This window comes from Fundulus heteroclitus, chromosome 4, assembly GCF_011125445.2.
Source record: "Fundulus heteroclitus isolate FHET01 chromosome 4, MU-UCD_Fhet_4.1, whole genome shotgun sequence".
In the NCBI taxonomy this organism is placed as follows: Eukaryota; Metazoa; Chordata; class Actinopteri; order Cyprinodontiformes; family Fundulidae; genus Fundulus; species Fundulus heteroclitus.
In genome coordinates this window covers 12,311,755-12,455,933 of record NC_046364.1, presented here as the reverse complement: position 1 = coordinate 12,455,933, position 144,179 = coordinate 12,311,755, and the positions used below count along the sequence as shown (strand labels likewise).

Genomic DNA, 144,179 nt, shown 5'->3' with positions numbered 1-144,179 from the left:
TTTCACACCTCCCCGCTTCCCTTTGTGTGTCCAACAGCCTCATTACTGCTTGGAGTCTCACTTGCTCTTTGTTTGAGATTGCCTTATTTGCTGTGTTGCCTTTGTTTATACAGTTGTGATCCCATAATTCTTTCTGCTACCTGTTCTGGTGTCATTGTGCGCTGCCAACTCATTAGTCTGTGTGATATTGCATCTTAAGAGCCAAAGTCTTACATGGCACCTGCCTCTTAAACCATATTAAGTTAAATGTTTTGTTATCATCTGGAAAAATCAGCCTAAATACAATATAAATGCCAACTGAATACATTTACTTGTAACAATGGCTAACCATGAATAACATTATACTAAGTAATTGTAAAAGTATTGTACAATGTAGGCCAAAAAAGGTGTTTGGACCATAGGCACACGTCACTCATACACTGTATATTATGCTCCATATCAATTTTTTTTTTTCAAGACTATCACAACTTTTTTGACACTATATCAGAATGCAAACTTCAACTGCATGATTTCTAAAAGTCTGATCACGCTAAGGTGCTGCTGCTGCTGCATGTAAGAATCAGATAGGCAGAAGACCCAAAATTCAAGCTGGGCATGGTGTTGCGTTTTAAAAAGGTGAATAATGAAGACCAGAAACCTGGTGGAGGCAGGAAGCCTCTGCATGCGCAAGGAGGAAATCTGGCAGTGAAGAGAGCTGGCTTACTCACTGCAGAGGTAACAGGTAGGATGACAGAAGCTGGGTCTGGGAAACATGCTTGGGTCAGGAGGCCTGCACAGAGAAAGGCAGACAGATCCAAGTCTTGTTGTCTGTGGTGATCTTGTAAGGAGCTTGAAACAGGTGTATGGAATGAGTTGACTGCAGCACAGTGGAGCGGCAGGCTTATTTGTGTGGTGAATAATTATTGAAGAGAACGAGCAGTAGAGGTGTGGCAGAAGGCAGACAGCAGACAGACCAGAATCAAAACAGCAGGAGTTTCCACTGTTACCTCACATTAAAAAGATCCTGCATGTGAATCCCATCTGGGATCTTTTTTGGCACTTCTCTCTCCCTAATGCATGCAAAGGTTTTCTGTGGCTACTCGGTCTTCCTCCCTCAGTGTATAAATATGCATGTTGGACCACTAGGACTGGAAATTGCCCTTAGGAGCTTATGTGGGCCTGGCTGGTTGTTTGGCTGTGTTTTGAACCCGTGACAGACTTATTAAATTGTTCAGGACACCACCTCCTGCTTCTTCACTGCTAGATATACTGTATGCACCAGCCCAGTCTTCCTGTGACTCTGAAGATGATTAAGCCTCTCTACAGAAGACATGTGAATTTAAAAAAATAATATTTTATCTAATAATATTGTAAACATGGCTCAAATAACATTGACTTTGAAAAGGGGATCACACACATTTCACTCTTAACACAACCGTTAGGTTTATTCAGTTAAAAGCCATTCCTACCAATATTTTTTAGGATCCAGACAATGAAGCACTAATTGAAATTGAAGTGTAGCTCTCCCCAAAATCAACTTTTTTTTGCAGATAAACTGCATAAACTGGGCCTAAGGGTGCTATACGTGCAGTTTTATTTTTACATTTTCATGGTAACTTGTTTAGTTCTGCAATATTTGTCTTAAAACCGTCTTGCTGCCCATTTAGGGTTGAACGGTAGTTATTGCTGTTGAATCTTCCCACATTCGGGTATAAAAGCATCTCACTGTGACAAGTCAGGAGTCAGAATTGTGAGCATTGCCAGCCTTGATCACTGAGAGAATTATTTCATTCTTTATACCTTCGATCATATGCTTCATTTGAGATTTATTTAATTTAAATCCAAATTGGGGTTCATGGCACTACCCACTTTGGTGGTGTTTTTCCAAATTGTGAGTTACACTTTAAGTCTGCCTTAAATCTATTTTTTGCAGACCAACATCTAATGGGTAAATTCCAAATTCTGCATATTTAAAGCAGCTTGTTTTACACTCAAATCTGCAAAATAATTTTCTATTGGAGGCCAGTTGAAATATAATGTTGCTCAAGTTTAAATTAGTCCTGTATTGCATATATGTACACATACGCTAATATGCCATTTTATACACTTTGGTAGTCCTATGTCTGAATATTAGCCTGGAAATGTGATTTCTACAAGGTCCATAGGGTGGAGAACTAAAAATAAAACTAAAATGTACAAGTTAGTACAGGACAGGTAGACTGTGGAACATTCTATAAGTTAATATAGCCTTTCTAACAGAGAAATATGCATTTGTATGTTTGTATACTCGAAAGCCTAGTCGACAAGTATGCTTGTATTTTATAAAACAATGGCTTTATGCAGTCCTCAACCAAACGAGTATTCTGCTAACACTTAAGAAACAAGCTTGTAACACTGGAAATGCATTTGATCTAACAAATCATATATATTGTCTATGCCAGTGTGGACAGGAAACAGAAGCCTGACTCTTGTCGTTGACTGACTGCACTTACATGATGAAAGAAGCAAAAATCCAAAGTAATGCTTTAGACTGAATAATGGTTGCTTGTGTGTGATGAATAAAAATCCTACTTCGGTAAAGCACACCATACTGACTTACAGAATATTAAGGGGTGCTATGTCTGCAACAACCAGATGAGAAGAATAGGTGGTAACTGGCATTAAATTAGTTAAGCATGTTTTGATTAAGTAGAAGGCTCTTAATTCACTGGTATCCCACGATCACTTATCTACAGGTTTTGCATAGAAACAGAGGATGTAAATGTAAAAGGGATGTATAATGCAACATTTAATGTTGCATTATACATTGCATTATTAACGTGGCTGTTTAATGTACACAGCCATGTTATATGCTTATAAAAAAAGACCAAAACCATTTGATCATGATAAAATAAAGTTATATACCAAAAGCCTCCATCCTAATAATGTTTTGATGGTCTTTTTTGCCGTACATGTGCCATCATGTACAGGCAGTATCACAGAATTATCATAATGCTGGTTTGCTTAAATAATAAAACAGTATTAAATAATGCCAGACCGAGCCTGACCCTCTGCAATGCCTCTCAATAAAGCACTTCAGTTAACACCAACATTCATACTGCATTCCCAGCAACATTCTAGTCTTTTCCCTCTTGGAATTATGTTTTTTTACGCTTTTTTTCATTGGATCTTAGATCATTCTGCATTGTTTCGCTGGGAGATGCTAACAGCCGTTAGCCACTTCCTTGTTTTTATTTCCTGCTTCGCATGCACAGTGTTGTATTTCCTCTGTTATTAAGAATAATCATGTAAGGCTTTATTTACTAACAAACTGAGCAAAAATAAAGCGGAAAGGGATGGGAATCAAAAAACAGTTCCTGTTCAGAACCGGTTCCGTGTGTTCCAATTCCATGGCATTGTTTGGCAGCTCGCTTAACGATTCTCTAATCGATTCCAGGTAGCACCAGAGCCGGGAAGCACGACTTACGTCATGTTCTTTACGCAAGTTATGCACTTGGCATTCAGTAAGCAAGTACGACGTGACCAGGCGTAAGTCTAGAAGAGCAAAACAAAAAAATAGTGCCCCATCGGGTAAAGCGATCGAAAGTCTGGTCAACAAGGAAAAATCAGTAGAGCATTAGCTACACCTAAAACTAATACGTTTGTGGTGATTTAATGAATTTAGCGTTACTCAATAAGAAAATAAAAGCATAAATTGTCGCCAATTTTTTCCCGACATCACATCCTGTGACGTAATGTAATGTCGCAGTAAGGCACTGCGCTCTACAACAACAATTATTTCAGATTTCAAGAGGACTTCACCATTGAAATTCACGAGAGCTATTGCTGAAGCCACAATGCCCACGTGCATGGCTGTTGGATGTTACAATACATTGGGTAAAAGTGGAAAACAGAAAAAAAAATGTATCTTTCCGATTCATGATCCACCACGGGCTGTTTGAGAGAGCGAGACTTTTCGGTAGGTTTTTCTATTTTTACAATGTATAACATGCCGGAACATTTGTTTATCGACCAGAGGGGCGGAGGGATACGACACACTTCGATTAGAATGCTCACTGTTGTAAAGCCCACTTATTTTATGCAACTTTGGTCTTCTTTTTTCTAAAGTCGCTTGTAAATTTCATGAGTTGCAGGTTACAGGCTTGTTTCTGACAGTGAAGTCGCTTGTTTGGGCTCTAAACTAAGAGAACTAAACTAAGCTGAAATATCCCTCCGCCTCATAACGCACTGCAGCTCATCTTCAGAGTAAACTCAGAAGGAGCCGCTCTGCCCGTATTTTCTGCAGTTTACGGCTGCAATAACTGATGATAACTGCTGAAAGTAGATTAGGCGGTGCAGATCACCATTTTTAGCAGAGATTGGTTCTAAAGATGAGTTTTATACTCATCTTATAACATTGCAGAACCCAATCTATAAACCGTACTTTAATGTTTTTTTTTTTTGTCTTTTTATGTGTCTAAAATGTTAAATTAGTATTACTTTAAATTTAAATGCTTAATACCATGTCTATGTTTGTTTAAGAGGTTAAAAAAATTCCCCAAATTGGAATCGATAAGAGAATCGATGAGGAATCGAATCGTTTCACAGAATCGATAAGGGAATCGGAATTGTGAAAATCTTATCAATTCCCAACCCTAGTAACACGCCAAAATGATAACTAATAAGCCAGCAGGATGTGATAACCTTTCATAAAAACTTTGCATGTAACCAGAGTGAGCTACTGACGTATAAAAAAGTCAAATACCATGGCTATGCACCTTTAAACAGAAGCATAACTCTGTTTTTGTTTTGTTGTTAATGTCAAAGGCAAATTTATTTTTGTTTGACTAATGGCCACAACATCGATTTTCATAATACGTTTTAGTTCACTGAAGGCCTAACAATTCAGAACTGTCTTTTCTGACAGGTAGTTCCTTTGGTATGTCATGAAGGACAAGTTGTACCTCTCAAAGTGTTGTCCACAGAGCTCTCTCCTTTGTTGTCGCTGTATGACAACAGTTAAAATTTTAATTTCAACAGAGACATGTCAGAGATAAAAAAAAAACTTGTAAGAATATTCTCTCTTTGTGTTCCTCTGCAACAAATGTTAGCAAGCAGCATTTTGTGTACAAGTGTTCTGGTGTTGTCATAGAAAATTAAAACATTGCCTCAGAGAGCTGGGATGAGTAGGAAGTTCTGTTTGAAGTTTTTTTTTAAGGAGGAAAGAAATTGTGTCATACAGTTCACTGAATAAATATGTAGACAATGATGCATCTATAATTCAGTTAAATTTATATACCGCCAAACATGTCATCTCAAGGCACTTTCCAACGTCAAATTCAATCAGATTATACAGATTGGGTCAGATTATTCAGATTGGTTAAAAAAAAACTCCTAAAGAAACCCAGTTCAATGCATCTAGTTTTGACATTCACTCCTGGAGAAGCGTAGAGCCGCAGGGAGAGTCGTCTGCATTGTTCATGGCTTTGCAGCAATCCCTCATACTGAGCAAGCATGAAGCGACAGCGGAAAGAAAAACTCCCCATTAATGGGAAGGAAAAACCTCCAGCAGAACCAGGCTGAACCAACAGTCATCTGCCTCGACCGACTGGGGGTTAGAGAAGACAGAGCAGAGACACAACAAGAGAGACAAAAAAGCACAGAAGCACACATTGATCCAGTAATCTGTTCTACATTAGATGGTAATAACAGGTGATCTGTCTTCCCTAGATGTTATTTCACAGCTAACTGAACGCCAGACCAGGTGTACCTACTCTGAAGAAAAAAATGACATAGAACAAAAAGTTAAAAGCTGAAATGACAACAAGAAACTTAAATACAACTGGGAAATCAACTGGGGGAAAGTTAGGTGAGTAATAAATCAACAGAATACAAAGCAATTGGGGAAAAAGTTGCATTCACACCGCACGTCTGAGCGACATAGTTACATGTTATCCCTATGTACAGGTGCAACACAGGAGCAATGTGACACAAAGCAATGCAGCAGATGCGTTTTTAGCGATGCAACAGGCATGATTTTAAGTGCATTGTACCACATAAAATCGGTCAGTAAGCACAACTTTAATCATATATAGGGCGTACCGGATCATAAGGAATACCAACAATTTTTGCGAAGATTTACAGATCTTAAGTGCGCCTTATAGTCCAAAAAACACGGTACTTTGATTTCTATTGTGGTTTTTTTGTCATTTTTACACCCCTGACTCGGTATTTAAGCTTCTGGTTTGTCATTGTCTATCGCTTGATTATTCTGTTACCCTGTCCATTCACTGTTTGATTATCTACCTGTACCCCCTGTTCCTCCTCTTATTCCCCTTGTAAGTTTCCTTTTTATTTCGTTATTAGCAAACTATGTTTTTGTTGCAGCCAGTCTCTGCATGTGGGTCTTTTCATACCAAAACATGATATTTTAGATGTCCTTTTTAGTGTTGTGAAAAAAATTACAGCCTCTTTATAAAGACGGACAGACCAAAGTAGAATTTTTTTTGGTCCAATTGCAGCTCCGTTGATTCAACCCGAGCACTGGGAGAATCAGAAGAAATAAAGCTTTAAGGTTTTATTACATTATTAGCACACAGAGTTGAATAAGTTCAGTAATGGGCCATCAAATCGGCTCCTTTTATTCCCCTTAAAAGCAGGAGACAATCTTCTAATGGGCAGCAGATAAAATGCAGGACAGCTTCTTGTGAGAAAAAAGCTAAAGCCAAACAAGACACAAAGCTACGCGTCTTTAAAGTGTTGCCAGGGACAAATGAGTTTCCCTTTCAAACAAAATCTGTCATCGAATACATTAGCTCCTTTACTCACTGTCTTAGTTTTTCTTTTTTTTTGTTTGAAACATCCAAAAACTTTACGTTTCAATTGTTAGTGTTTGTATCAGGAGCTTATATATTGTCGGGACAACAATTACAAGTTATTTTCCCCTTTAGTAAAGAGATATTTATATGTTCAATAATACAGCACTGTCTTCCCTTTTCAACTCTTCTTTAATCCCAAAGCGTAAATATTATATACCTTTCTTTTTGATCGATCCCAGGCATTGACAGGAGATCAATAAGACAGGTTTTTCTTCTCTTGTGGTGCTTGGAAATCATGACAGTATGGAGAGATGAATGGCAGAGGAACAGGGCTAACCAAAGAGAAAAATGAGCTGGATGAGGAACCGGAGGTCAACAGGTTAATGATGTTGGTGGTCATTATTTGCAGGTAGGAATGATCTGAAGTTAATCATTTGTTGAGCAGAGCTTGAATGACAGAAGAAGAGAAATGGAAGTGATCAAAGTGGGAATGTTTGCTCCATAAAACCTTTGCTGAGGCAGAACAACAACATTAAACCAGGGCAAATAATCCAGCTGTCCTCTCTCCTTATGTTTTATCAGAAAAAGCACAGGAAGAATCCACATCATTCTTTTATTTAATGTTTAATTTTCTCCAAAATGATGTTTAACAAAGAATTTTAGATACTTTGACAGTACTGGCGGAAAATAACATAATTTGGGCATGTGGCCATTTCAATTAGATTACTTTGCAAGATTGCCTTTTTTAAATATTAAAACTGTCTGTGTGTGTCACCAAGTAGAGTGAAGAGATATGAAGGAGAACACATATACACATTTATATTGCTCTCGCTAACTTGTTGTGCTCAGTCGCCCGACTGGACGAAAGCAGATTACCCTGGGCTCTGACAAGAGAAGATACATATATGTCTTTAAGACACACTTGAGACCCCCAGAAAGCAGCTGATATAGATTTATTGGCTCGGTTTAAATTGCATCTCCACGCACATCTAGACCCAGATGTCTGTGTGATGCAATCAGCAGCCTAGCACTGGGAATACCATAACAAGGAGAATGAGTGGGTACAGTTCCAGAAGGGTAAACTCTAAGATTGCAATCTGTGGTAGAATATGTGTTTATCTATAAAAAGTACGAACAAGTGCATGGTCAGGCATTTTTTTTTAGGTTTGATTAGACTCAAGTTTAGTATTAAACACTGAGTAAAGACCCATTTCAGGAGAAGAAGGGTGGCTGTGCAAAGACTGACCTCGCATTACCTTTATCCACATAGATTCCCAAGGACTTGAATAGTAAAGAAAAAAACATGTCGTTACAGTTTTAATATGCTTCATTATGCCTTTTGAATAATAAATGAGAGTCCGATCCAGAGATTGACATCATGTGCAAGGACACAGGTATGCATACATATCAGCTCCTACCATAGAAGCTTAAGGTATCCTGCAGTAATGTGAAACTGTATAGCAATATGGTCTACCACACCCTTGAGAATCACATCAGAGTAAAGCAACAGTTTTCCTCTAAAGCAGGATTCACGATTAGAACTGAACACACCTAAAGAAGAGTAAAAGGTTGTCTGAGTAATCCAGAAGTCCTGAGTTGTGTGAATACTATGATTTGTCTGAAGTAATTCTGTTGGTGCTTCATTCCACAGCACGTGAATCATTGTAATTTAATGATAATGGCAGGGATATTTTTCATAAAAAGGACATTTAATCACTGCTACAAAAGGCATGATTTTTCTGCCACTGGCCTGTCATTGGCACAGAATCACACAGCATGAGTCTTGAAGAAATCAATAACGTGACCTCCCACAGAGCTGTTTATGTCTTACGCCTCTGACACATAATCAATTAATAAAAGTGGAATTATGAAGTTAAACCGATCACATTCCATTCAGTCGATTCGTACATGAGCTGCGTGACTGAGCAGCATACTAATGGCAAAAAAAGGAATCAGGGGCAACATCAAAGCAACACATGAGGTATGCATGTGTAGGTTACGATATTGAAATGTCAGGGATTGGTGGAAGCAAGGATTGTATCAGAACTGAGCAAATGATATGGCGAATGATCTTGTTTTTCATCAGAAACAACATGGTTACAGAAGAAGCACCCACATTCCATTTACCCATCCCTTAGATTACTGAGATCCCAATCTGATTAAGTGCGGGAGGGATGGGTCGGAAGGAAGCCACATCGTTGAACGGCACACCCCATAAATCACAGGATCCAAATAATCCCCAGGCATCTTTGTGTTTCAACAAATGCTTTTTTTTGCAGCACAAGGGGTGACTGATACAGTGAGAGGCATGTGGCTTTTTAATGTTATCGCTCATCCCTATAATATAGCTATTCATTAAGCAATGAAGATCCTAAAACATAGAAGTGTAAGTGGGAATCCTTTAAATAGTTGGTATTTTTTCCTGGAGGAATAGCCTTTCTAATTCTTTTGCATTCCACTAAAATATTTTAACACATTTTGAAATGCCATATTTGCCTTTTTGTAAACCAATTTTTTTTTTCCCCGTGCAGAATTGAAGCCACTCGTGACTCTACACTGTCCGTGGCTCTGGATATAGAATTACAAGAAATGTTCTATCATGCACATGTGAGTCTTTATTTTTCACCCTCGAGTTTTAAAATAGATCTAGTTCTCAAAGCCCGAACTCCCAAAACAAAGAGACATCATAGACCCACACACCAGCAGCTTGAGTTTGGAACAATAATCAGAGGTAGCAAGTATTCTCATTAATTTCAGTTTCAGGTTGTGTGTGCTTTGAAATTGCATATCCTTCAAAGAACCCAAGTTATTTCAGAACTGTACTCAGACAAGGTCAAAAAAAAAAAAAAAAAAAAACAACCCACGACTTATAAAGTAAGAATTTCCTTGTTTGAATGCTGCAACTATCCTGAGAATTCAACATCCCAGGGCTGTGCTGCTATGAATAATTTGTAGAAGCAGCCGCACACATTATGTCTAGGCTTGTTCTGTGAGCTATGGGGAGGGTTTAACAATAAATAAGATTGGGATCACAACAATCAGAGGGTGTGGTTGGAGTTGACATCAGCTTTGACTGATGATTTTCCATTTTCATTTCTAATCAAAGCACAGCACTTCAATGCAGGTATTTTTTTCTCAATTGGAGTAGATAGTTCCAAACGGAATACAACACAACCTGATTAATGAGCTTGGTCGGGGGACATATTTACATTTGTTAGAAACCAATCCAAGGTGAAGCCATTCCTGATTCATGATAGACTATTTAAGGGGAAACATTATAGACAACATTCAAATGGACCATTAAATATGTCATTTGCATGCATCTTAGACACAATAGAGAGGAGTGAGGAAAAATATTTTGGAGTGATCAAAAACACTATCAAGTTCATGTAAACTTTAAGAGAAATAAAGTCATTACGATGACTTTCCATTCATTAAAAATACTTAATGAAGGATTTTAAAGAATATTGATAAAACTAAATGAAATTAAAGAAATGCAAGCAGTTTGGTCATGGCCATAATGTTTGTTTCAAACTGTTTAACTCCTTGAAAATTAGCTACTCTATAAAATCTCACATCATAAGTATGTCATCAGTGTTCCGATATTACTGATAATCAGAGACTTTCTAAATATTTTTGCCTTTGCTTGTGATTATAATTGTTCCTAATTCTAAGAGATGATTGTACTGATTAGCAGCATAACATACTGTAAACTCCCCATTTCAAAATTAGAGGATCTGGTGTCAATTAGTGGTTTTGTTCAACATCATAGTTTTTCATTCAAACATCAACAACGTCCTTGGTGCCAAACAACCCATATCGGTTGTGTTTTAACATTTGCTACTGGTTTAGGTTATCAAAACAAATTTTAACTCAAAATCAAAACAAAAAAAAATCATGCTGCTCTAATATGAAAAGAATAATATTAGAATTAGGTTCACAAACCAAGGACAAACTGAATAGTATGCAGTTCTCAGTATGCAATATGTCAGTACTGCGTATACACTATTAGATTATCCTTTGTCTTTGAATACATACTTAAAACCAGATATGGATACGACCTGTATAAAACACAACATTTTCTTTATAATGGTCTGATGTTAAATCAGATTAAACTTTATGGGTTAAATGCAGAAGAAAAATGTTGTTGAAATGTACTAATGCAATGACAAATAAGGATTTCTTCTTGATGCAAATGCCCTGATGGTCACTCTAGCCAAACAGTTCAATTTTAGCTTCATTATACCACAGAACAAGTCTCAAAAGGTTTATGTTCTTGTCTCTGGTTGCATTGGCAAACTGTTGCCATCATTCCAAAAGCAACATAAAAATGCCAGGTTTCTTCTTTTTCTCTGAGTGTGCTTTCTGCTCACTTTCATGAAACATGACCTGTTTCGCTGTAGATAATCACATTTTCTTAATAGCTTTGGACAGAATCTTTACAAGGTCTTTTGCCTTTGTTCTGGGGTTGGTATACAGATTTTACACCAAGACATGTTTATCCATGAAACAAAGTACCTGTCTCCTTCCTGGACCGCATGATTGCTGGGCATTTCGATGATGTTTGTACTTTGCATATAATAGTTTGCGCATATGAAAGTTGCACCTTCTGGGTACTAGATTTACACCAGTTAAATGCAATTCTCAGCCATTACTCTTGGTTTTAGTAAATGGAAATACTTGCGCTAATCTTAACTTACCTAAAACAGGAACTATTTAGTCAGATTTCACAGAGTAAAAAAAGGAAACGTGATGTGTCTTTTTATCAATTTTTAAATGTCTAGTTTCAACTTTAGTAATACAGCTTTTGGAATGTTTATTTTCATTGATGTTTCAACCTATTAATGTCCTGAAAAACAGTGGCGCCTCCAGAAATATTTCATAGGGGTGGCCAGATGGAGCCACTTAAACTCTTGGGGTGGCACTGATACTAAAAGCTGTAATTTCAGGATTTTATTCTACTGTTGTAATAAAGCTGCATGTAGAAAACAGGCAGAATCAGAAAGACTTAAGTAAACGCCTACTAATATCTTATGGTTTGTAATGGTTTTCTGAAATTTTAATGTTCCTAATGATCTAATGTGCATAGCCTAATAATAGCAGAGTTAACATTTTAAGTCGAACAACAATACATTTTTATTGCGTAATTACATTAAGAATAAGGTTATTGGAAAACAAAACAGTTACTAAGGGAAGTAGATACTGGCAGAAACAAATAAAAGTGCAATAGAAGCCAAGGAAGAGCGGCTGTCTTGCTGGCTGTGCATGATAGGATGAAATGCTAAACTGACGCTACTACAATAGACACTGGCCAGTGGGGTGGCCAGGACATGGCACAGGGGGGCCGTGGCCACCCCTGGCCACCCCCTGGAGGCGCCCCTGCCTGCAAAGCAAAAACATGACAAAAGATACACCCATCGTCGACCCGATAGTCGAGCCAAACACAATGTTTTGAGTTTTAAAAGTTGATTGTAATAGATGTAGATTGCAGGCAGGCAGTACAGGTTGAACACAGTGATGATGATTGAGGCAGGCTGACTAGGTGATGGCAGAGACAGGTTGAGCAGATGATGATGACTGAATGCTCTGACCAGAGAAAACAGTCTGAGACTTGACTAGAATAGCAGGCCGATGGCTCACCAGAACAAGAAGCGCTAGCAGCAGGACCTCACAGGAGCACGGCACAGAATGATGTGCACACAGTCATTGGAACAAATCATTTAGTGCAGGAAGGTCACCAACAGAAACACAAGGTACGGCAGGCTGCGCAAATAAGTACTGGGCGCAGCATACAGGCAGTGCAAATACGACGTTCTGGCCTGGAATGACTGTGGGAAGCGGGTATAAATAGGAGTAGTCACAGGTGCAAAGACTTGGGCCTAATTAGCAGCAGCAGGTGGAAGCAATTAGGTTAACTGAGCAGTGGCAAAGGAGAGTCGAGCAGAGAACGGAGGGAAACAGCCAATCAGTCCAAAAACCATAAGCAAAACATAACCATATATATGACACCCAACAGCTGTGAATAATCATTTGATTTATTTTCTTTCATAGACTTACTCAGTGTTTTCAAGTCCCCTGGATCCACTGCCATGTGGATTTTAGATGTTTCTGTAGCTTTTTCAAACCTTCACTAACCTTTAGAGGGTGCCTACTTGTCAACAAATAAAAATGATTTGGAGTTTGACAAATAATCCATAGACTAACCAACAAATGGCTCATGCACACTGTCCTGAGGGCCAGTGCTGAAGAACACGGGCAATGTTATCCTGATGTTTGGTTACTGAATAGATAGTTGAGAAGCTTTTCTTAGAACATTGAGAACATTTCAGACTTAAAAATGAAGGTAAACAATCTTCTAAAGTGCTCTTTTAAGGGCTATTCAATGTCTAACAAAAATGGATGCTTAAAGAATAAGTTTCCCTAAGAGTTTTGATAATAAAAGTCACTTTTTTAAAGGTCAAATGGTGGAACATACTTGAGCAGAGTTTTCAGGCTGAGTGACAACAAGGCCAAAAGGGGCACAAAAGTCTGTGTGAAAACCTTGGAATTTCTCTACCAAAAAAAAAAATAAAGAAATATTGCTTCAAAAGAGGACATAATGTTAAACATACCGTTTCAATCGTGTGGGAGTGCCAGGGTTACGGGCAGGATGGCTTCCCCTCCTCTTCCTCCCCACTCTAACTAATGAGAAGCTGTAAAACAGGAGGTTTGGATAGTATTTATCTGAGTAGCTCTGAGGGGGCCAAGGTGCCCTCACACACAGCAGTGCGTAGAAAAGGCGACTGCTGGGCATAATACTTCACACATCAGCTGCCTCTCACATATGGCTGTCCTCGGCTGGTCCTGGTTCCTGCCCCATCTGCCTTCCCACCTCAGCTTCCGAAGTTTGTTTTTCCAACTAGCGACTGGCTGCCTCTGAGCCCTTATTCTGTTGCCACATCACTCCTGCAGCCAGACGTTGTTTGCTTCCATGCCCTCTTTTTGACAGTCATGTGCACATAATAAGCCTGCTCTTCTCCATTCAGTGCAAGGCCAGCTACCCTACTATCTCCATAACCTTTCCCCCCCTTCCCTGCTCCGAATCAGTGCCTCCATCCTGCCAGGCCTGGCGCAGGGTCACATCTGGAATGGAGAATTACTGCTGTTCCACCCCAGCCCTCCCTTCTGTCTATTTGCAGATGGCTTGTTGATTTGAACGTTCTCTACTGTATGCTGGATGCAGCCTATTGGCACAAGGAGGATGGTTAATGTAGGGGGAAGCCCATTAAGGGCTGAAACACTTAAACTGTTTTTCAAACAACAGATGGAAGGATTATTAAATATTTCGCATTTACTATAATTTAAACCAAAATGATGATATCACTTGTGACCATGGAAACTGGCCATTGCTTGGCAAGACAAGCACACTGTTGTTAGATTACTGGGAAAGCGCTTGAACTGGGCTGATGACCCAATAGGTTGGTGAATAATGGCGTGAAACCCCACCTACGTTTTCTTATGTTCTATTTTTGAAGCAAGGACTTACTGCTCCATATTTTCATTTGTGTATGGCAAACAATATATTTTTCCACTGTGTTGTTTTGAAGCTGCTGTTTTAAATTGAATGTTATTTTGGGGGGTAAAAAAGACCAAGAGCTTTTTCACTTGGCACTGATCAATGTCTTGTATATTCCTCTGCTCCCTTTATTGATTGGAGAAGGTAAAAAGGCACAAAAGGTACAATTGAATATCTGTAGGTGGAGTACTCGCTGAAAATCTCTTACCTAAATAGTGGTGGGGGAATGTTACACATTTTTCTTCAAGGCTTTGAACACACTATCTTGTTTTATGAGCACTGTTTATGTGGAACGCATTAGATTCTCAATATTTTTTGTTTTGGGGGTTTTTATGTCTTGGTGTTAAAACAACCTCAGGCTTGTATTCTCCATCGAATTAATGCATTTACCCATGAATATTTGAAAAGCTGTTTGATACTGTCAGATGGTGCTGGTGTTTGCAGCTGTGTGGTATTTTATTTTATTTTATTTTTTTTTTTTTTAAGTTATGTAATTTGTGCCTCTACAAGTACTATTCGCATACTAGTGAAATTTAAATTACCTGGACCTCTAATTCAAGACAGCTTAATGTTGTTGTACTTAAAGTACACCTTTGTTAACCTAATTACAAAAGAATATTTCTTGAATGATTTGCCTTTTACCGTAAGTGTACCTAAACAAAACATATCTGTTAAACATGATTTTACAAATAGATATCAGTGACTGAAATTCACACATTTACTTGCATTCATGCAGTTTAACAGTATTTCTTTACATTTTAAGAGTATTAGTTTTTCAAATCTGTACTTGTACTTATGCTATGCATATTTTGTAAATTGCAATGTGTTATATTTTATGTTAAAACTTCATCTGAGCAAAAATACATAAATAAATAAAACATTTTCATAATCTTCTAACTACGTCTGTTACTTCAAAACAAAACAAATATTGTCAGTCATTAGTTTTAGTTAAAACATTGTCAACTTTTAAGTAAAGTTTTACCCAGGCTCCATCCATCCATCCATCCATCCATCCATCCATCCATCCATCCATCCATCCATCCATCCATCCATCCATCCATCCATCCATCCATCCATCCATCGTCTATATTCGCTTAACCATGGAGGATCACAACCATGGAGCCACTCACTCCTAAGAGCAAGAGAGCCGAATAAACCTATCTTACAAGATACCCTATGCTATGATACCCAGAAAGAACCCACACTTACACAGCGAGAAAACGAAAATTCCATGCAGAAAGACTCCAGGCCGATATTTGTATGCAAGACCTTGCTGCACGGCAACTATGCTAACACCTCACTGCCTTTCAAAGAATTTATAGAAAATCTCTGCACTTAGAGGATTACGTTATGACTTTGTCAACTGACCATGTAAAAGAAATAAAACAGAATAGCCAAAATGGTAAAGACAGCCAAAGGTAAATTCCAGGGTCATCAAGGAAGGTCTACAGTTATTTGAGAAAACTGTGAGAATTAAAGATTGTGAAGCCAAGGTTACACAGTCCCCACAAAGTCCCATTGTTGATAAAAGACAGGCAAAAGAGGTTACAGCTTGCCTAAGAACACACTAACAGGCTTTGAGAGAACTGGTGTAGTATTTTGTTGGAATAACAATGAGAATTTCTGTAATTTTTTCACCTTCTGTACAACAACAAAGATGATAAATTTTTATTTCTATTTAACTTTGTTTGCAGTGTTTCCAATGTACTTGTATTTATAAAAGGAAAGGTTGTTATAATGATTTTGAACTTTACTCAATTTCCCAATCATCATGCTTTTATTTTGAACACAGCTGTACATGTGTGAGCATGTGATGGCCAAACCCACGGCCCCACAACAAGAAAGTTTGTTACTCTCAAGCACCTTCATGTATTGTTTTTACATTTACAGCGACACACTTTAGGTTGCAATATAGATTTACTGATTGGTTTAAGTACAGTTCTTCTAACAGCGAACAGGCTTAAATCGGAAGTAACCGGACTTTTGTTTCTTTTTCAAAGATTAAGACACCTATCCGGGAGTCAATCCGGGATTGACACGGTTTCACCTTATTACAAGAAATCAAATAATATTTCGGTGTTCTGGGCATTTTGAAGGAGTTTCTTCTGTAAACCTTCCAAAGGAGAACTTTCAGTCATGTCCCAACACAATGAGGCACCAGGTCTGAGTAAAGAGTAAGAATTTACACATTATGGCTGGCTTGGGATAGCATCCGAACCTGAGTCCCAGTTGATAACATAGTGGAAGTAGATGAAAACAAGGAGGTTTGGAGATTCCTGCAAAGACTTTTCTTCTGATGACCTGGTCTCATAATGTTGAACGGACCATTCTTTTATCAGAGTAGTACATATTTAGTTCATATTCTGCTTCTGTTGTTTACATATTTTAGAGAGAGATATTGCCATGCTCCAATCAACGCAAACCAGAGTGCATGTTTGAACAATTTATTCAAACAGACAGCAGACAATCAGCCCCAGAAATACAGGTACACTGTTGTCAACAGATGAAAGACATGTAAATCTCACACCTCAACTCAACATAAATATTCAATTTAGTCATCTTAAAATAGGTAAAAGGTACTTGGAGGACTTTTTGTGCACTCAAGTACTTTCTGGAAAGCCATTCTGACAAAAACAGGCAAAGAGAAAGTTAGCTGCACAGTATTTTACAATCAGATTTCACATGCTTGGCTTCAACAGAAGACAGAGGGATCACTGAACAACTTCAGAACACAATAAAAATATTTTCTATAGGCAATACGGCAGCACAAAATTGTTTCCTAGCTGGATTATCACCACATAATTTCCAAAAGGAAAATATAGGTAATAGTCTTCTCTATATAAACTAAAACCTGATCCTCGTTCAACTGAAATTACAATCAGGGTGGATATCCATTTTAATTAATCTACACCAGCTTTCAAAAGCAAACATCACCCTATATATATATATATATATATATATATATATATATATATATATATATATATATATATATATATATATATATATATATATATATATATATATATATATATATATATATATATATATATATTTGTGTGTGTGTGTGTGTGTGTGTGTGTGTGTGTGTAATTTCATTTGTTATTGGGAAGTAGTATAAAGTGAGTCAGCTCAATAGGAATAAGGTTGCACAACCAATTTAGTTTGAGACTTTAAATTTTTACAGTTCATTATAATTTGGCTTTGTCTTGCGGTACATTTCATATGTAGAAATGAGAGGAGTTCATTTGAAAATGTACCTGCTCCATATGCTACTTTACACATCCATAGCCAAAAACCCATTACTCTGAAATTGCTTACAGCTGTTCTTTCTCAAGAGTTTGGCAAATGCAACCTGTCAACGTCAACAGCCTATCTAAAGCCAGAGGAGTAATAATGATGCCAAAAAAATGACTTCATAAATTTGGCCAGGATTCCAATCAGCTGCTTACCTGCTTGGCCAAAAGTGAATGAAATACCTTTTTTAAATCCGATTGGACTTTAACATGAAATGCTTCACAAATAAAATATAACACCCCCATGAAACAAGACTGAATGTGGTTATTTGACTGAAACTATCTTAAGCAGTTCAATAGTCTGGTTGTAAGTGCTGCTTTAAAAAGCAATCAGAGTGTTAAATGTAAATTGGATGACGAAAGCCATTTGCACATATGGAAGTCTGCTCTGAAACAGATCTTATGCATTGGTAATTGTTCCTTTTTATACATTATATCAGTGCATTATACTCTGAGATGAATCATGTTCACACAGTTTATATATATCTATATATAAAGCTTCCTTCAGTCAAAATGAATAGGTCTGAATTTCGATAGACATTATGTTGATTGCTGGATTTATCTAAGAATATGTGCAACAATTATCTGCTGCTATTTTAAAAATCAGTCATAAGTATTGGATTATTCTGTACAATGACTATCTGTATTCTCCAGATTGAAACATAGGAATAGCTAAAAATTTGTCAAAGGGAAACTTATAATTAGCTTACATGATAGAAGAATTTGTATTGCCATTATGTGCATGGACCGCGGAACGCATTTCAAATTGGTCGGCCCCATCAGGCAATACTCACAATACCACTACCCATCACATACGCACGCGCCCACATACACATAAAACACCAGCATCCCCTTGATCACGCAACTGATTTGCGTCACATGACACAAGACAAGCCAATCCATTTTTAGACACCAGAATTTATTGCTTTCTCATAGGCTGTGGTCCCTGAGCATGATAAATGTGTCTGCCATGTTATAATTAAAATCGGCACCGAATTTTTATTTAACTTTTTTTTCTAACGATCCAGTACATACTCCACGGATTTATTTCCACTTGCAATCATTATATTACAGCTAAAACAATATTTACAGAATAAAATTACTTTAAAAAGAAAAGTCAAACTCACCCCTGCTCTAAATATTCCCGAAAAAGTGTCTCCGTCTGTAATTATGCTGGAAGAAGTCCCTGGCTATCCTCCAAGCATCCACTGTGGTCAAAAGATCCCTGTGTGTGTGGGCGCACATCAAGCTATTTAGTCTTTTCTGGGTCATTGTTGATCTCAGATAGGTCTTGATACGACGGAGGGACGAGAAACACCTCCCAGCACTTGCAGTGGACCCAGCCTTAAAGCTAACTAAGCAAACGAAGCAAACGAAGTAGCGGTCATAAGCAGCGCAGATGTGGCTTGCAAATGTATGGGAAAACTTTTGTTTACATCACATGACACAATCAGCCAATACATTTTTAGATGGGATGATTTATCGCTTTCTCATTGGGGAATGATGCTGCAGCCATAGCCTACTGTGCATTTGAAAAAATAGCGATTTAATAATTTTATTTTATTTATATATATATTATTTTACATGTTTGATCATCAAAAGTAGGTAGGGCGGCGGCCCTACCGGCCCTACCGGCCCTACCAGTTCCGCGGTCCATGATTATGTGTTACCATAATTACATTTTTGATGAGGTAGACACCGGCTCAGAATGGATATAATTACATATAACACACAGACACAACAAGAAATAATCTTGCCAAACTTTTGTTTTTAATCAGTTGATTCCACTGGCAAACAAAACCACTCACTGAGGGGCTTAAGCGTGCAAATAGTCCTTAGTAGCTAATAGACTCATTTTGGAGTCAAAAAGTCAGAGGGCAGTCTACAATACTATAAAAGAAGTTTAGTTGCAAAACTGTGCAAACTGTAGGGATGTCCAGGCATCCATACATATGTTTCCTGAGAAACTGAATTGTGAGAAAAGTGAGAGAGGCCAGGCTCACATTTAATACGGCGCTGGTTGTGGTCCTGATCCAGTTCCGGTTTTCCACAAACCCCAACTCCCACTGCTTCTTGGCCAGCTGCGACTCCAGCTGCGAAAATGGCGGTAGTGAGAATAGAAGTTCATGTGATCCTTTCGGTCAATATTCCCCATAAATGATAAAAAAAACAGCCTTTTTTAAGGGGAAATCTCATTATTTGTGCACTTGAATATCCTATTTCATCCTCCAAAAGCCCCTCTGTTTCCTCATGTTTCTGTTTCGCTGTTTTCTGTACACTAGTCAAACTACCTAAGTCGGTGCTGTGACTTTATTCTGAAATTCATTGGAACTTTATCCTGTCTAACGCCTGACATTTCCTGTTTAGCTCATCAAATTATAGGAGCTTGATTCAGTAATTGCAGCTTTGCCCAATCAAACTTTTTTCTTGTGGAATTATTTGCAGCGCCGCAGCGCCGCAGCGCCGCACCGCCTCGCTAACCGGCCCCGCATGCAACTGATGTGAGTGATTACATTGATTTTTAATTATCTGGGTTCCTTGTGCCGCCGCAACCGTAACTGCATAGCATTCAATATGAGCCCAGCGTAAGGGAAAACATTTCAGCTTCTTGATAGTATTAAGCTCTAATAATTCATATTTTTCATGTGCGTTTATCAGTTTTTCATCCATCTTTGTTTGTTTATTTCTACATTGTGATTTAGTTAATGGATTCTGTTAGTTCATTCTGTATCATTCTGGTATCTTGTCTCTGTTAGATTTCTGTTTTCTCCCTGTTCATCTGTTGCCCATACCAGTCGTTTGATTACCTCCACCTGTTCTCCAATGCTTTCTCTTCCTCTCCTCGCCAGTATATAAGCAGCCTGTACATATTTGCCAGTTGCAGGTTCATCTGTTTTCCCTCCTGGATTCTTGTCGGTTCTCACTGTGCGTGTATTCCTCTTGTCGTTCAGTTGCCTACGTGCCTGCTTCCTCATTTTTGTAAGTTCCTTAAGTACATCATTAAATATCCTGATCCTTCATGTACTGTGCATGGGTCCTTCTTTCAAAAAACATGACAAGATTATTTGCAGAGAGAGTTCCTTTTAAGTCCCATATATGTTGTTAAAATACTTGGGAGTAAGAAATAAAGACAAAACATAAAGGCCACATCTAAGGTTTAAACTGGGCAGATCTTTGCTACAGTCACACTATGGTGCCATTTGTTTTTTTCACAAGAAGCAAATAGTCTAATATTATGTGACATTAGGGGACTAAGTGGCAGAAATAGCATTGTTTTTCAGGGTAGCTGGCTGCATAGGATCATATTTTAGGGTGACAAAACAAAGTGGTTGAATAGATTCATGCACTATACTCTGATAGACATTTGAGTTTTTAAAACATGTTTACCTTTTTCCTTCACTTCACAGTTTTTTTTATATTTTGTATTATCACATCATCTGTGGATTCCGAATGTTGGAATCTGAAGTCAGATTCCTTGTTTGCACCTTCAAACCTGGCTCCAATAAAGGTGATTCTGATTCTGATTTAAAATCTCAATAAAACATGTTTTGATTACATGTTATAAATTAACATTACAGAAAGAAGTAAAGGGAGTGTATACATTTTTTTTACAAAGAAGCCTTCAGTGTTTCCAACAATACATTGTTTTTTTGTCATATTTAAAAATAATATTTTAATTTTATTTTGTCAAATGTTTTGTTGTGGAGTTGCAAGGTGTTCTGCCATAAAATCCGCTTCCCTGAAGCATTGACAATGAGGGGTAGTGGCCTTCAGTCCCACAGTCCCAAAGACCCTTCCATTTGAACGATAGTGTCTTTGTTCAGTTCAAGACATCTGCTTTTGTTTTTCTTTAGTAAAATTTACTGAAAGAGAAGAAAGTAGAGTTTGTCTGTTTCTGGGCACATTCCTAACCAGCCACAGCCTTATGGAATTTGACTTTATCAAGCTATGAAATAGACAGATGTACTCCTTACTGTGGTTAAGGAGTGCACCAGCATGGCAGTGACTGCATTGGATTTTACTCCCTAGATTATATATATATATATATATATATATATATATATATATATATATATATATATATATATATATGGGGTCATACTATAATTTAGACATGTCCTAACTGACACGTCTGCCCAATCTAAGTATGTCAGGCTTTGTATCTCCAATGTGTGTTGTCTATCTGTAATTTCCACGGTAACTGCCTTTTGCATCCCAGTCAGGCACTTGGTGTCATTTCGTCCAATCACATTGGAGAGTTCCTCTGAAGGTCCCTTCTTTCTCCAAATGGATTCAATGGGAGCAGTCCCAGATTGATAACATGCAGAACGTAGAGTGCAACATATTATCAATATGGCTGGCCAGCTTAGATCCAGCCAAACCAGACACAAAAATAGAGCATAACAACCTCAAAGGAAATTTTACTACGGTAACACATAGTGACAATAAAGATTCTTGATTCAACAAACCAAAGGAAATAAATGATGGAAATCCACAAACTATAAAATGATTTATCTTACCTGAAAGAATATTTTGACTGCAGATTTTCCCTGTAGGTCTCAAACAAGACCTGCTTTCAAAACAACACGTTTTTTTTTGCATGTGATTTGCATATTATCAGTGACACAAAACAAAATGACCATTGGCAAGTGGTGCTGAAAAACAACAGGAGAAATTAACAGTGGTTTTATTTTCAATGAGGCTAGGAACATTTTGCAAAACCTAATATTTCATACATGCAGAGTTTATATTTCCAGCAGTTACTGTTTTCATTTCTTCTAGAACATTAACAACAAAGTTTCTTGTTGCTCCCTTTGATCTGAGAGAGTGAGTGTACGGCAATCATTAATAATAAAATAACCCAAGGATAGCCCTCGGGGTAGATTTGTCAAGTACATGCTTAAACATAATTTCTAGAATGATGAGGAAGCCGATGGAAACTGTCGCTGGCATGCACAAAAGATATGTTGGCAAATAAAAACCGGGACAACTTTAAATTGTCTGCTTTTAACTTCAGACAGACAGAAGTTGTTGTCTTTGGCACAACGTCTTTGAAAAAGCAACTGCTCAGTCAGTCACTTCAATTGGATGTCACACCTGAATTTCCCCACTACGGGATGATAAAGGAATTATCTTTTCTTAAATTGGCTTCTGACAATTAAGTAAAAAAAAAGTTTAAGTGCTATTTTTGACCAGGATATGTCATTTAAATCCTACATTAAGGAGGTTTCTAGAATGTCCCTATTCAACCTCTGGAATATTACCGAAATTGAAAATAGCCTTTCCTGGAGGGAAGCTGAGAAACTGGTCCATGCATTTATTACCTCGAGGCCAGACTATTGTAATTATTTACTGACTCCACAAAATGGAGTTAAAAGCTCTCAGCTGATCCAAAACATTCAAAATGAAAAACAGAGATCATATTTATCTTATTTTACCTTCCTGTCATGGGCTTCCTCTTAAATCCAGAATATATTTTAAAATTCTCCTTCACACATACACAGCTTCTTTCTTACTCCATCTTACATCAGATATCTGATTGTGCCATATAATCAGTGTTTAGCCCTGTTTCTCTCGTAGACATAGCTTTTTTTCTGACTCAGCTGAGTTCTCCTACTGTTCTCCAATTTGCATTGTTTGTTGTAAATTCATCTTTAAACTTTTTGCTCTCTGTCTTTTTTCTCTTCAATGTAGATACACCTGGTTGGGTTCTGTTAGCTGTGACATTATCCAGGGGAGGCAGATCATCCGCTATTACCATATAACATAGGAAGGATTCCTGGACCAATGTGTGCTTCTGTGCCTATTATGTCTATGCTCTGTCTTCTGTAACCCCCAGTCAGTCGAGGCAGATGACCGTTCACACTGAGCCTGGTTCTGCTGAAGGTTTTTTCTTCCTGTTAAAGGGGAGCTTTACTCTCTACTGTCGCTTCTTGTATGCTCAGTATGAGGGACTGCTGCAAAGCCATTCACAATGCAGAAGACTGTCCACTTTGGCTCTATGCGTTTATATATAAGTTTTACAGACACTTGTTTAAAAATATTCCCCATAAATTGTAATTTACAAAATAGCATTCGTCATCCGCACATGACGAGGTCCTGTTGGTGTCGTAATTTGTCTTGGATGGACCCAAAACACAGCACATACACACAGAGCTGGTTTCCAGAGTTTATTGAAGCAGCAGGAAGTGGACGATGAAAGCCAGAGTCATTTACCAGACGGAGGTTGCAGGGGTACAGGAACTGGCAGACAGGAACAGGACCAGGAGACGAGCAGGAACAAGACAGGCATGATGTACAGGAGACTGAAGACGAACCGGTCACCATGGACAAACTGACGTGAGTTTATATAATGGTGTGAGCAGGTGGAATGAGTCCATGGTGATTGCAGCCTGACAGGTGCTCCTAATCAGGGCTGCACTGGAGACGGAGCGAGAAATCTTCAGAATGCAGCCTTCAGGCTGCATCATGACAGTTGGCTTCATCAGGGCGTGATCTACAGCTCTTACTGGAGCGGTTCGCAGCCGGGTGTGAAGCGGCCAGGATGAGGATCAGTGCCTCCAAATCCGAGACCATGGTCTTGAGACGGAAAAGGGTAGAGTGCCTCCTCCGGGTTGGGGAGGATGTGCTGCCCCTAGTGGAGGAGTTCAAGTATCTTGGGGTCTTGTTCACGAATGAGGGGAAGATGGAGCGGGAGATCGACAGGCGGATTGGTGCGGCATCTGCTGTGAAGCGGGCACTGTACCGATCCGTTGTGGTATAGAGAGAGCTGAGCCAAAAGGCAAAGCTCTCGATTTACCAGTCGATCTACGTTCCTACCCTCATCTATGGTCATGAACTTTGGGTCGTGACCGAAAGAACGAGATCCCGGATACAAGCTCTCCCTTAGAGATAGGGTGAGGAGCTCAGTCATCCGGGGAGGACTCAGAGTAGAGCCGCTGCTCCTCCACGTCGAGAGGAGCCAGTTGAGGTAGCTCGGGCATCTGGTCAGGATGCCTCCTGGACGCCTCCCTGGTGAGGTCTTCCGGGCACGTCCCACCAGGAGGAGACCAAGGGGTAGACCCAGGACACGCTGGAGGGACTATATTTCTCGGCTGGCCTGGGAACGCCTTTGGGTTCCCTCGGAGGAGGTGGCCCAAGTGGCTGGGGAGAGGGACGTCTGGTCCTTCCTACTAAAACCACTACCCCCGTGACCCGACCCCGGATAAGCCGAAGAGAATGATGGGATGGATGGAAATAGCATTCTGACTGAATGTCTGACAGACATTTTATGACTGCAGAAATCCACTCTTCATAAATGCAAGCCTTTCCTTCAGAAATTGTCTGCATAGTGCAACAAGATAATAAGATATCCAACGCCATAATGACTGACCTGAAGTGAGAATATGAAATCTTGAGCAGGTGTTGGACTCCTTTACATGCATGATGGAGATTTTGTATTAACTCATTAGGTCAGGTCAATATTTGAAAATCTGTAAAAGAGAGAGAGAGAAAAAGAAAATGCTCTTATTGAAATTGAACTTTTACCATGAAAGGACATTTTGTTATTCACAACATCACCTTCCTTCATTCTTATGTTGTATTATAGTAAGAATGGCAGAGGATGTGAGCTGCCTCCTGATTTGCCTCCATTTTGCATTTTGAAAGTCCCAGCGATTTGGGTTATTACGGCTCTGTCAGGCTGATGGAGGTGGAATTGATGGGGCTGGAGCTTCTACGGAGTACGCGAATGGGAATAAAGGTTACAGTCTTTTTCTCATCAACACCTATGATATGCCGATGAGTGGCGGCTTGTAGTTTTGACTGACAACTAAATGTGAGGCCTGCCAGATACCTATATTTGGATAAGAGACAACATGAGTCTCTAATTTTGGAAAGCCATTGCGATTCATGAGACATAGCAAGTTACGGTTTGAGAATTGTGTGAGGGAGACACAGAAAGGAACTGGGAGAGTTACGAGGAGGGAGGAACGTTAACAAAAGTGTTTCAACTTGAAAGAAGAACAGACAAAGAAAATTATGAAAAAGAAGCAAAATAGGATGCAACAAAGTAGGAGGAGGTTTTCCCATCAACAGTGTATCATCACCATGTCAGTTTATCAGTCTTTGGTTTTCCATGTTTTACTTGTGATTTGTAGATCAAGAGAAGGCTTATCACTGTGTCCCATGAGTGGGTGAGTGAGGTAGCCTGCAGAGTGTGAGGTTCCTGGATTGGTTTTAAGGGCTTTCCAGTCTTTGTACGCCCTTGGTAAGAGCTATGTTTGCATTATTGGCAAAATCTGAGCTTTTTCCTAGAGCAGAATGGACTCTATGCAAGCTGCCCATTGTCATTGATCCTGTGGTGTTTGTGGATAAGATCTCGCTGTTTTGTCATATAGACAAGGGTGTCTTGTTTTAAGGCTTCAGGGTGTAATCTTTATCAAACATGTGATCTGCTGGTGTGATTGAGCCATTACCTACATCATGCATTTAAGGGGTTTGCTCAAGCGATGGTAGGAAGGAGTGGGAGACAGAAAGACTGTTGCCATGTCTGTGATGATGAAAGACCTGGTGCTCTGTCATGGCAAACAAAGAGTTGGACAAAAATGTAATTCTTTAGCAGCAGGATGAGAAGGTCATTCAATTTGGAGAAGCTCAGTGTAGAATCAATTGATGTGGTTCAGTCACCTGATGAGGATCTCTGCAGAGTTCTTATTTTCTCAGGTTTTCCAGGCCCATCATCCCACTAAGAGGAGATGCCATGGTAGACTCAGAACATGTTGGAGGGGCTACATTTCTCTCGTGGCCTTGGTATCCCGCTGAATGACCTGGAGAGTGTTTCTGGGATGAGAACTGTCTGAGTTACCCATTCCAAAGTTGCAACACCTCGACTCAATCTGGGATACGCAGAATACAAAGGATGAATGGCTGGACTTTGCATAGGAATAAGTAAATGTCTACAAAGAGACAACCAAAACCATGATCAACACAAGAAGAAAATGAAAATTCTCTTGAAACATTTATCATTAGTAAGACAGACCTTGGATAACAAATTGACACTGATGGAAAGAGCAGGTGAACATAACAAGGTTCCTGGAAAAAGGTCTGTCTGCAGAAAATGAGAAGTAATGACTGGCACAGAAGTGACTGCCAGTTAAGGAAAATTGAAGCTCTTTGGCACAAAAGGCTGGTTTGGTCCAGGTTAACACCAAGAGATTTGTTCTCCCTCTTAGAGAAAAGAAAGGACACAGCAAATGTAAAAAGAATTTCCCGCAATCACTACATTGGTTACCAGCCCCGTTGGTTGAAAAAGTTATGTCCAGTTTTGCTGAAGGACCAAAATAGCTTGACCCTTTTCAGTGTCGTAGTTTTCATCTGCGCCTGCATCTGTTGTTGGACAAAACACCAAAGCGGGGGGGAAAAAAGAAAAATGAAAAAAAAAAGAATTAGGATTTGTGAGCGAAACATGTTGATTATGTGTTTTACCTTTCCAATTTGTTTATATGGCTGGTTGGCATGACCTCTATAATTGTGGCACAGTAAGCGATCAGACGCTTAATCCAAAGGGAAAGGTTGACGTTACACCAGAAAGCAAGACAACATATGGTTGACATGATCCTGACACATATTACATCCCCTTTAATTCCCTCTAGCCTGTCTCCGAGTTGAGTTCAGGCCTTTTTGCATGGCTGCCCATATCAACAGCGCCTTCTAAAGCCAACATCAGAAAGTAGTTTATCTAACTCCATATCCTCCTTCATCACAGGAGACCACCAGCTGTCATAGTAGACATCCTTTCAGCCACCACACTGAGAGGAGAAGAGTTCAGTCCTACAGAGCTGTTCGGGTACATCTGCAACATCAAGCCCTCCTAGGAGGTAGGAAGCTGGAGCAAAGGGAGCTTTCCGTCTCTCCCATGGCTCACAGTGTGCAAAGATAGTTATTATCAGCAGAGGGAGGTGAGAGAGCACCTTATGAGGCAATGAGGTGTCGAATGAATGCATCTCTTTCTTCCTTTTCTTTCTTTCTGCTTCTTTGTATCTACCCAGCACTTCCTCCCTTGCTGTGCTTCTCTTTTCACCTTTCCTCCTTTAATGCCTCCTGCACCGCTCCCATTGCACACAGCTGACACCAACATACGTAATTCTGACTAATGTGACAAATAAACTCTTCTAATCTCAACAAAGCGGCTGTTGCTTTCTCCTGTGCATTCATCTGTGTTAAATCAAAGGTTTTATGCAAATGCAGGTTTTTATGAGGTACTTTTCATCCAAGTAAGCTCGTACATCAGGTTGTAAGCCGGACAGGTTTGATTTTACAGTGTAAACAAGTGTCAGGCTTTATGGTGAAACCTCCCCAACGTTTGGTTGTCAAGACCAGATTTTTTATTTTATTTTATTTTAAATCATGTCTCTTCTAACTTAAAAAAAAAAAAAAACATCCACCACTGAGAGGTTTAGTTTTCTTAATCAGGTATGTCTGGTGTGTGAATCACCTTCTCTATTTAAATCTGCGGTGACCTTAAACGGCTTAGTGCAACATCACAACTTTCACCGCACAGCCTCAATGTATACCCACAGCTTTATGCTGTCAGCTGTGCAAACTAGATAAATGTCTGTAAAAAACGGAAAGCTCCATACCTAAAAACATCAGATTTGTTGAGCTGTGAAGTCTGATCAGTCGCTTTCTAACTCCCAAAGTTTCCCACAGCTTATTTTTCCATTTCTACCTCTCATGCTTGCGAGGTAGTACATTACTGGGCTTTGTGTTGGCACCGCAGTAAGAGCATTTAAACATTAACAACAATACATTAGAATGTATGGGTGCTGTCAGGCTGTATCCTTTGTGTTTGGCTGGGAAGCACATCGCCAAAGTACAGCTGTCTTGTAAGTGAGGTTGAGTTCAGTGCTGCAGAAAGACAAAGCGTCACTGCAGTATTTATGAACAGTTTTTAGAGGATGGTGCTGAGTGCTCTCCTTTGTACTCACCAGCCTACATATCCTGGCCTACATAACCTTCATGTGACAACAAGCAATTGTCTGCTGAGCAGTCTGCTCCCCCAAGGGAGAGTTTTTGTAGTCTGTTTAATGTGCCGAGCAAACGATTCATTGGCATACAGGTGCACAATAACGGGTACAACTAACATCAGTTCACCTACATCAAAAATAAACATAATTCATCCCCTTTTAGATCTGGCCATGGAGATAGTTGGGGTTGTATGTGCCAAGCTTGGAGGTCTCTGCCAGTGAGAATTATGTTGCCAGCCCATTACAGTAGGGGCCTTTGGAATTATTTCCTGCCCAAAGCATAGAGAATTTAGGTCTAAAAAATTTAACACCAGCAAGGCGTTACAGACAGCATACATTATTTCAGGGGGGAAGTTGCATCGATGTGCATGACTCTGGAATTTGTATGCACAATATCACAACAAAGCTCTTATAATTTCCATAAAATGTAGCCAAAGCAGTTTTAAAAGAAATTTGTTTCTGTGTTTTGCATATATACAAAAGCAAATCCTTTTTTCCTCTGATGGTTTGTAGGCATCCAGCAGGTTTGCAGTTTAGTCCTTCAGTTGTCACTGGGCATCAGAGCCCCTCTGGTGCTGAATGATGCCATCAGGAATGGATGTGGTCTACATACCACACAGGCGTCTCAGTGCTATGCCAGATGCAGCTTCGCCACCCGTGGCACCATCTCAACCTTTGAAATTTAACGGTTCATGTACGTCAGGGCTGAACCATCTGGCCCTTTGAAAAGGTTTTGCATGTCAAAATGACTCTGGAGGTGATAAATGGACAATCTGATTACTGCAAAAACATGCACTGTTTTCCATTTGTATTTCATGGCATTTGGGTAGATGGTATAGTTTTGTGTGTTATATTATACATTAGGGCATTGATTTGCCCTAATGTATAATGATTTTGAGGAATGGCCCTAAACAGGATTCAGTGTGATAACCTACAATAAAAACAACACTGTTTAATCCTCTAATTCAAGATGAAAAGCTATAACAGCAACAAATTGTTTTCACCTAAAACACATTACTACTGCTGATAAAATGTGAGGTAATTCTAACATAGTAAGAATGAATAATATCTCTGACTAATTTTTTTGGTCACTCTAGCATCTTTGGGATCTCCATTAAAGGAAATTTAAACTATAGAAATGGTACGAGTGAAAACTTTATGTCAAATTTTCATTTTGACATTATGATACCCACTGAGCAATAAACCTGATTTCAATGTTGAGGCTAGAACAATGACCTACACACAGGGTAGACTGTGTACCCCAGAGGTATTTGTATAAAGGAACTTTCACATCAAGCGTTGTAGCTATGCTGCCTGGCTAGAAAGGTGGAAGGAAATTGGGAAATTGGTCAGGCATTTTCCCACGTGTCACGGCACATTAAGGCATAGGTCTTTTCCAGCACAATTAAAATACCTGGAGATCCAGTTGGTTGCTGTTTAAGCCTCAGACTCTTACAAAGCTAAATAAGTTAGCCATAGTGTTGCAAAAATGTTTGACTGGTATCTCATAAAAGGTCCAGATTATGTTGTGTAATACTTATGTATTTTTGTAAACCAATACGGCTTGTGGTGTAGGGATTTTTGGATGGCTACAGGTTGCTTCTGGTACTGATTTGAATTACCTTATAACTGATATCAAGAGGATACATGTGATACATATGTAGAAGATAGGAGGGGCTCAGCATCATAACTATTCCTTTTGCTATTCTTTATCTACATTAAGTTTCCATGTAGACCACTCACCTTTAGCCCTTGCAAGGTTTAGATATCCCACTCGAAACAACCTCAGGGACACACTGAAGTTCTACACTCATACAGCTGTAGCACACAGCAAAGCAGAGCATAGTTCTATAGCTCTGCTGGTTTAAATGGTGTGTTAGCAACTGTCCTAAATTTGATTCCAGGGCCTTTTTAAGCTATGTCTTGTCTGAAACATGTCTATGCAACATTAAAAGCCAATTTTAAAGTCTAAAAACATTCACTATTAGATCCAAATATATATTTTTTTATATTTTAAAACATATTATCCAATTTAGGTTAGATGTCACCTGACAAAAATGTTTTTGGCCACAAATGCTCATTGGCAAAGATTTCCTGTTGTCATTGATTTTAGCATAATTGCCAACTGTCATAGTTAGAGGAGCTTTACCTTCCCAAATGCAGAATTTCCTAACACAGATGGTAAGATCAAGGAATTTATTTACAATTATTCTCAAGTAATGATATATGCACAGTGGATGAAAGCCTTCTGAGTCTCTGGTTCGGTAATGTCTTGAAACCAAGGGAAGTAGTTACATGAGGAGCAGAAAAATAATGGGACTATATTTGAACCGGCGATAGAGGGTGAGACTGGCATACTTTTCTGTACTCTAAGGAGGGCGTTGAAGGAGGACTGGTCATTCTGGTAGTGAGTTTGGAAAGGAGCCGACTTGATGAGGATTTGTGTTCTAGGGAGATTTCAGTTGAGAGGAGTTAGGTTGAACACAGATATGAATAGAGAGGGAACTGAACAGTGGAGAACAGGCAGGCAAATGAAGACTGGAATTGAAGGAGCTAGCAGGATACAACACTGACAGGAGAATCTGGGGTTGGCCTGGAGTCCAACGGTGACTGCAACCAGTAAGGTCAGTTATACAGAGGTATGTACCACCAGAGTTACTCTTCATCGGAAACATGGAACTAATATTAGGGACTGCAGCAAGCAACACGAAGGGTTTGACTCTGCCACGTAGGCTGATCATCAGGCAAAGTCTAGTAGTCCTGCAGCTTCTTAAATCCCCAGCCGTCTAATCAGGAGATTCCAGACACGTTTTCCATCTGGCATAGACCAGCCAGGCCCCCCTGACAGATCTTCTGTTCAAGGGGATAACTCACATATGCACAGGACACAATCAAACACCAGGATCACATTACCAACTTGCCTCCTTGAAAGAAAGCTAGAGTTCATTAGCATTACTGTGATGACAACATTTAAGATATGAAGATATGTGTTCTGTAATTGTTTTGCAAAAATAAAAACTCTGAAAATACATATATCATTTTGTTTTATCATATAGGTGGCATTTTTGTTGAAAAGAACGTATTAAACAAACTTCACTTTTGTGCCAATCATGTACATATTTGAGGCAGTTTTAGATGTTTATCAGAAGTCAAACTGTAGTTTGATTTTAGCTTACACTGACAAGTGTCAAAAACAGTTAGCTAATATTAAACTCAAAACATGTGGATTTAGAACCATTTATCAGTTGATCTACTGACTGCATGCTTCCTGCCCCCCATGTATCCCCCTATGTATTCACTCATGAGTTTGTTGTCTTTGGGTGGGAATTAATGGCTTTTTTAATTATTAAAAAAAACCTCTGTTCCTCATCTGCCTCAGAGATATTCTGTTAATGCTGCATCATCTCTGTGCAGCGAGCAACTCGGTCAGAGGGTTGCTATGGGTGTGCAAGATCCAGTGAGCTGTTTCTAATTTCAGATTTGGAGCCGTGGACAGAGGAAAACGTCTGTTGTTTGATGCCTCTCAGTGCTACAAAGCTACCTACTTCTGTTAGTTGAGAGCGTACGGAATAGATCTCTTTTGGTAGAGTTGATTGGATACTGGATGCGTCAGAAACGCAGGCTCTGAATAACAATGTTGCTCTGCTCTGCTCATTTCCTATGCACCCATTGTTTTTGTCTCTCATTTTTAATGAATCCAAAGGCCTGTCCTGTGTCAATGAAATATTGATGTGTCTCAGTGGCTAATGCAGGATTGGAAACTTGGTTATTGGAAGCTTGTGTGAAATGAAATCAATGGTTGTATCAATGGCATAATCTGTTGAACAGTTGACTGGTCAGAATATTGAAGCATCTGCCTGTCAAGACGTGCATTTTAAGACAAAATAGGTAATTTAGCTGGAATAATTTGCTTCAGCACACATCCTCCCAAGTACAACATGACACGTGATTGTCAGCGAGTGACAGGTACATTGTGTAACACAGCCGATCTGAGACAGCAAGTCACCGTCCTTCTGCCACTCAACGGGCACTTGAAAGCAGGTTGTTCGGATGTGCACTGGGCTGTGATCTAAGCTGTAATACGAGCTTGGATGCGCGACACACGCACAGCTACTCGCGTCACACGCCGATAGTCCGGGTGGTCTGGGGAAAGACAAAGGGAAGGAGAAAAACAGCAGTATATCTAAAGGGTGAAACATTAGAAGGGCATCTCTAATGTTTTCCATTAAGGTAACGGAGATGTGATGGCAGAGATGTTTGACCAGATAAGAGCAGAAAGTGACATAAATGGAAATGTAGGGCTGTTTTTTTTTCTTTTTCTTTTCCTGAATAACCTCGGGCTGCTATGATTTAACTGTGACTTCAAATGCTTATCTTGAGAGAGTGCTTGAGTGTGTGGTCTGCTTACAATATAAAGATATATTACGGCACAAATATGGGCAAAATATGTGCAGTGAATAATGCACAGCGTTGCCCCGTATCTTGGTTCGACATATGAAGTGTTGGTGTTTTGGCACTGCGAATAACAAAAACCAGCAACATTGTGAAGGCTAAAGTGGTAAATTCTTAAAGGTAATTTTCCTGCTAACTGGTAAAACAAATGTCAGATAACATCTAGACAAATCAAACCCCCCCCCCCCCCCCCCCAAACAAGTGAATTTTTGTTGCATGTAGCGCACATCTCTAGGGAGTGTCTGTTATTTACACACTCTTATCCTCCCTGGGTCGTTGCCATGTGGAGGCATAGCATTCTCACTTTGTTGTAGATCTGCTTTAGACTGCTTTAACTGTCAGCTGCAGCCCTTTAAATCCCTCAAGGCCCATTTTATTTGCAGTAGCCATTAGCTGAGAAGAGACCTCTGTCTGTTACTCTGCCTGTTTAGCAACCCACTGTTTGCTTTTCCCTTGCCAATTCATACTTGATCGTTCCGTTTCTCAGTTGTCACTAGTGCAGAGTTCATTTTAACGTGTGTGTTTCATTTGATAAGTTTGAGGAATACTTGGGAGTGGCTGTGAGGGTTTAAAGCTCTGAAGGATTGTCTAATCATATGCAGGCAAGCTGTCACAGGATTTAATCGCCTTTGTGAACCGTGCTTTTCAGTTCAAAGTCAGGCCGATGTCCCTGCATGATATCCATAGCTTTGTTCATACGAGAGATCCATAAACTTTGAAAACAAAGGGAGGGAGGCAGAGGCTCAGGGCTTTGATCCTACTATAGGTTGCTGACTGCCATCGTAGCACATACTATAACATGCTAAGGCCAGCATTTTGACCAGAATCAAGCAACAGAAGAGATGCCAGCAGACAGCATTTTTACCAGGTTATTACTGTTCAGTTCAGTCGTAGGGCCAAAGGCTTCAAAATATTAAATTAAATAGTTTTCGGGTAAATGCATTTGTCATTCAAGTGGCCAAAGCTTTTCAGTTTACAAATTGAGCACAAAACTATCCATACCCCTGGCAGATTAGGATGTGAAATCATTTCCATTCAAATAAGAAGTGTGTTTCTGATATCAAATGAGGTAAGTATTTCTTAAACCATAATAAAACAATGGAATTTTGAGTTACATTTGAGTAAAAAATGACAAAATTATATATGTCCTACACTCTAAAAAAGAGAATGTTGAAACAACTTAAGTGAATTGCTTTAATTGGTAACCAGTAATCGAATTAAGTTTACTTAACCTAAGTTATTTACAATGGTTTAACTTAACAACTTATAAAATAGATAAAATACGTTGCATAACCTTAATTCAATTACTTGTTACCCATTGAAGCAATTCATTTGAGTTTTCACTTTGTTCACTATTTTCACTGGTAATATAGAAATCAAACTCCTTTTGCAATTGCTAATCAGTTTTTAGATTGAAAGGCCTTCTAAGTCACCCCAATCTTTAGCTCCCCCCACAGATCCTCTGTCACATTCAACCTGTGAGTCTGACTTGGCCACCCTAAAATGTTAATATTACTTTCATTCAGAAGATGCTTATTGCTGGAATTAAATGATTACTTTGAAGCTAAGTATAGGTATGAATTAATTTGGTCTTAAATGTATAAATGGTAGTATATATAGATAATACATGCTTTTTTCTTTTGAAAATTGTGGCTTTGTATTGATAGTGTGCCATGTCCGACTCTACCACAGAGAACAGGGAGCTCGTTGAGGGTGGCAGCACTGCTGATGAACCAGACTGACAGCCAGGACTCCGGCACTAAATCACATAATTGCTTGGAAATGTCATTTGTGTTCTTATTATAACAAAGTAAGCAAATATGGTAGATAAAGAGCAAAAGCTATTACGATAAATGTAATAATTTGTTCCACTAATTTATTTTTGCTATCGCTGTGATTTATCATGCAGCAAAAGTAATTGGTGAGTGTGGGGGGTACCCGTCTCTATGTGCCCCTGTTTCCCTTCAGAGTGTATGTATATCACAAGATATTTCCCAAAGAAAGCTCTCAAAATGACATTGTGACTAAAAGCTCATTTAATGATTGTATGGCTAATTGATATTAGAGCAATGGATCAATGGTGCTGTGCTCTGCCAAAGCATAACAGCTTTGGTTGTAAGAAGTTTGCCCCCAAAGTCATACCCTGTCATTGTAATACTGACCTTCCTGTTCTCTCCTCCCATTCGGTATAAAGGATATCCTGTTGTTCTAGTCTAGTCAGTTAGCTAGCTGTCTTCTCTTTCATGCTGTACATTCTTTCCCTGTTGGTCTCTGATGATTAATTAATGAAAGCTAAGAGTAAAATCATACAGTAGATCCATATATATCTATAGATAGATAGATGGATAGATAGATAGATAGATAGATAGATAGATAGATAGATAGATAGATAGATAGATAGATAGATAGATAGATAGATAGATAGATAGATAGATAGATAGATAGATAGATAGATAGATAGATAGATAGATAGATAGATAGATAGATAGATAGATAGATAGATAGATAGATAGATAGATAGATAGATAGATAGATAGATAGATAGATCGATATCACAGTTTCATAGTTTGTACAAAATAAAAAGATCCTCATCATTATCTCCTGATCACATGTTTTTTGTATGAACAAATACAAGGAGAACATACCTGGGTAAAGAATAATTACACTTTCTTCAATTTTGCCAAAGAAAAACAAAATCCATACAGAAAGATGCCTAAATGAAGTAGCAGAATTACAAAAACTTACATGTTTAAGAGACTAAAAGGGGAAAAAAAAATGACCAATTACAAGAGACAAAATAGTTGAATGGAATAGTTTTAAAAGTCCTGGTGGCATTTAGTGGAAGGTCTCCTTAGCACTCGAGTGTCTTACTCAGAAGACATTGGATATTTATGAATTGATTCGGCAGTGTCAGTCAGTCCTGCACTTTGCCAGCGGCACTAATCCATGTGATGGAATTCATATGTCTACTTCATATTAAGTTTCCCGTCCTGCTTATTGACCTTTTCATCTAGCATTTTCCCCCCACTGATGTGAACTGGTCCCTTCACAGAAGCTGTCTAGAGCCATTATTTGGTTGCTTTCAATTCTGCTTCGGGTGAAAAACACTTGAACACTTATCGCAACGGTGAATAGGTCTTTAAAAGCAAATGAGAACTTGCAGTTTGCAGTGTGGGGTGCAGAAACACATTTCTGTTCATTTATGGTCACATTGTCTATATTGTGGAACATTCATAACTTTTTGTAAGTCTTTCACTTAGTTTTCATTTTTAGTTCAGTTACACCTCAGGTGATGGGTGAAAGTGCTAGAGAGGCAAACATGCTCAGTTACTGATATATCCTATACTAATTGATATTTGTTCAGAACTGGTTTTATTCACAAAAGAACAATGAGAAGCAATTTATTCTTATGTCTGATGAAGGCCAGAGTGTTGAACACTCATTTAACAACCATTGCTATAATAACACACTGTATTCCTGTATTGTTTTTCTTTCAGGTCCATGTTAACGTGTCCGAACACCTTGGCAGGAACACAGGAAATCACAGACAGAAGACAGGAACACAGGAGGAAATCATGTTCTCACACAACTTAGGTGCAACTCAAAAGGAAATGATGAGATTTTTAAAGCCAAAATACTGTGTGTAGTTATGTTGACGACAACAACAACAAAGAAGTGCTTTCATTTTTCTATGGTTGCCTTTAAGCATTTATAGTACAAAGATATTTAGTATTTAGGAAAAAATATATTAAACATTGAAGTTTATTTAACAATTTTGGCCTCTGTAACATTTTTGCAATCCACATTTTTATACTGAAAAATTAAAGAAACATGTAAATTCTAAGTATTATAAGGGAGGTGTTGGCCTAGTGGTTAGAAGAGTGTGCTTGTGCTCTGAAAAGGTTGCAAGTACCTGGTTCGATCCCCACAGTCTGCACTCTGAGTCCCTGAGCAAGACCCTTAACCCCAGATTGCTCCCTGGGTGCCACACATGGCAGCCCACTGCTCCCCAAGGGGATGGGTTAAAATGCAGAAGTGAATCTCTCCATTGTGAAATCAATAAAGTTAAATTATTATTATCTGACTGAACAACGTAATGCCAATAGAAACAACCCAATTCTCCATTGCTTTTATAAGTTTTTCTGTCCAAAGAACCAGAGGATATGGGAACGTACCCTTTCCTACTCTGAAGGAGGGTATTGCGACACTTATAGTTAGGCCAGCAGAGTTGAACCACCTACTCATCCTTCATCATTCAGAGAAAATACAATAGGACAGCAGCAGAGAAAAATAGCCACTAGCAGAGAGACAATTTATAGCAGGAGAGAAAGAGAAAACTTTGAGGGAATCTAGAACTCTAAAAGTGATATTAGAAGGGCAGCTTGTACATTGATATCAAGTCCAGTACCAATATTATCTCCAATTAGAAAAATAATTGACAAAATGTCCCGTTTCTGCCAAGTAAACTACAAAAGCTTAGAAGAAAATGTAGATCAACTGAGCTGCTCTTCATGCTGTCTCAATATTTTACCCACAGCTTCCTTTAAGAAAGTTTTGCCTGTGATAGCTTATGATTTGATTCAAATAATAAACTGTCCCTTTTTGTTAGGTGTTTTTACCGCAAGACCTAAAGACAGCAGTTATCAAACCATTTTTGAAACAGAATAATTTGAATACAAGCTGCCACTGCAGAACTACAGGCCCATGTCATACACCCCCTCCACTAGTAATATTATTGAAAAAACTGTGTTTCCAGTTATATACCGTCTTAACAATGAGCAGGCGCATCAAAGTCTTCGAGTCAAGTTCCTTGTCAAGGTGTACAATGAAATTTACAGAAAGCAGACTGTGGAAGAACCACAGTGCTGGAATTATTGGACCTAGGTGCAGTATTCGACACAGTTGATTACTCCATTCTATTAGAGCACCTTGACAACAGGGTCGGCCTTTCTAGTTTAAATCCTTCTTAAAGGACAGGGACTTTTTTGTGTCAGTAGGTAACTATAGATCAGAGATCACAAAAATCCACCTCCTGTCCAATATCTACATGCTCCCCCAAGCTCAGATTATAACAAGCAATAAGATAAGGTACCATAACTATGCAGATAACACACAGCTATACATTACAACTTTACCAGGTGACTATGAACCCATTCAAGCGCTGAGTAAATGCATAGAAGTAATCAATGTGTGGCTGTGCCAAGCTTTTCTTCCACTGAATAACAACAAAACTAAAACAATAACTTTTGGAACAATGTAGTAGCAATCAAGAGTTATCACACAGCTTGAGCTGTTTCAGCCAGTAACCATCGATAGGCTGGGTGTAGTGATAGACTCAGCCCTGAACCCTCAAAGACATCTATGGACAATTACAAAGTCGGCTTTCTAGCACGTGAAAAATGTCTCAGCAGGATCTCAAAAAACTAATCCATGCGTTTATTTTTGGTAGAACTGATTACTGCAGCGGTGTTTTCGCAGGTCTGCCAAAAAAGTCGATCAGACAGCTGCAGCTGATCCAGAACGCTGCTGCCCACATCCTCACTAAGACTAGACACGTACTAAAGCCCGTCACCCCAGTTTTAAAGGCTCTAAAGGCTCCCTGTATCTCAGAGAACAGACTTTAAAATAAATATATCTCTGAATGGTTTAGTATCGGTATCAAGCCTGAAGCAACCTGATACTCTGAACCAATACCAATTTTCCTCCTGGGCTGGGCTACGCTGCAACCCACAGTCCTCCTTCTTTTCTTAAAAGAACTGAAAGTAAAATCTTTGAATGTTCGCTGATTACTTCTCCAGCTTGATGTTGTCCTGGACTTTTAGAGGTTAAAGTTACTTTTATACTGGGTTTTAGCTGTTTTGCAGAATAAATACAGAAAGGGAAATATGCATTGAACGTTGAACTATGTTATTGTTTATTTCAGTAAAACTATTTCTAATAGGGCTATTGCTATGAAATTATATCTTTATGTCTGTTACAACCCAAGTAAGCCACATAAATAAATAAATTAACACATCTATAATATAACATGAGCATACAACTGGAATCACAGAAGCAATAGTTATCGAACATTTGAAGAAAAGATACTGCAAAAAGGTACAGATGCCAAAATAAATATTGGGATCTGTGTTAGAAAACCATCCTTACCCATACAAATAAGATCTGCTGGTTAAATACTAATTATTGACCTTTAAACGGGTTCTCATTACAAAGGTATTGCACATGATGCATCTCATGATAGGTGACAGCAAAGAGCTATTCAATACACATGCGTGCAACTTAATTGTAGCCAAATATTTTGTTAATATTGACTTCCCATATATTCCTGAACTTCTGAACGTTCCAGAGAGTACTGCTGGGGGAAGTGGAAAAAACGTGATTTTATCAACCACGATCATGTGCTACTCATAAAGTTTAAGACAGATGAGAAAACTGAATCTACTTGCAGAGAGGTTTAAAAAGACATGGAATTTGTTGGTAGTTTTTTCAGTGACAACAATGACAAATACAATGCCGCTTATGCACACTGAAGACTCCATGGCTGGAGAAAAGGAACGTTGAAGCTTGTTTGCTTTTTGCAGAACATTTGGACAAGCAAATACAGTACAGGGAGGCTATAGTCCTGTCAGATGTCGCCAAACTGAGCACCTTGCATGTCATTGCATACATCTTGTTTGGAGGAGGAATGGCACCACAATATAATTGTACCACAATATAAGTGAAAGAAGCATTGAGTATTTATAGAACTTGCTGCTGCCAAGATGGCTGCCACATCGTTTGTGAGCTGAGAGAGTGGAGCTGTTGGAATATAAATACTTGAAAAACTGCTACTTGGGTAATTAATGGTACCAGAAACAATATATTCGAACTTGGTGTGATACAAACAAGAGCTAACATCCATCAGTCCAAAAATGACCACCACCAGGCCCAGGAGCTACTAACACTGCTACTGCTGCGGCTGCTGTGGAGCTGGTGAGGTCACTGAAGAGCATTACCCACAATTCATTGCTGCATGTGACCTTTTGAGCCACAAGGTGAACATATTTGATCTAAAAAGACCTACAAATCACACTGCCTTAAATAAATGACGAATCTGCAATTTTGGTTTCTTAAAACAAATATGGTAGTTATTTTTACTTATAAAGCTGAAATGTCCTTAAACAGTAGCAGCTGGTTTAATTTTATTCCATTTGCTTAGTTGAACTTGTTTGATGTAAATATATCTCTAAAATATCTGAAAGCAGCTAATGTTTTGCATGTCTATTTAATGACTTTGTTTTATCTGAAAGTGTATTTCTGAACAAAAAACCACCTGCCATGCTTGCTGTCGGCTATGTATTTTTTTTTTTTTTACCTCACAGCAGCTGTTGATGAAGTTGTAAAAAAATACAATAAAGAAATAGTTGTGAAAATATCAAATGTATTTATTATTATTATTATTATTATTATTATTATTTGCTTATTTTCTGTAACAAAAAACCATTGTCACATCAAGGTGCTATCATTGATGAAAGGCACACAGCATATATTTTTGTGTTATTTTATATTTATTTTGGGTAAATAAAAACATTATTTTCCATTCATTTCACATTTGTGTCAATACCTGCTCTTTTCAAGCCTCTCAAATTTCAGTCCCTACAATTTATTACCCTCAAAACGATTGCTTGTTGCAGTTTTTAGCGTTAAAAATTGCAAAAAACTGTGACGGTCGCGTTATTTTTGGTGTTGCAGTTATAACACAGAGGCATACGTCTATGACATAACCCTTAGTGTCCCAACCCTCCTGCTTTGGAAGCTTGTAACCTGGACACTCAAACCTTTAAGTGCACTTCCACCAGGTGCACACTTCATAGAAGTGCGTAGGGTTTAGTGTGAGCATCGGTACAGGGCATGCATACTGTTTGTACATTCTCCCTGTGAATGACTGGGTTCTCTTCCGGGTCTCTGGCTTCCTTCAACAATCCAAAAACATGTTTGATTAATCAGTTATTCTAATTGTCCCTAGGTTTGAGTGTGTGTGTGCATGGTTGTTTGTCATGTGTATCTCTGTGTTGTCCTATGATGGTCTGTTGTTTCGTCCAGGGTGTGTCTGACCTCTTACCCAATGACTGCTGTTGATATGGGCCACCCCCTTGTGACCCTGTAAGTATAAGCAGGTATAGCGGATGGATTCCATTATCTTCTACAAACTCACACAGATGGGATATATTACTGGTGATTTAATTTTGTCAATGAAGTTAGAAAAGTCACTTCATATACAGGGTTAAGACACTGGTTTATCATCCCAAATAACCTTCCATAAGTTGAGATCATAATGAGCTTCATTTTATCAAAGCTACAAACTTTTCTTGCCTAGCCTGAAGTGTTTATTTCTGGGCATTAACTACAGTCTGTGCTGTTAATGTCCTCCACTTTATTTGCCAGCAATTCGGTCCTATGAGAGACTTGCATTCATGATCTCTCTCTCTCTCTCTCTCTCTCTCTCTCTCTCTCTCTCTCTCTCTCTCTCTCTCTCTCTCTCTCTCTCTCTCTCTCTCTCTCTCTCTCTCTCTCACACACACACACACACACACACACAGACATGGAGTCCTCCTTTCAGAGAGATGCAACACGTATTTTCATTTTCTGTACCTTCCCCAACATTGTCACAAATGAAAGGACAATCCATGTCCTTTTACAATAAAGTATGATGAATACCTTCTCCTCTTAATGTTGAAATGATCTTCTCCCCAGCTGCCCTTTTAGCCAGCTCAATATAGAACAGTGCTTGATTAAATCCCATCACCACGGCTGTTTGGATCGAGGACCTTGATTAAAATGCAGAAATATGTTTTCCTATCTACTGTTAAGCTGAAACCTCAACCTCAGCTTGCCTGAGACTAAACAACTGAAAGAGGCGGCAGACTCATTTAGTTGTTTGTATCCTAAAATTATACGCAAGGTTTTAGTGTTTTGTGAATAAACATGGATACCATGTGCAATGTTGCCATCATGGTTACATCAGTTTCTGTTTTTTTTTTTACTCCGGTTAACTCAAAAATGAAATGTCCTGCAGACACGTGGAGCTGGAATGTATATCTCCTTATCTCGGGGTTGCATTTCACCTCGCTTTATGCATTGCGTACTGCTACAAACTGTGCACTGCACCACATCATTAATATTTCACACCTTCATGCGGTTTCCTTAATGAGTGGTGTGATCTGTAAAGTTCTTGATTGAAGGTGAAAGACACGTACAAGAAGACAGCCTGTTATTTGCTCGAAGGTATGCTGTGGGTTTATGAAAACTCTGACCGCCGGCCTGAACGAGTCAGTCGTGCATGAACCTGCTGCAGTCCTAGAAGTGGTGTTTTTATGTAAGAGTGTCTGGGCTATCTTTTTAATTAATATCTGCCTTGAGGCGACTAGTTAGATACAAACAGAGAAAAAAACTCTTGGCGCATACCAATGGTCTGTTAATCCAGCAAGGGGTAAAACATTCCCTCTCTGGTCAAAATAAAAGTTAATTTGATGGAGTCTTCATCACATAGTAAATTATTCCATGATTAATTTGGCTTTTTGTAGCAGAATTAATTATTTTGGCACTGAATTTTGTAAGTATAAACAATTAACTGCTGAAGTTAATTTCAGTGAATTAAAAGGACTTTTTTTCACAAACATTAGTAATTGAACATTGCAGCTCAGACGTGTTCTAACTCAAAATCAGAGTTATTCATCCTTATACTTCAGCTCATTTAAAGGCATAGTTCAGGGTTTTTGACCACAAGCTGTGATGAAAGGCTATAAACAATTACTATCTTACCTACAGATAGCTCTCTTGGCTTCTTCTATAAGTACAGATTAGATGGAGTACGAGGCTGAAGCTTATGGCTAGCTAAACAGGAACCAAGGTCAAATTGGGCTTTCTTTAAACATCTTTAAAAAAAAAAATTGTAGTAATTTCTAAAACGTCGGAGACGTTAATGTGACCACAGCTTTATGAACCTTTATATCATTGACCCATTTGCATTGGGTATTTGAAAAACTAGTGAATATTAAGATGGTTAATGGAGATAAGAAGCTGCGCACCTATTTCCCAGTGTGGAAAACTGCATGTACTGAAAATGGAACATTATGCCTATGATAAAAAAAAACACTCAATAAAAAAAGGGGAAAGGTATTATTGTTTAGGCGAAGACAATTTTATTGGTTTTCAAACTGCCCTATTTTTCTATTAGGCAGTTACTCTGATCAGAAACACATGTTCTGTTTAGTGTTGCCAACTTCACTTTAATTGGTTGCTATTCAGACCCCTCTAGAGACTAGCAACAAATCTAGCAGCTTTTTCTTGGTTTATTGGAGATTCTAACATGAAAAGAACATGCTATTTTTACTTTGTTCAATGAGCATTTTTAAGATGCTGCCATGAGCTCCCCCACCTTCCCAGAGTTCTCATGGCTGAAATTAGGGCCTCTTCACATCCATGCTCATGAGACACTGGTATGTGGAAAACCGCTACTGGTTGATTCCCTAATGGTCAGTGTGAGACGCAAATGCTAAATTCTCTAAAACGACAATCCATGATCTCCACTGGCAAATTGTATAGGAAAAGATCCTAAAAATCCATCCATCCATCCATCCATCCATCCATCCATCCATCCATTTTCTGAACCGCTTAATCCCTCATGGGGTCGCGGGGTTGCTGGTGCCTATATTCAGCGTTCACTATGATGTTTAAAAAAACTTTTATGTTTATCTGCAAATTGTTTTAGCACCTTATGATTAAAAACCAAACAAGACTTAAGAAAAGTGAACTTAAGTAAAAAATAAAATAACACCTAAGTTGATTTAAAAATAAAAAAAACATACTCTCTCTTTAGGCTCACTTTTGCAGGTCCCAGGACCAGAAAAAGAAAGTTATCAGAATTGTGACATAAAAAATGAAGTTAATTTTTAGTTCTGAATAGATTTATGAGCTTTATTGTGTGGCACTATATTTGACAGTAAACTGGGAGGAAATGGACTTCAGAGAGACGGTGAAGGCATGCGACAAAGGTACATGCACCAGTACTCGAACCTGGGACAGCTGCATCGACTCCTTCAAACATGGGTCAGTTGCTGCACCCCTGAGCCGCCACAACCCTAGTTTTTCTTTTTGTCTCTTTCACAACATCATTTCCTTCTGGTGGTTCTATTAGAATATGCAGATGATGGCCAGTTAAGCATATTAGTTGATGATGTAATTCCAGTGACTTGTAGGACAGTCAAAAAGCCAATAACCATCAAGCTAGAACGAGCCTTTGCAAATTGTTAAGACCTTAGGCAGAAAAAGTTAGAAACTTTACACCTATAGCTGAATAGGAAAAAAGCCATATGTGGTTCTGTAATTAAACCGAGTTGATGATAGCTCCCTATTGCATATGCAAAGCGACAGGATATTGTCATCTCCTATTGTGCATCATTTCGTCTTGGGCAATGCTGCAAAGGTTATTAAAATCCTATTCAAAAGCAACAAACAGTATTAAAAAAAAAAAACATTTTCCCTCTTGGGAAACTAAACATTTCAAAGAAGGTCACGCTTCCAATAAGCACCACTTTTTAGCATCAGCAGCCTTTAATAGGCACAAATGATGTGTTACATAAGCCATATTTTAACAGGGCAAACGGGAAGCATCTAGTCTATCACTAAAAGACTTGAACGCTCAGAGGCTAGAGCTGAAGAGACTTTAAATTGGCCTGTGAATCTAAACCTCGCTGAAGGGTAGAATGCAACATCTTATCTGAGAAGCATTAGTACACATAATAGCGAGCACCAATTTATTTCCCTCTGAGCATTTAGAGGAAACAAAAAAAACAAAAAAAAACAGGACCAGTAATCTTTTGTGTGGCCAAGCTGTGAACTAATGTGATGGATTGAGAACTGCTAGCCCACAGCCTGTACATTTGTGTTTGTACATTTAATTGCTACAGAAGATATTTGCAACTATTTTTGAAAGTATGCTGGCACAAATGTTAACTAGACAATGCACTTCAATTTTACATTAAAATACTTGTAGAGTATTGGGTGTGCAAGGTCTTCCCCTGGGAAGAAAGAAAATAAATCAGAGCCATGACTAACTATGAACCCGTTTACACTACCTTTTTTTAACCGAGCCGAGACCAGTCAGAGCTCGGTAACCGAGATAACTCTTGAGTGTAAACGGTAAGCAGACTGGACTGAACCGAGCTAGACGCAACCAGACCACGCGAAATGCAGCCCAGTTCCAGGTGTGGTCTCGGCCTGGATTTTTTTAATCCCGGTTATCTGAAAACAAAGAGCGCATGAGCAGACCGCGTCATCCCCTTACAGTCAGCTGACTGTCCGCGGTTTTTCCGGCGTGTCTGGCTGCACGTCCCGATTCACACTCCATTCAGACAAATTTCAGACATTCATAATAATACTAGCTTCCTTACCGTGCCACACGATTTCCAGATGATTCTGCTTAGCAGCGTGATGAACCTCAGCGTTTGTCGTTTCCGGCGTCAGTAAACCCGGAGTAGACGTTCGTTTGTCTTATCCACTTCCCAAAAGCCGACTCTCTCAAGTAAATTCACCAATGGTTGCCTTCTTCCCCTGACTCTCCGCAAACACCGAAATATCACAACGATACTCAAGCATAACATCCTGAATGTTACCGGCGCCGCCGTTTTGATTCGCTTGGTGCCGCCTTCAATCCCAGAGAGCAGGTAGTACCGCAGATCGTCACTAGGAGGCGAGGAAACCAAGGAACCGAGATAGCGTGGTGTGTAAACGGTCGTCTCGTCTTGGTTGACTGATCCAAGCTCGGACTGAGCTCGGCTCGGATCGGTTTAACAAAGGTAGTGTAAATGGGGCTTATGTCTCTACCAAACCAAACAAGGACGAGATAAAGCAATATTGGTTATTTCCTTTTTATTTGCGCTTTTATTTATTTTTTTTTACTTCAGATAGATCACAATGAACACAGCCTTTAGACAATAGCAGTTGAAATAATCCATACAAACAAAAATGGCTCTGGTCTTTTCACCAGCTGCACATGGTAGGGTGGAGCACCAATGCTGTCAATGTGGGCCCTGTGGGTGAGGGAACAACACCAACATCATTGGGTGCTTCTTTTAACGGACCAAAAGAAGCATATTGTCTGGTATGTGTCTGTGTGTGTGTTTGTGAAGCAGTGACTGTCTGAGTCTATGTGCACTTGCATCAGTGTGAGTAACAGACCAGAGGTGGTTGGCCACATTCAACGAGGCCCTTCCCTAATCGCTTGGTAAAGCCAACAAGTCTCAAGTGGGCAAAAAATATCACACTCTAGGCTTGAGTAATGCACTGCCAACGGTGTAAGATGCCAGTGTATAATTAGACAATAATGAGAGACCTCACATTACGCTCAATCTCTAAACTTCTGAGGCCAAACTATGCGTTGGCCCCGAACAGCAGCCTCTGCTCTATTAAACAGCAAATAGCCTGAGAAAAGGGGGCCATGGCTTTAGAGAATTCCTCCTATCGACTAGACCCTGCACATTTCCTCACCCTCGGGTTTGTAAGCGTGCAGACAGTGGCCGGGGCAAGGGAACGCCATTAGAGGGGACAGTACTTTGAACTGTGACAGCAAGAGTGAAAACAATGAATCCGGGGATGACTGCATGCCTGCTTTGAAAGTAGCAGTTTGATCTGAGTTGGAATGAAATATATAGGTGACAGGAGTGGAGGAAAAAGGTACAGAAGTCAGGAAAGCGAGCACATACCCAAACAAATAGAATGCCTGCTCTAAGAGGCAAAAAAAAAATAGCTACATGGGGAAAAAAATCATTAGGGCAAACATGGAAGTCTTTATTTAATTGTCATTGCTTATGCATTTACGTGAAATATATGTGTTGTTTAAATGCGCTGGTGTTTCCTGTCTGTATCAAAGAGAAAATGTGACTGTGCTGCCCTGTAAAATGTGAGGCCAAGGCTTACTTATTTCATCCAGATATTTGAAATGATAATAAAAATATATTGTATTCGAAAAAGAATAAATATTTTTGCTTCTCTGTCAAAGCCTCTAAGCCCCATCTAAAAACAACCCACTGCCTTGGTAAACCTGTACCGAATAGTTTCTAGATGAAAGAGAGAAGAAAAGGTAACAGTTGCTTTACCCCTCCGAGGAGAGAAAGCAAACAGTCAAAAAAAAAAGGAGAGATGTCGCTGAATGAATCGCAAAATGCAAAAAAAGAAGTCGAAAAGATGCAGAACAGAAGAATTATAAAATGCCCAAACACAGGAAATCCAAGAAACATGGAAGCGATTTGCGTATATGACAAGATGTGTTGTGTTTGCTGCTGAAACTCTGCTTCCAGCGTACTGTATCTAGGTGCCACAATAAGTCACGGTTCCCTCTCATGGCTGCAGGTTATGCACATTTACTGATTGTGGTCACATTTTCCAAAAACTCAGCCTACTGTTCTGTCTACTTTACTGTCAGGGATTTTTTTTTTAAAAGCACCCTGCTTTTGGCCTAAACATGCCAAAATTCTTAAAAATAAATGTTTTTTTTTTTTCCTTTTTTCTTTTAAGAAATCCTGAATGCGAAGACACCTGGTTGTACAAACCATGTACCCCAAACAGCGAAGATGTCAAATCCAAAGCAACTTCAGATTGAATTTCAGATGTCAAGTTCTTTGCAAAATATGACATTTCCAACATGTATTGAAGAAGAAGTACATACATAAACAACACAGACTGTTGAAAAAGAACCTGTTTTGGTCTTTTATAGGAAATGCACATTCTGGTGGACCAGGGCTTAAGAAGCAGTCACAAAGCTCCACAGATACAAGAAGCTCTCTGCAGAGACAGTAAGGCAGTTTCATGATCACCAAGGAAACCACTCCACTTTCCATATGGTGGGTTTCTCTTCTCTTTTTCATTTTTTTTTTTGGAAAGAAAGTAGAAACAGAATGAACAGAAAATATGCAGACTTGTTATTGTTAAAGAAAATAGCTGCCTTATAAAAATTTGCTCAGTAAAAATAGTCAAACTGTCTCCTTGTTGCTTTTTTTTTTTGTTGTTGTTGTTGATTTGAATCGTCTTCCAGATCAGCTGGCTCATTACGCTTTTAACAGTTATTGTATTTGATCCAGCTGGATCTCAGGGTAAAAAGAGGCGACATCTCAAAAGCACTGAGGCCAGCCTGCCTGCAAAGATGCAGAATAGAGATGAAAAAAAAAGGAAACACCAACAGAAACCCAAACTAAAGCAAACTCACAGAGTTCGACAGCTACTAAGGCAACTTTTGCCAAATACAATATAAGCCCATGTATATTGCAACACAACAATATATTAATTTAATAAAATACACAATATAGCTTTTGTACACATAACAATTTGGCTCAAATGCACAGAAATTGCAGAAAAATCAATAAAAAATATGTCAGCTTTTTTGATGTAAACACATCTAAATTGGATACATATACACATAGAATGATATTATGTATAGTGATAATGTGAAGGGACATTTTCTTGTTTTGTCATATTTTTGGATATTTGTCTTTGAAACAATGGCAGTGTCCTTTGCAGTTTTTCCTTCGAAACTTCACAGCTGACCTTAACTCCAGGACACGTTTCACTTCAAATTCCTCTTTTTTTTCTCTCTCCTTATAAAATGTATAAATATTTCGCTGATATTCGGACACTATACATGGATTCATACATACAGTCATCTATATCACCATATAGATAGTATCTTTTCACAGCCGAGGAAAGAAATGTCCCTTTTTATACAAGTTGAGTGCCGTAAGGCATAGTCACACACATGATAATTCACTGTACACAAGGGACTAAAAGCTGATGTCGTACATGGAGAAGACAAGTCCACAGATGGGCAGTTGTGTCTGAGCATTCGAGTGGTTTGCGCGTGGTGCTGCATCAGCGCGTGTCAATGTGTCGGCGTGTGTGTCCGCAGGGTGACGGTGCACGTGTCATGACGTTGGTGCGTGCGACTACATTGCTCAGCCACATGAACATTTAAATAGAGGTGTGAGACAGACACAGCTTACACATGTAGTTACAAAATGACGGGTGAGACATGATTTACACTGTTAATAAATCCGACTGAAACAGATTCGGCTGGTCCATAACAACCCCCTCCCCCCCCTCCCCCAATAAAATCTCTTCTGGTATAGATCTGGTCCATCACACGCTACACTTTCACTTTGTTTATTAATTTAAAAATGAAAACAACAGGTAAAACTTGTGTTGCGTATTCCCGTCTTTCACTTTTGCAAACAGATCAGCTTTTGTTTCTCTTGTTCCACATCGATTGTCGTGTCTGACCACAAGGAGTCCTTTGTCGTTTAGTTTCAATGTCCAACACGCGAAACAGAAATCCACCGACGCACACTTAAAAGGATATGTAGGATTTCACGAAAGACCATGAACAACACACGTATGAGCTGGTGGGCACTTAGATAAGAGCTTGCGATGTGCCAGAGGCTTAAACCCCTGCAATTTGCTTAAGAATCCAAAAAAAGTTTAAAAATTCAGAAAAAGTCAGATGTCAGTTCCTTTTTTTTTTTTTTAAGTCTGTTGTCACGTGACTGACGTAATAAAAGTTTGTCTGTCCAGTGTTCTTACTTTTTCTACAACAAATACAGTGAAAACAGCTCTAGTCACAGGAGCCATTTAACCTTTTCAATTTATTTTGGTGACAGTTTTGGCATTAGGGTCCTTGGAATAGCAACAAACCTCCGATCTTCATATCCCCTCCTCCTTTCGTTGCAGTCCTTTGAGTCACTTTCTCAGAGTGCCAGTGGCCTCGCTTTCTCTGCAGTCCTGCAATAGTTTGTCGATGTCTCTCACCACCTGGTCGGCATCCATTCCGCCGTGGTTGGAATCTGGTTCCGCCTGTTCCAGGACACACTCCATTTCACCTGCTGCCTCCTGGCTGATTCTGGAGCGGGCCTCTGCAAGCACCTTGGCCACCGGGTCTGAGGGAGGCAACGATGGGTAGACCCCTTGGTCTCTTGTTTGTTTAGTGGGTGACAGGTATTGACCATCAGGTGGCCCGTAGTGGACAGAGCAGCTGGCTGGGGGAGGTTTACCCTCAGCACCATCTGCTGGGCCTTTGACCGCGGAGCAGGGAGGCATTGCGGAGCAGCCCTTGGTAGGGCTGCTGGAGGCTGAGGGTACCTCCTGCAGCAGGGGGCTGAGGGCGCGTTTTGCTTTTAGGTAGGGCTTGACGTTGGCGACCAGGATGGTGTGGTCGCGTCTCTCTTTGCCAAAAGTGCAGAATGTTTTCTTGCCGTTGGGGTTGACAGTCTCATAGGTGTCCGTCTCTGCAACCGCCTCCATCCCGGCCGGCACAAACATATTGTTGCGGTAGTCCACGCCTTCCGCCTGGTTTCCGCCTGCAGGGAACTGAGGCATCCAGCAGCGGTCAGAATGACCCAGTACTCTGCACTCCTCTGTGCAATTCAAACAATCCTCATCTGCAGACAAAAAAAATACAGGGAGGGGATGGATGGAGAAGAAAGCAACATTAATATCAACAGTCTGTGTAAAAGGGAATAAAACCGCACAATGAGATGGTAATTAAATCTGACTGGTATTATAAACCGAAGTCAACTGGAGAAGGAGTGAAGGGGGGGAAAAATGCTTAAAAAAAGGAGAGCCAGCAAAACATGTCCCATTCTTAGTATACGCGTAAACACAGGCACATGTGCACTAAAGCACACATAGAGGCACACAGCTTTCCAAGGGAACTGGGGGACACCTGCTTGCATTTTCCAAAGCTCTGATCAAGGGGATGGCAGAACATACAGAAAAGATGGGAAGGGAGTGAGAGAAAAACAACAACGGTTCAGGTTTGGCAAAGGCACAGTGGCGTTATCATAAATTCATGTCATTGGGCTTTGAAGCCTCCCTAGATAGAGAGCCTGTGCCAAATGGCTTGTGCTTCTTGCCTGTGTGTCTGTGCCTGTTTGTTTGTGCGTGCCTTGTTGTTGCCTCGCGTGTGCATACGTGCGCATAGGAGTGTGTGTTTCTCTCTTTCATCTCTATTCAGAAGGATGCACACTTTGGCTGATTACGAGAGTGTTTGTGCCTGTGTAAAGCGGATCCAAAACTTGGTTAGAAAAATAAAATAAAAAGGCTAGATTTTTTTTTTGTTTTTTTTTACAACCGATGGAAGAGAAGGGGAAGCATTGTGTGGCAGAAAAAGGTTTTTGTTGTATGTCGGATACAGGGATTAGATTCGTAGACAATGTGACATAAAATGAAATCATTGCAACTAATTTCCTGTTTGCTACCACAATTTAGACATACAGACATCTACATACATATAGAGTTTATCAGTTGCTAATATAGCGATGTATGCCACGGATATGAGCACTTTCAGTTTGAATAGATTTAAAATGCTAAAATCAACTACAACAGCATTTTACTGACAAGTTATTGACCTGAGTACTTCATTAATCTCTAACTACTGACAGGTAAGGAAACTTTCTGATATTTTCGCAGAAATTTCATCTAAAATCCAAAACTCTCTGACAGAATTCAACAATGGTTTTCAATCAACCGCAAATATTCAAGTGAAGTCTCGGGTTTTGCCCCATAGGCGTTAAGCTCAGCACGCAACGCACAATTTCACAAACAAAACAGGGCCTGAACTAGTCACATAGTGAGAGCTTGATATGACAATATACTCTGGTGACATTGGACAATGACACGTGACAGCCGGCATTTATGCATCCGACAGAAGGGTCCGATAAAAACATTAGTTAAACAACGAATGGGCAGAAAATGATGGCTGTTAATGCGCTTAATGTTAAAGTCGTATGCTGAAAAGAATGAGAGGAACAGGAGGAAAAAGAAGACCGTGGTAAATGCACACTTGGCACGGCAAATCTCCCGTTGCTTGCAGCAGCGGTCACAATGTATAATGTTCACTGAATGTTTCCAACACCTCTTAAGGCTGCACAATATATTGCAACTCTTCCTTTCTCTATACATTCTATAAATATCACAAAGAACTGCTTTTACGCTTTATGGCAGCAACGTATTAGTTGCTTGTTCTTTTATGCTGCAGAAGTGAATTAAGATGTTTTGGTAAAGTCATTTAGAAATTACAGCTAACTTATTTCATTGCCAAAACAGCTAATGTCACCAGATGCTACTTTTTTAGTAAAACATGTTAAGCTGGGAATAATTAACTTTTTTTAAGTAGCTGGATAAAGTATCCATGTTTGCAATGAACCCAACACAGAAAAACTATTAACATGCCATATTTTGTTAGAAGCATTCATTGGCATTATTAAATTATCAAATTAAATGTTGTAATTGTTGTAGGACATGAGAACACTAGGTTGTTGGTGCATATTTCACACTAAATGGCAACAGATCACTGATTCAAGCTCCTTGCCAGAGAATTGAAAGAGTGAATTGAACTGAACAAAATATAGTAAGATGGCCGATAATCGCAGTATGAACCTGACTTATCGTCCCAGTTCATTTCTGCCTTCTTTATTTTTTCTTAAAGGGTGCTGATGATGAAATCCATCCTCGTAAAAACTGAGTTTGACAAAAGGCTGCTATCAAACACCCGATGTTCTTTGAGACCGAAATCGGAGGTTGGAGATTCTGAGCAACTCGTTGACACCAGGCTTCAAGCTGTTCTCAGATTTTGTTTACGAGGCAACTTTATATGGAGTAACAATAAGGCTACTTAGAGCCATGCGGTGCTTGAGCTACTATTCCCAACTTACTCAGGGAGGACAAAATTGCTCTTAGAAGCTGTAAAGCTACCCCATCAGCTCCATTATGCAATGCACAAGGCTCTATGGCATGGTGAGAGTGCTGCTTTAAAGACCACAAACCTGGGACTAATACAATCTTTCGTTGATGCGAATGAGCAAGCAGAGTAGACGTGCTTGAGTGCACTTGGCTTGGCCGTCTTTGCCGTGTTGCGGGTCAGCAGCACAGATTCCCAAGAGACTGCCCTTCCTAAGCTGTGGAGATGAGCTTAACACTTCACAAATGTTTGAAGAAGCCAAAAAAGCGCTGGCAGGGAGAGCCTGACATTTCCCGTGTCAAGGCAGTCATCTGAAGAGGAAAAAAGGTGAGCTGGAAAGTGGAGACTAGACCAACACAAAATGGACTACATTTAAATTGTGTAGATGGCGAGTGGATGACTTTACACACACCGACTGAGAGGCACTCATGTCTGAGGTTGTAAGAAACTGATTTTAGATTAGAGCAACAAAATATAAGCAACATGTCAAAGCCCAGAGATCGATGATTTAGTCAAAAGAGTGTGCATAAGAAATACAAACCTGGACACTATTTTCAACCACAGTACACTATTACTGCAATCCATCACCAGGATTCAAAATACAGAGCCGACCTCTAACAATGCGTATCTGTTGACAACTGCTGCCTTTCACCCACCCACGCACATACACACAAACAATTAACATTGCCCCTACAATGTCTACATGCTCTGTGAGGTGATCGTCCATTCAGCATATTAAAGCATAAATAATCCATGCAGACATATTTCTCTCTATTTAGTCGGAGAAAACCTCCGATAGATTATTCATGTCTCTGCTGCACGTACAACCTTGAGGCATTCTCCTCATATCTATGGCTAACAATATGACATATGAGAACAGGGGTGACATTCATCTCCCTCCCTCTCTCTCTGTTTCCTCACCCTGACTCAACCAGCTCTATGGGATGGGCAGCAAAGGCCTCCACCAAGGACACATTTGTCTATGATGATTTGGCTATTGGGGGGATGCTCTGCTTCTTCCTCTCCAGTTACTCTGCTTTTTAAATGCACGTATTGTCCAAGATAAACTACTACTACTGACAGATATCCTAAAACATGCCATGAATTGTCCCAAATTAATTAAATTCAATTTAATTCAAATATGCTTTATTAATCCCAAAGGGAAATTAAATAAAATTTATACAGCTCTCTGCCAATAATCTTGTTTAGGGCAATGGTTACTCCGGCAAATAGTTTGGTTCACTCTTTAATTTTAATTTACAACAGATGGTTAATAGGACAACGGATTATGAAAGCTTTGTTACCTTTCATGTTGCAGACCTACTACTGAATATCAAATAAAGAAGAGTTGTGGTCATTTCCTATTTGATTCCCTCACAGAGCGCACAGTCACTGTCTGGGTAACAAACCATGAAAACAGCAAAGTGCATGTGCAAAGAGCTCAATCATGCTATCCATTCCTGTCTGCCTCCAACTGTACAGAGTAGCAGCGGAAAGACGTTTCACTACATTTGTCACAGTGTTTTTCCTTTTCTTTCTTTATGTGGTAAAAAAAAGACTAATCCACTAAGCTGCCAGCATCCAGGGGAACTGAAGCATAATGTTAACTGCTGAGAGCAGAGAAAAAAAAAAACTTTGTTAATAATTCAAAATAATAATACAGACTTCAACGAGTATCTAAAACATTCTGTGGCCATTTTTGACCTGCCTATGACTGCCTGATACATCTATTATATGTTCACACAAAATCCTTAGAATCTTCCAGTGTTTCTTCTTTATCCAATGATATATACAGTAAGTACTGGCTTTGCCTGGCCAAAAAACAGGTCCTTAACTTTCAAGTCCCTCCCTAAAATGGGACATAACACCTTACCAAAATGTAATCAGAAACCCAAAAAGTAGACAGATTAAGACTTTGCTTCAAGACAAGTACCACTAAACTCTGATTGAATCCCCTGATCGGAAGTCAAGAACTATTGACAATTTTATTGTGGCAAGCTACAGAAGACACTTGACCCGGATCCCTGATTGGAATCAAATATTACACCTCGGGTGTCAACAAAAAAGGTTTAATTAAACTCTGTACACTTTTGTATCCTTGTGGATGCTTTCTTCACAGCAAGTAAACCCTGGGATCTTGACACAGGTAGGGTTATTTACCAGGCTTCCGGGCAGATTTTTAACACTGAGTGCCAACATTTAAGCAGGATTGCTATTACTGACTCAATTATTGGCACCACTGTTATAGATTTGTACAAACGATCTGAAAGAAATTGCTTTCATGGAGACTTGGTGATCCCAAGATACCGTTGACTGCAGCTAAGCTGCTAATCAGCTGTGTTGGAAAAAGGACCAACTTAAAATCTGCAGGGTCCTGGCCTTGAGGACCAGAACTGGACATGTTTTATGTAAATAGGAAGCTTGCATTTCCTGACATATGAAGAACTGCAATGCGTCTGAATTCAGAGGATGCATCCTTCAAAGACCACATCTGTAGGCCAATTAAGTCATAGTGTGTTGAGGCCTGTCTGAATCTGAAGGCTCCTCCAGACACGCCCGACAAATGCATCCTGCTTTCAGCAGATTTGAAGGATGAGTCCGGTGCTTCCTTCATGACCCACCATATCCCATGATTCATTGCGGGTTGAAAAGAATTCCTCAGATGGAAACAGCAATGGTGGAGGGGAATGGAATGCTATAATTAGAGCAGACCAGGTCTGTCTCAAGATGCAATCCCTGAATTTGGACACAACTCTGTACTCCTATGCTTTAACTGAGTAAGTCTCTTGCTTTCCTAATTTGAAGGGGTAGCTAAGAAGTACTGGCTAGTGCTACATCAAATTTACACACAAAACAGAATGTCAGTCTTCAGATTATTCATCCATCCAATCGTCAATAGCCACTTGTCCCTGCAGAGTCGCAGGGACAACAGAGGACAAACAACCATACATTAACTTCAGGTGACCTCACAGATTTTTATACCTACGAGCTATTTGCAGTAAGAACCTCTTTGTTGCAAGGCAACAGTGCTAGCTATTCCACCACTGTGTAGCTCTAGACAAATACTTGTATGTTAAAAGATGATTTAGTTTTAATGCTTTAAAAACAATGTATCATGGAAGGTGGTATATATCTGTAATTTTAAACAAAGACCAATGTACTTTTAGCAAAGCTGGAATAAGAAACCTTTAACTTCTGAATTTCAAAATAGTCCAACTAAATTCTCTAAAAACATGCAACTATGTATTTTTATACAATGTAAGAAAAATGTCCAGTTTCAACAGTATAACTCAAACTCAAATATAAAAAAAAGAAATGCTGAACCAAGTTATTAAAATCAATCGGTGTATCATTTGTTTATTCATTTCTTTTTAAATTGAAACCTACAGTGAAAAAGGGGGAAAAAAATAATATTATTTGTTTCATAATATGATATGGAAAAATGGAGAGCAGTTCCTTTTTTATTTTCATATTCATATTTCCCTGCTAAATAAAAACATGGAGCAAAGGGATAATGAGCGCATAAATTGATTTTTCCAATTTCTTTCTGGGCCACGAGGTGACCCGGAAGTCATTTTCTGAGGCTGGAGAGCAGCAAGTAAATATCCCAACAGACGACACAAGAGTACCATGCTAGCGCTTTATTAAAAACCATTCAATGACAAGCTTAGAAAGATTCTCGGACTTAGTCACATAATGGTTTGAAAGCGGTAAAACACATGCTGAATATGTGAAATTCTTCAGAAATGTTATTGAAAGGTTTCTGTATGAAGAACCAGTTGTGATGGCCTGTTACTGAAAGCAGCACAAAGAGTCTGAAAAAATAAAAATTAAATCCAACCATGACGATCCTTGTCCGTCGCAAACTTATAAACCTACTTCCAGGTCACCTCATAGCTTGAAACAAAATTGGAAACAATTTATTTATATCCTCGTTTTGAATTTGCTCCATGTTTGCCATATTTCCACATTATTTCATGAAACAAATTTCACAAACAAATAGTTTTTTCATTGTTGGTTTCAATCTTAAAAAATTAATGAACGAATGATACATGGGATGAAATCTCAAACTGAATCAGAGTAAAATCTGTTGGGCTCTCTATGGCATTAAGACGGCAATTCTTAATGCTACTCTGTTAGACAGGACACGTCAAATAAAAAAAAATAAAAAATTAAACTGAATCTACAAATTTTTTAAACAAACAGTTGCTTAGCTGGTGATCCCACACAAACCATCAGCCATTTTTATTACATAAGCTTCCAAGCACCAACTTGGTACAACAGCAGCAGCCAACACTAAACATCTTTGTCCAACTTATATTTAAAATCACACTTTTTTCCTTAAGGAGAGCTTTTAGTAGAGGACTGATGCTTGGTATGATGTGTGGAGGTGTGCATTGAAACTTGTAAAAGTGCTTCTGTGTGGACACTGTGTGATTTCCCTAAACAGCCTTTTCTCCCCTGAGACGCCTGCCCTGTAGCCCTACAAGCCCGTCCCTCCTCGCTTTATTACCCAGGCTGGTGATTAATGTCCCTCTGTCACACGCTTGTGTTCCCGAACAGGAAGGGATGAGAGCTGTACTCACAGGCTAATGCTAGCAAACCATCAGCGTTAAGCTGAGCGCTGGATAAAACAATGGAGAGGTAATATGTTCCATAAGGTTAAAAATGAGGTAAAACACTTCAAACTGATAACAGCGGCCGCGGACCATTTCCCTGTCATGCACAATATGAACCGCTAAAGTAGACTACAAGGCTGCAGAATTAACCAAGGTAATGTGTGTGTGTGTGTGTGTTTGTATTTGTGTGTAGGGGTTGTGTTGTGTTAAATATCCCTCAACCCACCCGAGGTGGACAGGAGGAGTGGCAGCTGACGAATTGAGCGGGGCATCTGTGACAAACCATGACTGCACCTGTTCTCCGGGGGGAGCTCACAGTGTGCGTTTGCATGAGCGTGTGTTTGGGCATTATTGTGCTTTTAATCCTCCCCGCCCAGCACTCCTGTCACCCTCAGCCAATCAGGTTAGCTAAATATTTGAACTGAGCCGATGAAAGAGTCTCCAACCTGACATGGCCCAACACTCAGCACACATCTTGTGACTTCTCAGTTAGGAACCCTTTCAAGCGTTTCAAGCTTTGGGCCTCTGCGATGTATCTGACCATTTCCCCGAAATAGAACACATTGTGATCCTGCACAAATTAACATTTCATTAATTCTTTTTAAATGTAGTGGTTAAGAAAACCTTTCATTTATTGTTTTATGATTTAATGAAAACGTTAAAATTCTTGACATGAACCTGAATAAAATGCATTCTATTCAGATTTATTTACAGACAAAAAAAACTGTTGTTTTCAACAGAACGGTGCTGGGAAAGGCGGCTGCCCTCTACAGTTGGCTGGTTTGTTTTGCCAGCATTATATCAAGTGCATGAAACTGCTGTCTGTGTGTACTCATCACAACTTGCAGGGGGACCTGCATTTGTGACCAAGGCTCTACCTTAAACATGCAAAAACACGAAACTCAGGTCATTATGTCATTCTAAATAATGATTTAACTGGTCTAAACATACCACCTGGAATCAGGTTAAAGTTCAAGTTTGCTTTCTTCAGACTGTAACACATTTTTCAAATGTTTGTATTTTATTTACCATAACATTTTTTATTTTATTTTTTTACATATTTTGGACAGACCTGTTTTTTGAAAGACAAGAACCTTCCTCTCTCAACCCTACCTCTTAGTCCAGATATGTGGAGAATACAGGAGTTGCTATTATTGGTGTTAGCATTACTGACAAGTTGTTCTAATGTTCTTGTTAATTGGTCAACGCCTGCACTTTGCCATGGTGAAAAAAAGAAATGCAGTTTTCTGTATTGTTATCTTGATTGATGTGACGTTAAAGGGTAAAAAAAAGTTTTGAAATTATATAAAAGACTACTAAGTAAAACCTGACATTGTAACAACGGGCATGTGCACTTTTGAGAGCTATAGTATGCTCGTCTTTATCTGACATTTAAAACACGTATTTCCACAGGGATTATAGCAAAGACAAAATATGTATCATATCATCACATTATTAAATTCAAACTTCTATTAAAATGGATGTGATTTGACACAGTGTTTTTAGATTGTTTCGTGGAGTACGTGGCTTAGCAGGACGAAAAGGATACTTCTCTATGGAGAAATAGATCTTATCACAGTGGGAGGCAGAATAGCGATGCGTAGCAGGAAGTGTTCAGCAGCAGCAGCGTTGGGGGAAAAAGTGTTGGCTGCTGATGTACAGACTAAATCAAGAAGACCTATCTTAGGATCAAACACGTTCTCTCTTTAGGCATTCTCCCACAAAACCGCAGGCCTCTCAGTTGGCTAATGCTTGGCTATGCTGTTCAAAGAACAAGGAGGAGAAAGTGTTTATGCAGAGACGAGAAAAAAAAAAAAACCTAGGGGAAGCATAAGCTCATATTCAAACAAAAACAGACACACAAAGCCTAATCAATGATGAGCAAGCGGAGCTGGGGAGTGTGGGTGGAACGAGGGGTCTGCGGGGCTGAGGAGATGAGGGGCATCTGGGTGGCCAGGTTGGTGTTCTCAAACAGCACTCTCCCGCTACCACAAAGCAGCAATAAAGTGCCCTGAAATGCACGAGGTTGTCCCTAAAAAATGTTATTTGGAAAATGACCCGCCTGGCCACATAAGAGCTTGTGCATGTGATTGCGTTTGTGCGCGGGAGCCTGTGTACCAGTTAGCCTGTTTGTGTCTGAATGAATTGTGCACTCAAAAACCCCCAGTGTCAGTTTATCTGCAACGTGAGCGCATATCAGTTTTATTTTTAGTGAATCTAATCAAATAGGATCTGCTTTTCCTGGCATGTTTTCCCACATGCTTTAGATTTCCCCAGCTGAGCCAAGAGCTGCCTTGTGCTATATTATTAATGAAAGATGTCTGCCAGCTTTAACTGTTAGTAAAGGTCAACCTGGAGATATCTGTGGGAAAAAAAAGGATCTAATATTTTTTTTCCCTCTTCTTCTTATCTGTTGGCAATCCTAACAAACAGGTTCAGCAGTAATTAACAGCCATGGGAAACTATCCAAGGCCAAAACGCGCTGAGCAAAGGCAAACTGGTGTTTAACGGCAACCATGTTTTGTGTTGCATGACAATTATTCAAACCGCTGTTTCAACAACACATTTAGGAAACCTCAGTCTTTTATCTCCTTTGATGTATTTCCATCTCACATCACTGAATGCAAAGGGAAAGTATACAGAATCAACATATAAAAGGAAAACCACACATCTTTTTGTTGTTGTGCACAGAGCAGCTCCGAGCCTTCACTTCTGACAGCAGTCGGAGGCACTCAATAAATATTGCAAGGTCAGTCAAGGAAGATCCTTCCTTTAGCCAATCAAAATACCTGAGCCTCTCCTTCAACCCCGTGACTTAAGACCTTCTATAATTCACATTTCCTCTAGGTATAGATCGTTCCGGCTCTTGCTTCAAAGTGTTTTAATGTTGCAGCTTTTGAAAGAGAGCAGCCACAGGCAAGCTATTAGATATAGATGTCTGAGAAGAACAAGCCTTACATCATTCCTGCAGTGATCAAGCTGTTTATTCTCATTAAAATACACTGAAAAAATATTAACCCTCGCTAAGCAATTAATGTGGTGGCCTATGGATATATGTACTGTATATAGATATAGATAGATACAAATAGATGTCTTGCAAAACATGTAGTTCGTCAATGTAGTTCTGTAGTTTTATGTTATAGAGCAACACAAAGTAAAAGAAAATTATGAAATGGAAGGAAAAGGGACGCATAAAAACTTTAGAAACACAAATTAGAAATGTATTATATGCCATTTTTTTCAGCTCTCATCCCTCTCATTCACCCAAATAAAATCCAGTGCAACAAATGCCTTTATTTATATCTTTATAAATGTTATTATTATTATTATTATTATTATTATTATTATTATTATTAAGGAGTGTGCCTGTGTGTGCGATCTCAGCATAAATACAGTTTCTATGTGAAGATTTCAGAGGTTTGTCTGAAGAACAAAGAACATCCCAGACATGTCAGGGATAAAGCTGAGGAGAAGAGTCTAAAACAACAAACAATGCCACAACATGGCTGTCAAACTAAAGTGACAGGCTGAGTAAAGAGAGCGTTGGGGTATGAGGAACAGGGTGCTCTGGTCAAAACGAGAACAAATTTGAACTTTTGTCTTCCTTGTTGTGTCTCTGCTCTGTCTTCTCTAACCCCCAGTCGGTCGAGGCAGATGACCGTTCATACTGAGCCTGGTTCTGATGGAGGCTTTCCTCCCTGTTAAAGGGGAGTTTTCCTCTCCACTGTCACTTCATGCATGCTCAGTATGCATACAGTATTCACAGCAGTGACAATACAGACGACTGTCCACTGTGGCTCTATGCTCTTTCAGGAGGAGTTGAATGCTGCTTGTCAAGACTTGATGCAATCTGCTGGGTTTCCTTAGATAGGAAACCTTTTGACCAATATGTATAATCTGATTGAATTTGATTTTGGAAAGTGCCTTGAGATGATATGCATCATGAATTGGCGCTAATATAAATAAAATTGAATTGAACTTTTTTGGAGTAAGCTAAAACTCCAAATCACTCTGCATACACAGTCCCCACTGTAAAACATGGAGGTGACAGCGTCATGCTGTGGGGAAAATTTCCTTAGGAAGGGCATGATCAGAAGTGGAAAGATGGGGAGCTAAACCCAGGGTAATACATACAAGAATGAAACATACTATGTTGCCAACAAAACAAACAATCATACAGTCAGAGCAAAGAGGGAACGGCTTTGATCAAAGTATATTCATGTGTGGAGCGGCCAAAAGTCCAGACATTGATTAATTGATATTTTGTGGCCAGGCTTGAAAATCGGTCTTCAAGTATGCTTGCCATCCAAGAGGGCTTGAGCTTGAGGTATTTTGCAAAGATGAAAAGACAAAAATGGAACTCTGAAGGTTTAATGTAATATACAGAATAAAAATCTATACCAGACTTATTGGTATCTGTGAGAAAAACAAGACAAAAAGCAAAAGCTTGTATCCTTTCCCTTTCAAATATACTCTCTCTCTCTCTCTCTCTCTCTCTCTCTCTCTATATATATATATATATATATATATATATATATATATATATATATGCACTACTCTGTGTTGGACAATCATCTAACACCCCCCCACCCCCCCAAAAAATTTTAAAGATTATAATATATTTTCACACTGCACTGGCAGATAGTTTCATCAGATAAGGAATTCCGTATTTATCAACATACAGCAGACTATAACCAAAATTTAAGACATAAAAGCAAGAAGGTTTCGGTGTAATAAAGCTTTAAAACTGTATTTGAAAAACAGGGTTAGAGGTATTTAATTTGTCAAAAGCCTCAGGTTGATTTTGTTTCCATCGTTTTGTGTATTCCCCGGCTGACGCAGTGACATTGAGATCTGAGCTGCATGGGGTCCACAGCATCTGCTGCAGGCTTGCTTGTTCTTCTCACTGCTGAAGATAGATCTGTGTGACTCTCACTGTGTGATTGGGGTCATTGTATGGTGCAGATTGAATTTGGGACCAATTAGATAAATGCCTGATGGTGCTGCACAGCGGATATGAGTTTCAGCATTTCAAGTGACTACAATGAGGCAGCGATGACACTAAAATTGTTTTGCTGCTAACAAAATGCACTCAGTTTAATTCACAGATGAACGGATAAACTTGGGAAGCTCGTTCGCCGAGAGAAACGGGCAAAATACAGACGAGAATATGGTGCTGAATTTTACCGAATCGCTAAAGCTACGATGATGAGGAAAGCAAACAAATAGATTTGCCGCACGATCTTCAACAAGGAATTAGCTGTTGTTGTCTGAAGTGTACATGTTGGCAAGAATAGGGAAACAAAGAAAGACAGACACGGGACAACCGTATCTTCTACCTGTAACTGAAGAGAGACACGCAGGGTTGCACAAAGGGTGGCAAGAAAACAAGAAGAGGACTTATTAGAAGATGAGGCGAGAAGCGTGGTGAATTGGTGGCTAATCCTCCGTTTCCTCTAAGCCTGTGTAATTAGGACATGGGGGATTGCACCATAACAGGGGATGCTTCTGGACCGCCTTGTTTTTTTTCTCCGTCTTCTTCTCTGCTTTCTCCTTTGTGTATTTTTCCCCCTTTAGTCTGGGTTTGTGGCACTTTGTCATCTAAATATAGTATGCTTGTGTGCGCCCTGTCTTTCCTGTGTAAGTGCATCTCAGCTTGTTCGCTCATGAGCAACACAAACAGACACAGCAGGATCGCGCCATGTTTTACTTCTCCTCACTTCTCACTGGTTTCTGCGCCGCTTTATTCACTGCACGGCCGTCTCAAGATTATGCTTGGTCATATTTGCGTGGTTGTTTCTATCAAGCGGCATTCCTTCAAACCACAACATTCACAGAGCAAACAACGGCGGCGTGTTTGGAGGCTGCAGAACAGCCTTAGGAGAAAAGGAGTTCACAATATGGCCGAGACATTAGATCAGAGACCAGGGAGGATGATCAGCAGCCTTCTGCCAGTTAATAGCCTTTATCTACTTCCTCGCCCCTGTTGATGGCAAAGAAAGCTGCCTTGGCCCATTTAAAGAGATAGGGAGAACGAGAATTAAAGTGAGAAAGAGAGACAGGGGAGGAAATGGGAGGGGGGTGGGAATTTTAAAAAATTAAGGCAAGAGAATCTATGAGTCACCGGCTCATTACAGAAATCCTGTTTCTATCCAAGGAGAAAACAGATTTAAAGAGCCTATTAAAGAAAGAATGAAGGGAAACCTATTGTTGCTAATTCAGAGAGGGACGTCTTTTCAAGCGGCTCACTCCACCAAATTTTTACATTTTAACCATGCTGCTTTAATGATGCCATTTGCAGCCATTTCCAGAGCTGCGGGAGCATATCTTGGACTGGATTTAGAGGCCTGTCGCCATAACTGGCCCGAAGCAATAGGAAGATTGGTGAGCAAGGCGAAGCATGGACACTTCATAGATACAATCCATACTATAATATGATCCACCATAAATTTAATACTGTCACGTTTACTGAATTAGATTACTCCTTTATTGTCTCTCTCTCACTCTCTGCTTGTTGCTCAGTTTTGAACAAATAGATTTGAGCGAATCAGGGTGTTGTGGCTTTGTGCAGGAATCATTCCCACGTGTGCCGCTTTAGCAGGATTAAGGAAAGTGCTTCTGATTCTCAATCTCAACACAACCCTGACTGAAATTTAAGACCAGGCATACAGCAGGATGAAGATTGAATGGTTTGCACAGATGTTGTTCGTTGTGACCTTACTTAGGCTTTTGCAGATACAGGCACGTGCTATTCGGGCATGTTTGTTCAGCTGCACACAGATTAGTAGATCAGAGGTAAATGTGAGGTTTAATTTCAAGTCAAAATAGCTTCTACAAAGGAAATGGTAAAGGATCAATCCGCTGATCTTTAGCACTCAACCTTCTGATCCATAGCCATGTCATATTGCTGCTGCATTATAATTTGTATCAAATTATATAGTTATTTTAGCATTGAGTTTTTGCACTAACCAAATCAGAGCTCTGACAGAAAATCTGCATTGGAAATAATGTGAATATAAGTTTATTTGACTGCTTGCAGGCACAACCTGTACCTTCGGCTTAATGGCTAAAACATCTCAAACTAAAATGTAGATATGGTGGCAGATGATGCATGCTACCAAGCTTGCTAATCAAGCCTAATGTAATCAGAAAGGGGGGGAAAAAAGACATAAAAAGAAATCAGTCATTGATGGTGCTCTTTTACAGATTAGAAAATACATTAATTTCATTTTTCGAACCTCATTAGAAACCTTGCCTGAATACTGTTAAAATGTAAGACAGTATCTGAGTTACTTTTATTCAGATGCAGCCCTGCTGAAAAGAGGCACCTGCAATGTTTCTTGTTGTGCCATTTAAAAACACTTGCTGTGATCTTTTACCTGCATGAAATTAGTTTGGATAACATGTTAATATACAGTTAAGCCCCAAATCATTGATACCCCTGGCAGACTTAGATTCAACCGATAAGTTTGTTTTTCATAGGAAATAAGGCAGGTATTTCTCATAGCGTAATGAAACAATGTGAGAAGAGTGTCATCTTTGAAAACTTAATTATAGGGTTTAATTATATTTTTATAAAAAAGTGGGATGTTGAAAATTATTCATACGCTTCTCAGTAATTAGTGGAATAATCTTTATTGCGATTACAGCAATCAACCCCTTCTTATAATAGCTGACCTACGTTTTGCATTTTTCCACCTGTATTTTGACAACCTAGCTTTGGCAATCAGCTTCAAGTCCTTGAGGTTGGAAATCCTCCTTGCCATCGCCTTAATCTTTAACTAATTCCACAGATTCTCTGTCAGAGTCAAGTCAGGACATTGGCTGGGCCACTTCAAAACCTCAATATTACTTTCACTAAGAAGAAACATGTTGGTAAAAATAAAATCTCTCTTTAAATATGCCAGTTGGAAATGAGGCTATTGTTGCCCCATAGCTCCTCTTTTGCCCCAGTTCTGTAGTGAATCTGAAAGCAGCTTGTTTTGGTGTGCTTTTTAAATGCAAAGGGGGCATTTCGGTCCTTACCCCTGCCTGAATTGTGGGGGTTAGTACAACACACAGCCGATCATTTTTACTTATCCACTTGTAGCTTCGTTATCCTTTAGTTTGGACTACAAAATTGCAGTGAAAAATAAAAATTGCAGAACCTTGAAACTGATTTACCCGGTAATCAATGACTTTGTTTAGCAGCTCTGCAGAAAATACTGTGATGTAATTGTTTAGAAAATGTAATAGAGAACAGAAAAAAACTGACAGCTTGAAAATTATGCTCCAAACAGAATATAAAGATATCTACACAGCACCTGGAGGGACTACATTTTGGCATTCTTAGAGACTCCGAGTACACATAAAATGTATTTAAAGCTTCAGTAGGTAACAGTTACAAAAAATTCTTTTTACACATTTGTTAAAACCGTCACTATGTTCTGACAGTAAAATATGAGACATATAATGTCTTAAAAAAAAACTCATCTGGCTCCTCCCAATGGTCCTATTGTCTTTTGAAGAACTACACCGCTCCCGGTCAGAAACAACCAATCAGAGCCAGAAATAGTGCCTTAGCAGTGTCAGCTGCACACTGCTGACACCATTTCCCTACACAATGTTCAAGTTTAAGATTGCAGGACCTGTAAAGTGAGATAATTCAAATTTTCAGTTTTCTCGGAGCTCCCTACTGTAGGTTTAAGGGCAAAAATAGTGGATTTTGTACAATATGACCTCTTTAATGTAGCTGCCGAAAAAGCCAGAGTTTGAGCAAATGACACCAATCTGATGTTTTGGGACTGCCTGATCTAAAGGACCAAACATCCATGCAAGCATTTGGATCCTATTTAAATTTTACTTCTCATTGCATTGTTGGCAAGATGTTCATACTGTGGTTGCGCTGCACTGGTACAGCACAAAATCTTGATTATGACATTGAAGCATTACAGAGTAAAGTTTAAATCAAGTACTCATCATCACCTTTTCTAATAGTCCAACTGCCTGTTAAACAGTGTGATCGAGTGGCTACAGCATGGAGCTTAGCGTGAAGTCCCAACATCTCTTTAGTTACATGCCATGCATCACACAACTGCAATCCTCTAAGTTCATCCCCCAGAACATGTACTCAAGAGACTAATAAGAGCAATGAGAAAAAATGTACACTTAAGCATGAAGGCATTTGATCAATTTTGCCAATGAACAGCGGTGTAACTCCCCTAAGGATATTGGCGGGTGTTGAACAGAGGCTAAGTGGAAAGGTGGAGTGAGGTGGGCTGAGTCGATGGTGTTGGCTTTCTCAGCCCCGGGGCCTAACACATTAAAAGAGCTAACTGACACACTTTGGATGTATTAGCCACGGTGAGCTCTGCCAACCTTTCCACCACTTCTGCTGCGCCGCCTTTTCCTCCTATCGCTGTCTGTTTGCCACTGCAATCTCCCCTTCCATGCAAAGCCAAAGCACGTGCCTAGTGTTTCAGCACCATTGCTTTAGCATTGATGTTCCTCTGTGTCCCAGCCAAATTGGTGTTTGCCGTCTAGACAATGGCCGCCTATGCCTCTGTTATGGATAAACATACGCAAACACTAATGGCATCACTCATCTGTTTATATGCATGATTAGATTAAAAGAAACTGACGGAAATGCAATAACAGTTTATTAGTGTACCCGTTAGGGGGGATAATCATTTCAAATAGAAATGCATTTTCCATCTCGCTATCTAATTTATACTTTCTTTGCCTCTCCATCTGCTTTACTCCTGAGACTGGTGAGTTATGAGCAAAGAGCTTTAAAATAGACAGAGTTCAAGTCCAGGCTCTGGCAATAAAACATAAATAAATATAAATATAGCGCAATAGGCACATTTCAAACTCAGCTTGAGAGTCAGAAACCCCAAAAGACTAGAGTGCCCTGGCTCCCTTCTGACAAATCTATGCATTGAATTTGAAGGTGAGAGAAACAACTCTCTTCAATCCACATTGCCCCATTCTATTCAGCGGTTTAAGATTAGGGTCAAAGATTAGAAGGCTTACACAAGATAAGAATGGGATTAAAAGAGCTCAGAGATGTAAAATTACAGATCAGAGAACTGGCGAGAACACACCTGAATAGTAAATAAACTCCTAACACGGCTGCCACCTGTCCTGCTGGACGGTACCGGCATCATGGGGGGGGGGGGGGGGGGGGGGGGGGGGGGGGGAGCAAAACAATGCACTGTTGACGAGAGAGAAAAGCAGGGAAGAGAAGTTGCATCCAATATTCCAGCGAGGGATTCAGCACACATCAAAGGCTGCTTCTGCAGTATGTCTGTTAGATTTGGGATTAATGGACTCCAGAAGGGCCTGGACACACACACACACTCAAGCACGCGTGCACACGCACGCACACGCACACACACACACACACACACACACACACACACACACACACACACACACACACACAAACAAAATCCCCCACAACCCTGCCTGATAAGATTCACAACTCGACTAGCAAAGCACTGCAGTGCAGAATGAGTATCTTTTCTAGTAACTCTCCACAGTAGGCTCTCCACTGCAGTATGATACATTGTATACACCTCAGTAAAGGCAAGTCAGTATAATTTTTTTAACATTCCATTAAATTTTAGATAACACGCGCTTGAAATGTCCAGGTAATTTAAGATTTCCACGGATGCGGTGAAGGCTTTTCCAGCCGCGCTTATTCGATTGCTTGGACAAGGTTTTGATTTCTCTTGTCGAATTGCAAAGCACATGCCCACACACGCAATCATGCCTGCATGCAAACGTGCACACACGACCGTAAGTTGCCTCCAAGCTCCAATGACTTCATGCAAATTACAAATATGCAAATAGGGGCAGTAAAGGCTCAGCTGTCCTGCTATGGATTTTGAAGAAAACAAAACAAAAAAGGAGCTGTGAATCTATTTCCTTTAATCTTTACAGACAGAGGGATAGCATAATCCCAATTCCAACTGCCTTTCCACCCCAGTGCCCCGCTTTCCAACATTCTGCCGCCCCCTTCTTGCCTCCCCTGCCCTCCGGGCTGAAACCACAGGTGCACACAAATGCAAACCACTGGGTGGAAAATGCTCGTTGACAGCATTCTGGTGTGTTTGCGATTGGTCAGTGAGCAATGAAGGAGTTCCTTGAACCACTTGTCGTGCTGACAGTACAGCTGGACACCAACACCAGACACAGATCAGGGTGGGAAGAGATCATGCGGAACAACAGGGAACTTAAGACCAAAATGAGATTGAGCAAAGCTTAAGCTCTCTGTCATTTCACAGACTGAGTCAACGGGGTGAGAGAAAAACAAAAGAACGCAAACAAAAACTAAATCCTCTAGGAAAAATGTCTGTTTTTAACATTTCTCAAACAAACGCTTTTCAAGTAAACAAGGTGAATACGCTACAAGGAAGAGAGATGCACCAATCAATCGGCCAGCGGTTGGATGGGACCAGTTTCAATTGGTGGAAAATCAGATCCATTAAATCAATAACAACTAAGAACTCTCACCACTTTCTATCTATAATTGAATCAACCAGCATGGTTAGACATGTTTGTTGAGCTTAGTAAACGATGATGCATAATTTTGGATGATATCGTAATCCCTTTATTTTCTATCAATAATTGTTGTTCCTACTACCTTTATCAAAGACCTTAAAACACAGTTTTTTTTTTCAATTCCAATTTTTTCAGATTCTCTTGAAAGTAGAATTGGCAGGTCTGATCTCAAAGAAAATCAGGAATCAATATCTACGAGGAAAACCCCGATTGGTGTATTTCTAGAAATAATACATTTTTGTCTCACATTTTTACAAGCTAACCCTCCAACACAACTACTCCCTAATATTTATCAGTCTCAAATCCACAAACCCTTGACATGAAGGACATGCTGCTCTCTTTGGAGCAGAAGTGTGTCGCGTCATCAAGCCAACAACTAAGGAGTTCTCGAAGGCCATCAGAAAAAAATGTTCCAGATGTCTCTTTTCTGTCAAGGGATTGAAAAAGACCCCCAAATTAATTTAAAAAAAGATCGTCCTCAAGTAAAGGAGATCATCTGCAATTGGCACACATTTGAAACGCCTGCCAGTTTATGGACTGATGGCCTCAGCAAAAACAGCTAAAGAGAATGGACCATTTAATGCAAAAAGGAGTCTGGACGTCTCATAACAGACTCTGCAGATAAATACTGCATCTAGTTATGCTAAAAATAAAAAATAAAAAAATAGACTGTGGAAATACAGTCACAAAAAATTCTACAATGGTCACTGGACTGACAAAAGTAATAGTGATGAAAACATATGGAAATTATGCAATAAAAGTCATTGTTTTTGAATTGTGGTTAAACAGAATCATTTAAAAAAAAACAAATTAATGAAACAAGCCAGGACAAAAATTATGGCACCCCTAGAAAAGACTGAAAATAATTTGACCATAGGGTCATGTTAAACTGAGGTGTGTCCTATAATTAGCATTACAGATGCTAATTATTTAAAGGGTTTCATTGTGCTGTTGGGTTACACGGTGTGAACCACACTGAACATGAATCACTGTAACCAAAGGAGAGAGTTGTCTCAGGAGATTAGAAGGAAACTTATAGACATGTAACTAAGTGCAGTAAAGGCTATAAGACCATCTCCAAGCAGCTTGATGTTGTTGTGACTACGGCTGCACATATTATTCAAAAGTTTATGGTCCATGCAACTGTAGCCAACCTCCAGGATGTGGTTGCAGAAGGAAAACAGACGACAAATTGAAGAGAATGATAATAGGAATGGTAACCAAAGAGCCCAACGGAGTCCAAAAAAATTAAAGGTGAACTCCAAGGTCACATCAGTGTCAGATCGCACCATATGTCACTGTTTGAGCCAAAGTGGCCTTCAAGGGAGACACCCTTATTAGAAGCAAATCAAAAAAAGCAAGACTGGAATTTGCCACAATGCATATCATAAAGCCACAAAGCTTCAGGGAGAAATTCCTTTGGACAGACGAGACAAAACTGAAGCTTTTTGGCAAGGTACATCAGCTCCATGTTCACAGACACAAAAATAAAATGAACCTAAAAAAGAACACTGTCACTGTGTGAAATATGGAGGAGGCTCGGTTATGTTGTGGGCTGCTTTGCTGTGTCTGGTACTGGGTGTCTCAGATTTGTGCAGGGTTCAATGAAATCACAAGACTATCAAGGCACTCTGGAGAGAAATGTGCTGCCTAGTGTCAGAACGCTTGGTCTCAAGTGTAGGTCATGGGTCTTCCAACAGCATAATGACCCAAAATAAATAGAACCACAAGAATGGCTATACGACTATTTTGAAGCGGCCTCCTATGAGGCCTGATCTATATCCTATTGAACATCTATAGAAGGAGCTGAAACACGCCATCTGCAGAAGAAATCCTTCAAACCTGAGACAACCGGAGCAGTTTGATCATGAGTAATGTCCCAAAATACCTGTCGACAGGTGCAAACATTGTTTGAAAACAGCTTGCACAACAAAACATTACGTTACAGGTGCCTTCGTTTTTATTCAGGCCTGTTTCATTAGGTTTTTTTTTAAATGGTTCTGTTGAACTATAATTCAAAGGCAATGGCTCATTTACATTGATTAATTTTCCAAAAAAAAAAAAAAAATGATTTATTACTTTTGTTAGTTTCAAGTAATTTCAGTGACCATTGTGGGGTTTTCCCCCTTTAAGAGAGGTGCCAACAATTTTGTCCATGAGAGTATATGCCTATACATAAATGAATAAATAAATGAATGAATGACCTCTTGGAATAACCCGCCAAGAACAAACCAAAGATAAGGGGCTGTGAGGACACATACATCCGGCACAGGTCACAGATGGCTTTTCAGTAGCGGAACCTCACACCAAGCGTGAAGCTTAGAAGAAATGTTCTGGTTTGAGGTTGTTTCACTGCCCTCGGGACAGGGCAGCTTGGAGTCACTGATCCAACTATGAATTCTGCATCATATCAAAGAGTTTCTAGAAGATGATGTGAGGCAATCTGGCCAAAAGTCAAAATTGGAACTGGAAGTGGACCTTTCAACGGGATAACGATGCTCCGCACGCTCGTAAATCCACCAAGGAATGGCTTAAAAAAAGACCAAAAGGAGAGAGTTATAAAAAGTCAAGTTACAGGCCAGACTTGAGTCATATTGAAATGTTGCAGCAGTGGGAGCAAAGCAAACCTTTAAAAAACTTGTAACTAAAGGGATTTTATATGAAGGGGGGTGGGGGAGAGGACATTTTTAGTAAATTTATGCCAGACCAGAAGACAATCACATGAAACCCCTAAAAACATTTCTTTAAACTTTTTCGGTGTGCGGTGCTGTGTGGGAATTTCCACATTTACTCGTCAATTCAGGCACCCGGTGGCTCAGATACTTAACAAAATTATAGCAGAAACATTTCCAGTTACAATAACAATTATTAAAATGAATAAAGTGTCACTAAACATTAGAACTCACACTTGGATAGAAAATGTTATATATTATCAGTGTAAAACTGAAAAAGGAAGATAAAAGCAATCACCTGTCATGAATGCGAAATGTTATAATTTCTGATGTGGTTGCCTGGATACAGCTTCAGCACGAGTGTGTTTTCCATCTCCCTACATGTACTAATTCACTGTCTCACTCTGCTATTGTCTGCCATTTCTCTTTCGAGCACCAACACAGTGACAAGTACCTCATGAGAATAGAAAAAAAAAATAAAAAAATAAAAACACTACCGTGAGCACGCCCGGACCCGCTCTCATCCACATGATCACCCTGAGCAGCATTATCACAATCTGAGGGACTAGATTATCCCCAGGCTCAAAACTTCATCCTCTTTGATCCGCACTTGGGAGGGGATAAGAGGCAGCACGGGGGAGTGGGGGGGGGGGGGGGGGGACCATTACACAGACTTCCCACTTGCTAATCACAACAGATTTTGATCACCTTCAGGGACAGATGGACAATAGATTTCAAAACATCACAGCCGAACAGGCAATGGGCAGACAAGCGAACTAGGAAAATGCTCCAAAAAACCTCATCCACATACTCTCAGAGGGTGCTTATTCCCTCAAACACATTTTGGTCATTAGGATGATTTGTGTGATCAACTGAATTGCTACAAGTTTTTAACCTATATTTAATTAATCACAACTGCTTAAAACTGTATTTTCTAATCAAGAGGCAATTTAAAAATATTAGTATATCAGGACCTGAACCAAGCTGGTAGCGCTTTGTTACAGAAAACCCTGCATCTATGCAGCACATCCATGCATTTAATTAACAGTTGTGCATGTAACAAGAGGGGCAAACACCCATGAACACTTTAAATCAATCCATCACTCCAAGTTGTTTACACTATAAACCCTCGAAATCTCCATAAAAGATCTTTGTTGGGTTTTGAGGTGAGACGGTGAGGTCAGCTGTTAATTGGCTGCTGATAATTACAGATGCAGCTTGAGTTTGCTGGCATTGTCCGTGGGGCTTCACGAGCCCCATCAACCGACTCAACACAGAAACAACTGCAATGTACAGAAAAATGCACTAGCTCTCATTAATGCAAAACCCAGGAAGCAGTAGAAAGTTTGTGTTGGGTCTAATCTGGTGTTCACCGCTTCACGGAGCAACTGCAGGAAATACGTTTTGGTTTTATTACTTGTTAAGTGATTAAAATGTATTTAGATCGAATCGCAAAAAAACATTTTTCCACGAAGTTAGCAAATTACCCTGAACTTAACTCACCGTTATTCTGCGTCATATGCATCATTCTTAAGCTCTTCCGTCCTTCACCGGTGGCAATAAAACTGTTTTTTTTTTTCCTGCTGTGTGGGGTTGATCCCAGCATAAGAGAGGCAAAACAGGGACAATAGCAGCCACCCAATTAAAGCTGTGTTGGCCTTGCAATTCCTCAAGGTATTGCCATGTGACAGTTTAATTAACCAAGCCTGTTATCTTAATTTAGCAGGATCAAAAAGTAACAAACTGAGGTTATCAGGGAAAAACACTCCTAGTCACCGTACTCACATATTCACATGTACATGCTCTCAATCTCTGTCAGTGTGGCAAAGCCTTGGTGTAACATATATGTTTATTGAAATGTAAGTTGGCATGGACTGGTTTATGTTATGATACCGCTCCTTAGCACTCATTTATTCTGTCTTATCTTTATTCAGACATCCTGACAGGATTTTGGACGATCCATGCAGGTGTACCCCTGACTGGGACAAGAATGAAGCATGTCTTAGCAGGGCATGTGTTGACTTAGTGTATTTGTAACGGATGGGGGGCCAGATGCCATGCTAGTTAAGCCTAACTCCAATGGAGCTAGCCTGCTGTCCCGCTAAGCTTCATCCATCCATACATCCGTGAGCTGTTCATGGCATCATCTGACCCTTTTCTTCATATATCACATTTTAAAACCACATTTTTGGGGTTGGAAGCCTTCCATACATGTAAATCTGAGTCCTCTTGCTTCATGAAAGACCTCAATCTTTTCTCCTCTGACATCTATGATTATCCTGTCCACTGTCATCTCATAAAGCAAAACCCCCCCTCTTTGTTTTAGCGTCTCCTCTCCTTCAAAAACTCCATTATCTACTGCACTGCAGGCAGTGGATGAAAGGACATTACTAGTTATGGTTGAACTGAGAAGAAGTCCTGATGCCTTTGACAGGCTGGGGCCATTTGTCTCTGTGGTCCCTGATGCAGTGTAACACGGGGAAACAATGCCCCAGGGCATCACAAATATTCACCCGCATCAGGCATGGAAACAGCACAGACGGAGGGGCCTTCCAATTGCATCTTAGTGATTGAAGTTGTGCTGAATTCATTGTCTCGGGAAATTTTTCAGCCGGCAGTTCATTTTCGCATAATCAAAGCTGAACAATTTCCCCACTTTGTAGCTGACTGCACAAAATTGATCAGGCAATCTTGTCATTTTTACTATTGTAATTAATAGCGTTAAGGAATTCAATATAGGGGGAACTCAGCACATAATATGGTAAGTAGAACTATAGCAATCAGCATGTGGCTGCCCCAGCAAATCCATACAAAACCATCTAATTATGGCAGAATAGTAACAGATGGGACCACTAAAGTGGGGTCTAGATTTGCACTTTTGAAGCAAAGACGTTTCTGTGGGGTAATCTGCAAACTCAAATGACATTTCGAGGTATGAAAAATTAATTACATACACCTCAGGTTATTGATTTCAATTATGAAGTTCAGTTATGAAGTGTGAATTTGTCCAATATAATAAACATGGTTGTCAAATTCTCTAGGCGCTTCAAATGATATACTCTTAGAGGAAAACTTTCACAGATTAGCATAGCAAAATAAACAAGTAGTAATGATGGGAGCCCCCTTTTACCAGCAAAAAAGTTATATAATGCTTTTGTACTTTTTCTTCTTTTTCCTGCAAATAGCACGAGTGTCCTTTTCACTTCTATTTGGATGCATCTAATCATATTTTCCACCATTCCAGAATAGCATTTGAACATATTGGTAGTGTCTTTCACAGGCTGCTTCTCAAAGGGGGGTGCCATTTACCATCTGGGGTTTGTGTGTCTAGTCTTTGGAAAATATCTTGGTTGGTGCAGGGTGTCAAAAGAACATCCTTGTTAATGTCAGGATGCGGATTTCCTAGAGAGAACCGTCCGACGGAACCAGAAATCCAGTTGTTCTACTTTTCCCATAAGGGGGCAAGGATGACTGGTGTAAAATGTGCAAATAATCCACAACCCAGACAGGCCAGCATGATATTAGGAAAACACAGTTGGGATATTGGGTTTTAACAAAATAGATTTGAGATGTGAAAAGACAGTTGTTGTTAATCTGAAGTCTGTCTCTTTATGTTTTATCTACTTACTGCCACATGCAACTTCATCTCGCAAGACAAATCTAAACCTTGTTATGAGCCCTGAATAGGAAGCTACTTTAAGCTTGAGACTCTGGTGTATCAAGGTTTAGGGCTTTCATTCTGAAGTAAGGGACATAGGACTTGAATTGTCCTGTTACATTGACAGAGTCTGCTCTCTACAGTACAAGCCTCCGACATTTCCCACTGTATGTGTGTCAGCATTTTGGGGAAAAAGAAAGAGTGGCAGACAAACTGTAAAAGAGTTATAAAAACTGTGAGGATACTGCGACTGCCTAAATGTTAGCCGCTAATTACGGATGCTGTGGAACTTCCTAACGTCAGTAAACTTAAGGGCTGTTTCATCATTTTAATGGGTCTGGGCCACAATTGATCCTCTTAGCTTCAAAATCTAAAATACTTAAACTAATCAAACCTGTACTTGATCATTCTGCACTGAATAGAGATTCTGTAAAACATAGAAGCTGATTAAAGAAACCTTTGTTGTACTGGTGAAAGGACAATGAAAGAACATTTCAATGCTTTTTTTTGTATGAATTTGTATGAATTCCCCCACCGAATGTGACAGACTGAATTATTGGACACTGATTGAAAAAGTCTTTAAAACAGAGTTCTTAATTCATGATTAATTTTTGTGAAAGCAAATAAATGAGGAGTCTTAGACTTCCTCATGTGTTGCTAAAATCTTGCTTCATTCTAGAGGGCCCAATGTACTTCCACACTCCCAATTGTTCAATATTGTGATCATGAGTTTAAATGTTATTAACCCCCATTTTTGTCACTTTGTTTTTTTTTTTCTTCTCCATCATCACAATGTCCCCATCAGTCCCCTGTGAGCTTTAGGATCTTGGTCACTGAGGTTCATTTCAATTGTGGGAACAAAAGGACACAGAAAGTTCCTCAACCTGTCCCTAAACTTATAATTAGCAACCAGAAGGCTCAGACAACATTGCACTTAAAATATCATGCCCTACCAAATACTGTATCCTTTTCAAATTTTATATTGTACGCAATGCTGAAATAATGAATCTGCTTGTCTAAAACTCTAAACCCAGAGACATATTCTAAATTCCTTACTTTACTGCAAGCAAGAACATGTGAAAACACAGATAGTAGATAGTAGAAACTGCATAGGGGCAAAAACTTCATTTCAATCCCATAACATAATAAAATAAATTGAAATTTGGACAGAGATACATATTGTTGAACAAAATATAAATCCTCATCTGGTAGTTTTATGATTGTGAATTTAAAGTATAAACATAACTCTTTTCAGTTATATTTTAATGTCTGTTTCAATAAGATTCTAGTGCGGTGAGCCAGCTTCATTTCTTAATTTATCACGGTTCAGTGACTTTATCATTAACCCTGTCCTTATTATACATTTGCTTTTTTGCAAAGGGCAGTAGCTTTTGTTTCTCTCTGTGGGGCAAAGTCTGCAGTTCTGCTTTAGCCTCGAATATTTCATAGGTTAAGTAAAACAGTAGAACATGCAATAATTCCACTTTATTATTAGGTATATGCTTAAAGCACTTAACATTACCTGAAGGCATTGCTACAGGTCACAGAATCTGATGGGTCACAGAGCAGCTGTAGCACCAGTTGTAAGGCGGCTCTCTAAAGGATACCCGGAGCTCTTTAATGAAGTGCCAGAGAGTTGTCATTTCCTAATTCTTCAAAGTAATTCAATTTAAAAAAAAAAAATCTAATACAAGGGTTTTGGTGAAAATTAGAGCAAGATTCTCTCTTTCTTACAAGAGAGAATTAGGTAGTTTTATGAAAAACAGCATATATATATATATATATATATATATATATATATACACACACATACACATACACACACATCTGTGTGCATATAATTTTTTTTAACTAAGTGGAAAAACCGAGTGATGGAGGAGACCAGGATGATCATGTATACGGCTGAACAACGATAGGGAGCAAGTAAAAGAGGCTTTCAAAGCATATGTAAAACAGCATGGGTAATGTCTCGAATTACTTCTCACATACACACATATATACAAATGTAGAAATGCCCGGCTGTCCACGGACAGAGGACAGATGGCTGCGGAGTGGCTCTGATCCAGGGAGTGACGATGTTCTGTATCATTATAATCTGCTCCGTAGTACCCTCCCTACTGCTGTGCAGGACAACATGTTTCACCCACTGAGAGCAGACACTGGAACAATTCCACTGCTGCTCTCCAACACACACACCTGTACTCCTGTGACCACCACCTTGAAAGCTCTGCTCCCTTTCCAACACACTTTTCTGTACCTATGCGTTGCTATTTGCTTATGTACTATTTTTATCTGGTAAACAAACAATTTCATACCCATGCACTTAAGCAATAGCATAAAATGTTATTTCTCCTGTTATGCATTATGACTTATGGAGATAAATATGTTTAAAAAAGTGCTAAAAACCTTACCTATAATTTAATCAACTTATTATTTTATGAAAATTGTATGTACGACAATGCTCACAAAGAGTAGTGGAGAATATATTATGATGGAAGAAAAGAAAGAAAAGAGTTAAACATGGGTTGATCATAAACAATATAGCCGTTGCAATATTCAATAGAAGTATTGCAATTAGACTTTTTCTCGATATTAGGTAGCCTTAACTAAAATGCTAAACAATGTGTGTTCTAACCCTTAGGCTTGATCAAATCTGGCTTGCTTGCAGCAGGTACTGCTTTGACACATAAAGGAAAGCTTTTCGATCGTTCAGCGGCCTTTTTTGCTGCTTATAGAACCACCCATAAGAGGAAAAAATAAACTGCAGCATAACATCTACATATTCTGAGTGGTTTTAGCCTCCACATTTAAACATTGCCTTTCAAAAGTTGTGATAATACCTTAATTGTCTGAGCTGGTTTCACTAAATTAACAAAGCTTTGCACCAAGAGATTAATTCCTGGAAAAATAGGAGATGAAAAAAAAAAAAACTTAAAAAAAAATGAGGCTGCATTGCCATGGGGCTCAGCTACAGAGTTTTAATTAATTTCATTTAGAGCACAGACACCCCAACTATGAGGCTGTTGATCGTCTGATTACAAACGGAATAACTGAGAACAGCAAACATGTATATCTTGATGATGGAGCTGATGAACACACTGGATTTTCTGTCTTACAGCTCCTTAGGGGGAATTTATATCAAGTTTGGGGAGAGTTGTTTTCTTTTCCAGTCAACTCAGCAGAGTTGAATCATGCTGTCTGTATGAGAATGTAGGTTACTAAGGTGTTTACAGCCAACAAGTCAGCCAGCATGTATAAACTGTAAACATAAAATATGAAAACTAACGAAACCGCCGAGCCTCGCTTTCCGAGGTATATTGCATGCAGACGAGGCATTAAAGCAAGCTCATGCAAATTTTGTGCACGGGGCAAGGTCTGCCATAAGAACAGTGACAACGCATCTGCAGCTTCGGGAACAGCATTGGGATGCGTGTTTATTGTTCTGCAGAATAGGAATTATGACAAAACAAAAACAAGTAAATACATAAATGATTGAACAATACTACTGGAGCTTTACAGCTCCTGACAGTTGATGAGAGCTTTAACAATATGGGTGAAGAGTGATTACCTTTAAATCTCCAAGACTCTGGAATAATCCTCTTGCTTAACAGACATACATTTCCCAGTAAGCTTTTGAATAACATTTCTATTGTGTTCAATTGGATTTGTGTTTTCTTTTTTCCATGTAATATGAGGAGTAATACTTTGGTTTATGAGTACAGTCTGATTTCGGTGAGCATTTAGGGTCAGCAGTTCAGGCTCCAGTTGCAGGTGGGAAACATTCTCAGCAGGATTTTAGAGAGACTTTTAAAGGTGAAAAGTCCAACCATGCTGTGTACAGAGGTTATGAGGGCACTTAGGAAGAAATAAGAGGTGTTCACGCTCACAGCTTCCATAAACATGCTGTAATTATTCGCTACGGCTACCAGAGTAAAGGGATAATGTCACAGATTTACAGCCTAAGTGGTAAGAGTCAGAGATATTCATCAATCCTCTCAAGGACCAGAGGGTTGGAGATAGGCTACACTGGCTGTATGAGGATTGCGGGTGATCCGCCATGCAGTTGGGCTGAGATTTAGAGGTGGATATCGCACCCAACAGCCGGCCCGGCCTAAAATAACTCCCACCAAGCACAAGCGGAAGGACACAGGAATGGACATCACTCTTTATGAACCACACTCATAACAATAGGATTTAATAAAACTTTGTGTGGTAAAGAAAATAGACTAATCCCTTCAAATCTTCCGTAATGAGAGGGAAGAAATCCTCAGACTGTGATAGTTCCCCTCCCTTCACCCCATAAGATTTTAGGCTTTCCGCAGGATTTCAATAGCTTAGCCGCAAATCGTCTCACTGCTGTGCGATACCGCCAGATCCTCTAAGAATAGGGGTGATCTGGCACATGTGTATGGGCACAAAAACACTCACAAATCTTATTTGACTTTGAGTGATGCATCCTGGAGAACTCCAGACTGTTGATGGCTTTTATATTCCCCACCAGGAAAAGTAAGTTGGTGAGGGTGCAATGAATCAAGCTATCGGCCCGGCCAGGGACAGGCCGCGGAAAGCCGAGGAGATGAGGGACAGGAAGAGATGAAAGTCTCAGAGACAAATCCCCCCCACCCCACCCAATGGCTCACACAAACAGTTAGAAGAAGCACACGCATCTGGCTGCTGTTTTCGCATGGTGCTTGTTTTTCTAATCTACTACCCAAGGCCACACTGCAGACGTTTAGAAACCTCCTTTAGTGGCTTAATGTTAAGTCACAACGGATACTTCATTAGAAGATGCTAAAAGTGATTCAAAGTTTTACATTAATGGTTTGTGATGAAAAGTGCTAACAGGCAAAGAGCAGCTCTGGAACGCATCGAGTTGTGCTTTTTTGCTGGTACGAGGGGGGCCCACTGGAATGACGCACTTTCATATCTGGTTGGAACAACGGGTGTAAACACAGCCCGATGGCCTAAATTAATCATGTTTAAACAGACGGACGCGATGGCATCACATGAAACCATGACTCCTCCATATGCTACCTGTTTGGAGCAATATTTGTAAACTGACTAATTACAGTGCTCTCAAATCTCTTAGCAGCTGCTTGTCCATTAACCTGTGGAACTGTTATTTCAATGTTACAACCGGCACACGTCCACACTGCTCTCATTGCAAAAAGAGAATAAAACCAACGTTTTTGGCTATCGGCATCAAAAAACTGGCTCTTCATTCAGCATGAAGGTTAATATTGTCGACAGTTGCCTTTTCTAAATGCAATCAATTAAAAATAATGTTGCTAAGGTTTTTTTTTAAGTCACAAAGAACTCAGGGGGAATTTCAGGAAAGTCGTTATGGGTGCCACACGTGAACAGGCCTCGGATTGGGTGACCCGGCTCTAAACCTAGCCGTAAAGGCAGAGCCGGACCTAAAAAAGCTAAACAAATTTAAATAAGACCTAATGCTTGCATTGGAGTTACATCCCGCCTGTATTTCTACTATTGGTGAGGTATTTTTGATATTTTTACAACTTCTACAATCGCATTAGTTTCAGTTATGTTTAAAATATTTTTTTACTTGTTTTAAAAAAAATACAGAATATAAAACTATGATCGTGGATCACTTTAACTTATGCTATACGTGCAGATGTTAATAAACAATACAAATTAACCCTGTAAAGATCTGTTTGTATTGAGCAACTTAGATAAAACTCCCTCCCTGCAAGTGAGCGGACAGTCAGCACACAATGATAGCATCTAACAACCTTTTTTAATTTATTTATTAAAAGATACAAATATGGTTTAATTGCACATAAATATTTTATGATACATCTATAACTTAAATCAGTCATTTTTCTTTTGAAATTATTCAGGTAAATGGATGGATCATTCCACTGTCTTCTACCATCTGGGTCATCATCAATAGATTTATGCCATTCTGCCATAATGCTTCTGGGCACAAGCTGGTCTTAAAGTTGTGAGGTTTGAATCTTTCCTTTTCAGGTCAGGATGCGGAGTTCTCTGTTAATTAAATTTCAAACAACAAAGTAAAAAAAAAAAAAAAAAAAAAAAAAAAATCTCAATCTCTTTGATCGCTCCAGCTCCTGCTGTGTTTGTGGCTACACAAAGTACGACTGTGACCTGATGATAGTGGAAGGTTTCTTCCATAATCAGGTCTTTAAAGGCAGGTTTGCATCTGAATGTATTTTGTGCAACCGTTTTCATGAAAACAGTAGAGAAAAGAACAGCTGGCTTTGGGTGAAGAATAGTTGCAAAAAAACTCCTTGTGAATCCACTCTCAGGTTTCAATCAATAAGGTTTCTTTAAGAAAAGGCAAAAAGACATGAATGCGATCAATCACAGTGTCACAAAAGTTGAATAATATAATCAAATATATGATGGATGTAATAACGGCAGTAAGAAATGAGAACCGTGGTATTTCATTGTGAGCCAGCGCGCCATCACTTTCGGGACCCTCACAAGAGAGGTAACTGTTGCTTTTCAAGTTTTCATCAGATGAGTAAATGTCAAAAAGTCAGCCTCCCTGTCCGCATGATATGACTGAGTCACATCCTGGCGGCGCCACGGCTCGATCACACCACTTTGGATTCAAAGCTTACTGGAAATGTTTCAGAAGATGTGCGTCTTCAAGCAGCCTGTCATTCAGCAGCCAGATTGCGTGTTGCTTTGTTCATTTGCTGTTTTCAGAATTCACTTGTGCAGCGTCTGAACTGTTCCCCTCACACCACCCCCCTCCCTTTTCAGCTTGCCTCTTTCTCTCTCTCTGGATAGAACTCAAACCTTGACAATAAACCATGCTTTAGCCCTAAAAAGGGAACCCACATGAAATAAATAGAAAAGATAAGAACTTATTTGTCCTAAACCATTATTGACACATCTCAAATGAAGCAGCTGACAATGTTTATGCAAATACAAACAAAAACAAAAAAAACGATTCTTCCCTAACCGAACTAATAACCATGTGAAATGTGCACTCAATTTTCTTCTAGTCAGTATGACCGGTAAGCCCAAATGATAGCACTTTCTATTTTTAACAGACCATTAAAGATAATTCTAAACATAAATATGTCAAAAATACAAACTTATGCATTATTAACTTCAACCACTACAGTAATATATTCTCTCCTGAGTGCAGTGTTTGTATCAAAAGGCTACATGTCAATAATGAAACCATAAATTACCAACTGGAAATGCCTTTTTAATCCAAATTCAAAAGCATTCATAAGACAGATGCATTATCTGACCATGAAATATGAATGATGTTCAACAAAATGGACTTTTCAAACAGTCAGATAAAGGTTTATTTCTGAAGGCCAGAGTGAGTTGGAAAGGGGTTGCCATGGCAGCACGGTTGAAAAGGGCATCTGATCTGACTTCTGACCAGTCAATTAATCTTGCAACTGCATTTTTTTTAATCAAAGGCTCACCTATAATTCAAAATTAATTGCTTTGAATACAGAAAGGGATTGTGGGGATTCAAGAAAGGTACTGTAGTGCAAAAGTCTTAGGAATAACACCGCCTCAGGGGAAGAGGGGGTTAATAGTTTTCGATGGATTTAGGTTTGAATATTTTGTTTACTTAGTCTTAGCAGAGACTAAAAAAAAGAAAATCTATTATTAATGAAAATTACGAGGACTAAATTTTCCCCTCGCAGTTTTTCAGATGAACACATGCAAAATTGAACAGTTCTTTAGCTTGAAAACATCCTTATGCCACAATGTGGTCTGGGAAATCCGCTGCATGAAATCCTCTTTGATACAAGCTATTCTGGTGCAACTGTTGCTTTGGGCTAAAAGCTGAAAATGCTACAAATGAAATTAGTAACACTTTTGTATAAAGGGATGAATGATAATTCACATAACATGTCACCCACAGAAGTATATCTCTATGAGATATTGCCAGCACAAAGTCTTTTGTGTGTTTTTTTTTTCAACAAGAGATCCATCTTTGGTGTTACAGATAAAATATTTGATTTTTACTTAAATTTTTGTCTAATAAATCTTTAGGTTTGCACATAAGGGAATGAGAAGCAAGATATTCTACGAAAGAAAAACATACTGCAAGAATGTCTGTCTAATCTGTTAACACAGTGATAAATAGAAGTATCTTCAAAATTGCATATTTGTTATGTCATTTGAATCTACAGGTCCATTCCCAGTACAATAAATTACGTAATATAAAAAAAGCATTGTTGAAATGCAGTATTCTGCGATTAAGAGCTAAATATAATGCCATCATGATTAACTATTAATCAACTACATTACATGTACATGTGTGCATTGATATCATCATAGTGGAGCACGCCTCTGTGTGTGTGAGAACAATTGCCCAATCATGACATTTCCCTTACTTAATCAATTCATAAACTGGCGAAAAATGTACAGGTGGATATTTCTATTTCCAAGCTGCAAATACCTGAGAAAATCAATTTCATCACCTTCCACACTGCTGTCATAGGAACACATCTCATGCTGTCTTCTCACAGTACCCACACTGTCCTTGTAGTATCACATTATCCTCCCACACCCACACCCCCTCCCCATCCCACTCATCCCTCCCATTTCTGAAACAAAGCAGGAGGCGGTTTGATTATCATAATCCAGTTGCACGTAATTAGGATAGGTCAGGTGGTACACTCAAACAGTGTCCATTCCCCTCCGTGCTCCATCCTCCCACACCCATCCCCCGTCGTCCTCGCTGCTCCCTCTCCATTTGCTCGGACAGCCCTATCAGTGGGTAACATCTCCCAAAACCACTGCCGCGTGTCTGTTCATGATAGCGACTGTGGCAGTCATCTCCACAGAGGCGAGCGATGTGCTGCCAGCCTCTCCGGCAGAGCTAGACAAGACCATATTAATGTCTGCTGCAGGCACGTTGGAGCATCAATTAATCGCTGTTTAAAACTGGCAAAAAAAAAATGCCTTTGATATACTTAAGCTTAATTAATACATTGCTACCAATTTTCCGAGACTAATTAATCAATTTGAGACTTAGCTGTAGTGCTAAGATATCCAGATTATGTTGTCTAGAAGGAAACCATGCTAAACCGCATCCTATGAGGGAGCAAGTTTGTAGAACTAAACCTTTTTTAACTAGAGGGCAGCACAAATCCAGAACGTGTGTAGAAGGAAGGATATTAAGGGGGAGGGGGGGTCTTAAACAGGATGGCAAAATTAGGGTCAAAGAAGAAAAAACTTGGTTTCTTAAGGCTAAGAACTGAAACTGAGGTGGGGATTGATTGGGACTTGAACTACATGCTCTGTGCACTTGGAGTTCTGTTTATACTGAACCAGTGAAAGAGGCCACAGTGTTCTGGCAGGAAAGCAAAGAGAGCTACAGAGTAATTGGGAGAGCAATGCTTAAAGGGAAACAGAGGTCTTAAGATGGGATTAAGAAGCGAAGGTGGTGGGTGAGTGGTGGGATAGTGAAAAAACAACTATGAACTATACACTAAGTGCTTAGATGTACAAAAAAAAAAAAAACCTGTAAGAAAACAACCTCAGGGACATTGACCGATGTCAAGCGTCTTTTACCCGTTTTCTTCTGAGAAAAAAAAAACAGAGAGTGCTTTCATGTACAGTATGCAGCCCATGTATCCATAAATGTGCAAGGTTATCTCAAGATAGCATCAGTTCAAGATAAACCAGTGCATTAAGCCTTTTTTCTATGGAAAATTAAGTTTTAAGTGACCATACTGCAACTTTATTGGTTGCACAGGACAAAAGGCACATTTTGTTGTTTGTCTACAAAAAAAAAAAAAAAAAAGCGGACTCTTGAATGAGAGAGGATCACATCACGGTGTTTATTTTATTTATTTTTTTTCCAGAGAAGCATTCAACTGGTGGTTTTGCGAGTTAATAAAGACGGGATAGTATCGCACCAGAGTAACTCCAGCATTGGCAAACAGCCCCTTACCTCCCCCTGCAGCTTAGCTAAACCCCTATGTTATTGGCAAAACACAGCCGGCTGCTGTCGGTTAACTGTCTAATCTCACATCAGTCGATTTCCCGAAACAAGGAGAGGGGGAGAGCTGGAATGAGACTGATGGAGCAGGAGGGAGGAAAAATAACCTTAAACACAAATTTCACCCTTTCACTAAGTTACCGTCTCCTCTGAACTTGTGGGTCTATTATTCCGTGTGTGTGTGTGTGTGTGTGTGTGTGCGCGTGCGCGCATGGCAGCATTATTTCTTGTTCAAGACTTAAACTGTACTGCTCGAGGCCCACACAAGGAGAAGTGGATAGGCACCTGCGCCTACCGAGGCTCAAGCAACTAACAAGCACCTAAAAACAACCCCATACTTAAAGCTCCTTTTGTCGTGTGCTTCTCTTGTGTATAAATGTGATCCTTTCGGTCCCTTATGGACAATTAAATGAAAACATTTTCAAAATGAGAAACATATGGAGCTTTTTAATTGGCCAATTTCTCTTGCCAACGTGTGTGGCTTTTTTTAATTCTAAAAACCAATGAATAGGAAAAAAAAAAATGCTATCTCGTCAGACCCGCATATTGCAGCACAGAGTGTTGCACAAATTTTCATTGTCCTTCCGTACGGAGTAAAGCAGCCCTTCTGTTCCCGGGATTAATAGCACCATTACGGAGAATCCATGTTCGGTACACAAGACCATTCTTCAGAATCCTGTCAGCGAGTTACAAACTTTTTAGTGTAGATGTTTTAGTAAATTTGTTGTTTCCCTGCGTATTTCCATTATGTTAAGCAGGTAATGGTGCGCACCAAAGCAAATCTCCGGTTAAAGCTGCAAAGAGAAATTCACTATCTCCTTTCCCATTTCCTCTCTTTCTATCTACTCTATGCATAATCTTAACGTTCTCGTCTCCCTGTGACCATCCACTAACCATGCGCCGTTGCGGGGGGGTGACTGCAGCAACTCATATCTGGGGAGTTATTGTTCTACACATGTCATGTGTAATCTGCTCGACCCACAGCGCTTAGAGTAATTATTCATATTTAATCACTAAACTACGCGGCTGCATCGCCTGCCGCTCGCTAAGTCATTTTCCGTGTTCCATTATCAAAGTTTCAGAGACGGGCGCTCAGAGAAGGGGGACTAAATGGAGAGGCTGAAGTAGTTGGGCTTATAAAAACATAATGGGCTTGTCTGCTTTGATAAACTGAAGACGCGTGTTGCATGCACACGCGGTCACACCCCCTAGTCCACGCACACCATATGCACTTTAAAAGAGAAAAGGGCAGAGAACAAAGAGGTGGGAAAGAAAGTAGCCCAATACAGTTTCATACTTATTAGTGTTCAGGCAAGTACAAAAAAAAAAAATCAGTTTTAATCCCAGTTTTTTTTTACTCTTTCTCATACTGTCTGCTTACGATATCCCAGGGAGGGCTCACCTTGCTCTAAAGGTGGTGGTTTCACACCCGAAGCCTTCAGCTTGAGGGCTTCTTTTGCAGACATATCACAGCAGGAGCCTTTGTTGGTGTCCTGGTCGCTGTCAGCCTGGTCGCTGTCACCATGGCCGCTGTCTCTGAGGCTGGCTCGCTCGGGGTCTTTAAACGTTGAACTACTACACAAACAAACAAACAAAAAAAAACAAAGCAAAAACAACAGTAGATAGATATACATCAATGTGACTTCCTTTAGATGTAATTACCATATGCATACTGTGATGGATAGGATCAGCAATGAGTACATCAGAGGGACAACTCATGTTAGATGTATCGGAGATAAAACCAGAGAGGCCAGACTGAGATAGTTTGGGCAGAGGAGGGATAGCGAGTAAATCGGTAGAAGGATGTTGGAACTGCCAGACAGGAAGCCTAGAGGAAGACCAAGGAGGGGATTTATGGGTGGAGTGAAAGAGAATATGAAGGTCGCTGGTGTGAGAGAAGGATCGCTGTGGTAACCTCTAAATGGGAAAAGCTGAAATAATAATACAATAAAAATAATATACTCTATAGTAAATTCTTCGAATTGGTAATGACTGCAACAGAGGTCAAAAAGTAGGGATTGATTATAGATTCCAGTTCTTACCTTTGCACAAACTGTTGTCTGCTACCCATATAATTAGGCTCAGTGGGGAAATTGTCCGTCTGTAGAAAAGTGAGAAGAAAGAACGCAGTGTTATCAACAGAAACGTTTCCTGTCGCAAAGCAAGATTTCCTCGTGAAATATGATTAATTATGCAGAACCGTGAGGTGTAGGACAGCTTACTCTAAAGGAAATTAAAGTGTGTGCCATGCTTTGCCAAGGTTTGAGCATTTCACTAACCGTATGAAACAGGCTAATTAGCCATTGGAGAGTAAAGCACACAGTTAAACATCAGGTCTGGCAGACATCAAATAATCAATGACTCCAAGGACAATTGTCCTGATGAAAATAGAAATCTTTGCCATTGCTGTGTCGAGCTGTTGGCTAGACATCCATTAGCTAATTTACAGTACAAATTGTACAAGAATAAGAGTGCAATTTGCACCTTGTTCCTATTAGAATACAGTTAGTGCTCTTATACTCAACACCTTCGTTCTCATAGTTCACTTACATGTGTAAATTAGAACATGGAGAACTGGTACTTAGTATGTGTTTATACTGGGATCATCAACACGAGGCTTTGTCTAAGTTGAATTAATAAGCTTAAATAAAAACAAAATACAAGGCCCCTAGTTCAAAGATTAACTTAAAAAGAAAGCATTTACATACACTGTAAAAAAACTTTTTTTCTATTGGCTAAATACCAGAATAACGATTGATGTTCATTATTTTACATTCATGTCTTGAGTGAGAAATGGGTCTTGAACTTTATGGGTTGGTTCAGACATTTTTTGTATCCTTCTACAAGCTTCTATCAACAATTGTCCCAAAATCCTTGATCATTCCTCGCGACATACCCAATCTAACTGAGTCTTGTTTGCTGGTCACCGTGCTCACACATGCCTTTTCAGCTCAGCTGATTTTGTTGCCCTTAAGTTGCCACTTTCTAACAGATTTGGTGGTGTGCTTAGAGTAGAGATCTGGAACATCCATTTTTGCCAAACTTTTTAGCTGATATCTTGAAGTATCATGTCATTTTACCTCTTTCCTCATGATGTCATCCATTTTGTGAAGTGCACTCGCCCCTCCTATCGCAAAACACAAGCATAGCATAATGCTGCAACCCCTGTGCTTCACAGTTGGGATGGTGTTCTCAGGCTCGCCTTCACCTTTTTCCTCAAATTAAACAATGGTCATAATGCCCAAATGTATAATCTTAGGTTCATCACTTCTCTGAAAATGAGTCGTCTTGTTTATATATCTTTTGGAGGGATGGTTGATATGCACATTTTGCACACCACATTTTCACATGTGGGAAACAGAACTCATCACCTTCTTGAATGCTGTAATAGCTGGACATTCCCATGTTGTTTATGCTTGTATATAATTTTTTGAGCTCATAAAAGTGACAAGTGTAGAAACAACCTTCTTCTTATTCTGGCATTTAGCAAAAAGGAAAGATTTATATAATCCTAAGTGAGTGAGGAAAAAAACTTACATGTGCTGCACAGTCATATCAGGAAGCCTTTTGACATGTGTGACTAAGTGTAGCATAATAATGTGATGCTGGAACACAGCTCTCTGCATAAATGGCGTAAATGCCTAATCCTCAGGACTGTATGCAGCACCTCTTCACAGACTGGATCAATCACATCGCCGATGAAGCACTCTATCTTTCTCTCAGTCTGTCTCACTCACTTAGTAATTATATCAAACCACCGAGTATTGGTTCTTTTTAATCATGTTAAAGAGTTAAAAGGTCACCAAGATCACAACGTGCTTACTGGCATTTGCAAAAGAATATAAGCCCATTATCAAAAGACTTAAGATATTTTATAAAAAAACATTAGTTTAAACAGCATATTTTTAGCTCTGATCATTGCAAGAGAATAATCAATTTCCTGTTGTGTAGTGGTAGGAATGATTGAAGCAAATGTCTTAAAGAGAAACTGCTTTCCTGCTCTTGTGGCTGCATTCATCACAGCTACACAAATAATTACACTATGTTGTGCACAACTCTGTCTGGAATTCATAGCGGCGAAATGTCATGTTTGGTGAGTAATGCGTCGTCGTGCCAGGCTTTTTCACATGCACAGCTTGACTCACGGTCGATAGAGTATTTCAATGTCATCCGTGCCTTGCAGTGGCTCAGTATGAAAAAAGGGTGTGTGAAGGTCAGACAGGCCACCTCAGTTCTCTGACCTTCCATGCTTTTGCAAACACCTTTATCTCCACCTCAACATTTTATTCCACTTCAGCCTTCGCCAGTATTAAAAGAAAACACCCACTGAATATATCAAAGGCTGGAATCTGACCATAAAGCAAGAGAAGGAGGAATGTTTGAAATCGTTTGGCAATGAAATGATAAGAGCGGCTGAAAGGAGTTTTTTTTTTAAGTAATAAAATAAAATAAAATTGGAAAAGAAGAAAAGGAAAGATGAAAATCTTTTCCAGTGATGTGCCCCATCTGTACTTTTTTGACCATGCAACCAACCTTGGACATACTTTTCAAATGATTCTGTTCTGTGAGCACTAAATGTAATCACTAGGAACGGGCAATACTAGAGAAGGATTTTTTTTTGATTACTGCGCCGTATTATTTCTGCACCTCTGCACATAAGTGGGCTTTTTTACCCCTACAGATAAGAATATAAATTTTTGGTGGATTAAATAACCTACATTCATAGCTGATCTGAATCCAAACCTAAAGTCTGAACAAATGTTATTCATACCTGTAGTTTTTCTTAACAGAGAGAAATAATAATAATACAAAAAAAAACATGCTTGAACTTAAAGTAGCCTACCGTTCACTACACACAAGCCAATAAAAAACACATTACACCACTTCATGGAAACCTCTTTCCTGCCAATTAAGAGTTCTGGCCGATCTTAAGCCTCCATCTCTTCCTGTCTGACCATACCGCCCAGCCCTTTCACTACAATGGGCCACTTTCCAATTAATGGGTCGATAACGGGCAGCGTGAACTGCTTTCCACTGAGAAAGTCAGAGCCCACAATAAATACAGGATCATTTGAGGCAGGGTGATAAACGGTATTCTACACTGCATAAATTCCCTTTGCATCACAGCTATCATTATTTTCAATGTTAAATGTACCTAAACCCTAAATAACCCAAACTGATTAGGATTTCTCTCACGTACTGACTGGGGATCTGAGTCATTACCATTAAAGATCTTCGAGAAGTGCAGAACCTCCTCAATAAAAGATGAATCCAGCAACTCCACCTCTACATACATTGTGCATATATCAGCAATAGCTCTTCTTGTCTTGGTGGTGTGGGTGAATTTTCCAAAGGCATGTGTTGCTGAAGTGCAGTAAATGATGTGTTGTATCTAGTTCATGGAGCAAGGTCACAAAGGTCACAGAGACACTGAACACAGCGAGGCTGAGTAAGTGTAAAAAGCAGCACTCTATTCTGTATTCCCATTGAGACCCGTAAGACTGACCGCCCAGACAGCAGGCCGATTGAGACAAATGGGACAAGAATATTGGAGTGCTGTTCTCCTCTCGGGGCATGGTGGTGGATTCTGGGGTGCTGTTTGCTTCTGTGTGGTTATATTTGTGCACTGCTACCTTTTCCATGTGCATTTGATATCCTACGCAAGGATGGTGAACGAGGACAAATTGCGGCTTCTCTTTCACACATCACTGGATGGCTCACTTTTATTCAAACGAACAAGAGTACACTGCCTTCACCTATTCCGAGAGGTATGATTCATGCATTTCTCCTTTACTTTATTCCTGGAAAATATACAGTGACCTCCACACAGATTGGCACCCACTTGTAATGAGTAAAAACCCTGAAAATAAATTCCTCTTCTACTGCAAAGCATAATTGCACCTAAAAAAACATTTAAAAAAAAAATCAAATCTTTGATATAAGTACATTTATCCGATGAGGAATAAAATACCACAATTATTTGCACCCCTGCTTTTAATACTTTGTCCAACCCCCTTCTTTTCCAATCAGGCTGTTTTTCTCCAGTCACATTTCTCAAGGTGAGAGCCTACAGAAAGGGATCTTCAGTCATTGTTCTTTGCATAATCTGTCAAGCTCGTCCAGCAGTCGTGTGACCGAGCTCATTGTCTCTTACCTTTAGCTTAGACCCATCTAGAGACCCCAAAAAAAGTTCAAGATAGGTCATCTGCCCAAAGTTCACCAGTTCCAGTAGAGAAGAGCAAACACCAACATATTTATGTTTGTGATGGTAGCTTTTGTTGTTGAAATGCCTGCTAAACAACCATTTGGCATGTCAAAGTTTCTAATGGTTGTTGGGGACACTTGTTAGCTCCAAGATGTCCCTCTATGCTTCAGTAAGCCATGGAAATGTTACTCACCATGTAGCCCACTGTGTATGGTGGCAAGATAAACTTAGATCCTCTCCTAAATATGTTGGGTTGAGTTTTATTTGTTTCAAACTTAAAAGAAAAAGATAAGCAATCTCTGTCTTGGAAGCATTTCCTGACTTTTAAATATCAAAACAAATGCCCCATACTTGAACAGCATCTTCATAAGGGGAATGAGCCATTTTGTCAAGTCACATTTATACTTCAAAGTAAACAGGATGTCACAGATGCTGATTAAAAATTACTAAGTTTGGTTTCATTTATTTTTTAGGAATTGTTAGTGATAAGTAATGTTGACATGTGATATAGTTATAAACAATTATTTCTTATTATGTTTTTTTTTTACCCATAAATGTAATATCTTCCCCCAAATGTGCTTGGATGAAGAAGGGAAAGCTGAGTATTTTAACTCAGCTTTACAAGGGCTGTCAATAACTGGGATATGCTGCACACATTTTGTTTACTTGCATGTGAGTACATTTTTCTTTTTAAATCAAGTAATCTGAGCAATTTCAAATGCACCATACTCGTGGTAGTAAACACAAAACAAAACAAAAAAGCTCTACATCTTAGTTTTATATTGAAAAAAAAGCAATTCACTGCTGTGCATATTTATGTAAAGATGAGGGAAGTCACAAAGTATATCGGCACTAGACTAGTCAGACAGAAATAAAGGACAGATGTAATTTTACTTGGATCAAAAAAAAAGAAGAAATGTTGGGAATGTCACACAAGATGTAAGTAAAGAAAATAGTGCTTAAACCGTAAAGTGAGAGGATTCTGATAGCGGTAAGAAAAAAGGGGTGGAAGAAAATCATCGGCCTGCATTGATTATCTAGTGGCTAAGGAGCAACTTTAAGTGATCAAATCTAATTAGCATCGAAGCATCTTCCTAGAGATTAGAGACTATCAAATAAATGGTCTTAAGTAAACTTAAAGCCAAAACACTGAGTGATAAACATCTTGCTTCATCTTCTAAATAACTCAGAAAAGAACTGATCCAGTCGACATTTTGACAAGTAACAGTGTCCTAATGATGCCAGCAAACACAAGACGGTCTAAGCAGTCCTGATGGACAGCAGTGCTACTGATAGTCCTAATCATGGATTAGGGTTGGAAAGGAGATTTGTTTTATTTTTAAAAGTTGGTTTTAAAGCTCTCATGGTAATCCTTCTGCTCTTGTTATTTCCGTAATAATTTTGAACATCGGGTTTCTCTGACACGCTGGATGAGTGTTGAAGCCCTTTATTATTGTGCATGCCTCTCAGCAAATGGGCCTGTGCGCAGGTCACACTTGTAACACGTTAAAAGTGATAAATAGCATTAAATTTGACCCAGTAAAGTTGCCATCGCACACTGATGTGGAAAAGCGCTCGAGTGCTCACTCAGACATAAAACCGACATGTTCAGCTGTCATCACATTTTATGAAAAGCAGGGAACGTTTGAAAAGTGGCTTTAAATTCATTACTCTGATAGAGCTCTGAGGATATCATTGCAAGCCCTTCACATGCTTTTTAGTCCCAGGACATCAGGATGGCTTTTAACAGCATATTTCAAACCGATTTAATCAGGGTTTGTGTCGGATGTATCTGTAAAAAGATCTAAAGATGGCAAGAAAACCTTAAGCAGAAGCAAAACAAGTAACAAGTGTTGCTATAAACAAAAAGAAAATAATAGAATGTGCTCTAATATTCTCTCCTGGTTTCAATTCCATTATATGTCAGCAACATTCAAACACAACCTCAAGCATAATAGTAAGGTGCCTGAGAGAGCTGTGCTGTTGACAAAGGTCCAAAATAGCACTTCAACTGGTATCTCCCAAGTGTGAACAAGTGCAGCTACATAAATGACATGAGGCAGAGCTAAAATTGAGCATGCATGCTCAGCAAGCCTTTCAGTACAGTTATATATATAAAAAAAAACAGCTAGTCTGTAGGTTTGTTCGTCTAAATCACCCGGGCCCTTCAGTAAACCGTGAAAAACCTTATAGAGTCTCCATCTTTAAAGCAATGTAACGGCATAGGGCTTTTTAGAATAAAATCAACAAGGTTTCTTTCCAGGTCGAACATGATATTATTGATAATGCTGAGGTATAGGTGAAGTTTTGTTCTGAAAACACATGCTGTTTTCCCTTGGAAAATACATGAAAAATCCCAGAATGACTTGCTGTAGTGATTTAAAAAAGCTGAGGCGCTTTACTTTGTATCATGGTTTTTGTCACATGTGGCAGGTTACTGTAACGCTAATCAGAACAAACGAGCTAATATATTCATGTGAACTCCATTGCAGCAGACTCAGAACGTGTGCAATAATGAACCCTTTCTATGCATCTATTATGGAAATTTTCATTTTTCTAATTGACATCTGACAGCTACATTCACGTTCCCCAAATCTTTCTCCGAAGTACCAGCAAGAAAGGAAAGGAATGCATCAGTATAACAAGAGCAAAATGATGTGAAACCAGCACCAATGTAATGATAAAATATTACTCGAGACCGTGACAAAAACATATTGATTATTTGTTCCACCCAAAGAATTGAGTCATTAAAAGGAATCCTTCTTACAATCCCTTATCTGCTGCTCATCGCTAGCTGTAGTGAATTCGACATCACAACAAATCTAACACAAGTCAAGCTGAATAAAGACAAACAAATAATCCTCTGTTAGTGCTGCTGTGGCGTCGAAGTATCATCTGTGTTTATTATAGAACTACCTCGGGGCTATTTGTAAAGAAGCTCCTTTATTATAAAGCTGGTGAATTCAATCTAACTCGCTACTCGTATCTTGTAAATCATTGTCTCATAATTCGATGAGATGTGTATTTCTTTTTTTCCCCCTTTAACCGCATGAGCTTTCATTTGTTGGGGATGGTACCTTTTCCTGTATTTAATTGTGCTCAGAACTCTGGAGACTTTTATATTAAACTACATAAAGCACATGACTTCTTGCTTGCTGATTAATTACTCGATTCCATATTCATGATTAATATGGAGCCACGTTCAATGACCACAAAGCATCATTAGGGCTCCCTTTTGACATCATGGTAAACAACAAACAAGTGCAATTCATCATGGACACTTAGCGGCACGATTGCTGCCATTAAAAGTTTTAAAAGGAAATGCTTCTTGGGAAATGTAAACAAATAAAAAGTTGAAGATGCAGGGGGATAGGTTGCTTTTTCAAGCCTAAATAAACTGCCAAGTAGGGGGAAAAAAGGCAAACAGGAAAGATAGTCAGTGTGGTTACTGGTAATCTATTATTCCATTTGAAGTAAAGCTTGAGCAAGGAGAGACATAACATTTCTTCTTCCCTGTCTGTAAATGGCTGCTTAAGCCTCATCTGAGCATGTTTTCAGAGCAATCCAAATAGCTGCATTTACCTTTAACTGTAACAGCTTATGAGGGTCCGTCGGTTTTAAGAGCTTTTCTGTGTAAGGGGCTTCATCCATTTGTAATAATGTTTGCGATTTAATCTTGAAAACTAAATCAGTTTTAAAGAGTATGAAAAGAACCCTCTGAGATAAACACCCCCTGAATTTGACAGACCATCAACAAAGTACTGTTAAACTTTATTATGAGCTTATCATTATCATGAGAATAACCCTCTGTAGATTAATATAGAAAAGTCCCTCCATACACTTAAACTAGCAGACGCAACCCATAAACATGGACTCAGTATTCATGATTGCTGGAGATGTAGCGGCCTGGCCAGTTTAAAAAGACATAACAATTATATTATATTATATTATATTATATATATATATATATATATATATATATATATATATATATATATACACACACACACACACACACACACACACACACACGTATATATAAATAATTTTTGCCTAAAAAATATGTCTTGATAGGCATGGAATATGAGAGAATGATCAGTTTACCTCTGATAGCAACAAAAAAATCAGTTTTGAACTCTTTTGCATGTAATTGATTCATTAACAGCATGATTAGGCAGCTATTTAATGAATCCTCCTTATCTAAATAAAAAGAACAACATTTCCCATAAATCATATTGTTGACCAGCATCCCCTGGGGGGGGAAGATTACAGCTGTGCTGAAACACTGGAAAAACACCACTGAGTCACAGTGTTTAGGGCAAACAGTCAACATCACTTTTATCTAAAATTGAATCAAATAGATGTTTTGTCTGTCCCCTATTTAAAACAACACTCGGACTCTATTCCAGCAATCAACATACAAGAGGTAGGGTTCATGCTGCGCACGTCACCAGTTCATCATCCTGGGACACCGCAATGCCTGCACTCAAACCTGAGGTCAATTTTAAATTGGACTGCGGGAGGAGACTGAAGTATCCAGAAAAACACATGGGTTCAGAGGGAGAACACGTGGGGACTTAGCACCGAAAGACTCCAAATTGAAGTAGCAGCCTTCTAGATTTGAGGGGGCGACACTTACCCCCCACACCGCTGTGATGCTAATCTCATTAAACGGTTATGAAACTGAATGAATTAAATTTAGGATGAGAGGAGGGGAGCATCAATAACAGACACCTTTGAAAAAGAATAAAAAATATTTGTCCGACACTTACCGTTTTTCTTTATCTCCAGACTACCTCAATCCTGCGACCCTTTTAAGCCTGCATTCCTTTTCCCCGCAAAGCTATGGCAATTTAAAATCTTAGCTGTGTGTCTGAATTAGCACCTCTGTAACTTACCTGACTTTTTACATATAATTACATATAATTTCCAGCACAAAACCAGTCATGCAGACACATGTAATGCTGTGCATTTAAAAGGAAGAAAAAACAGCTTAATGCTCTCTATTACAGTGGTTTAGAGAGACTGAAACCTCTTTAAGGGCAGAGGTAAATCTGCCATATGAAAATTATTACTAATAGAATATGTTTTCTCATCATAACAATACTTAGAAGAAAATGCAGAAGATGCAGAAAAGTTTAATGATTGATCAGATGGTTTACATGATCATATTTGGATATTGAATTAGCTTAGCATTGTTTTATTACTGATAAGCCAGCCTCAACCCTATTTTACCAGTGATACCCTTGGTCAATGCAACTGTTATTTTGTTAAATAAAAGCTGGAACATTGGGTAAACCAATGTAAGGCAAAATGCATGTTGTGTATGCAAATGTCTCAACTGCAATGCTTTCCATTGCCTTCTTTAGTACCTCTCATTTGCATGGACTAAATGTGAAATAGCACCTAATTCCGTATGCAGTCTTATAACTTCAGTGATAAAGTTTGTTAGCCGTACCCCCCCCCCCCCAAAAAAAAAAAAAAAAAGATAATCAACAGGCAACAGGAGGTATGTGTTGGTCCTTCTCTCTCTTATTGCCTATTTTCATTTCACACTGGGTTTGCTTAGTTACCATGGCAGAGGATGCTCCAAGGGACCAATGGACTTTGCATTATGTTTCCAGTGCGGAAAGGAGGTCAGGCCTGAATAAATCCATTGGTAAAATAATACCATTAATGTTACACGACTATAAAGCCCCATCACAGTCCATAATAGGCGTAACTTTTGCAAATCTTTACATAGACATAACAAATATACCGCAACTTGCCCCCTAGACCTAAGGAAGAGAAGATATCAATAAAGTGATGTGAAGTTGAAAAATGTGTTATACTATTGATAACTTGGCTACACACATCGTTAGGAAATGTAATAGGATTCCTTTATTAAAAGAATTGGAAAAACATCTTCTCTTCCAGAACCCTAAGCACTGGATTTCCTCAAGGTTGTATACTTGTCCATTTCTACCCGCACTGTGCACTCACAAAAGAAGAAGAAAAAAAAGAAAACTGATCAAGGAATTTGAGGTTGGCACTGCAGTAGTCCGACCTATCTGTGTGAATGATGGATCAATGTGCAGGGAGGAAGTCAAACAAGTAAAGACAGAGACCGCAACCTGGTGTTCAATGTGGATGAAGTGGAGGAGATAATGATCAGCTTACGGAGATCACAAACTGACTGCACACCCCTTATCTTCAGCATCTTTGCTGTATACAAATGAATTCATTTCACTGGGTTTCCTGAAGGATAGACGTCTAAAGAACTCACCTAGTCAAATCTTTTTGGCTACATCTAAAAGAAAGATTTTAAAAGATATAAAGCACATTTTATCAGTCAAACAAAAATGTCAAACAAAAACTACTTTAGAATTAGAATCATAATGGATTCAGTGTTTTGTGCAGTATTTTTGGTTTTGTTATAGATAAGAATTTCTCAAATTGCAAGCCTCGTTTTGTTGTTTATCCTTTATCACAACAAAACAGAGTGGTTACAGCTCACAGGAAAGAATAGGTTCTTCTCTATGCGTCAAATAATATCCAATTTTCCCCTAATTTTAGATTTACTTTAAGCAAATGATTCTTGTTTTATAAAGGAAAAATCAACATCAATTTAACTCTGTCAGTTTGCAGTTTGCATGACAAACAAGTCACAAGTGTAGAAAATTGCAAAAATCCACTGCCTCACAAGCTGCTGTACATTTGTCTTCCGGCAAACAGACTGTGGGATCACCAAAATGCCATGTGAGTGGGATATTCAAGCAGAAAAAGTAATTCCAGTTTCATCTGGGTGGCATTGGCACAATTCATAGCCTAACAAGCTGCAAACTAAATTCAAATTGAGTGAATTCATATGACTGACCCTAGGGTTTTTGGGGCTGAGTAAGAAGTCATAATCCTCCTGTACCAGACCAGGGAATTGGTGTCTACATGTGTGAGCGAATCCGTGCACGATTCTGCATGAGCCTGTGTTTGTGTATTCATCTGCCTGTGTGTGTGTGTGCGTGCATGTGTGTGTGTGTGTGTGTGTGTGTGTGTGTGTGTGTGTGTGTTTGTGCACGCGCACTTCTATTATTTATAATGTTGGGATGAAAATCTGTTTATACAGTCTTATTGGTTGGACCAGCTTTTCCTTTGGAATCAAAAGCCAACTAAAAAACAAAAGATTAAATTATTATATTTAAGGGCCTAGCCTTAAAGGTGAAGCTATATTAAGTTATTTTTTGGGTATAATTGAACCAGTAATGGTTGAAGTTAGGAAAATATATGTATTCAAATAAAGGGATAGTTTCATATTTCGTACATGTTCTGCTACTTGTATTAATGACTTAAACCCACTTTGTTTTGTGAGAGGAATCCAAAGCTGCACTTTTTCTGTTGACATATCTTTTATTTTAACCAAGGAAACCCAGTATACAATTTTGTATGCATATTTTATTGTATACAGTTTCCAAAGGAAATGTTTTTGATTATTTACAATGTGTGGCTATGTTTTGCTGAAGCTTATAGCATAACGGTAGTCTAATTTGTAGCTAGGGATATACTAATAGACAGTGTATTAGAGTGTTGATGGCTGACAACATCATTCATTTTATACTTTGTCTTTAATTTATCCGAGATCCGGCCCAAGGGTAACCAACTTAGGAAGAAGACCCAGATATCCCTCTTTCCAGCTATGCTCCCTCCCTGATTCTGGGGAATCTCAGGGCTTTCCCAGCCCACAGAGTGTAAACTATATAGTCCCTCAAGCATGTTTACTTTTTTATTTTATTTTTTATCTTTACCAGGATCTACTTCCAGTGGGATGGGCAGGAAAATCCTCAAAGAGGAGAGGCCCCAGAGGAATTCTGATTGGACGCCCAAATCACCTCAGCTGACCCTAACCCTTCTTTCAGGGCAGAGGAACAGTGGCTCTGCTCTGACCTTGCCTAAATGATAATGCTCCCAACCACAGCTCTAATGCTAAGCCCAGCCACCCTACAAAGGAGGTTTATGTTTAGCATTTCATTCTTTCGGTCATTACTATATGTGAATTATAGAACACGGAGAGCAACACCTTCTACACCAAAATACACGCGGCAACTACTGTAAGTAAAGGCTGGTACCCATCTCCTACTCTACCCTACCTTAACAAGACACCAATATTATAACACTTCTCTGCTGATGTAAGATGTATGACACGTTCAAATTACTAATCCCTCCTTGTAAAATAGTTTTTTTAGCAAGACTTATATGTTATGTAACCCCGTTCTATATTGTATATAAAAAGAAATAGGTTGGCTCACAATTCAATGAACAAAACGACTTGCTGAAATTTGCCAAATCAAATCCTAACTCAAATCTTTCACAGGCAGTTATGCTGTTTACATGTCCAATTTCTATTTTACCTTATTACCTCTGCATAACTGCCACAACACTGACTACAATTCAGCGGGCAACTAAATATCAGCTTCCATTTCAGAGAAAACCTTTCTACTCTGAAGAGGGAAGAATACACTCCTATCAGCAGAATATCAGCAGAATCAGTTCCAGTTTGGCCCCAGGAGTAAATTATAAATGAGACTTTTAGTAATAAGGAATATTTATTCCTTATTACGCTAGAAAAGCAACAAATAAATAAACAAATAAATCCAACAAAAAAGACCAACATAGTAGTTTGTGCTTTTAAGTGGTACTGCTTTTTTCTCTCACTGCTCATTTTTGTACAAACCGATTTTACCAGCTCTTCTGGGTAGTTTACAGCTGGTACCAGTTTTTTGATTATTAATGAATAAAAAGATTGAAAGATGGAAGAAAAAGCATGACTTACAAATGGGAGAAAGATGATTTTCCTTGATGACACTTTAATCAAATATATTTAAAACTATCTAGAGGTTTAAATGTGCACCATACACAAAAAAGTGAGAGCACAGTATGTGATCTTAAAGTGAGGGCCACTAATCCTTTATTACTTGCTCATTCATAGTTACAGCTGTTTGAACTGTAGTTATCTAAAGCCTAGAATCCACATTGATCTTGCTAAACCCTTATTATTCCAAAGCAAACTCAGCTGAGAAGGTCTTGCTGGAGGTAATATATTGTCATCATCAAAATGATATTGCATGCAATCATAAAGAGAAACATGCATGCTGTGTATGTACCGCAATAACTAAAATGAGAGTTCCCCCTTTATACATTGCTCCCCAAGGTAAACATGGGTATATTCACTTTATTTCTGAGAGGTTTTTTTTGTTCAAGACTGAAACCACTTCAACATCTACACAAGTAAAATGAAACATGTACAAAAAAAAATCTAACATGCCTCCAGTTAGTCATTTTAGTCAGGAACTCTCTTGTTTTCTTCACGTTTTGTTTACAGGTTCTCTTTTCCATTCATCCATCTCCTAGTGTGAATTATGTTAACTTCAGACTTTAATCCTTAAAGTTTCATTATTTAGACGTGCAATCTAAACCTCAGACAATTGTCTGTGTATCGGGAATTATGGTGGCTTTACAAGGTTTTTAATGAAGTCATGTATAGGGGATAAACGCAAACAAACCAAAATCCCCATTGATAAAATGTTTTAGTCTAATTCTCACATCTGGGTGAAAACATGCAATTTTCTAGAGGGCAAAATAAGGAAGACTTAAAGCAGCTATTCTCAGAACAAGATCAGAGTCCTGGCCAAACAGCAAGCTAATCTGGACCAAGCTTAGTTTATGAAGAAGAGAACCAGAACCCCCCCCCCCAAAAAAAAAAATGTAACACCCCAATATTTACAGTTATCTCTAAACAGAGAAGGGAAGCTCGGTTGACGCTTTTGCAGACTGTTCTCTTACCATATGCTAATCCTTAGTGATAAAGAAATAATGAAGCAACTCAAGTTTTACATGAGGTTTTGGAAGATCGTTAAGTAGAGCACAATTACATTACCATTGATGACTATGAAATGCTGATAAAAATTTGTGAATTCATTAAAGGAGACATATGCAAATTCCACTTTTCAGCCCTTAAATAGATTGTGTCGTGTACATTGAGTCTCTAGGAAAGCAGAACATTTGAATGTAGTCTCTCTAGGTGCTGCATAGATATGTTTATGTTCTTTTTGGGTCATATTTTTCAAGCCATTCAGTTTTCTCTGTTTTTTATTAAGTTTTTTGAAGTAACACGACACAGTATTTGCTGTGGAGCTGCTAAACAAGGTTATGGACCCGTTTAACCAATTTCGCAATTCCACCATTTTCCACCATTTCTCAGAGGGATTTTGTAGTCCAAGCTGAAGGATGACAAAGCTACAAGTGGATTGGTCAAAATGTTCTGCTGTTCATTACACCGTCCCCCAGCACACTACAAAAATGGCCAATCAGGGTGAAGTGAAACGCGCTGCAACCTAGAAGGCAGCAGGGTGCAAAGAGCCTCCTTTAGATTTAAAGAGACGTAACCAAAACAAGTTGCTTTCAGAGGCACCTCAAAACTGGGATAAAAGATGAGAATGTGGGGGTAAATTAGCAAGGAATTCAGACCAAAGCATTGCAGTTACCCTTTATACAGACCTCAACTGAATGGTTTAAATGTGAAAATGAAGAACTAAAAAGCATATGTCCCCTTTAAGTTAAAGCTAAATTGTTTAATAAAAGTAGAGTGCTTGTTATTTTGTATTGTAAAACGACTCACAGACAAAAAAAACATGTAGGCATAAAGTGAAATTTATTTATGAAGCGGGATTGCCTCAGAATTTTTTCCTGCACATTCAACCTTTTCTATACCTCAGATTTAGACCTTTGAACCTAAACTCTGATCTATTTTTTTTTTACTTTTTTCTTTCATACTGAAGGAAATGTATGTACTCTGTTGCCCTTATATTTTTTCACAGTCTAAAGAAAGGCTCAGATATATTTTATATATATATATATATATATATATATATATATATATATATATATATATATATATATATATATATATATATATATATATATATATATATATATATATATATATATAAACGCCTTTTAAAACAGACACAATCTCATTCAAGGGAACTCTGGGGATAGTAAGCAATCACTGCCAGTGTTCTAAGTTTGTTCTTTTTTTGTTGTTTTCATCATGTTTTACTGTGTTCAATTAAACGGACATTAGTAAATACCTATGTAATTTTTGCTCCAGAAAAAGTAGCATGTTATTTATAAAGAGAATCTCTCTAATTGTTTTGTTTTATCTGTATTATTTCCCCTTTTCATAAGATTAGTGGTTTTGTGAGTAATTGGAAATCATTAAATAGTATTCACAAAAAAGAAACCAGAGCAGAAAGAGGCATTTATATAGAAATAAAGTCAATAAACCTCTATGTTTTTGTGTTCAGATTGATTGCTAAATAAGCATATTGTGAGCCTGTATTTAACTTAAGCATACAATAATTACACTGGCAAACTGATTTCATTAAAGCCTCTTATTTTTCAGTGTTTTGCAAAAAGAAATACAAAAATTGTTGGTTTCTCAGCAGATAAACAAGACAGAAGCTGAGAGCTTGTGAATAAAACTATAAAGAACACAATTATTCCAATTGGATGGATTGGGGCTGTGGGGGACCATCCTGTGGATGAAAGGGCTTTTTAGATGTCTCCCAAAAGCCCAATTCCAAGGCCAGAAGCAGACAAAGAAACACACAAATATTGACACAGACTGAATGCATGGGTCTCACATTAACACACCAGTGCACATGAACACACTTACAGGTGTACGCCCTGTCTGCCTCCCAATGAATACACAAAGAGATATAAAGTCCATGGAGTAAATTTTATATCAAGGTGACTTATCAGCCAAATGGGGTGTAGTATTTTAGTATAAGTCGAGCCTGAATAAGAAACAATTGACGACAGAATAGAAGCTATTTGTGCACCTGGGGGGAAAAAGAGAAAAACAAGCTTTAGGATAACACTCCATTGTCACGGTGTTGGATGAAAGTTTCTCTGTTTCTTCGAAGCGTCTCTATGGTGTGTCAAGGATCTGGCAGAGCAGCTTTGGCATTAATCAGCTAGCCCACAGAAGAAACAATCGCAAATAATCGGAGCCTCTAAATCCTGCTGACCTTCTCTTCAAATACATAGATACACTGGTTAAAACTTTAGCCTTTTAAAGACACACACACACACACAGGCACAAAGGCGTTGCTAACTTGTATTCGCCCTGCTCTCCCGCCCTTGTATTCTGTCTGATTGGTTCCTCCCACACCAGCAACCAAGTCTCTCCACCTGCGAGCGTACTGGCTAAGCATGTCAGCGTGACCTCAGACAGGAGAGGAGAGAAGAAGAGAGGAGAGACGAATTGAGACAGGGTATTAAAAAAAGACAAGAGGAAAAACGGAAAAAGTTCCATCCATCATTTCAGCAGCGTTACGAGCGTATAAATAGCAGAATCTGCTCAGAGTTATTACTGAGCCAACGCTTCCATCGTGGTACTTCATTTATTAGGACTTTGCGCAGATCAATACAGCAGACATATACACCCTGTACTGTTGACAACATAATCTCATGATTATGAATTTGGCTTGTGTTGTCAGTAACATGACAAATTGCAATGCTTATCTGAGATGACAAGGGCTGAAAGAAAGAAAAGGAATCCTAAAAACAGAGAGCAAAAAGCTAAGAACCCCAGGTCTTTTTTTTTAACTTAACAATTCTAAGAGCGCGAGATAATGAAAAACAGTAAGTCAGTACCAAACAGAGCAAAAATCAATAAGAAACGGAGCAAACTGGCAATTGATCTGAATGCTAAAGGACCCGAAGAGATTTCTTGCTAAGACATAAACCCGGCGAGGGGCCAATTCAGTACATCTGTGTGGCACAACGGACAAAGATGAGACTGGTCAAATATGTAATTTTCAATATGCCATTAGCACTTAGTGTTGCCACTGCTACAACTAAGAACAGAGACCGTCAAGGTTTGACAACAAATCTTGTGCGCCCTACCACTTAGAGGCTCTCTGTTTAGGCAATAGCATCGAAGAGTGCGGGACCATTCGCCTCTGTTTCCATCAACACTGCAACACACAATGGCCAGTCAATTTCTCTCATACACACTCAGGCTATAGACATGGAGGTCAGATTTCAAACTGTGCGATAGATATAGGCAGCAACAGAAGAGAACGGTAGGATCACTCCCATTTCAGTTTCACAATCTCCCAAACACACACACACACACACACACGCCGAGCACAGACCCAGATAGGATTGCACACAAATTGCGAGGGAAATCATAATTTCCTATTTGTAACCCGACAGTAATGTACTCCTTTGATTGTATGAGGGAGAGGGAGTCATTTTATAACAGCTTGTTTTGACATGCAGTTAGGTGAAATTATAGCAAATGAGATGGTATGCATGATATATGCCTCCAAACAATTAATCACATTACTGATGAAGCTGAAGAAGTGCTGATCTGTAAAAGGCAAGGACAAGGAGAGAGAGCGATTCAGGCGGGGGGGGGGGGGGGGGATAAATCATTTCTCTTATACTAATGAGATAGAAGGTGAGAACGGATTCGCATAACTCATTCTTTGAGCTACGTGTTGTTTCTACAGCACATACCTAGGGGGCACAGTGAAAGAAGATGTGGCAGGAATAAAAGCTCTCTCAGGCTGGACCGGAGCCAAGGCACAGTAGAGCGGGCTCTACTTTGTTTGACTTTGAGAGCGTTTGATTTACAGCAAGGAGACCCAGCTGCTGGCAGTTCAAAGAATACATCCCCATGCTCTATACACCTAGACGACCTCTTGTGTGTCATGTATTGTGTTGCACATTAATGTGTGGTCATTCCTATCTGAGCCTTCCTTGTCCTCCATCTAAGGCCCCTTTGCGACTTAAAAAAAAAAAAAAGCAAGTCTAAAGACCCCGGGAGGGATCCAGAGCCTACAGGGGACAGGCGGCCCCGACAGTGAGGACCATTTCGCTCTGGGGGAACCAGCAAGAGCCGTGCTTCAGAGCTCAGCTGGTGGTAGCACAGGTGTGAGGCCGTGTGTACACACACACACATGTCCGCACTGAAACACACATAGACACATGGCAGCTGAATCATAGATTCCTTTCCTGTGAAGGTTATGTTTTGTGCTCTTGTCTTTACAGCCTCTCTTAATCAAAGGTTGGCTTCTTGTTGCGGACTTGTTTGCAGCACAATGCCAGCAGCACTAAGGTAACCTGTAGCATGTGGATCTTTTTTGACAAAATATTTGTTTTCTTTAAAGAAATGTGTTATGTAAAAAAAAAACCAAATACATTAAAGTAGAGGTATTTTCAGGTAAACAACGCTCATATGTACCTTTTGTAGGCGTGCGCCTTTAGCAAAATAGAAACATGGGCATTTCGTGGTATCAACAAGGTCTAGCAAACAAGACAGTGCTGGATAAAAAAGTATCCATAAATAAAAAAGGACGCTTGGCATCCCAAAGGTAATAATAATTTGGAAGTGTCACAAGACTTTCCTAGTTTTGGAGCAAAAATAAGTCAAACAACACGGCGCTTGCTAAAACGACAGTAAGAGCTGATATTCTGAAAGCCGAGTATCACTGAATCAGACAATAAAACCCTAATCATCATTTTCCCCTCCATCACAAACACCAGCATATACAAGCTAAACAGCAATAAGAGGGCGAGCATCCACCGACAAGGCACGGTCTTATTATCAAGCTCATGTCATCTCCAATCGGCTGCTTCCCACTGAGCCAAGAAAATTGGTTAATGTGTCCGGTCAATCTGGATGTCATGAAAGCCAACTTGTGTACTCATTTCCTCTGTCTTTCATTAGGCTTGCAAAAAAAATCTAAATTCCTTTGTCAGTCTGCATTGCCTGGTTTGGAGGTCTGTTAAAGTAATGAAATTACGCAGCACAGCTAAGTGTGGCGTCCATATGGTAAGCGCTGCCGCGGTATCCAGAGGGTCATCAACGGACCAGTCCATATCTGTCTGCACTATGTGAAATTTGGTTTTAGTTACGAGGGGAAATTGTAAGTAGCGGTGATTAAAGTCTGGAGCCAACAAATCAATTATTTAGCAGGGTGACTTGGATTTTTAAAAACTGGAAATAAATAAAAGCTGCCTTAAATCTCAAACAAACTTTCAGTGCGCATTTATCTGTTTATGCAATGAATGTGGGAAGATAAAAGACACGGGTTTTGCACATTCCACTCAGACCTAATTTACTGCTTTCCATCTTTTATAAAACTTAAAAAAATGTAATTCCCTAACAGCAGAGCAGAAATTGATAGGCTGTTTCAGAGATTACTACACTGCTTTCTACTCTCTCTCTCTCTCTCTCTCTCTCTCTCTCTGCTTCATATTTCTGGCAAACCAGAAAAACAAAACAAATAAACACTCAAATTCTACTCATATCAGTCAGCGAGTACCTTCTGGTTTCCGACTTTCTCTAAGTTCAGCTATCCTCATTTGCTCCGGCTCATAAACAAGTAGCCCGAGACCTCTGATGTTTATTGTGACATATTCTGCTTTTGCTCTGATTTGTTTAAGGTTATGATTTATTAATGAACAATGATGCAAATATAGCTTTATGCTCTGCTTTACACAGCCGCTGCCACTTCAAGGCACTGTGAGGCATCGTTATGGAAACAAGTGTCACTTTTCAATGCCGCCAAAAACACACCAGAGATGGCTGCAAATTAAAAAAAAATAAAAAATACAGGTTATCCAAACTTGTATGTTCAGGGTAAAGAGATAAAACAATTTGCAGTTATTCCCCGGAGCAACACTCTTTGGTCTAACTGCACTTCCTTGCGCTTGTATCCATCATATCAGCTTTGGGTAGCATGAAGAGACATAAAAGTGCTTATTAATAATTTAACATTTTATTGTGGTGTGTTATGTACAGTAGAGGCAGGTTTATTTGAAGAAATACAAAAATAAACCCTAGGGCAAGTTAATATTTCTTAATGTACTAGCAAGCTCAAATAAAACTGATCTGTCTTAGAAACTCGGAAGCTCCACAAGCTGACAAATAAACACAAACTGCGGAATATTTCTTGAGCTGCTTCTTATTATTTGCCATAACTGCCTGCACATTTTGTTGATATACTGCAAAACCTGACTGCAGGTTTGAATATATAGGTGTTTACTAAACTTACTCTGTAGGAAGCGCCAGACCAAAGCAGTAATTGAAAGATGAAAGAAGGGGGAAAAAAATGAAATAAAGAGTGCTTTTCTGTTCATTGGCTCTATTTGATACTGAAGTGTGGGAGCAATTTCAATACAATATACCGCAGAGGCTTGGATAAGACTTTTTGGTGGAATCCTTAAAAACAGACCTACATGTGCATCTGTGTGTGTGTGTATGTGTGTGTGCATGCGCGCGTGCGTGTGTGGAGGAAGGGTGTTTCAAGGTTCGGACAAACGCAAGATTGTCACGCTCATAAAAGAGAGGGGCTCTGTCACGGAGCCTGCCAGCTAAAGGCTTAAATCACATGCCTGGAATACACAATGATGCTACACCCACACTCGAACACACACAATCTCCCTAAATTATGCAGAGTAAGACCATCCCTTCAAGCATCCTTTCTCAACATCTGCTCCAGTTAAAATGTTGGCATGCATATTTTCAACCTAAACAGATCAAAAGAGTGAAATATCCCCAGCATAGTAAACACCCAACTTTAATGGTCACAATCACATCAGTGAACGTTTTTTTTTTTTTTTTTGTGATTTTTACATTCACTAGATAGGATTGTGAACATCAGTCATATGGAGAATACTCAAAAAACATGGTTCAGTTTAAGTTGTTATGGTGATGGTTTTAATTTCTAGGTATATGTGCTCCTAAAAGAACCATCAGAATTATGAATTCACTGTCATAAGTTCAGTTCATTACAATCAAAACTGTAGCAGAGAAACGCTGCAAGAGAGGCTGCTTCTGAAAAACCTTCTAAAGTTGACGATTCCACATCTATCACTTCTTAATAGAGCAGAAGAAATATTTTAATAAAATAACGAACGACAAGTCAGCAGATACTGGAGCCCCGTTTTCCTTGCCCACTCTCATGTCAATGCCAGCCCACAAAAGGCAGAATGCTGCCACCTAAAGGCAGCTTTTATAGTCTTTGAAACATCCCAGTTGTTAATGAGCCCCTCATATCTTATTAGCAAGGTGGATGTGTCACAGAGATGGCTTAAAGTTTTAAGCACACAAAATAATACACAGGCATAAAAAATTACATCATCGCCTCCATTTTTGATTTACAAAGCAGTGCTTCAATGTTTAGTCACAAGGAAGACCTACAAAGGAGAGTCAGTCAGTTGCTTCCAGTTTGGCAACTAAGGCCATTCTGGTCACTTTTAGTGTAGGCTGTTTCGAGCAAAAATATTACAGTCCCTTCATCCTGAACCCTGAGGAATTTTGCTGCAGACTGGTTTTATTATTGATTCCATACAGAGTAATTTCCTTCCATGCCTTAAGCGGAATAAGGCTTCGCTGCATATCATCCATCTCTTCTCAGGAATAGTGTTTACGAATGACACAACGTTCTCCACCACGTAATGTCCTTGCACGGTGATGAAAATAATAAGGCAAGTGGAGCTCTGCTGATTTCTTTATATCATTGCTCTCTTCAAGCTAAACACAATCCCAGCCTGTCTGCTAGTGCACCGCTTTAAAATATTATTAGGGTAAACCTGCGCAACAGATAACGACCACAAGTATCAGGCAGCTAATGTTGCTCCCCAATGCAGAGATGAAGCCAGCTCCACAAAGGTGCCCTTGTGAAGAGTGGACATGTTCATTAATTTTATCCATCTATTTATTTACTTTTTCCTGTTTAGCTTCACCACTGTGGCAGCCGTAGAGACAGATGGGGTGAGAGGCCTTGGGATCAATGGAAGGGGAATTCTGTCTTTGTTTCCTGACATTTTTCCCATAGACACTCTCCTGACTCAGGTTACTTACTGTCCACACGAATGGAGAGAGGAGGCTGGAGGAAGGAGGGGGGAGGAGGCGGGACATTGATATGTTTCTGTATAGCTTTTGAAGAAACTTAATGCCTCGGGCTATCTCCCTCAACACAGGTTTCTATTGAATAATACAATAAAGCACTCATGCGTTGAGGGGACCTTCCTTAAACAAGACACTATTGAGTGTGTTGATCTCTCTTGTTTTTATTTGCCTTTAACAGTCCGAGAGGCAAAATGTTCATAAACTGGTCTGTGACAGCCTAATGCAGTGCAATTCATCATGACTAGATTAGCAGGGAAACCGTCTGTGGAATGGACCAGCAATTATTTTGTCCCTCATAATAGGAAGCATTAACGGTCTTTGTGCTGACCTCTGGCCTTCGCAGCTGGTTCATAATAGAAGGAGGGCAAAGAATGAGAGAGTGAACAACAGTAATTTGCCTTCTTTCCTGGTGGGAATACGTCACGTTTGATCATCACCCCGAACTCCGTCAGAGAACAAGCAAACAGCTTAACCTAAACTACAACAGTTGAAGTCCATCAGGACGTAAGTAGGGAGAATGAGCATAATTGGTTTCAAATTGCACCTGTTTCATTTTTTCCCATATAGCGCTCTGAGATTACATCTGTTCTAAATAAGCACTAGATAAACACATTGAATAAAGAGAACATAAACCTTGTGCTATTTTGGGGAATATCAAGCCCTTCATCAAAGTTAACTAAATTAACTGACAAAGATAAAGGAAGCAACAATCTCCAAAACTAAAATTGGAGTGGGCAGACATCTACCCCAACTGGAATAATAGCAAAAAGCAAAACCACGGTTAACTTTGCTGTGGCTGACCATTAGGTTTTGTGAAATACAGCACTGGATTAGGCTGGACTTAATCCTTGTCGACCACGACAGACTTTTAATGGGCTTAAGGCCAAAGACTCTAAGAACTTATCACGTTGGAGGCTTATGTACCCTGGTACTCGGCACAAAGACGTATAAAGCAGTCGAGAAAATAAGCATAATCTCTAGGAATTAGAAACACTAGGAAAACTGTGAAAGAAACTGTAGAATATCATAACATGCTGAACATATATTAGTGATTGATTAGAGATAATTTACTACTCATATGAGCTGTTGATTTAAGCGATTATTCATACTGTACACTGAATAAAAGTAAACAAATAGTTGTTATCTATAGATATGTCCTTAATAGGTTAAAATTACACTAGGCCCAAAAAGTAGGGCTAATGCCTATTTCTCTGGGCAAGATAATAATTCATAGGACCAGATAGAAAATCAAGTCCGAGAATAAATAATTTTATCTCACAAGACCCAAAAACTTTTTTTTTTTTAAATGTTAAACTACTCTACTGAGGATAATAAAAAAAAAAACTGTTGTCACATATTTCCGACACAACAGATCTGTGTTGATGTCATCGGCTCTGTTCTATGTGAGCACAAGAATGGAGGCTTAATCCTTCTAATGCTCACCCCTCCCTTGCATCTTTTTTTATCTTTCGCTGCTCCTGAGTCAATCTGCCACTGTCTGCCCTTGTCATTTCTCTTCATTTTAAGAAACAAAGAGCAAATGCTGATGTTGGAAATGGGAGCTTTGTGAGGCTTGCAATGTAAAAACGGTGGTATCTTTGTGAAGGAGAAGAGTGCAGTTTCTCTTACCTGTATGATGGACATGCGGTTAGTAGGTGTGTCTGTAGTGCTGGTGACAGGGCCTGTGAAGCTGGTGTGGCATCCCACGTGGCTTTGGGGCACGCTGAGGTTATTGGCAGTGGGTTTGAGGTACATGACCTCTGACCTTGGTGAGCTGAGTGGCAGGCGTGTCTGATAGTCAAAGTACATAGGAGAGGTGGCCAGGGAAGGGCTGCTTACCACATTCATCACATTCATGGCATCCCGCTCCTCCACTTCGCTCTGCACCAGCATAATGTCGTTCTTGTTGATCTTCTTCTTCTTGCCTTTTCCCAGCTGTGGGTGCGAGTACTCTGCAATGCGACAATTATAAGTACGAATTTCCTTGTTCTCCCTCTTGCACTTGATCGCTATGGTCACCATGGCAGCGAGAAGCATGATAGATATGATGCTGAGAGTCACAATAAGGGGCAGTGACATGTCCCAGTTTGGATTGTCTTTAATGCGTGGTATTCCACCTGGAGGACTCCCGTTGGAAGCCTTGATGATGAGTCTGGCAGCGGCAGTTAGAGTTGGCTTGCCGTGGTCCGATACACGAATGATCAGCTCAACGTTGGGACTTACATCATCCCAGAAAGGGTGGGCCGTTCGGACCTCCCCTGTTCCAGAATCAATCTCAAAGAGGTGCTCCTCATTGCCATCTGAGATTTCATAGGTAAGCCTTCCGCTCTCGCCATAGTCATTATCTACTGCCCTCACTGTGGTAACAATGTAGCCAACTCCAACATTTCTTGGAACATGGATTTCAGCTGTGTCATTCTGGAGAAGCGGCAAAACTATGACAGGGATGTTGTCATTGACGTCCAAGACACTGATGCGCACAGTAGCATTGCTCTCTAAGTGTGGAGATCCTGCATCTTTAGCAAGAACTTTGAAGTCAAAATACTTTATCTGCTCATAGTTAAAAGATCTCACAGCATAGATGGCTCCATTAGCTGCATTTACATTAACATAGGTGTTGACATCACCCCCACTCACATTGGAGTTGACGATACTGTAGTACACTGTGCCATTCTGGCCCAGATCCGGATCATGTGCCAGAACTGAACCTAGGTACTCCCCAGGGATGTTGTTCTCAGGAATCTGAAGAAGGTAGACGGACTTGGTGAAGCGAGGAACATTATCATTCTCGTCAAGAATCTTCACAGTGAACGATTTTGTAGAGTTCAAAGGAGGAATGCCATTGTCTTTGGCTACAATAGTGACATTGTACTCATCCTGCACCTCCCTGTCTAGGGGCCTGTCTGTCACCACTGTGTAGAAGTTATCATAGTTCTCTTCAAGTTTAAAAGGGACATTACCAAGCACCCTGCACTGAAGCTGCCCATTCCTGCCAGAGTCCTTGTCTGTGACACGGACCAGAGCAATGACAGTGCCTGGGGGTGCTGCTTCGCTGATGGCTCCCTGTCTCACAGACACAAAGCCTATAGATGGCCAGTTATCATTCCTATCGAGCACTTTAACGGTGACTTTACAATGGCCTGGGATTGGATTGGGACCTAGATCCTTTGCCTGGACATCAATCTCGATAACTGAGTTCTCTTCATAGTCAATTTCCCCCTGAATCTTTATGACCCCTGTTCTAGAGTCTATCGAGAATAGCTCACGGATTCTCTCTGGGGCATAGCCACTAAAAGAATAGACTACTTGACCATTGTTTCCCTCATCAAGGTCTGTGGCATTTAAATCAATTAAGACTTTTCCGGGAGGTGAATTTTCAGGAATTTCAACGATATATGATGGTTGATCAAAAACTGGACTGTTATCATTGGAATCAGTAACTTTAACATTTATCTGCATTGTACCAGATCTGGGATATTCTCCACCATCAGTGGCTGACAAAATGAGAGTGTGATGGCTTCGTTCCTCTCTGTCTAGGGGACGCTGAATGACTAATTCTGGGAATTTGGTCCCGTCGCCTCGGGATTTTACCTCCAAGGAAAAGAGATTGTAGTCATCACGAGTTATTTGATAGGTTTTTAGGCCATTTTCCCCTGCATCAGGGTCATGTGCACTGGTCAGAGGAAAGCGAGTCCCCGGCACTGCATTTTCCGAAATGTCAATATCAATTTGATCAGAAGGAAAAACAGGTGAGTTGTCATTGATGTCCTGAATATCTATTTTTATCATACATATCTCCTTGTCGTTGGCAAACACCTCCATGGAGAGCTGGCACTTGGGGTTTCTCTTACACAATGTTTCCCTGTCAATGCGCTGCTTTGTGTACAGCAGCCCGCTTTGGGGGTCCACGTCGATAAGATGCGGGGCTGAGTTCTCCAACACCCTAAAGTTGGCTTTCTTACCCTGTCCTCCCTGCCCAACCTGTTCGAGTCCGAGCCTGGCATCTTTGGCAATGTTCCCAATCACCGTTCCTGGACCCTGTTCCTCCGGGACAGAGTAATTCAAGTTTTTCAATGTCAAGGCTTGAGCCCACAACAGGAGGAAAAAGAAAATAGAAAGATGCATCTCCACTCAGTAAAAGCTGCTTTTCTCTGTGCAGAGATTATTCTATCTGTGACCTGTTGATATTCTGTTCAGATTTGGTATTTCTATCACTACGGATAAAGAAAAGAGTCCAGTTCATTGTGTGATGTCTTGACATTTGTTGCCGTAGATTGTCTTTGCTTTGTTGCTTTCTCTCCTCAGCAAGCAGTCTGTGGTACTGAACGCCTAATTTATATTCAGCTGAGCACCCAGACTGATCTCAACAATAATCTAGATCCAGGCTCCAACAGAATAGTCATTGTAAGTGTTCGCTCCTATCACCTAAGAAAAGAAAAGGAGAAAAAAAAAACATGTTATGTGGAAGTCAATTAGTAAATCGAATAAAAACAAAATGAGCTACAAGCCACCCTGCCAGAGAGAAATCAGATGAAATCAGATCCACTGCCAAGCCAGAACTGAGACACAGCTCATGTGTAATTCATCTGCACAATTATGAGAGAAGATTGTTAATTAGTTAACCTTGGAAAGACGCTCAGCACCATAGATACACGGACAGCGGAGAATCCTGCTAGCAGTCTATGCATAAAATCCAAGATTCTGCAGGTGGTTTCAAATCCATTCGTGGTGCGCATGCAGCATCTGACCCCAGACAGGTAATGACCCATGCCTATGTTGAGGACGCTGACTGAAGTGTAACAGGACAACTTTAATAATGCGGTAATGCCGCTGGCGCATAACTGGGGACGGCCTATTGTGAGGGCTATTTGAAGGAGTGAATACAAAATGATCTTCTTACACGCATTAACAAATCCGCATAATCCGGATATTTAAAATGAGCCTCATGAAAAGTCAGAAATGAGCCGCCAACATCTCAGTACCACCGTGTAATTCTCTCCACCGCTGCTCTCCGTTGCCTTAACTCTGCTTTCTCTCTCTGACGCTCAACAGTCCTTGAGAGAAGCTGTTGCGTCCGCATGTACGGGAAAAGGTTATGGAATAACGCTGCTTTGAAAAATGAGCAACAGTGAGAGCTGCAGGTGTAAAATCACGAAGGCGACTGAAAAAAAAAAAGAAAAAAGAAGAAGAAGCAATCTTACCATGGAAGAAACTGCTCAATTAGTTCAAAAGGGTAACAGTCAATTCCTGAGCGCTGAAGAGGTTGTTAAATTTCCACTTCACTAAAAGGTACGACCCGTGTCCTGCTTCTCTTCCGTGTGCAGTAGGAAAGCCACAAGCCTCTGGTGTACTCGCAATCTACAGTACAGCGCAGTAGAAATAAATAATAAAAAAAAAGTGCTCCAAAGTATGACTGTAATGTCAATGAGCTGAAGTCCTCTCCGCTGTCTGATTAGGATGCAGCGGCTCGCCTTCTGCCTGCAGTGAGTCACTGTTCTTCAGGATGGAAAATTGATGTAAGAATTACTGTGTAAAAGGAGGGGGGGAAAAGAATCCAAATGTATGGAAAGGTAGACTATATCCACAGTAGATATTTAAAAGACAGACGGTGCTCTCTCCCCACGTCCGACACAGCTCAGAGTTACTGATTCCCGTGGTGGCATTTTGTCCTTGTGCGTCGTCCCCCCCGTCAAAGTGCGCACAGACAGACGGGCAGCTGCCGTGGAAGTGGTCAGCAACAATGCCGCATTCTGGCATAAGTCTCCGTGCTGCTGTCAGAAAAAAATAAATATTTTTTTTTAAACTACACAAGCCCAGTCATTACTCACTGTTTGCAGCACGTAACACAGCCCTAAGCACGGCAAGCGCTTCCTCTCACTGACTGGACTCCGGACACCGCATGGTGCATTAAACATTGTCGCTACTCCTGTGGCAGCCAATGAATTTGAAGAGGTGGGAAGAGGAGGAGGGATTCAAAAGCCGCCGTGGGTGCAGACTACAAATGATTGGTGGGTCTTAGTTCACCGGTGGCGGATCTCTGTTTTTTTTTAAATATCACACTCCATTGTTGTGCGGGGCTCCAATAAAGGAAACGGTGCGTTGAGCACGGTCACCAACGGATGTGCTGAGGCCAAGCTCAAGTGGTTTGAAATTTCAGTTAGACAGGGAGGAAGGAAAACAACCAAGTTAATTCGCTCACTGGTTAACCGAATAAGCAATATCCACTTCTCCATTCAATAATCATTTAGCACCGCAGTTAAGCAAGAGATTTGTTATTTAGACAAAACAGGAAAAAGCGAATGTATTTATTTTTTGTTCATACAAATGACCTGCGAAAGTAATTATACCCTTTGTTTTTCACAAAGCTCAGTGTACACTGGGATCTAACATAATAGACATCCAAAATGTCGACAACTGTAAAGTGAAAGGCAAATGTTTTCACTTTTAAAAGGTTTTAAAGTATTTTATAATCAAATAATTTGGATTTTTATATATATAGTGCCAATTTACAATATCATCTTGAGGCACTCCACAGACTCAATCAATCAAATCATCAAATCTAGACTGGTAAAAAGTTTTCTTTCAAAGGAAACCCATCAGATTGCATCCAGTCACTAAGCATGTTTCTATCAATATTTTTTTTACGCATTTTGAAGTATTGCTTTAGAAAAGGTGGAGGGAAACAGCAACATTCAAAATATCTTTTGCAATTTTGCAACAAAAAAAGAAAATATAATGCTCCCTTGGTTTAGTTTTTTTTTTTTTTGGCTTGTCTGAAAAAGAATGAATGTGCAAAACGAGAGATGGAATCACATTTGCTGAATAAGTTCTTACGTAGCGACTTTCCCCTCACATGACTTAGCTGTTTCCATTGTCGCTATGTGCTCCGGATATTTCCATATGGCACATTTCTTTCTCTATGTCAAACTAGAATTGGCGATGTTACATGCTGTCTGAACACTTGCAACTTGCCTGATAGCAACACATTCCTGTTTATTTTTTCTGAGATGTGTGATCCCTGCTAGTTTGCAACATGTTTATTACCTGTTTATTTATTACTTCATGTGTATTACAGCCATGTGTAACGTCAACTGGTAAATTACCCGGCAAATTTGCTCCAAATCAGTGGATGAATGCGCGCCTAATTTGCATTTTGTTTTATTTTTGTTGCCATTTTAAAAGTTTGCTTAAAATTTGCATGATAAATGGATGGAAACATAGCTACTGACATGCACGATATAACTCCTCCTGGATGAGCAACATTGCACAGTTGCTTGCGTTATGTCGTTGACTATGCAGCAATCCCTCTTCCCGCGCATGCATGTGGCGACAGTGGAGAGGAAAACTCCCCTGTCATTGTAATTATACATATGCTTTGATCTAAACCATTCAATGATTGTGCTTGGTTTATGTTAAGGATACTTTCCTCCTGACAGCCTCAAGTGTTTTGCAGCCCCTAACAGGTTTCCCTGTATTTAGCTCCTTCCGTCTTCCAATAAACTCTAGTCACTTTCCGTCTCCTTGCTGCAGAAAAGCATCCGCATTGCTGTGACCATGTGTCGCAGTGAGGATACAACGTTCAAGGTGATGCTTAGTGTTACTCTTCTGCCACACACAACGTTTAACATGTAGGACAGTTCAGTTCAAGTTTGGTTTCACTATCTGACTTGTTTGTTATCTCCCCTGTCTGCCTTGTGGAAAAATGCAAATGAGATGATGTCTTATCACTTTTTTTCTTGAACAATGTTATTTTTCATGCCATCCTGACTTAAAGGCCAGATTTATGGAACACATAACCAATCTTCCTGTTGAGCATCTGTTTTTTTTTTGCTCACCTGAGCTATCAATCTCTGCAGCTCCTCCAGAGTCAGTGTGGAATTGTTGGTTGCTTCTCTCCTTTATGTTCTCCTTGCATGATTGTCAGTATTATTGGACAACCATGTCTCAGTAGGGTTGCAGTTGGTCCACACTCTTTTGTTTTCTTTTTCTTTAAAGAAACCCACATATATTTTCCTTCAACTTCAAAACAATGCACTCATTTGTGTTAGCCTATAACATAAAATCACAGCAAAAGACAGAGATTTGGGCTGTAATGTGCCAACTTTCAGAAAAGTTCAAGGGGCATCAATACTTTTGCAAGGTGCTGTAAGTAATGACTGGCTTTCTCATGTACATGAGTCTTTAGGCATTTCCTGAAACTGCTGCAAAAAGAAGTGTTTGATGTGTGAGAATGAAAATATATATATTTATATATATATTTGAAAAAAAAAAGTGTTTGGAAGATAGAAGATATATTGGCAGTGTACTCACTTATAAACCAGTTTCCTACACAAACTCAAGAATGCCTGGAGAATATATGCATGGAATTAGGTAGAGTTTCACCATAGGTGTCGTTCACACATTCACTTCACAGCGGGATATTCTCCGCTTGGGGGAGGGGGGGGTTCTCAGAACAGAATCCTCTGCAGACTGGTGCTCTGGGGTAGCACAAGATTGAAAAACCTGTGCAGCAGAAAGAAAAAAAAATGCAGTTGTATATTTACAGCCTGTTGGTAATGACAGATGCAGCTCCCCATGTCTCTGTTGTGATGAGGGCTTTTTGGTGCTGATGTCATCCCCACATGAATTTTCAGCATGTAATAATGGTTAAATAAAGAAAGTCCACCCACTTTCATGTCCAGTGTTTTGCACATAACATATCTGTCCCGACCAGGCTCTGGAGTGATTGAAATCTTACTTCAAGCTAAGAAAAAGAAATATGTTCCAAAACGTCATAATTTATTAAACAGAAATGAGGCCAAAATAGAAATGATACATAGGAAAATTCAAGAACACAACATGCTTCAATAGCTTGTTGTGCAATCTTTAGCTGCAATAACTTAAAGTAGTCAATTTTCTGTTTGCCATTGTTAGTCTTTGCAGCATTATTGTGTTTCATTTGCAGATATGCATTATTCCTCATTTCTAATTGGGGTTTCACCACAATCCTTTAAGTGGATTTAGATCTGGACTTTTGATTATAGGTCATTGCAATATCTTGATTGTTCCCCCTTGTTTTCAGTTATTCTGTTGTAGATGTTCTGTTTGGTTTATGATCATTGTCCCACTGACCCAGTTTCCAATAAGATTTTGCTGTTTTGACAGATATCCCAATATTTTACTCAAACCCTATCCTAGTCTACAAAGTACAGAACGGGAGGCTATGACTCGTTCAAAAATGGCTTCAAAGACCACAATCATGCTTTTCTTCTTGCAGCTATGGTAAAAAAAAAAAACTGTTGTTTGCTTGTCCAACTTGAATTTAGATCAAGTTCATTTTACAACTGGGCAGAAATTAGATTATTGTTATTGTGTGTTGATTAGATCTGTCATGAAAACAAAACAAATTAAACATAACATGCTTTTAATTGCACCTTTTTCAAATCCCTAGGTTCTAGCATCCCCATAAGACTGATACACAACCTGGAGGCCAGTTGTTGTCAGTACTGTGCCTCAAGCTCATTTGGCGAGCTGAGAAGATGATGTGCAGAATGCATTGAATGTAAAAAAAGGTTTGTAGAGCAGTGATGGACCATTAGACCGCAGTGTTTTGCTTTTTGGATGAAATATTGTTTTTGTTTTTTTACCTCCCAAAGGTAGTTGAAAAGAAAAACAGAGTTTTGTGCAAACTGTTTAACAAAGAGGCTTTTATCCCTGCAGTATTTCACATGCACATAGTCTCAATGCAAACCATGTTGCTGCCGATGTGGAAATCGGAGCTAACATCTAGTATCTAGTGCCAAAAAAAACCTCACATGAATAAATATTTATTAATTCACTCATCTATCAAATTTCTCTAAACAGAAAAATCCTGCTTATTATTTCAGCTATTAAAAAAAGATTTGTCAGGATCAATTACGGACAAAGCCTCTAAAGGATTAGACTGTCTTTTTCTACTTGGTCCCACCACTATTGCCGGCATAAATAAAAATAAGATTTTATGAAGGGTGTACTTAATTGACTATGAAATATTCTTAATTTTTCCACGTTGCTAACTAATACATAAATATGTCTTTTGGCTACTCCCTCATTCGGGGGTCGTCACAGCAAGTGGGATTTGAACCTGGGTCCCCCAAATGAAGTCATTGACTTAATCTCTTATACCACATAGGGATACATATAAACACACTGGTTTACAAAAAAAAAAACAAAAAAAAAACTATTGCATCTAAAGCAACTCTTATCAGGATGTACACCTGTTTTTAGATTTTCTATATTGTCAGATGTCTCTGTTTTGCCCTGTGATGGACCATGTGTTTCCTCTCCCACAACAGCCGCTGGAGTTACCCCCCAACCCCATGTATACAGTCATATTCAATAAATTAGAATATTAATATGAAAAGTTCATTTATTTCAGTAACTGAATTTACTAAAGAGAAACACATTATATAGATTAAGACTAGACTAATGGTGCCCCTTAGAAATACTATTTTACTATATCACTCTCGATAATGCATGGATGGATGGATGGATGTCAGATGTGAGGAAAGGACAGATCCTTAATAATAAAGAAAATTGATTATTATTTAAAATTAAAAGCAAAACTGATCATGTCCAGAGAAATATCCTCACTTTGCCTGTTGCTTCATTTCAAAGGTCATTTTATTGTATTTTTTTGCAAAGTTTAACAAAACCTTTTACACTGCCTTACTGTTTTGATATGTCAGCATTGTTCAGCACAATCATCTATAAACATGGGTCTCAACCTCTTTGACTTTCGTGCTGACCTTTCCCTCTGACAGCAGCGAATGACAACAGTGTCAGATTCGTTCAGTCAGATGGCGACCAAAGCTCATTATCAAACAGCAGGTTTGATGTACTAATGTCAAGATGTTGATAACTGATGAAGGTAAATGTCACATCACTGACTCTATCTGTACTATGTCCGTCTGTGTGTGTGTGTGTGTGTGTGTGTGTGTGTGTGTGTGTGTGTGTGTGTGTGTGTGTGTGTGTGTGAGTGTGTGTGTGAGGGTATGTCTACGTGCAGCGCATTTTGCCCCCTCATTATGTCTTCCCCTTCGTTTCCAAAATTAAGGAGCTCGAAATGAACAAGTAAAATATTACAAAATGAGTGAATAATTAAAATAATTATTCATTCAACTTTTGAATAAAGTTGAATTAGCTATTGTCCTAAGGATCACATTGTTCCCAGCACCATTATTCATAATGTGCCCAAATAACACGCTTGCATTTTTTTTCCTTCATTTCCTTTTTTTACTATGAAATGCACTGAGCCAAAACAATGCCTGGAAAATCACCTGCTTTGATGAAATGTCACCAGTGCTTCCAGAGATAAAGCCAGCCATTAGCAGCTTTCTTCATTAGCCCAATTAAATGGCCCTCAGGAAATGCACTGACAGAAAGTGTATTTGGAATGAGCTGCTGGTGAACAGCTGCATTAAAACCCTATTTCGTAAATTAAATTTCAATCTAATGGCAATGGCCTTTCTTCAGGTGGTAATAAGAGAGAGGAGGCCTATTCCTGCCCACACTATTTAACCCGTTTCTAAATTTCCCTTCCCCACTTTCTGACATCCAGATTTCATTCCTTCTCACGGCTTTAAAACATACCCACCTCTTCCACCAGATAGAAATTTGAGCCAACAGAATGAAGACTAGGTGTGGTTTTTTTTTTCCTTCACTGCTTCTACAAAGGAAAGAAAATGGAAATAAGAGCAGGCATTTACACCTGGAGAAATTTTTCTGTAACACACTTTTGCCTCTTTGGTAGTGATTTTTTTTTTACTCAAATGGTTTGCCTCCCATGTATGTTTTTATCATGTTCCCATCTGAATCTGTCCTCCGTTGTTTCCTTTCCAGCCTTCAATTATTTTGCTGTGTTTAATGTATAGGAGCTGTGGCACATTGTGTACCTAACATTTCTCCTTGTGGTATATACCATAAAGCTGTGTTACGAATATTTTTTTCATGACAGCACAAAAAATGGAGACCTTCCACACTGCTGGAATTTCTTCTTTTTTTTTCTTTTTTTACTGAAATGTCAAATTTTATTTCTGCGTTTTCACACCAAAAAGGTCAGGGGGAATCAGTTTGATTGGACAGAGAATGCCAAAAACCAGTTAAATCTTCATTTGCTTTGGTTTACTTTTGCACTGCGCTTTTGAAGGCGTATGGAAAACACCATGCGGTTACAACAGCTGCTTATTTGGGGTGGTATCACCAGAAGCTGCCCACTATGAGCAGCAGGCGTGGCTCAGAGCTACCCAGCATGTAGCTCTGTGCACCTGAGATGCAGCCGTACAGAAAACAACAGGAGAGAGCGGAATCAGATCACATGAAATTATGCTCGAAAGTGCTGGCACGCCTGGCAGGTTTGGATATTGAATCGTTCTCATTCACCCAAGAAGTTTGTTTTTAATAGGAAAGGAGACAGACGTACTGCAGCTCAAAAGATAATAAAACAATGTCAGCTAAGTTTCAGTTTTGAAGAAAGTCGTTTGTGTGGTTTTAGGGACATTTTAACAAGAAATGGCATGTTGAAAAATTATAATACCCTTCTTCATTTTGAGAGAAAAAGTCGATCAAACCCTTATTATAATAGTTGAGCAGCTTTCTGCATATCTCCACTGGTATTTTGATGATTTATCTTTGGTGATGAGTTCCGACTCTGAGGCTGGAAGGCATCTAGGGCATCACCATAATCTTTAGGGTCCTCCACAGATTCAAGTTGGGACTATGACTTAGCCACTCCAAAATATTAATGTTACTTCCAGTAAGAAGAAACACATTAGAAAATCTAAGCGATTACCTAGAAAACTAATTCTGAAAGGGGTATGAATAATACTATAATATATTCAGAATTCATACATCAAATTCCTTCCCCCTTGGTTCACTTTCTCTTTGGTTTGCTGTACAATCTGGTTGCATTCCAACCATAAATGAACTGCACCAGGGTTAATTTGTAAGCAAACTGGGACCGACCTTTTTAGGTAAACCAGAATTTGCTCATTGGGGCAGGTGTGAAAGCTCAGCGAAACGTTCACACTCTAAAATAATCAGAATCTCTCAATAAAAGTTACAGTTACAAAATAAAGCAGGGCTACCAACACTGTCTTTTGTAGTAAATTGTCTTCTTTTTTTCACTTTCCCACTCTTCTGTGATAAATCTCTCTCAAACTTAGGACAGCGCAGGCATTCAAAGCCATTTCCCCCCATATTGTTGTTTGTGATTGGTTACTCTAAAAAAACAGTGGCAACTTTAGAGTTTTTATATGCAGCTACAAGTGTACTGCTTTTAAATAACTAAAATGCAAGATTTGCATGAATGATACTGCAAACATCTAAGGATACACACCCAAAAATTGGTGATTGTACTTGTTTGAAACTGATCAGAGTACGTTATAAGGTTGTTGATCCAACCTCGTCTAAGGAGCAATCTCATTCTTCAAGGTTTGTACATCAAGCAGGAAATAATGTCCCTTTTAAGCAGACAGAAATTGAAGTTTAATAAACTCACTGTAGCTCCAACATCTAAATACTTTCATAGTTTCTTGTGGTGTTCTTAGTGCCTTTTGAAACAAAATATTTCATGAACCATGTAATTATTATGTAAATGAAATAGAGAATTAGAAGATATTTAAAACAAGAACTTGTGTAACCTCTCATTCAATGGGAAAACAAATGTACTTAACATTATAAAACAAGAATATCTTATGATCACTGTCTAAAAGCAACACTTGGTAAAGTTGATATGGAACTTGGTTCACATGTGGACTACAGATTCTGAGGAATTCATGAACTGATTTGTCAGCTTGTGAGCTTTTTTTTGTGAATCTTCCAACCGCCTTAAATATCACAGTGACGAACCAAACAAAGCCAAATTTGATAACCAATAGTTATAACCTATTTTGCATGACAATGTAATGCTAACTTATACTTTTTAAGCCCACTTTTCTAAATACTGATGCTCCTCCATTTCACTACAGGCTTTCCACGAAACCTGGTACCTTGAATCCTACAGCATAAAATGACTAGGGAGAGTTGTCTGTGTTCACTCTCCCTATGAGTCTCAACTTAGTTTTCACTATGCGATGGCACACAGTTAAACTTTTTGGTACGTGCTGCTATGTAATAAAGTGAAGACTGACACTCTTCACTTCGGCAAATTGCTTGTTAGGAGGAAAGCAGCAGTCTGCAGACTTTCACGCAAAGGATTGTTAGTTTGAGATGAGTCACACACAATGTTTTCTTGAAATTCTTTGGCACCTCCACTTTGCTTCCTCGCAGTATTGCTCAGTTTTTAGCTGGTAAATGGACAAGGATTCTGCCCGGTACAAATTTATGTCGCCGTGTTCCCCGAGTTTCTGAAACAAAATTCATTTTAATGTTAAGCGTTTATCCTCCCGCAGATGTTAACAAATGCTCCATGTCTGGACTAGCAACACTGTCTCACAGCTCTGATTTACGCATGTAATTATTTGCTGCAGGTAACCTTCATATGATGTGATTTCAGTGAAAGTAGATGCCCTGCCTGTTCATTTACATGAATTGCTGTTTAATGAGGCTTTAAGACAGGAGTCAGTGCCTGGAAAACATAGTGAAATCTGCTTCAAACAGAGTCTGCAGAAGTGGCTAAACAGCAGAGACATTTCGAAAGCAAGCCTTCATGAAAAAAAAAAAAAACTACTGAAAGAGTGAACAAAAGTTTGTGGAAAAATCCACACTACTTATATTTACACCTTGATAACTGTTCACCAAAGAGGAACTGTGTCCTAAAGGCTCTTTCACAGGAGGGTCAGAAGGAGAGTTTAGATGGCAAGTCAGATGTCAATGCATTGATCAGTTCAGAAATACTCCCAGGGCTGCCTTAACCCATTTAACAACTGTTTTCTCCATGGGAATCTAACAGTGTACACTTCTGTACATGCTCACTGTGCAGTCGATGTTCGCAACAAAACGGCATCCTGTCCTGGGATTACAGATACGGTCACCATGTGGGAGGAGGAGGTAGAGCCTGAAAACTGAGGAGATGGCGATTCCATCACTGCGGAAGCGGCTGCTGGGGTATTTCAAAAAGCTCCCTGGCGGCAATACCCTAGGTGCGGAGGAGATTTGGCTTGAGATGAAGAAGGCTTTAGGATTTGTGGGACTGTCATGGTTGACCCACCTCTTCAATGTCACATGGAAGACTGGGATAACACTAGTGTAGTGGTGGTGTCTGGTGTGGTCCCATTTTTTAAGATAGGGGACCAGTGTGGAAAGCTTACTCTAGGCGTTGGAAAGGAGGCTCTGACTGATCGTCAACCCATGGGTTGAGGAGCGGCAAAGTCGTTTTTGTCCTGGAAGAGTGGACCAGATCTTTACCCTAGCAGAACTGCTAAAGAGGACATGGGAGTATGTCTCTCCGATCTAAGGCTTACAACAGTCTCTTACAAGGTATTTGGGGGAGTGGGGGTAACTGGGAGATGCCATAAATAAATCTCAATAATTTATTTTTTTTCCAAATAGCTTGTGAGGCATCGCTCTAGCCCAAATCTACTGTGCATTGTGTATGTGTCTGTACGTGTCTGATGTATGCCAGGACACCTTGAAATGTGTTGACATGTTGATTTCTAGTTTCACCTTCACAAAGGCTCCAGGTAATATATGCTTCTACCAGAGTGTTTAGAAAAAGGACAGGCTTAATGGTCAAACTCAATTTGAGTCTCTTTGAACCTGTTTTCCTGTGAATACTTTTTTCAACCAAATGTTAATGACTTGCACGCTCCAAGAAGTCAATCAATGCTTACGTTGCAACAGGTTCTGTCTCTCATCAAAGGAGCCTTTTATCAGTTGCATGAGATGTTTAGATGTTTATAGGTGGTTGTTTGCAGAAGCAAAAATTAGATTAATTGGTGAGGCATCGTTTTTTTATGGGCAGAAAATGTGGAAAAGCGCTTCTCTAAATGCTTTCAATGAAAGTTCTTTTGATGAATATAATGAAGCCTCTGGATTCCTTTTAGTAGAATAATTTACCCGTCCTCTAAGAGAACACACAAGACACATTCATTGTAATTATCCCCCACAGTTTCTAAGCATCATGTCTTGCTCACAAAGATTTTAATCACATTCGGTCAGCTGCGGCCGGACACAGAATATCGGTGGAGCAATGTGAGGCTCGCCCGTTGGAATGATTTTTATTCACCCTGAGGTGCAAATAATTACTTCTCCTTGCAAAGCCAGAAACCATGCTGAGACAAGGAGATGAGACCAACTGAGCTCTTTGGTATGGGCCTGCTTTTAAATGTTAGCCCAACATCAAATGACACCAACAGATATTTAACCATTAAAATTTGTCCATCAAACGCCTTCATTTTCAGAAACAGTTTGGAACTTAGTTGTCATGACAGAAAAGTAGTCTTCATAGAAGTAGGAATGAGACCATCCATTTCCCCTAACTCCTGCACGATAATTAATTCTGTTTTTCTTTTCTTTTTTATTGCTTTAGTGAATCTTTTCTTTGGTTATTGATACATGACATGAGTCTACAACAATGCTCTTAATAATAGACCTGAAATTGATAAACACCATTGAAACGTTTATTATGCAATCTGATTTATTAGACTGGGTGTGGAAGCATAAAACATAAGAGGAAACATAAGATAATTAAATGATCACATTTTAAAGGCATACTATGCAACATTTTTCAGTTAATTAATATGTTCCATACCGTTTTGGATAATTAAATTAGTCATTTCAGGTTGAACTAAGGTTTTCTCGGCCGCCCTGGTGGTCTGTGGGGGAAATACCGCACTTGCAATTGCAGGAGCAGTCAGCCCGCATTCACAGGCTCAGTAGTCTCGTGTGCATCGCGAGAGTCGGTCTTGCTTTACGGCGAGAACTGCTACACGCCCGCAGTGAAAGGTGTGCTCGTTGGTAGCGCAGTGGCGATATTTGTGCAGTTATGGCGGAACCAGCGAGAAAACAGCGAAAGCCCATGTTGGAGCAGGCAAGAAAGAGGAAAAGGGCTCTGGACAGAGAGAGGAGTCGTACACGGGTGAACATAGAAGGCTGCAAGGCTGACGCGGACCTCGCGTTTCTGCTGATGCGATTGTAAGTAACATTGTAGGGTTTCCCTCACGCTACCGCCTCGCCGACATTCCAAAAAAATAATAATAAAAAAATAAAGCTAAGTCGATATGCGCACCGCTCCGCTCAAGCGGTCAGCGGTGCAAAGTTTGTCTCCCCCCCCGCTCCGCCGGTCAGCGGTGCAAAGTTTGTCTCCCCCCCGCTCCGCTCCGCCGGACAGCGGTGCAAAGTTTGTCTCCCCCCCCCCCCCCCCCCGCTCCGCCGGTCGTCCCAAATTCCTAGGGGAAACACTGCATTGGAATGGTTTCTCTCTCTCTGTGTGCATGTTCATACCTTCACTGTGTTAGTCATTGTTTGTACTGCCGTTTTTTTCCACTTTTCGTTGCGTTCGCCTGTCTGCTAAGCTCAAAACAACCGCGCCTGGCTTGACGGACAAACCAGGAGAACAGCTGAGCATATTTACGACAGTGCACTTTTACTTTCGCCCTCTGGGGGGAGCCTCGCTGGAAAATCAACCCCGGTTGCATAGTATACCTTTAAAGCAAGAGTAGCCTTGTTTTTTAAACATACATATTAATATTGATTGAGACTGAAACATACTGAATTGACAACCCAGCAGAGTTGTATGTTCAGTTCTCAGAGCTTGGCTTTAAGATTGGGAAGATTGTGGAAAAAAAGTTTAATATTCAGAAAGAAATTTCAAAAATGGAATAAGAGTGGTAGTGAAGGTTTTTAGGTGGCTATTTCATCAGTTTGTAGCAAGTCATATCCAAGGTAAATATAGTGTAAGAAAACCTCTCATATAGGACTTGTAGTAAGGGAAACCAAAACTACTTGCAGGGTTTTACATTTATTTTCTTCAACTTGATTAGCTCCCTATATTGCTAAAAGTTTTAGTCAGCAATACAAATAATCTTTCCATGATTACTGTGTCTATGCCTGCAAATGAAACCCGAATGAAATTCACCCCTTTACAAATCTCGTTTCTCACCAGACTGCAATCATTTCTTTACCTTCTGAACATGTCTTACAAAGTAAGTGACTAAATATTGTCTTCTCAATCAACAGCACAACATTGTTTAGCTGTTTAACGGAAAGACAAAAAAAGACAGATAAGCTTTTTTAGTATGATTTTGACAAAACAAATAATTTTACATCACAGGGAACAAAAAAGTAAGCCTTTGTCAAGAATCTAAATAAAAACCTACACGGACTACATCCCAATTCAGGACAGTTTAAACATAATTGACTCTTACTTCCAGTAAATTTCCAACTGACACAAAAAAAAAAAGATGCAACTTTGTGCACGCATTTGTCCAGACCTGGTTCAGTACCTCGTCTGCTCCTTTCTTTTTATGTGATAAAGGACAAAAATAAGAACATGGACTACTTTACATCAAAGTAGGTCAAAGTGATTTTCTACAGAGGAGGTAGAATCACATGGGTCACTGCATTATTCCTGGCAATTCAGTAAGAACGAGTGTTGTAGGACTGTCGAAAATTACCAACCAATTTTATATAGTTGACCCAGTAGAGTGTCTATATTTGTCTTGCCCAGGGTTTATTGCATTTGGAAGGAGTAGATCTGTCCTTCCTACTATTTCCAATCCAATCTCACGTTGACTGGACTGGACTTTATCATTTCTGGGGTTTTTTTTGGCTGCATACTTAAGACTGGCAGCCCATGTCTGTGAATGTCTAACAAAAATACTCACTTTTGTACTCTGAAAACATGATAATTCTTTATGAAATATTAAGAAGTGCTGTAAACCTCTCAGTAGTGCTGAGTACGTTTAGATTAGAGGAGTGCAGCGTTCTCCGGATTTGAAGATTCTCCTTCAGTGTTGTTTTGCTTTACTTGGCCCCAGTTGCAGCAGCTTGATTGCCTAAGACAATTTTGTCTCAGGGGATTGTCACAGACTACGCCTATGTTGCCTATCATGCCAGTCTTTTTCTCTTTACACCCCACCTCCTGAACAGCTATTTTCTTCCTTCTCTCCACCAGCCACTCCTCCTACCTTCCCTTTTCCCCTAGCTGTGACCTCTGTTTCAGTCACCCTGTAGTGAACAGGTGTATCTGTCTCTCTTCTGATGAGTATATTACTCTGAAGTGGCTCCGTGGTCCCCATGGACCCCCTGCCTCCTAATACGCTTAGCCCTCACAGCTTATGTCAGCCGGAGTGGGTGGTCTGATAGCGCTCCACTTGATCAAGCCATCCCCATCAGAGTCCATCTGGTCCACAGTCACTCCAGTCCTCTCGAATGTCAGGGAGTAAAGATACAGACAAACGTCTAATTAGACTTTAACCTTCCCAATTGCTGCAAAAGTTAGGGAGGTTACGCTGTAGTGTAGTTGGGGAGAGTTTTGCATGACTTTATATTTCCAATTAACTAATGTGGAGATTAATGAGCTTGATATTGATTTATTTGACTATTTAGGAATGGCAGAGAGGAAAAACATGCATTGTGATCCTACATAACTTCACAACGTCATCAATCTAGTCTCTTATGCTTTGCATTTACATCCTGGATCTATCCAGTGTGCCCCCCCCCCCCCCCCCCCCCCCCCACACACACACACACACACACCCCTGCACAAGATGATGCTGGCATGGAACAAAAATGGATGAATATATGGATCAACAGACTGAAATGAAAAAAGTTGTGTTGTCAGTTTATTGGTAAACTCTTCTAACCTCTTTTTGCAATCACATCTACTTTGATTAGGACCGAAGTAAAGCTTGTGTTGTGTTTAATTAAACTTAAAAACTCATCCCAACAATTTCAAATATCTGAGAAATTTGGGGCCTCACTAAACTATTTGGTTATGTTGATTGAGATCTAAAAACCATGGCAAAAGTATTTATGCCCTTTGAAACCTTTTCTCATTTTGTCATCTTACAACCACGACAAATAAAAAAACAAAACAAGTAGTAGATAATCGTGAAGTGGTGGGAAAAAATATTATTGTTATCATCAATAAAAATGTAAAAAGTTTGGCATATTCGCCCCCCTTTACTTTGAGACCCCAAATACAGTGTAACCAAATTACTTTAGAATTCACCTTACTAGTAAATGGAGTCAATCTGTCTTTAATTTATTTATGGCATTAGAGCTGTTCTATGAAAGTTTCAGAGGTTTGTAAAAGAACATTGGTGAATAAACAGCACCATGGAGATCAATAAACACAGTAGACAGTTCAGGGAGAAAGTGGTGGAGAAGCTCATTTGAGTATGGCACAACTGCAAACGAACTAAAATATGGGAATCCACCTGTACTCACAGGCCTGGCAAGCCGCACAAGAGATACAATTGAACTATGAAGAAGCAGCAGGGTTCCACAGGGCAGGTGGGATTATCTGCCGACAGACTGTTAGTCATAAACTATACAAATCAGATCTTTATGAAAGAAAAAATCATTCTAGAAATAAAACCACAGGAAGCTATCTGTGCAGTTTGCTATACTCTAAACAGAAAATGTGTGGAAGAAGGTGCTCAAGTTACACCAGAACAGAAGTTTTTGCCCTACATGCACAACAAACACACTGATCAGGGCAGATAACATGGTGCTGGTAGCGCCATGTTACTGGGGGGCTTTTCTTTAGCAGACCAGGTAAGATGCTCACAAGTGATAGGTAGATAGATTACAGTCCAATCCCAAAAGAAAATCTGTCAGAGCCTGCAACTGACTTTAGACAAAAATGGAGGTTCACCTTCCAGCATGGCTGCAACCCAAGAAATGTAACCACGGCTATGGTAAAATGGTTTAGAGAAAAGTGTGAGGATGGTCAAGTCATGGTCCAGACCTAAATCAACAGAGTTGTAGCTTTAAACACAGTAAAAGGCAGTTCTGCAAAATATTGATGGGGTAATAGGGGTGGATAAATACATGTGCCACACTTTTCAGATTTTTATGTGTATAAACCATGAATCATTTTTCTTTTTTTTGTGTTCTTACATATAACCCAAAAGGTAACATGACACAGTGAGAAAAAGTTTGAGGTGGATGAGTACATTTGAAAATGGCAGTGTAACTGGTAGACAAAAAGTGAAATCTGGACTCTTTGTCTTGACTGCGTTTCCATTACAAATGTGAGCAAATTTTTGCTGCTAATGTTTCCATTAAATAAGAAGTGCAATCAAAATCACATGTGAATTAGTTTGTTCACTCTATCACTCATTAAAAAAACATGGCGGTGAAAGATGTAAACACTGCCTCCACAGCCTTGTGCTCATCATCAGCCATCAGAGGAGACGTCTTACTGAAGTGTTGGTGCAACAAGCCACTCATACTTGGGAGCGGCCACATATGAGGTGTTTTTGGGAAATTGTAGACAGTAATTTGACAGAAGAGGGATTCAACCCTTCCTGTCTTGTTCTTCGTCTTTTTGTCAGTAGTAACATCTAGTTGTTGACTGACACTTTGATCGAAACATTTGAGTATTTTCACCCGAAATTGCCATGTTTCCATAAAGCTAATTTATTTTTGTAATTACAATTTGTGCAATTTGATGGTCTATGGAAACACAACTATTAACAATTTCTGTAAATATTGCAGAAAAATTATTCTGTAATTATTGTCAATAATAATATTAATAATACATTTTTTGTAGGCAATTTTCAATGCAGGTAACCTGCAGAAAAGCAAAGACATAAATCATGGAACTTAGAGTCAAATAATAAAAAGACATTTACATTAAAACAGGGGACGTCAAAGACTTCAAAGAAAGTCAACATAGTGGGAAGATAAATAATAAGGCTGTTTTTTTATCAACTAGCTATTTAGTCATTTAGAACCTTAGAGTCAGTGTAGAGTGGATTAAATAAAAACAACAATTCTCATGGAATGGAAAACAGATATTTCAGAAGTATTGAAACAAAGGGCTAAAAATTGCTCAACTACTACAGTACATAGCCCACAGTTGATTAGATCACAGTGCAGTGATAATATTTTTGGTGTTTCGCTAACTCAAGAAACCAATTCTAAATTACACAGGGACATTAAAAACATATATATACATACATACATACATATATATATATATATATATATATATATATATATATATATATATATATATATATATATATATATATATATATATATATATATATATATATATATATATATATATATATTGATTTTAAGTGCTTGGAAAAATATCCACTGTACACTGAAACTGAAACGGTGTAGCAGAGAACACACCTCTGGTGCAGGAATTAGGATTAAATGTCACAGGATGCAATTACAAGCTCTTGAGGTTTCTAATGTGGTCTCGCTGGTGGAGTTCAATGTTCTATTTTTACAGTAACAGCGAGATATGAGACTGTATCTTCTTTTCATTTGTGATGTCACCTTCTATTGTTTCCTGCAGTGTATAAATAACAGCGGGATAACACATGTACTGTGCAGTCCATTGTGGCCCTTGGACAGCAGAGGCAAAATAGGGTTTTATACAATTATTGTCATTCCCATTAACCATGATTTACCCATCCTCCTGCCATGTCTTCCTTTCCCTTCTTTTTCCCCTTACTTTTGTGTATTTTTTATTTTTTTTGCTTTCACCTACTTGCAAACACCTGCCACCACCTTCCTCCCCCACCCCTTCCCGCAAGGAAATATCAAAGGAGTTGTGAGCAAAACAAAGACTTGAAGCCATCCCTGTAGAGCAGTGTGGTGCCGGCGTTCAAATGTGTATTACTACAAAAGTGCAGCGACTGATTCCCTCGGAGTTGATGCAAGGCTTTGTAGAAACCGAGTGCCTTGAACTATGCATAAAGGTTGTGCTCATCATGATTAGATGTACACAACAGCCAGAAACAGCGTTCTGACTGCATAAAGACCCTGCGGCGAACACTTAACTCTTGTTAACTCACACAAAACATAACATACACTGTGGCTTTTACATTTTATGTTTATTTCCCACAGGTGACAGCCATTGATTTATTTTCTCCTGTTTGTGAAATGCTGCTTTTAATTATGATTTATTATGTAATAACAGTTTGTTGTGATAAGGTGTTCTCAATGTGTGCTGTTTCCTTTAACCATTCCTATTTATCCTGTTAATTATTCCTAGCAATGTGTAAATCCACTCAAATCGCAGACTACAACACAATACAGGAGGACTCTATTCAGTTTGTGCCCTTATTTAAACATTGTGTTGTCTATGGCAACCACAGGCACTGTTTTTCCCTTTGTATGATTCTTGAAGTTGAATACACAGTTAAAAACAACATGCTAATTAGATTTCTTTACTGGAATCTGTTGTTATTAAAGTTTGATTTCTTGTTAAACACCTTTTATGTTTTTAACCCTAAATGGCTCAAGTGTCTGAAATTGTGCCTGTGATGAGAGCAATGGGGTGACAAACACATTAGCACCATCTAGTGGCAAGCTTAAAATAGATTTTTATTTCCTTTTAGGACTTAAATGTTTTTTTTGCTATTTCTATCGATCTATCTATCTATCTATCTATCTATCTATCTATCTATCTATCTATCTATCTATCTATCTATCTATCTATCTATCTGTCTCTGTCTGTCTTCTTCTTCTGTCTGCTTCTGTTATCTGTCTGTCTGTCTGTCTGTCTGTCTGTCTGTCTGTCTGTCTGTCTGTCTGTCTGTCTGTCTGTCTGTCTGTCTGTCTGTCTGTCTGTCTGTCTTACAAAATTATTTGATAGTTTATTCACACATAATGTCATTACACCCAGCAGATCAAGTATTCTAATTAGGGGAAAAAACTCAAACTCCAGCTAATTAGCCAGTATAATAATAGACAAAAATCTGAATGTCAACTAAATGATATATTCACTTCTATGATGTTCATACAATTATCTTCAAATGTGTCCTCTAAGACAAAAAAACCCCAAAAAAAACAAACAAAAAAAACAACAAAACAATAACACAACCTTTCACGTTTGTGAATGTTTGTCATGATAATGTAGGTGTTTACCAAAAAGGCGAGGGCAATTCCATTTGGGAAGTCAGTTAAAATATGGTTGGTACCTATTAGAGCTGGAAGGCAGCAGTACACCAAATTTCAGCATTGTAATTGCTGAATTTGTCTGCAACATCCCCAAACCCAATCACTCTGTTCCCCAGGTTGTCATCGAGACCAATTTTAATAAAATAGCTCAAGGAAAGAGAGGAGTGACCCTTATTTTGTGAAATACAGTAAAAAAAAAATGTCCTGATATCGTTCTGACTATTTGTATTCAGTTATTTTTTAAGTAGTTTAAGAATACCAAGACAAGCTATATTAGTCCTCCTACCACGTAACCCCCCTCCAAAAAAAAAAAGAACATGCATGTGCAAACCTTTTAAACATAAGTTACACTACAACTTACCAGTTTTGTGGTCATCACATTTTCTATTTGCATTTTGAAGTGATTAACAATAATTTCTCACTGAATGTTTAGCTGTATTTAAATAAATGATAATGTGCCACAGCAGGCCCGACATTAGGAGAACAAACAAGAGGGCGCGTGTCATGCACAGTGGGAAGGCAAGTGTATTACTCTACTAAAATTAAAAAGAAATAATAAAAAATTATGTTGCACATTGATTAGAATTTCACTATTGCAGGCATATTCTGAGCTTGCGTTTACATTAAGCACAATCTTAAAACATTATATGCATTTTTGCAACAACCAACGACTAAAGTAAGCAACTTAAGTTCAAATAACAAATTAATAACTCTTAACTTCGGCAGGGCAGCTTCGAGCCTGCACATCCCCACATCTGCGTTTTACTATTGGGTAGAAAGGGGAAAAAAAAACAAAAAACTGTTTGACCACCATCTGAAACGACCAGAATCCTCCCGAACGTTCCTGGTCACCTCGCCCCTGGGTGTGACTGACTATAGCCGACTAATTTCGTTAGACAATTGCACTGTAGAGCGGATCCCCTGCAGCCCCATTACACTGTCCATTTGAGAGACCCAGGGGTGAACTGTTCCTCCCCATGGCCTTTCCTCGTCTCATTTAGCCTCCAGCCTGTCAGCCTCTGTGCAGTGTGCAGGGCTGCAGCATCTTCTCACAGCAAGCAGGGGCGCCTGCAGCTTCAAGGGGTGCCAATTCCTCACACAGTGACATGAAAATGGAAATTCGCTTTTGCAGTACAGGTGATTTTTAATTTCTATTCTTTCTTTTTTTTTACTGCTTGTTCCGCCCCCTATGTGTCAATGAAAAATATGTCGACCCGGTCGGCTGCCCAGATCGCTCGTGCCAAAAACTGCTACTGTTTACATATTTATTTAATTTTTGAGGGGGTGTGGCCCAGAGCGGCCCCTTGTGGCGCCGGGCCTGTGCCAGTGGTCTTTAGCGGAAAATGTATGGTTCTTTTTTCCCCATTGTCATGTCCAGACTCACGGGAAACAGAATTGTACTGTGGCTGCCATAGCTATGCCAAACCTTTTTGCTTTAAGAGGCGAGTTATTTTTTAACCTATCAATATTTCCCAACTTTTGATGTTTGACTTTACTGCTGTTAAGGTATTATGCACAAACTGATGCCAAACAGGGTGAGAGAGGAAGAGGGATAACAAGGACATAGTAAGAGAATAAGAGGAAGGACTTAGACACAAAGAAAACATTTAGACAAGTACTGCAAAACATGACAACCAGCTGCTCCAAAAAAATCCTCATCCACCGTGGGGAAACTGGGGAAAGAAAACTACAAAAACCCGCAAAGAGACACATCTGACAAAAAAAAAAAACACAGGGGCAGAAACACCAGCAGCAAGAATTTGGAACAAAACTGTTTATGCTAGTGGAGAGAACTACAGGACAACACGGCTACTGTATTATGAATGCAAAAGTGTGTGTGTGTGTGTGTGTGTGTGTGTGTGTGTGTGTGTGTTACATCAGCTCTTTCTTAGGAATGGGCCAAATTTCCAACAACAATTTGTGAGACGTTTGCGGGAGGATGATCAAAACTTTTGACCAAAATCATACAGTTTGCAAAGCAAATCTACCAAACAATACAAGAAATTGAGCTTAACCTTGACCTTTCAAGAGTTACAAAGTATTCTGTAAAAATGATATCTTATATTTGTCATTTAGCAAAGACAAATCTGTTTTCTGACCTAAAAAACAAAACATGTGGTCTGATTTAATCTTAACCTATTACTTTATATTATATGGCAGGTATCTTTTATTGATATTATTTGAGTTACTAAATTATAGCAGACTTTATCTATAGTGCAGCCTTAAAAATTAATAGAGAAAGACAATGATATTGTTAACTGTGATTAACTTAATCAGAGTTAATCGTCCACTTCCATTTCTCTAATTATAGGAGATGGCCCTTAAGTGCCCAGAATGAAAGATTTGTTTGCTTTTTATTCGATGTCAGTGAAACATAACTCCCTACCCCACCCCAAAAAAATGAAAAAAATAAAAAATTATTTGTTTATGTAGTGTTGCCATATAAAACATAATGAGCATGCTTCAAGTTTAGGCACTCAAATCATGTCTCAATCTATTTTACACAGCAGTCTAAAGCTGACTTTTTACACCCACTGACCTTGCCAAAACAGACAATTCATATTTGGAGATATTTTGTTCTATTTTTCTATACTTATGAAAAAAAAAGCACAACATTCAGTGAATAATTACATGTTGCTGCAATATCAGCTTTTTAATTCAGCTGAAGTGACTACCAGCCAGTGGAAAACTCAGGGACAGTTTGCAGTTTAGAAGTATGGGGCATAGTCCAATTTGGCTTTTGATTGTTGATCCAGTTTCATGGCAGAACAATCAAGTAACTTTTATTTATTTTGTAGAGTTTATTTTATCCATCTGTACCTGCAGTTTGCCACATTTGGACTACTTTGGAATTTATGTACAGACAACAACAACAACAAGAAGAATAATAATAACAAATAGCAAAAGAAAATACAAAAGAATAATTTAGGACAGCACTTGTTTAAAATGAAGAAAAAAAAGGAATATTATATGTAATGAATTAAAGGTTTTGTGTTAGAGAGAAAAAATAAGCTAGTCACGATTTCTTGTTTGCCATAACAAGGCAATAGGATTCTGTATCTCCGATCTGTGGCCAATATGTGTGTCTTGATACGCAGCCAACAAGCCAGTTCATTACAGAAAAAAAACATAGCACAACATGATTCACCCCTCCATCATGATGTAGTTCGATTCACTTCTTTTAGGGTCATTACTTTGATGCCATTCAGTTTGATTCAGTGCAAAGCAGTTATACTATTCAGTTGAATATATTGAATTAATGACCTTAATAAAACAATAACCTTACACAGATAGTTATTGTCGAACAATTCTAGTGCATTTTCCTACAAAAAGCTATGAAAACATGGGAGAGGTGTTGAAAGCCCCATTTATATTATATAGCTGGATATCTTTAAAGTAAGTGATGGCAAGTCAGTAACTGGTCAAAAATTAAGAAAGCTGTTAAAAAGAGGACAGGAAAAATATCGCTCACACCACTTTTGGAGGTCTTACTCCTCCAAGACAATTCAAAACCTGAGGCAGGTAAGCTGGGTTGCAGTGGACATCCTTGATCAATATTTGTCGCTGTCTAAAGTGTGTAATCCAGTAAGTCATACAAATTTACAGTGCAACTTAAAATAGTATTATTTATGTGTGCATTTTTAGTACCATCTTTTTCTGTTGTTGTTGTTTGTGACATTAAGATCTGCCTCTGCGAATCGTTTGTTAGCAAGAGGACCAGACTCCCAAAATCCAATGTTGTCTGCTTTCTGGCAAAACATAGATATGCCAGAGGAATAACCACCAAAACCACATTAGAATGGAATGTTTTTCTAAATAAAAGATTATCTCATTATTAAGCAGATCGGGTTTTATCAGTGCAAGGATGTAAAAACCTAGATTTAATCCCTAAAACTGTGTCTTTTTAAGAAGAAGAAGAAGAAGAAGAAGAAGAAGAAGAAGAAGAAGAAGAAGAAGAAGAAGAAATCTTTATTTGTCATTACATTTGTACATTCCAATGAAATTTGTCTTCTGCATTAAACCTATCCCTTAGGGAGCAGTGGGCAGCCATCACAGCGCCCGGGGAGCAATCTGGGGCTAACGGTCTTGCTCAGGGACCCACAGTGGCAATCAAACCGGTTACTTGCAACCTTCTCAGAGTCCAAACGCACTGCTCTAATCTTACTTTTTGGAGCTGCTTTATCGATGTGCTTGCATCTTACATGTGTGACTGCGTCTCAATGTGAATAAGTTAATCTTAAAATCACTAATGGATTATTAACAGATTCCTCCAAATGGACAAACTGGATTCAGTTTCAACAGAGCATCCGTAGCCAATAAACAGATTATTTTGTGCAGTTCTTACTGCTAAAACTTTACGAGTATATGTACTCTGTTTTGTTGAACCGAGTTCCCATGCTCAAAGGTTTTCTTTATGTAATTTTCATGTTGATTCATCTACTCCCATATGTTCTCTTGGTCTGGTTAGCAGTGAATTGCTAACAAAGTGATTCAAACTATTGTGCATTATTTGAATTACTTTGTTTCTCACAGACGTAAAAATTGTCAAATCAGAAGCTAGGCCAGTTTTAAGTGATTTTTTTGAGTAATTGGTCACTGGTATTTATCAATTTTCTGCATTCCTCATTAAGCCATGATAATTTACCTTTATTAGTTTTATTTATTTTCCTCATTGTAAATGAAGCCAAAATATCTCTAATTTTGGAGCAGAAAGTAACACTGTTTGCCGTGATATCATTACATGAAACAATTTCACTCCAATCTATCTCCATCATGGCCCTTGCCAGATTTTGCTGTTGGCCTTTTGGGAATGCATCATTGAAGGATTTGGAACTTTGAGAAGTTGTGCTCAATGTTTGCAAACGTATTACTTTTCGACCAAAAAGTATATGCCATTGTGATCCGAAAGACCAGTTAAAAAGTTATAGGTTTTAGAAATTATTTGATGTTTATTTGAAAATAGAAGATCTATTCTTGCAAAAAAGATTAAAAAATAAAAATTAAAACAACTGGATTTCTATTCTGAAGCTGAAGACGTTTCGCTTCCCATTCACAAAGCTTTCTCAATTCAAACTGTCTGGAGTAGTGTGGAGTTCCTAGCTTATAGACCTGCTGGTGAGGCCTCGTTGGACCACAACATTTCTCCTGTGAGCCAGGCTAACGATGAGACAACAACTCTCCCCCCCCCCCCCCTTTACCTTTTATCAATAGGTTTACAAATGAGAGAATCCTATAAAATCAATAATCACTAAGAAATAGGTTTTTGACCCTGCAGCATGAGGTCACAGCTGCAGGGTTTATTCAGAACCCACATGGTTAATTTAAATAGAATTTAAAATTCTTCTCACGTATAAAGCTCTTAATAATCAAGCTCCATCATATATCAGAGCTCTGATTACCCTGTATGTTCCTAACAGAGCACTTCACTCTCAGACAGGTCTGCTGGTGGTTCCTAGAGTCTCTAAAAGTAGAATGGGAGGCAGATCCTTTAGCTATCAGGCTCCTCTCCTGTGGAACCAACTCCCAGTTTTGGGCCGTGAGGCAGACACCCTGTCTACTTTTAAGATTAAGCTTAAAGCTTTCCTTTTTGACAAAGCTGATAGTTAGAGTGGCTTAGGTTACCCTGGTCTATTTTTCTTACTCTGCTGAGTTCTCCTACTGTTCTCCAATTTGCATTGCTTGATTGTTAATTTACCTTTTTGTTCTCTGTCATTTTTTTTCTTCATAGTAGGTAGGTACACATGGTCTGGCGTTCTGTTAACTGTGACATCATCCAAGGAAGACAGATCACCCGCTACTACCATCTAATGTAGAACAGATTTCGGGATCAATGTGTGCTTCTGTGCTTTTTTGTCTCTCTTATTGTGTCTCTGCTGTCTTCTCGGTCGAGGCAGATGACCGTTCACACTGAGCCTGGTTCTGATGAATGTTTTTCCTTCCTGTTAAAGGAATAATCTGACCCAATCTGTATAATCTGATTGAATTTGACTTTGGAAAGTGTTTTGAGATGACATGTTTAATGAATTGACACTGTATAAATAAAATAATTATAATTGTAATTAAATTGAATGAATTTATTCTCTGTTTCTAACCAGTAGTCCCTTAATAAGGCTTGGCTGTGTGCTCCAGTAAGTCCTGGATAACTGCCCATTAGCATGAGTGCCCAGGTTATATACTGTCTACTAAACTCTTTACCCAGTTATATTGTTGTGACAAATGGAAATATAATTAAATTAATTGTAATCCGAGCAGCACTTTTATACCTGCCTTTACCTGTTCATTGTAATATATGTTCACATTTGCAAGGTCAATTTAGGCTGTATTGTTTCCTCAGCTAATGCAATAGTGCCTTGGGGGTCCGCCACTATCTGCCACTATCTGCTGTGGAATCTCTATGGATGGCAAAAACTGGGGAAAAGCTTATGGTGTTTGAAAAACCAAAAAGGGCATAAGTTACTCCTATATTCACTGAGCTTCACATGGCTGCAGTGTTATTCTGGTTGCTCATGCTCGTCTATAAAGTAGCGTTTGGGTCTGGACCAGATATTTAAGCTCAATGACGCAGTTCTATGTTCGTTGTAATACTGTGCTCATCTTTAGTATGTCAACTAATGCTGGCATCCCTACACACATGATAGTGTTAAGATTTTTCTCTATGAATCAGAGTCAAGAAAATCTCATCTCCACACCTTTAACCTAGTGTTTGTATGGCCCATAGACATTGAGGCAAACATTTATACAAATATGGCTTAGTGGTGAACTTTTGCGCATCCAAAATTAGTTTTCAGATGTTTAAAGGAGCATAAAATAAGTTCTAGGATTTTTGCAGAGGTTTGCCACCTCTGGCGACAAGTTGAAATGACACCAGTGTTGTGCACGTGCATGAGTGAAGAGGAAAATAATCTGCTGCTGTGACTGCACAGCTCTTTTGTTTAGAGGTGTAATGTCTTCTAAGGTAAGAAAGTTATGAATATTGAAGTTAGCCCGTGTTCTCTCACTAATGCATCAATTACGACAGAGACTCAACAAAATAACCAGGTGAACGAGAGCGGCAGAGGGATGGAATCAGAATCACTCTCTCATGAACAGAATAATGGAGCCCATAGAGGCAACTGCAGTAAATAGAGGAAGACTCATTTCACAGGTTGGACAATTGTAGGGGCATGTGTGGGAAAGAAAATAAATAATATTCAACGTCAAAACTTGCTCTATGCACTTTTAACAAGAGTGCAAATGTAAATTTATTTAGGCTTAGATTGACTGGGATGGAAAAAGTAAAAGGCAGTGAGCTCAAGTCTGGACCTCTAAACAATATGATGTCATAATTTTTACAACCTCTACTCACTCTCCACTTACAGTATACTGTATTGTATGTCCATGATTTTTCATATGTATTAACCGTGGTTTTATTGTAGCTTCTAAAATATGAATGCCTTCATTTTAAATTCAAATCCTCGTCTACTTCAAGTGTCTTGTGAGCAACTTGTAAACAGAGCTGCAGCACATGTGTGAGATCTTAAATTACCATAGTTTACCACCACTTTAAATTAGAGGAGACTAGTTTAAAAAAAGCAAGGGGTTTTCTGTATAATAGAGATTGTACATTAATTACCAGAATATCACAACTCAGAAAAGATTACCTTTTCAGACTTATACTGGATCAAATGCAGCTTTCTTTAAGTTTCCTTTAATGCTTTCTAGCATTGTTGCATTTTTTAGGTCCGTATGGTTAAAAAAAAATACTAAGTCTAAGCTTGGACCCCTTTAGAACGATGACAATGATTTGCTTGCTCAAAAAATAGATAAAATATATGTGAAGCTGGGTGTAGAATTAATATTGTAATATTGACCAATGTCTTAATTTGGTATGTGTAGCCGCAACGTTGAAATCAGATCAAACCTAAATTGGGAATACATCTTCTAGAATGTGCTCCTAATTTGTTCCACAGGGCTTCCTCTCCTTCAAAGTTCTTTGTTGAATTATTAAAGGTTTGTGACATCATCCAAAAGACTAACAAAATGATACAAACAAGCAAAAAACTATGCAGTTGTGATTTATATTTACTTACTGCTATTATGAAATCAAGCATTGTTCTTACCTTATTTACCAAAAGCAAATCGACATGCAAATAATTTGATCAGTCCCTAAGACAGAATAATAACCAAAAACATCCAAAATATGAATGATAAAAAACAATCATACAAATCAAAATAATGTACTTTTTTCTAAAACAGTTACCAGTCTTCTACTACTATTTCCAACTGAACACAGCAGCACTCTCTTTTACATTTTAATCTTCAAACGAATACCCCCTAACACTATTCACTCATGCACAACTCAGTTCTGCCGCGTTTTAAGAATCCTCTCTTATTGTACAAGATCCTAAAAAGTGTTTTGATATGTATCCTTTTCTCTCATTCTGGTTTGCAGACAGTTCCTTAGCAACAGAACACACATTATCCCTCAACAACATCATGCCCTGTCTCCCACAAAGAAGCGCACGTGCTCCTCTTCAGCATCTGTTTCGTCAGGTCTCCCGCTAAAGAGGCAGAAAATGAGTCTCCTCTTTGATGTCTGAGAATAACGCAAACCACACCATTAACACTGTATGCGACAGTGGTAATGAAGAACAAAGCCCAGAGAGGTGAACAGACGTAACCATTGACTTTTCAATCCGCTTTTTTCCTTTCTTAATACGACCACTTACAAACACTAGAACTTCTCATTAAAGGCCAGCTCCAATTAGTCTGAGTCAGCAACTCAGAGCCTGCAAAATCTAAGGAAATTATTAGTCCAAGACTTTATTCATTAGGCCTTCTCCTGGCTTGTTCCTGTTCAGTTTGATGTTTATGACTAGAGAAAATCGCTGGCTTAAAAAGAAATCTGAATAAAATTAGGTAGATTAGACCAGAAAGTAATTTATAAATGTGAAAAATGATCTTTATGAATGGTGCTGGGATTGATTCAAATAAATATTTAGGTTTGGAAAAAAAAAAGTTACTTTGCTCTCTGTTCGGGAAACGATCTGTAAGTTGCTTTAGAGATGCCGCAAGCATTTACTGATATAAATTCAGTGCACTGCTGATGTTAAAAGCAACTGTCGAAAACCCTCAGGAAACTGTAGAAGAGGACAACAAAATCTTTGTTCAATGTACAACAAATTAGGTCCACAAGAGACCAAGCCAAACTAAATTCTTTCATCTGTTTCAGAAATGATTTTTAAACCAATTCACACAGATTTTAATCGAACTCTTATCACAAAATAAACTTGGTCAGTGATGTAATACTAAGTAAACATCGCTGTAGCTTATTTTGGACATTTCTCATCCCAATGTGATTATCTTAAGCTTCTCAGTCAAAGGTTTGAATCCAAGAAGAACTCGCATAAACCCTGAGCGCACAATTGGTCAAGCTTTAGTCTGTTGTGACACCAGCTGCCGTTCATTGCTCTTTCCTGTTTTGTTTAAACTGTAAAACTCCTCATCATCTACCACATTTTCCAAAACTTAGTAGGCTTACAACAAGAGAAACTGGAGCACAGAAGTACACACTGTTTGGTTTAAGTCCATTAAAAATGGTTGTTTAAAAAAGAACTAGAAAAAAAGCATCTTAAATAAAGACCTCTGCTGATTTCTGTTTTTCCCTCCCCACATTGAGAGGGCAGGTGTTTGGATTGCTATAATCTCCGTGTAGCTATCAAAGGAAGAAGTGCCTGGCTGCAAAGATGTTCTTTAGCTCATCTAGGCTCTCACTGGATTACCTTTGCTTAAAAAAAGAATTTAGCATGATGGAGGGTTTTGTTTGCCGTTTTTGTTTATTTTACTTTATTTTATCCTTTGTCATATACCAAACTTAAAATCAATATTTCTTTGCTTTGTGGAGTTCTCTGTTTTCAAACTGTAGTTCGACCATGTGAAAATGATATCTTTAGAGAAGAGAACAAGATCAATACATAACATAACAGATTTAAATATTTGTCAGTATCTGGAGTATATTTCCAGTGAGTACTATCCCAGTCCTGTCTGTGGAGTTAACGGACAGGATTTCAATAGTTGCACAAACAAATGTGTCTGGTTTGGGAACCTCAGGGTCTCATTTTTGCATTTCACAGTAAATATGGTTCTGTTGGCTTATTCTGTTAAAATCCTCCTGTGGGCACTAACGGAGGTAAAAATGGTGGTTTCTTTATTTTTGATGCCATGGTTCTCAACTGGGAAACGTTGGTTTGGGGTTTTCAGACTTTATCTGATGTCAAGGGGTTCAAGAATCCTGAAATGCTGTTCATAAGTGAGGGGTAGAGCAGGAGACAGACTGGTTGGGGCTTCATCAGCTTCAATGCAGGGGCCGATCCAGTCATGGTGATGAAACAACTGAGCAAAAAAGCAGAGTTCTCAATTTACCAGTCTGTGTAGGTTCTGAGCCTCCCCTAGAAAGCCACGAGTTATGGATCATGATTGATAAAATCAAATCGTGGATGCTGGCAGGGAAAATGATCTTCCTCTGGTCAAGCTCACATTTAGGGATATGGTGATGAGTTTTGTTCATTCGGGAGAGGATCGAAATAAAGCCACTGGACATCTACATCAAAAGGGCAACTGATCAGCATGCCTCCTGGGCGCTTCTCTTTGGGTTTTTTTCAGGTGC

The 144,179-nt window shown here is 39.2% G+C and overlaps 1 protein-coding gene across 3 annotated transcripts; it reads right to left on the bottom strand.

Moving 5' to 3' along the window:
* Window positions 1-45,979: 45,979 nt before the first annotated feature.
* On the bottom strand, window positions 45,980-115,384 carry pcdh17 (protocadherin 17). Of its 3 annotated transcripts, none has more exons than XM_012873513.3 (5): window positions 114,685-115,384; window positions 111,113-113,908; window positions 87,359-87,417; window positions 86,719-86,891; window positions 45,980-50,547 (listed from the first exon to the last, which is right to left on the bottom strand). In XM_012873513.3, the coding sequence occupies exons 2-5, from the start codon at window positions 113,606-113,608 to the stop codon at window positions 49,850-49,852; spliced, it is 3,426 nt and encodes a 1,141-aa protein (XP_012728967.1). In that variant the 5' UTR covers window positions 113,609-113,908; window positions 114,685-115,384; the 3' UTR covers window positions 45,980-49,849. The 3 variants fall into 3 exon arrangements, with proteins under 3 accessions (XP_012728967.1, XP_012728968.1, XP_035991960.1); XM_012873514.3 differs by having other exon boundaries at window positions 86,719-86,888; XM_036136067.1 differs by having other exon boundaries at window positions 115,312-115,349.
* Between the last annotated feature and the right edge of the window lie 28,795 nt (window positions 115,385-144,179).

Coding starts and splice junctions, on each gene's coding strand:
- pcdh17 (XM_012873513.3), bottom strand. CDS start 113,608: ATGCATCTTTCTATTTTCTTTTTCCTCCTGTTGTGGGCTCAAGCCTTG. Junction 87,418..111,112: donor ACCGCATGTCCATCATACAG/GTAAGAGAAACT, acceptor ACTTTTCTACAG/ACGGACAATTTCCCCACTGA. Junction 50,548..86,718: donor ACCACCACCTTTAGAGCAAG/GTGAGCCCTCCC, acceptor TTTTGTCTGCAG/ATGAGGATTGTTTGAATTGC.